General features: G+C 41.1%; 10 protein-coding genes, 2 long non-coding RNA genes and 1 pseudogene across 14 annotated transcripts; 7 read left to right on the top strand and 6 right to left on the bottom strand.

Moving 5' to 3' along the window:
• Positions 1 to 5,599: 5,599 nt before the first annotated feature.
• On the top strand, positions 5,600 to 8,232 carry LOC145441948 (protein ABHD18-like). Its single transcript, XM_080319902.1, has one exon. It carries the CDS (start codon positions 5,752 to 5,754, stop codon positions 7,039 to 7,041), a length of 1,290 nt encoding a protein of 429 aa, XP_080176028.1. The 5' UTR covers positions 5,600 to 5,751; the 3' UTR covers positions 7,042 to 8,232.
• Positions 8,233 to 8,363: 131 nt separating this feature from the next.
• On the top strand, positions 8,364 to 11,728 carry LOC145441947 (mdm2-binding protein-like). The gene has a single exon (XM_080319901.1). It carries the CDS (start codon positions 8,364 to 8,366, stop codon positions 10,707 to 10,709), a length of 2,346 nt encoding a protein of 781 aa, XP_080176027.1. The 3' UTR covers positions 10,710 to 11,728.
• On the top strand, positions 10,731 to 14,999 carry LOC145441950 (RRP15-like protein). The gene is made up of 5 exons (XM_080319903.1): positions 10,731 to 12,007; positions 13,150 to 13,244; positions 13,301 to 13,394; positions 13,717 to 13,800; positions 14,637 to 14,999. The coding sequence occupies exons 1-5, from the start codon at positions 11,750 to 11,752 to the stop codon at positions 14,745 to 14,747; spliced, it is 642 nt and encodes a 213-aa protein (XP_080176029.1). The 5' UTR covers positions 10,731 to 11,749; the 3' UTR covers positions 14,748 to 14,999.
• LOC145441949 (ferroptosis suppressor protein 1 pseudogene) lies at positions 14,949 to 16,598 on the bottom strand (annotated as a pseudogene).
• A 4,611-nt stretch (positions 16,599 to 21,209) lies between these two features.
• Positions 21,210 to 21,752, bottom strand: LOC145440179 (ferroptosis suppressor protein 1-like). The gene has a single exon (XM_080317756.1). The coding sequence runs from the start codon at positions 21,750 to 21,752 to the stop codon at positions 21,210 to 21,212; it is 543 nt and encodes a 180-aa protein (XP_080173882.1).
• Positions 21,753 to 21,807: 55 nt separating this feature from the next.
• LOC145440177 (ferroptosis suppressor protein 1-like) lies at positions 21,808 to 22,350 on the bottom strand. The gene has a single exon (XM_080317755.1). The coding sequence runs from the start codon at positions 22,348 to 22,350 to the stop codon at positions 21,808 to 21,810; it is 543 nt and encodes a 180-aa protein (XP_080173881.1).
• A 34,277-nt stretch (positions 22,351 to 56,627) lies between these two features.
• LOC145441946 (transforming growth factor beta-2 proprotein-like) lies at positions 56,628 to 69,651 on the top strand. 2 transcript variants are annotated; one of them, XM_080319900.1, is made up of 5 exons: positions 56,628 to 57,640; positions 59,595 to 59,752; positions 60,326 to 60,473; positions 64,168 to 64,290; positions 67,626 to 69,651. In XM_080319900.1, exons 1-5 carry the CDS (start codon positions 57,112 to 57,114, stop codon positions 68,126 to 68,128), a joined length of 1,461 nt encoding a protein of 486 aa, XP_080176026.1. In that variant the 5' UTR covers positions 56,628 to 57,111; the 3' UTR covers positions 68,129 to 69,651. The 2 variants fall into 2 exon arrangements, with proteins under 2 accessions (XP_080176026.1, XP_080176025.1); XM_080319899.1 differs by having other exon boundaries at positions 56,639 to 57,646.
• Positions 69,652 to 73,027: 3,376 nt separating this feature from the next.
• On the top strand, positions 73,028 to 93,581 carry LOC145441945 (kinesin-like protein KIF11). The gene is made up of 23 exons (XM_080319898.1): positions 73,028 to 73,173; positions 74,605 to 74,725; positions 75,833 to 75,930; positions 76,002 to 76,137; positions 76,197 to 76,319; positions 77,200 to 77,424; positions 77,961 to 78,106; positions 79,001 to 79,193; positions 79,882 to 79,970; positions 80,036 to 80,174; positions 81,423 to 81,518; positions 81,575 to 81,690; positions 81,862 to 81,953; positions 82,194 to 82,366; positions 83,627 to 83,752; positions 84,569 to 84,658; positions 84,730 to 84,768; positions 84,828 to 84,965; positions 86,104 to 86,283; positions 87,323 to 87,545; positions 89,002 to 89,180; positions 89,582 to 89,668; positions 92,913 to 93,581. The coding sequence occupies exons 1-23, from the start codon at positions 73,106 to 73,108 to the stop codon at positions 93,000 to 93,002; spliced, it is 2,967 nt and encodes a 988-aa protein (XP_080176024.1). The 5' UTR covers positions 73,028 to 73,105; the 3' UTR covers positions 93,003 to 93,581.
• A 3,502-nt stretch (positions 93,582 to 97,083) lies between these two features.
• LOC145441943 (RNA 2',3'-cyclic phosphatase angel2-like) lies at positions 97,084 to 104,840 on the top strand. 2 transcript variants are annotated; one of them, XM_080319896.1, is made up of 10 exons: positions 97,084 to 97,583; positions 98,404 to 98,529; positions 98,590 to 98,647; positions 98,827 to 98,929; positions 98,999 to 99,109; positions 100,003 to 100,193; positions 101,058 to 101,191; positions 101,257 to 101,421; positions 102,618 to 102,743; positions 103,917 to 104,840. In XM_080319896.1, exons 1-10 carry the CDS (start codon positions 97,205 to 97,207, stop codon positions 104,231 to 104,233), a joined length of 1,710 nt encoding a protein of 569 aa, XP_080176022.1. In that variant the 5' UTR covers positions 97,084 to 97,204; the 3' UTR covers positions 104,234 to 104,840. The 2 variants fall into 2 exon arrangements, with proteins under 2 accessions (XP_080176022.1, XP_080176023.1); XM_080319897.1 differs by having other exon boundaries at positions 97,084 to 97,590; positions 98,417 to 98,529.
• A 1,085-nt stretch (positions 104,841 to 105,925) lies between these two features.
• LOC145441944 (uncharacterized) lies at positions 105,926 to 107,449 on the bottom strand. Its single transcript, XR_013915922.1, has 2 exons — positions 107,264 to 107,449; positions 105,926 to 106,107 (listed from the first exon to the last, which is right to left on the bottom strand). It is a non-coding gene; the product is annotated as an uncharacterized LOC145441944 (long non-coding RNA).
• Positions 107,450 to 111,078: 3,629 nt separating this feature from the next.
• On the top strand, positions 111,079 to 113,003 carry LOC145441941 (GPN-loop GTPase 1-like). Its single transcript, XM_080319894.1, has 9 exons — positions 111,079 to 111,340; positions 111,398 to 111,598; positions 111,679 to 111,795; positions 111,854 to 111,994; positions 112,143 to 112,289; positions 112,361 to 112,443; positions 112,506 to 112,630; positions 112,696 to 112,779; positions 112,866 to 113,003. The coding sequence occupies exons 1-9, from the start codon at positions 111,227 to 111,229 to the stop codon at positions 112,949 to 112,951; spliced, it is 1,098 nt and encodes a 365-aa protein (XP_080176020.1). The 5' UTR covers positions 111,079 to 111,226; the 3' UTR covers positions 112,952 to 113,003.
• A 357-nt stretch (positions 113,004 to 113,360) lies between these two features.
• Positions 113,361 to 114,472, bottom strand: LOC145441942 (ribosome-recycling factor-like). The gene has a single exon (XM_080319895.1). The coding sequence runs from the start codon at positions 114,338 to 114,340 to the stop codon at positions 113,498 to 113,500; it is 843 nt and encodes a 280-aa protein (XP_080176021.1). The 5' UTR covers positions 114,341 to 114,472; the 3' UTR covers positions 113,361 to 113,497.
• Positions 114,473 to 117,030: 2,558 nt separating this feature from the next.
• LOC145441940 (uncharacterized) lies at positions 117,031 to 120,093 on the bottom strand. Its single transcript, XR_013915921.1, has 3 exons — positions 119,959 to 120,093; positions 119,436 to 119,549; positions 117,031 to 117,342 (listed from the first exon to the last, which is right to left on the bottom strand). It is a non-coding gene; the product is annotated as an uncharacterized LOC145441940 (long non-coding RNA).
• Positions 120,094 to 128,872: the final 8,779 nt, after the last annotated feature.

The following is a 128,872-nucleotide window of genomic DNA, read 5'->3' as shown; positions in this document are numbered from 1 at the left end:
GCCTAATTGCGGGTGAGAGAAACACTGTTCCACAGTTGCGGTCCCTGATACGTTATTTTGTAATTTGTGCTGAACGTCTGAGTCAACAGACCGGTGTATGTACGTCTGTTGGGGGGGGGGGGCTGCCAGTAAAACTGTACTCGAGCCACTGCAAAAATTACAACATAGCGTACTCCGTATCATAGCTAGGGGCCTGGTTGTCCATCCAACAAGTCGCTGCTGAAGAGATTCGGTGTCCTAAACATAGAAGATATGCGGAAACTAGAAATCGCCAAGTTTATGTATCAGTTCCTCTGCGGTCATTGCCCCGAATATTTCAATGACTTCTTTACCTCGCAATCAAAAGCGCACAAGTACAACACACGCGCGTCCACGTCGTCCAAATATCATATGATCGACCGAAAAGATCATCGCTCTATCAAATATGCCGGACCTGACGTGTGGAACAGTATCCCGCCGGCCATCCGACAGTCGACGATCATGTCCACGTAAGTCGAAATACAAGCAATTACTACTAAATAAATACTAATCTATCGTCAAGATTACCGGACCACGACGTGACCGATCGATCTCGCCTTCCATGACATGCCGCCCCATTTTTGTCGCTTGTTTTTTTCTGTACTATCTTCTTTTACTTTTCATTCAGTGTGCATGCCTCCTCTTCATATCGCCTAGGCCAGTGGTTCTTATACTTTTTAGACCGCGACCCAAATCTGACTTTTAGTGGTATCTCGCGACCCAAGCAACACACACCAAAATGCAAAATGATCACACACCAAAATGCAAAATGAATGCATTTGGGTGATTTGCATTTTGGTGATGAATGCATTTTGGTGCCGACCAATTATATCAATAACAAATGGTTTGGCCACCCAGCGACGGTCAATTATCGCCACCGAACTTTTTGGCACCGCACTTTGCCCAGCCGTATGTTGGCCCAACGTCATATATTCATGTATCCAAGCGTGGGCGGGTTTTGGCCTCATAAACCGGCAACCGCTCGTTGTACAACTCTACACTAGAGCGTCTCAGGTCTCCACCGGTGTTTTCCAGAGAAACCAATGTTGAAAAAATCTTATCATGAATTCAAAGCAATTTGTTTAATACAAAGGTCGGCACATCTTCATGATCAAGTCTTGTTGTGGTGGCGACTTCTCCACGTGTCTCGCTTATTGGCCATGGTACCAAACTCAGTGACCTCCGATATGCTCCAACCAACTACAGTAAATCGCGCGAAATGCGAAGATATTTTTGTTGTTGCAATGACCTCAAATAATATCACATACATATTAAAGGACCGTTCTGGTACCGTCGCGACCCAAAATTATACCCTTCGCGACCCATGTTTGGGTCGCGACCCATACTTTAAGAACCTAGGCCAAGGGGGTGTCTGATTCCATAGACTACTTCAAGTCGCTTCGAAACCTTCCTATCTTTTCATTGTATCGCATTTTTGTGGTGTATTGAACTCATAAAAATTGCTAATATACCAATGATGATGATGATGGTGATGTGAGTGTAGTTGAACGCGCATAGACAGATAATGTTCGTGGCAAATTGAGAAAAGCGCGTCTCCACGACATATTTTTGACTTGGTGGCAACTCTCTTTCATCTGGTCTTTCCGGGGCAGTATTAACACCGTAGCTGGTAGCGGTTGTTAGCTGTGTTAACAGCCCTGTGTACGTTTGAGATGTGAGTTAGGCCCACAACGCACAAAGGCAGATAGGGTTGAGAGAAGCGCGCCTCAACAACGCACACTGCAGTAGCTAACAACTGCGTGAATTTAACTTTCAGGACGATTTAGCAATAGAGATCTAGTACGGCTACACTACAAACGAATAAAGCCAGAGTGGTTCTACTTCGGTTCCTGTCCTAGTCCAGATCGTAATGTGCTCAATGCTCAAACGCTCATCTACTGAAGTGTAACGGACCCTCGATCAATGACCTCTAGCGACCGACGCAGTCTACAGGGTTGGTTCGATTATGTTCACAATAAGAGCAATTCTGTTCACAATAAGAGCAGTCTCATGTTCACAATAAGAGCAGTCATGTTCACAATAAGAGCAGTCTCATGTTCACAATAAGAGCAGTCTCATGTTCACAATAAGAGCAGTCGTTGTATTCACAATTACATCAGTCGCAGCACCACCATATCCCCCTGACACGATGTCCGAGTGGCAACATAGTCCGAACACAACCCAGACATGATGTCCGAACACCCCCAGACACGATGTCCTAGTGTCAACGCAGTTCGAACACACTCCTGACATGATGCCCGAACACCCCTAGACACGATGTCCGAATGTCAACGCAGTCCGAACACATCCCAGACACGATGTCCGAACGCCCCCCCCCCCCCCAGACACACCCCAGACATGAGGTCCGAACACCCCCCAGACATCCTCCATACACGATGTCCGAACTCACCACGCCCCAGACATGATGCCTGAGTGTCAACGCAGTCCGAACACACCCCAGACACGATGTCCGAGTGTACACGCAGTCCGAACACACCCCAGACACGATGTCCTAACGCCCCTTCCCCAGACACACCCCAGACACACCCCAGACATGATGACCGAATACCCCCCAGACATCGTCCAGACACGATGTCCGAACTCGCCACGCCCCAGACATGATGTCCGAGTGTCAACGCAGTCCGAAGACACCCCAAACATGATTTTATGAACACACCCTAGACTTGATATTTGAACACAGGCCGGGACATGATGTCCGAACATGATTTCCGATTGGCAACGCAGTGTAGACACACCTCAGTCATGAAATCCAAACACCCCCAGACATGATGTCCAGAGTGTCAATGCAGTCCGAAGATACCCCAGACATGATAATACAATAAGATCAGTCATGTTCACAATAAGAGCAGTCTCATGTTCACAATAAGAGCAGTCATGTTCACAATAAGAACAGTCCTATGTTCACAATAAGAGCAGTCATGTTCACAATAAGAACAGTCTCATGTTCACAATATGAGCAGTCATGTTCACAATAAGAGCAGTCTCATGTTCACAATAAGAGCAGTCATGTTCACAATAAGAACAGTCTCATGTTCACAATAAGAGCAGTCATGTTCACAATAAGAACAGTCTCATGTTCACTAGGGCTGGGCAAAATCGAGTACCTAAGTGATTCGATTCTGAATCACGTAAAATGCTTCGAATCGAGTCGAGTAATCGAGTATCACTCATTATGACGTCATAGCAGAATATTATTTGTCAAAGTTCAAATACGTACCTTTTAACCGACCACAAAGAATATAATGCCTGTTATCCATCATATTAAGGATACTTTGTTATTTTTTCGACCATACCGATTTCATTGCACTTGGTGACAATATTGTGGGATGATCATGACTTCGGAAATGTGCTATTTCCAGTAACGTTCGTAGCTTTGTACTTTATGTTACCTATGGTAGCCTACGATACGGCCAATCAAGGCTTCAATGGTGAAATTAGCATAAATTCGTTGATCGTTGATAAACTCCTCGTTGATACATCAACTTTCAGTGGTGAGGAGCGTATAATTTCAGTACTCGAAAAAATCGTCTTTTGCTACTCGACTCGAATCATTAAAATTAATACTCGATTCAGATTCGAGTACTCGAATCATTGTGCCCAGCCCTAATGTTCACAATAAGAGCAGTCGTTGTATTTACAATAATATCAGTCGCAGCACCACCATATCCCCCGGACACGATGTCCGAGTGGCAACATAGTCCGAACACCACCCAGACATGATGTCCGAACACCCCCAGACACGATGTTCGAGTGTCAACGCAGTCCGAACACACTCCTGACACGATGCCCGAACACCCCCAAACACGATGTACGTACGTAAAGTACGTGCGTACAGGTACAGCGACCCAGTCGAGACCGATAGATTGATGACTCGAAGTTGACTAAAAAAAATTAGCTTTGAGTCACGAGTCAATTTACATTTTGAGACACAGAGTCAAGTTAAGTCGTGTCTGGGGTGTGATCGGACTGCGTTGACACTCGGACATCATGTCTGGGGCGTGGTGAGTTCGGACATCGTGTATGGATGAGGATGTCTGGGGGGTGTTCGGACATCATGTCTGGGGTGTGTCGGGGGGGGGGGGGCGTTCGGACATTGTGTCTGGGGTGTGTTCGGACGGCGTTGACACTCGGACATCGTGTCTGGGGGTGTTCGGGCATCATGTCAGGAGTGTGTTCCAACTGCGTTGAGACTCGGACATCGTGTCTGGGGGTGTTCGGACATCATGTCTGGGTTGTGTTCGGACTATGTTGCCACTCGGACATCGTGTCCGGGGGATATGGTGGTGCTGCGACTGATGTTATTGTGAATAATACAACGACTGCTCTTATTGTGAACATGAGACTGCTCTTATTGTGAACATGACTGCTCTTATTGTGAACATGAGACTGCTCTTATTGTGAACAGAATTGCTCTTATTGTGAACATAATCGAACCAACCCTCCTCGACGCAGTCGCAGTGCGTAGCCAGTGCGTAACATGCCGGCGTCGCGTTGTCTAGAAATATTTTGTATATTCTTTTTGACATTATGTAAGACGTCCTATATAATGATATGAGTATGCTTTTGGTTTCTGTTGAATCCATATGTGTTCTTTTCACCTACTGAGTTTTCTTCCAAGCTCGTATTAATGCGTCCTCTGAAGTATGAGGGCCCTGTGGATATAAAGCTGTATCAGCTGTATCAGCAGTATCAGCTGTATCACCCTGTGGATATAAAGCTGTATCAGCTATATCACCCTGTGGATACGAAGCTGTATCAGCTGTACCACCCTGTGGATATAACGCTGTATCAGCTGTATCACAGCTCTATCAGCTGTATCACTCTACCTGTATGGAATCGGTGTCTTGTGTTCAAAAAATTCTCGATTTGTTTATTATCATTTTTTAATTACTTCAACTTTGAGAATCATGGCTGATCCCATGTTATATAAGACAAACCGTACCGACATTCACCCAGGTATCACTCTGCAATAGTATCACGTCTATACTATGTCTGAGATGCGCGAAATAGTCTAGTAGGCTATCACTCAAGTATCAACCATGTCACTCAGGTATCAGCTGTATCACTCAATTATCAGCTTTATCATCCAGGTTTCTCTCTGCATAAAAAGTATCACGCCAAGACTACGTTTGGGATGCAATATAGTCAGGTATTGGAACACAATGGTATCGTCCCCTACAGTGATTATGCAAACACGCAATGTCAGACGTAAACTAGATCCTCATCATCATTGGTTTATTAGCATTATCAGGACGCATTATAGCCAGGGCCGTAACAGCACTTCGTCAGCCCCCCCCCCCCCAAAAAAAAAACGTTGGTCTTGGGCCCCCTATAGGATGATAAACCGACCCCCCTCATGCTATACGCTGTTTAGCGCGAAAATTTTCGATAATTCCTACTACAGCTGATATATGAGTGATACAGCTGCAATACAACTGATACAGCTGTGATACAGCTTTATATCCACAGGGTGATACAGCTGATACAGCTGATACAGCTTCATATCCACAGGGCCAGTATGAGAGTAGTGATATGCCATCTCATTAGTCATTCCTGCATGTTTATAATTGGATTGAATTATGAATCAGGAATATATCGTTCTCGCATTCGCAGTCTAATGTAATGCCAATGCTCTAATATTTTGTTTGTCCGTTTTTGCAGACCCAGGTTTCAGGTAATCTATGGAAACTTGGGTCAAGCGCCGATGTTGAAATGTCTCTTAGCAAACTTGACCTGTTCTATCGGAGACTTATCCTCACGAAATATTACACCAGAGGATGGGGCACTCCGGAGGAGTTGAAAGAAATCCTAAAAGTTCATAAAATGATATCAAACCGTGAGAAATGTGTAGATTTTGTCGAAAACATCGAGGGCAGAGAAATACATCTCGATCGTACTACCAGCATCAAAAATGATAAATACAGAACAATTGATGGACATTTCGAATCACCAATTTGCGGTATTGTTCCACATTTAGTCCCAGACAAGTGTAAAACCGCTTATTTTCAATTAGTGTTACCCGCAGAAGCACCAAAACATGACCTCGGGCCAATATGCATTCATATGGCTGGTACAGGAGATCATGGTTTCGCACGACGCAGAGAATTACTCGCGAAACCATTGCTAGCAAAAGGCATATCTTCTTTAATACTTGAAAACCCATACTATGGACTGCGCAAACCAGTTGAACAGAACAGATCTGGTTTGCTGCATGTGAAAGATCTATTTATCATGGGCTTGAGTCTTGTGTTGGAGGGATATTGGCTCATGAAATGGCTAGAAGGCGAAGGTTATAGCCGATTAGGATTAACAGGAATATCGATGGGTGGGCATATGGCATCTCTAGCAGCAACAAACTGGCCAAAACCAATAGCCGTAGTCCCTTGTATGTCATGGACATCATCTTCAGTTGTATGGACTGAAGGAGTTTTGAGTAAGGCAATATCATGGAGGACATTGGAAGAAGAGTACGCTGCTAAACATCAACACGATGTGGAACCAATGTTACGATCAAGCTCGAATGATATGTATATTGAAAATCAAAGATACGATAAGAGTCTCAAGAAAACGAAAGAACAAGGGAGGCGTGAAGCCGTGGTTTTTATGAGAGATGTCATGGATAAAGTGACAGGTCTTCAGAATTACTCAGTGCCGTTCGATCCAACTTTAGCTACATTTGTTGTAGCCAAAGCTGATGCTTACTATCCGATTCATAAGCTGAAACCTATGGATGAAATTTGGCCCGGTTGTGAGGTGCGATACCTTAACACTGGGCACATAGCAGGCTTTTTGATGCATCACCGTGATTTTTGTAGAGCAATTGTTGATACGTTTGATCGATTGTCTCAAAAGTATGCTATGAATGATGATACGTCTAAAACTAGCGATAGTTCTGTGTCCGAAATGGCGGCGTACCGTACAATTTCCAGTGCCAAATTAGAGGCTCCGCTTCCACTTACAACATTTTTGAAATCACTTCAAGTATATGTGAATAAGTCATGAAGTAAGCCACCAACGTCATTGATGAACTTACTAAATTTTGATGATATGTACAACTATAGGGTTGTTCGAAAATAACTCATTTTTTCAAATTTTACTGTCAACCGCATGATATTGTTGAGTTGTCTGAAAAACCGATGTGTAGCAAATTTGGCTCAATTCTAACCAGTATAAGTGAAATTATTCGTATTCAAAATTTTCGATTTACGGTGGGTAGTTCTAGAGAATTTCCTACTGAAAAACTATTTCTTTCATATCCAAAAATTTGAACTCCAACAACTTCACTTCCATACGAGTTGTAGTTGAACCAAATTTTCTATGCATCGTTTTTTAGACAACTTGACAATTTCATTGAATTCGCTGTAAAATTTTAACGAAATTTTTATTTTGATCGTATGGAAAATTATCGAACTCCAATAACTTCGCTTCTACAGGTTGGAATTGAGCCAAATTTGGTCTGCAGCGTTTTTTTAGCCAACTCAACAATTTTATTGAATACCCAGTAAGATTTGAAGAAAAAAGCTATTTTTGAACAGCCCTACAGTTCAATATTGTTGAAATTTTCATTTGATTCAGTCCTTGCTCAATTGTAAGCCAAGCCTATCCCTGGAGTCTTGCTGCCCTAATGTTGTTAACGGCCTATATATACATGAGGATTTTAGGCATCTAGCGTTGGTTTGAAAAGTGGGTGGATGACTGGAGTTGATCTAGGATGATGCATTCGCTGTTTATTTTAAAGTGGTTGCCGTATTGAGTCTATAATTATATATCTTGATTATTCAATATCGACCTGAACCTATCACTGCTGTAAAAAATATTGTGTATTCTTGGCTATATTATTCATTATAATGCTAACTGATATGGTCAGCTAAGCTTGAAATAGGAGTAATCTTGTTCCTCCAGAGATTTTATGTATTTTATAAATAGCAAATTAGGTGTCAGATGGTTCAAACATGATGCAAGTATGAAATTCATTTTTAAGATGGGTTTGGCTTTCTGCATAAATCTAACGGTGCTTGATATGTTTACCTGCTCCTTGCGTTGATTTACTAAATCCTGCTGAACCGGTTCTCATATTGATATCGGGTAGCTGTAGCTTCAATATCTTTCTGTGTTGATGTAACATAATATGGTTTTCTAATTCAAACTTGAGAATATGCATCTTTTAAATCAGCACTCTTTTCTGTTTCCAGATAGTTTTCTTGGTCATAAAACTTTACCTAGAATGCGAAAAGATGAAAGCGTATTGGCATGCCCATTGAATGCTTGCAGAGCTCTTGTAATTACCGAGTTGGATCTTGCTTTGAGCGTTTCACCCGTTGGCAATGGATGTGTACATCATTCGGATTGTAAAATGTGGCTCAGCTGGTGTGAATGTACAGGTTGACACCTCGTCGGACAAGAAGTGTTATTTTTCAAGCCCGTTTTTGGAACATACCCTCAGTGTTAGAGAGCCGACGATCCGCGGAATATCATTATCTCTGAATGATGAACTTCACAAGTCTTTGAAATCACGAGCGTCTTGGAAAGTACTCAATACTGATAGCGTTAATAGCCGTTTAAAGATGGAGGAACATACAGTCGAAGCTAATCAAGACGATGTGTCCGAAGTTCTGATGGATATCAGCGATAAATTACCTTTGCCTGGATCATACTTACTGCACGTCTTACTCGATTTTCAAGGATGTGATTTATTAAGCGTACCTGTCAGTATGGGAGTGACCGGGGCAATCAAGAAGTTATGCTCATGGCACTTGGGTCGACTTGTTATATACTCAAATTGCGAACCCTCCAGTGATACTCAATCACAGTTCAATTTTATGGATTCAGATTTCCTGTTTTATAAGTGTGAAGCGGGGTGCGATGCTGTATATTCCCTGTCATTGCGAGAAATATGGAGAGGACGCTTTTCGGCGCTTCAAAATGATATGAAATTGGCCGACGTTACTGGCTTCACTATGTATACCGTGAAAGATGACATTGACAATTCAATTACGGTTGACAATATTAGTCCGCGGTTGCCCGATTCTTGTGAAGACGTGAACGTATGGATTGGTCCTGAAATTCACATTATGTCTGTGGTGGATGTTTGCACCGTCCCTCTGACTTCTTACACTGGTAGAAAGTTTTTGTTACGTTACAAAATAGATGGTCGGCATCCCGAAAGAAACAAAGCGTTGGATGGTATCCGACAGTTCCTTCATTGTAAGCCAGTGGCTGCGTACCTGTGCCGATTGCAATACTCTGTATCAGACAAGCAATTTAATTCTCTCGCTAAATACTCTAGCGATCACTGGCGTGAAGCTATTGTGAAAGAATCTCAAACGCCGGACATACTACTTGCACAACGTGACAAGTGTCACCTTCATTTTGTGTTTAGGCTATCACAAAACAGTGGTTCAAGCGATAATAACATTGATTTTACGTGTCATATTTTAAGCAGGGTTGAAGAACAGGATCTAAGGATTCCGTGCAACTACTCATGTGACCCTGTGTCATTTTTAGGAGACGCACTTGCAAGTTTTAGTTCAGTGTCATCCGAACCAACTACTTTCGAATCTGTGGATGTGACTTCTCTTTTAAACCGGTACACTTTGTTTAAGTTTCACGCAAACGAGCTGTTTAGAGAGTGGCTAGGCAGCCGTGCCTCGGCGGACATTTCTTGCGTCGAATTTCAGTCGTTAGTCGACCAGTGTATGCAGCACATCAGCGCTGAGATAACGAAATCGTGGAAACGGTGTACTGAATCCCCGGATTCTCCGGAAAGCAATTCGCACCATGTTTTAAATGTGTACAAAGTACAAAAAGGGATTTTAGAGAACGCCGAAATCGTGAGGAACGCTGCAAAAATGGATGATGCAAATTTGCCTGTTGTGTTAGACATGCATTTTAAACCGGATGATATTCTACGGCACTTTTCGCGTCAGGAGTCGCTTTGTGATTATTCCTTAGGCTTGTTAACACCTAAAACAGATCTATCTGCCTTACCATCTTGGGAATCGTTACAGAATTTTGATGAAGCCCGACAACAACCTGTGTTTTATCATGGAATAATGTTTAACAACGATGAAGTTGAGGCTGACAAAGATGAGAAAGCTTGTCGCAGATGGATTGAAAAGTATGTGAAATTCGAGACCCGGTCTTTGGGGTCTATCGCGTGCGTGCCGTCTCATTCCATTATACCGGCCGGGCGGTCTCCAGCGAAAAAGACTCTACGCGTTCGGAAGACGTCGTCGAAGTCTGTCAATGACGAGAACCATCTGAAAAAAGTTGCGGAGAAACTTCATAAGAAACGTGTGGAAAAACGGAAATTTTCGTCGCAACTCTCTCACAAATCTGCGTGTACAATGGTTTTGCGGTCAACTCCAATAAAAACCAAGCGTACTCGAGCTGACGCGAACTCTGACAAGGGCCCCGTGAAAGATCAGAAGCGTCTCTTGCGTAAAAGCTATGTACAAGACAATAAAAAGCGTCTCGAAGATATGATCGAATCTGCCTTGTCCTCCAACGGTGTACCCCGCGGAAATATAAGATTTGAATCTTGTTTTCGGAGACTGTATCAAGTCAGCATGGCTTTTCTGAAAGATCTGAAATCTTCAAAAAATCTCGACCAAATCATGAAGGATACAGTGTATAATAACGTGCAATCTGTAGTGTCGTTTCAAGTCTGATTATTGCTGGCAGTAATGACTGTCCTTCGTGATTGGAACCTAGCCATGCACACTACGGCAGCCGTAACTCCATTCATTCCATTCCACACATAATTTTGGATACGTTGTTGCACAGTCGAGCTGGCAGCTGAACACAGGACTGGCTTCTTTGCTCATCTAGAATGATTTGATTTGCACCTCATTATTATGTAGTCTATTTGCAAATTTTAATTTGTGAGGATGATGAAACTAAACTCACCTGAATCGAAATTACTCGAATTCAAATCCATTTTTCCGTGTTTCGGGGGAAGACATGTTAACTTGGAAGTGCTAGTTATATTCAAGTTGCATCAGTCTTACCTCTATCAAGTGGATGTTACCGTATTACAATAATTCAGTGTTACAGACATATTCTGGACACACGCATTTGTGTCGCTGCCAATGTAGGCTATTGAGAATATTCTATAACTAATCCTTTAGGCCTACCACAAAAACGTGTGACGACTCACGATGGTTGCGTTTTTGTATCCTACAATCTATTTCTGCCCGATAAGAATTGTGTCGCATGGCTAGGTGCTATGAATACGATTGTACTCCCACTCCTTTATTCTGTTATAGTGCTGACTGCTGAGCACATTTTACTAATGTGCATAGACGTGTCTCTGTGGCACATCAGGTCAAAAGTCAGGATGATTGTGGTTTTTGGGGCATTTCTAATGAGCTGAATTCCCATATTCTTAAACTCAATTTCATCATTTAATCTTAACCCTATTCTTATCATGATTGATTACATCTCTTGGTAATTGTTCCTTCTATGATTGGGTGGTCGATCCGGTAACTCAATATTTTAGTGATACATACCTTGATCCTTTATGGTTAGGTAGGGCTTATTGGTATCATTGGTCAAATGTTTATCGAAGCCTCTTCTAACTGCGTTTGCCGCTTATATAAAACTCAGATCTTGTTTATTATTTTCTTATTCTGCATTGACAATTTGTTTCGATACTTGAATAGTTCACTGTTCCGTATACTTTCTCAGAGTATCTGTAGTAGCCTTGAATATGGTGCTAGTTAAAGAGATGGAAAGTACTGAAACTTTTTCAAAACCAGAAGCCGACGATTGCTTGGCGGATGTGGAGTCTGGCGATGATTGCAAGGAAACAAAGGGGAGTAACGATGCGTGGGCTGACGCGATGGGCAGAATCTTGGGGAAACGTGTCCCCGACGATCCCAATAAAAGCGTGATATTGGCAAAGAATAAGCAGAAAGACGAGGAGAATAAGCAGGAGAGGGTGGAACAAAGAGAAAGAAAGAGGCTGGTATGTGATTGTTTTTGAAAATCGCATTTTGGAATGACATGTCCGCTCTTCAATGTGTCATATTACTCAACCACTGATATTTAGGATACCTAGTACTTAGTACTGTCACAATGATTCCATTACTGGACTCCGATTGAGTCGAGCAGTGTGAGTCAATTATTTTAATTACACAATTTATAGTCTCTTGCAATTAATATATATGATTCTGAGGAGAATTATCCACATCATGTCGCAAAGGGATACACATGTTCATATAAACGACATTTCTTTGAAAGTAGTGTCATCGACCAATCAAAGGCGTTATGCCATATTTATGGTAAATACGTGATTAGTTCTGATCAAGTTGAACCAGGGTTGTAACCAAGTCGCAAGGTTACGGGTCACAAGCCAATCTCACTTTTTCAGTTTTGACTCGATTCAAGTCGAGTCATTTTTAATTCACCACCGAGTCAAGTCCAAGTCAGCCGGTAGAGGGTTGAGTCCGAGTCATAGTGTCCAAGTCATTATTCACTGTTCAGTTTTCAGTTCAATCCGGTTCAACCCACTTTTTCAACTCTGCCCAAGTAATATGGAATGACTCACATTCACAGTATAGTTATATTCCTCGGTCTTAACCTGCCCATATTTTCCAAGTACCGTATAAGGACTGATTGACAAAATACTAACAATGCAGTAACGTTACTATTCTTCGAAGTTACGATGAAATGTCTGTCTTGGCCGTCCCAGTCTCGAGTGATATACTTGAGTATTGACGGTTCGAGTCACGCGCGATGACTTGAGTTCAAATCGAGTCAATACACAAATTGACTCGAGTTGAGTCAATTTAGGAATTTGAAAAAATGATTTAAGTCGGGTCACCAAAAAATCATGACTCGAGTCATTACAACAACCCTGAGTTGAACTGGCAATATTTTATTCTCTGTCAAACGTAAGGTATTGAACATATTTCAGCTTTTGCCTATGTGTATGACGTTTGAATCAGAGATACTCGAAAACTCCACTCAACGCCAGGCTTAAGTCTTGATTCGGAATCGAATCACCCAGACACTCGATTTTGTTCAGCACTTCTCTCAACTTGTTAGTTGTAGAAAAGCCCTCTTTTTTCCCGTATGCTAACATGTGAGTACGGAATCCTGTTTCAGATCAACAAGAAACGAAAGTGGGAAGAGATGAACTACTGCAAACCTGATCCTTTGCAGAAAGATTACGAGCGCGGCCTCCAAAAAATTGCGACGAGGCAAGTCGAATCTCCTGCTCTGCGTGTACTTTTCTGAATTCCCAACTCAATTTCAGAGGCGTCGTGCAGTTGTTCAATGCCGTTAAAAAGCACCAGGCCGAAATTGATAAGAAAATGAAAGCGGTCAAGACGGAGAGCAAGAGGGAGCAGGTAATGTGTTGCGATTTGCCACACTGTTGATTAAGCTTTCAACCTTTCCAAATTAGATTAGAATTATAGCTACATACCGTAATTTTCCATGTATAATACGCACGTTTTCATCAATTTTTTGTCCGAAAATCGGGGGTCCTAAAAATTTCCCTTGAAATAGAACTTGCAATTACACCTTTCTTGTTGTCAATCGAACTCGGACTTGGGTGGAAATCTGATCAACGCACCTATGTTCCACCCCGTGTACAGTATACATGGGTACAGGCTTTTTCCTGGTTTTGACGAACCAAAAATCTAATTGCGTCAATTTGCATTTCGTCAGATTATGAAATCAGTATCCAAAGGAGATTTCATGGATATGCTGAAGAGCGACAACAAAAAGACCAAGGGAAGTTCCAAGAAGGAGGCAAGTTTCCCGCATTGTGGACTAGTGTTCATTGATTTGCTTCGTCCAACTGTGATTCCATGACAGGTTGCATACATATGACATCAGTTGCATAATCATTACTAGTGCTGTTGTCAAGTCAAGTCTTGGTTATGAAACCTTACATACATGGTATGAATTTTCAATGTTGAACAAGTGCAGAAAGCAAAAAAAAAACTTCTGTTGCCGCACTAGTATAGCTAGTAATTCGTCATGGCATTATCTCCGATCGTTTTTTCATGGCACATGGCACCTTCCTAATGAATATCATGGGATTCTTGTGCGAGTGTGTATTACTGGCTATAAAATCGTTGGGTTGGCTAAAAAATGCTGCACCAAATTTCGCTCAATTCAAAATTGTGGAAGAGAAGCTATGGGGGTTACAAAATTTAAATTAAAAAAGAAAATCATTTGAAAATTCTACTGGCAACCCCATGAAATTGTATTAAGTTGCACGCTGCGGCTCAATTCCAACCAGTAAAAGCAAAGTTATTGATGTTCAAAATTTTAGATTTTAAATATTGATATTTACAGGTCAGTGAGCACTGAGTATATAAATAATAGAGAATTAAAGAATTTGCCACTGTAACTACTGTTGTTTTCCAATCCAAAATCGTGTACTCCAATAACGTTGCTTCCGCTGGTTGGAATTGAGCCAAATTTGGTGTGCCACGTTTCGTTTCAACGGGCCTAACAATTCTATTGAACAGCCAGTAAAATAATTTGAATGGAAATAAATATTTTTGAACAGCCCTGGCGTGTTGGCTACACTTGACCCTTGCTCAGACGACAGTACTGACCAACGAAAATTTTTGTAGGCAAACGAGATCGCCGACAAGGAGGACGAGAAAAAGTGGGACGTCCTACGCGATGATTATATGATGGGAACCAAGCTTAAGGATTGGGATAAAGAATCTGACGGGGAATAAGATCGCCAACTGCTAGAATGTCCGATCTTTGGGGCGGTTACCGATTGTATTGCTCATAAAGTCAGATCGAGCGTCTGTGGCGGTACTGGTGGTATAGAACCTGATTGGTATCAGGTAGGTCGATGGGCCATTCACCTCATGAGACGCATCTGAACTGTTCATTGAAACCTGAATTGATAGAAAAACAATCATATGGCAATCTTGACTATTTCTGCGTTCATTATTATTTCAATAAATATGTGCAAACAAGGACGGATGCTATGATGTAAGCAGCTCAGCTTCCAAATTGCAATAACCTCGGCTACGATTTAAGTATGGACATTGGACATGTACGACACGTACATGGCCTCAGCGAACGCTACAGCGTATATTGAATCAGGCAGCTCAGTTACTCGACGGTCAGTGTTTGGGCGGAGTCTGGCCCATGTCTCCCCAAAACTTCTTGGTAAATAAGGTAGCGGATTTGATGTTCCTTGTGAAGGCTTCGCCGATCGCCATGTGCGGTAGCTCGCCCACGCCGCCGTTTCTACCGACCGGAATCAACATGATGAATGTACTGGGCTTGTATGGGTGCATTTTACCGCCGGAGATGCTTGCTGCGATGTTTTTTGTGATGATACCCGCGTGTGCCGCTGCAGCTACAGACATCTTTTCCTCATCCACGTCGGTAATGTCTCCGAGAGCGAATATGTTTTGAGTGCCTTCGACTTGCATGAATTCATTCACTTTGATCAATCCTTTATCATTGACGGCACAGCCCAGCGACTCTTTAAACGCTTCCGTATTCGGCTTACCGCCGGTGCATCGAATCACCATGTCGCATTTCACTTCTTTCCCACTCTCAGTCTTCACGATTTGATCTTTGACGCACTTGTTGAATTGTATCTCGTCGAAGTTTGACACTCGTTCGTTGAGCATCAGCTCGATCCCCCTTTCTTCCATGACTTTTTTCAAGGATTTTTGTACTTTATCCTTCAGTCGAGCGGAGGCTAAGGTCTCGTTCGGATGTATCAGGATTACTTTCTTGTCTTTAAAATCCGTCTTCAGCTCACCGGATAACTCAACCCCGACAGGACCGCCTCCGACACATACGATAGTGTCTGCTTCTCGTATCTGACCGTTGATCTCCTTGTAGTAGCTTTTAGTGTCTTCTTCTGTTGCATTGGGGTAGTCGTTCGTAAGCTTACTCGGGAACGAACTGCTACAGCCCGTGGCCAGCACCAGATGGGAGTAACTTACTTCTTCACCGTTTTCCAGCGTAACTGTATTTTTATCCTTGTTTAATTGCGTCACCCTTCCTTTGATAAAGCTATCGCCAAACGTTAGTTGCAATGGGATCATCAGATTTTTGGTGAAGTCCTCTTCCACCGTTGCTCTCAGCGCCCCGATATTGTGGAATAGAAAGTCGTAGGGGTTGATGATCGTCATCTTGCCCGTTGATTGCAGTTCACGGCCGAGAGTGCATCCTCCATACCCAGCACCCACGATAACTATTTTAGCGGTTTCCGATTGGCTTATGCTGGATGTGCCGTTCCCCATTGCTTTGCAGGTTACACCAATAGATTTCTAATTATCCAAAATATAATTGAGCCCTGCTATTTCGAATACGATACATACATGGGTATTAGCAATTGCACTAGGGCAGTTGTTAATATCTACGCAAATTTTGTTTTTTCGACATTGTAATGGAATTTGCGTTAGTACGCTACAATTTATCCTAAGCGTCAGTCGACCCACCTTCCACTTCTTTCTCCACTATTCCGTTATGCCATTATGCAGCAATTCCAAGCAACCTATGGGCTACTTGCGTCATCGCGGAGAAAGCCAATGTCGACTTTTTTAGACTAGCCTATAGCCGGGCTTGTCAAAATTGAGTACCTGAACGATTCGATTCTATCACGTATTGCGCTTCGACTCGAGTATTCCAGTCTCACTCATTATGACGTCACAACAGAATACACTATATTAGAGTTTAAAAAGGTTCCTTTTATGCCACCACAAAGAACATAATGGCTGTTATCCGTCACAGTAAAGATACTTTGGTATTTTTTCCACCATACCGATTTCATTGCACTTCTTGACAATGTTGTGGGATGATTTCCAGTAACGTTCGTAGCTTTGTACTATGTCTCGTATGCTGCGGCCAATCAAGGCTTCAAGGTTTCCTCAATGGAAAATAGTATTCTCGTTAGTAAATTAACTTTCAGTTGCGAGGAGAGTCTAATGTCAGTACTCGAAAAAATCGTCTTTTACCACTTGACTCGAATCATTAAAATTAATACTCGATTCAGATTCGAGTACTCGAATCATTGTAGCCTACCAGCCCCAACTTTAGGCTGTACTCTGTTAACAACGAACACGGTTTCTCTTTTTGATGTAGCCTACATTTCTATGAGCTTGAGCATGAGCTGAGCAACGATCGGAAAACTATAGGCCCGAAAATCAATCGTTTCCGTTATGAACAATCAATAATGAATGAGTCAGACTGCATAGAACTGCAAATCCTGCTATCAGCGTTGTTCAAATTATTCACCGACTCAAGAAGCAGCCAGAATGATTAAAATATTAGTGATACTCTCAATACTGAATTCAGCACTCGTAGTGCGTACGCGAAACGACTATAACTGTAACTATGGCTGCTCAAGCGTAAATAAGTCATGTGGTAGAATTCACATAATCTTTAGATGGCATACCTGGCTGTGATCTAATACGTGACCGAAGCCAATTACTAAACGAACCTGGCCTGACTCACTGAATGTTTTCTTGAAGGAATGGTCTGGATACTTTAAATTGAGATTCAGGGCTACGGCATTCAGTTTTGACTCACTGCGTACGTCCACTCGTCCGCCCGTCGTCATTTCTATTGGGTGTGGTTGTATTGGCCGCTGTTTTCTTAAAGCTACCGTCGCGCTTTTGAAATTGAAGAATGCGGCGTTTTTCAGGATCAGTAACAATGAAAACGACCGAGAGATATATCGAGTATGGACCAACGCTCAGTTCAGCAAGCAAGTAAATACGTATAGCTTTAGTGCATCCTACGAATATAATGCCTGTATCATTTGTATCAATTACGACATTGTCCTCTCGACTACGCCTACGCTGTATGAATCGTTTGCGAAAGGCGTAACGTGGTAAGGTTCTACTCAATACGGTAGCATTGTGCATTCGACATTATAGTGAGCGACTTCTCTTTCAGCACCGCATTGTATGGACACATGAACTTGAACAATTTGTCATCGATTATTTCACTCACGTAGTAATATAACTACAAACGATCTATCTGTGCTTGATTCCGAACATAAACGGTCGGTCGATCTCCACCATTACGAGCAAAGTATAAACCGCAAAATCTTGCGTAAGAACAGTTATGGTGAGCATACAATTGCCAATCAGATGGGAAAATATTTTGCTGATGCCAGGCCTATACCATACATTAGTAGCACCAACACGTCGTCCGAAAATTACAGGACATGAGCGAATGTAACTCGATCTAAAGATGGACTATAGCAGGGGCCGTCAACCTTTCGTATGCAGCGTGCCAAAATATCAAAAAATAGTAAATATTACCAACCTGGGTGCCAACCATTTTAAAGTTTGTCATATTTAGCGTTCCATGCAAGGAATCACACCAACCACCTATCCGCATCTGGTAACGTCATCGGTAACGTCAGTGATTCTTACAGTATCGGCAGGACCGTAACTGCCGCACCCCGAATCCCCCAATTAGGGGGGGCGAGCTCGAAGGGTGCACAACATTTTTTCGTAAATTATAAATTATAAAGTTGCCAAATTTATGCAACTTGAAAAAAAAACTATTGTTGCCAAATGTCTGGGTTATTGGATACTCACCCCCTGGCGCCGAATGTTCCTGTCTTGGCAATCTGTACCCCACAAGACAAATGCCTGCCCGCAAGGAAAATTTAATTGCCAGTGAAGAAATACCAATTTGAAATCTCGTGCATCTTTTAGTTTAGTACGTTTGGGCGATTTCAATATCTTTTGACATAGCAGACAGGAGGTCATTAGAAATATAAATTTGAAATCGTGTGCGTCTTTTAGTTTAGTACGTTTCGACGATTTCAATATCTTTTGACATATAGCAGACATGAAGTCGCGAAATAACAACACATAACGAAGTCATTATACATCCTGATTTAATAGTATATTCATATTGAAGTGAACCCGAATATTTTCGGCTGACACTTGTCAGGGGTAATCGTCAGCAACTAGTAGAGAATTAAAAGAACATCATGATTTCTATAATTTTTTCGCGCTCCGCGCGATATAAGCGGACTGGCAAACCTCGCTGACTAGTAGCGGTCAAAACTTTGATTCGGATGGGTAAAATTTGGTTTATCACCCTATGGGTGCACAAGGCCAACATTTTTTGGGGAAGGGGGTGACGCCGGGCTGTGGAGTCGGAGTTTTGCTCATTTTCCCTAAATGGAGTTGGAGTCGTGAAAAGAATACTGGCTGGATTCGGAGTCAGAGTTTGTGAAAATGCTCCTGACTCCGACTTCAACTTCTGTTCCGACGCGGCACTGAAGTCAATGAGTGGCGCTTTGTCAGGTGTCGGATCCTGTCTGCTGTACACTAAATCTGGCTCGGACTATAGTCAAACCGTTGCGTATCAAATCTTCTTCTGATCTCAAATTCAAGCAGTCCAAACGAATTATACGGAAACAGCTTGTTCAGAATGAAGACATGTAAATGATGAGATTCGCAAGATTGCTTGCTCGTCCGATAACAGTTGAATGGAGAAAGAAATAACAGCAACAGAGGAATATAAAGCTAAACGAGAACGGACGGCGCAACAATTAAATTAACCAATCATTAACCAAACAGAACAATTAGGAGTTGTCGAGGAAAATAACGGAACGCAAATAAAGTACAGTTGAATTAAACTGATTCACTGAAACATAGCCTACGAACTGATCAACTAAAAACATGACTCGTCAAAACGACTTCTTTAATATATAAACAATTGCTTTCAAACATCTCTTAAAATTACTAATAATAAATAAAGTATAATTTTTATCCATTAACAATCATTGTTATTAGTAACGATATTGATAAAATTGGACATTTATTGCAAATTGCATTAGAGGACGAAAATTTCAACCAAATCGCGACCAAAACAAAATTACTGATGGAGTCACAAATAGGAGCAATTTTTGGAATTATACCATGATATTATGGAAGAGTAAATACATCGTCAGGTTTCGTAAGTGACAACGTCACTTGTAGAATTGATGCAAAATATAATCAAACGCAGCATCCCACTTGACAAAATCCTAAATATTTCTAGTAAGTATAGCTCAGCCGCTTGGGCCGAACAAATGAAGAAAGAGTGCTGATATGCTATACACGCTATCTGACTACTCCCTAAATTTCCTTTCTGATCACCGTTTATTAGTAGTGAGAGAGTGTGTGCTTGTCATCAGTAAAGTGTGTAGCTAGACCAGTGATATGATATGATATATATATCACTGGCTAGAGACTGACTAGAGCCAGGACAGTAGCTGCCGCACCCCAAACCCTTTAATCGGGGAAAGGCGAGCTCGTATAGCCTCCTCAGCATTTGCCTAATCTTGTTTCAACTTTCATTTCAAATGTAGCATCGCCATATGCATTGCACTATAGATAACTAACCTAGGGTAGGTTAGTTATCTATAATTGCACATTGCATGATGCAACGATTTAGCGGCCTCTATTTTAAACATATTATTGGCATTGTGACAATAGAATTACTATTTCAATAAAACAAGTTGTCCATTCAAACCTTGCAGACTGCTCCGAGTCCCCTTATGATTTAATGCAGCTATCACATATAATTAAATGCTGTTTTATTACAACTTCGGAGAGAGTATGTATCAATATTATATAACATTGTTCTATGTACTGTACAGTTTTCTGAGATAAGTTACAAATGTTACCAGGTAAAATACGAAGTATGTGCAAAATATTACAATCTCCAACCTCAGGTATAGTATGCCTGTCGCATAGCCTCGAGTGAACACATTGAACAGCTATTAAAACGGTTGTTAGTTAATATAACCGAATTAAAATGTATAAATGCATGTATCACCAGTCCGCGTTCTTGCTATTTACCAGCAAAATGTGCATACACTTGGACTTGTATTCATTAATTACCCCACGGAGGATCACGCACGCTCCTTAAAATATACACAGTAGGCCTAATATTACTCGGTATCAATGTGCATTGTGCAATGTACAAGCAAATAAAACAATAACCTCGCTTACCCAAAATGAGCAGAAAATTGCCAGTTTTGAAAACACGCAACTTTCGACACCGAGGTCCAAGTTTCATAAAATAAAATTAATTCTGTTTTGAATCAGCTTATCTACGCATTAACGCGTGTACAAATTTAAGGAGATTTCAAACCATGTCGGTTTTAACAACGAAAGTCCAAAGTTTTGAATGGCTACATGTAAACTGCTCTATTTCGGTGGCTTTTGACCCATGTCGTTCCATGTCTTATTCGTGAACAGATTGGACGACTTGATATTCTTGGTTAACGTCTCTCCGAGATTCATGAACGGCAGTTGGCCGACGCCCCCGTTCCGCCCTAAAGGAATGAGCATTATTGTGCCGCTGGACGGACGGTAGGCGTGCATTTTACTTCCTTTCAACGCAGCTGCGATATTCTTCGCCACGATCTCCACATGCGCATTTGCAGCCACCGACATTTTTTCTTCATCGATGTCAACAATATCGCCAATCGCGAAGATATTTTCGGAACCTTCCACCCGTAAAAACTGGTCGACTTTCACCAAGCCGTTGTCATTCACTGCGCTACCAAGAGCCTCTTTGAACGCACTTGTGTTAGGCTTACCGCCCGTGCAGCGTATCACCATATCGCAAGTAACATCTTTTCCACTCTCTGTTTTCACTACTTGGTCTTTGACGTATTTGTTCAGCTCGATATCACCAAAATTAGACACTCTTTCGTTCAGCATCAGCTCGATCCCCCTGCTTACCATCGCCTTTTTGAGCGACTTTTGTACTTTAGCATTCAGCCTCGGAGAAGCCAAGGTCTCATTTGGGTGAATCAAGATTTATTTTTTTATCGGGATAATCAGTTTTCAGCTCACCTACCAGCTCCACGCCCACAGGCCCACCACCGACACACACGATAGTCCCCGATTCTCGTATGTTGCTATTGATATCTGTGTAATATTTCACGGTGTCTTCTGCGGTAGCTTGCGGGTAATCGTTAGATAATTTAGCGGGAAACGCACTGCTTACTCCAGTTGCCAGTACCAAGTAAGTGTATGTAATTTCTTGACCGTCCTCAAGAGTAATTGAATTCCTCTCCTTGTTGACTTGCGTTAATCTCCCTTTGATGAAGCTATCACCAAATGTGCGACTTAACGGGATCATGAGGCTAGGGACGAAATCAGGCTGCACTGCTCCCCGTAGAGCTCCTATGTTATGAAACAGAAAGTCGTAGGGGTTGATGATTTTCATGTTTCCTGAATGAAGAAGCTTCCGGCCGAGTGCAGTACCGCCATAGCCTGCACCGACAATGACGATACTGGTGTTTTCGGTATGTGGTATTTTTGATGCTCCGTTACCCATGATTATAAGAAGCTTGAATCTTTATATCTATTTGAAACGATTTGTAACATACGCCTATAAGCTGCTGCAGAATTCGTGCGTATTAGTGTATTATCATCGTTTATGGTTCGGTGATTTTGTGGAGGTAGCCAAAACTAGAGCAAAGGTCAGCAAGATGTTCAGTGAAAACCGATTATAATTTACAGTAGTGTTACGTCATACATACTGCCGTATTTTTGCCATGTCATCCAAAATCAGTCATATTTAATGAAATCATCGACAGTAGAAGAAAGCTTCAGACCTCCAAATTGCGGTAAGCACAATACCGTAGTCAGGACCGTAACTGCCGCACCCCAAACCCCCCAATTGGGGGGAGGGCGAGCTCGAAGGGGGCCCAAAATTATTTCGTGAATTAGCATAAATGATAGAGTATTTTTAGAAAATTTTTGCAACATTTCAAAAATTTTTCGCGCTATGCGCGATTTCAAGATGCCAAATATCATGATTAGTTGGTACTCATCCCCAAAGAAAAGAACACGCAAGATTTTTAGAAATGGGCATATCGGCGTTGGCCAATACTGCGACACGACGCACCAATACATATAACGATTTAGGACATATCACATGCGACTCCAAGAAGTGTGACAGAACGATCGATCGGCAGCGTAAAAACCTTGGCCGAAAAGGACTGCCCTTACGCTGACCGAAAACTTCGTTATATATACAAAATACATATAGGTTTAATTGTCCATAGCCTAGGCGCCTAAATGAATGGCACCGAATGTTCCTGCCTTGGCAATCTGAACCTCAGAAGATGAATTCCATCCCGCAGGGAAAATTATACGCCAGTGAAGAAATACTAATTTGAAATGGTGTGCGAAACGTTGGCCCGATTCTATATTTTTTCATATAGCAGACTGGAGGACACGAAATAATATCATGTAACGAAGTCATACCAACGGGTCCGCCCGCCCGAAGATGTTTAAATATTATTTACGGGCTCTACAGTTTCCAAGACACCTCACTCAGCTCTACCGGTAAATCTGATAAAATGAGCGGAGAGAACAAGAAATTGATAGCAATATGTATGCAATTCCTGATCTTATTGACTGATCTTATCATTAATAATCGAAAAATTTTGCGTTTCGCGTTGGCTCACTAAACAGTACGGCTGATTTCGTGGCAGAAGCGATCAACACGATGGGGGGGGGGGTTATCACCCTATGGGAGCCCAAGACCCAAGTTTTTTGTAGATCTGACGAGGTTCTGTTTCGTTCCTGCCAACTACCGTCTAAGAGCAGCTAAATAACGTGGATATCTGAAACGTCCAGATATCCTGGAAGGTCGAAAGCTTGATTTTGTATGAATTTACGTTATTCGTGGTCAATTTCATACGATACTTGATAGTACTGTGAATGATCCAATGATCATATGCCTCGTCCGGGCGTTATCCATAATATTGCTGAATGCGTGTAAGTTTACGGGGACTGGTATAACTCCATGGCAATTTTAGCATTCGAACTATAGTCGTAATTCTGTCAGGGTGTGATGTGATACAGTATATGTCCCGAGGCGTATTTTCAGAATATGAGAACATCTTCAGTACATTAAAACAAAACTGCAGGGAAAGTGATACTATCTAACTAACTAACCTACGGGTTAGTTGTCTATAGTGATACTAACGTGAGCGCGATTACAATCTGAAGAATCGATGCTACACGGACATGTCGAGAAGCACCATTGGCACTTCCTCAAAAATTCTGTCGGCTGCTTATATAATACAAGGTGTGTAACAAAGATCATCGGATTCGAATTTTTGCGATGGTATCAAGATTTGCAAATGAACTAACGCCCTCTAAGCTAAACAAATTTTAGTATTCTCGCGATGCAAAATTATTTAGGATTCGGATTTAGATATAAATTAGGAGCAAGAATTATAAATGTTATTCTCGTGATCACGGGGTGTGGTACCAGCGGCTGCACCACGTAGCATACAATTTTCTTTATACATCTCGCACAGCAGTTAAGCCAGTGTTACGCAGTTACAAGGCCTATTTACCATTGTCCGGCTGACGCAGCTGTGCGATGCCCGTTACGCATGTTTCGTTTATGAAAGTAATCTGTATGTTGGAAGAGTCTGCAATAACCGAAAAACAATCTTGTTATTGTATGTAATTGGCGATAATGAATATCATTTTCGAGTAAATTATCGACTGATGCCGTGCCATGAAAATCAACATGGCTGATTTCGCTAGGTTACCTATTCCTCGTCACGGTTTGTTATAAACGGCAAACACACATACCTCGTATATCCGGTGCTGCTAACACATGAATATTTATATAAATTGCAGCTAACAATACGCTCATATTGTTAAATTGTGGAATAAATTTAACTATATGAACGTATTGTTTGCTGCAAAATTGAAGTTCTGTACTTCGAATTAAGCTTATATCAATTGCAGTACGAAGTTCGCGGTAGCTACGGAGCATCTAGTTTCGTCTCGGCTGAATTTCTAGCACTAATCCTGGACTATAACAGAAAGTCTTCTCCTGACTTAGGCGTGTCCGTCTGGTGTATACAACTCGTGGTTAAACCCATACTGCCAGAAAAAATGCAGTGCGTACTGCGTAACACCGCGGAAATCGTGCCAATGGCTATCGGCAACACCGGTATGTATAGTGTATACCACTACATCGCAGAAGTAGGGCAAAGGTCTTGGCAATTTGCCAAGTCATTTACTGCGTTTTCATACGCGGCCGACTCTCTCGTTTTCGACCGACCAGGCCGACCACCGAGAGAATTTTTGTGGCGCTGCACCATTGTGTCCAATATGGTGTCGAGGACGACACAAGCAAATCTCACGGCTCAATGAACTTGGTTCACTTCATACTTTAATTATTTAATCAAAGAGGCAAATTGACGGTGATTTTTACCGGCTTGTCATGCATTAAATTTGATGAACCGAGTATCAATCGAAAGCTGACGCTGTACTGCTTGCGAAAATATAAAATTTATTCCGCTCATGCCCCTGGAACCCCCACAATCAGTTCCAAACAGGGATATCTAGATATCCCTGGTCCCAAATTATTCATTAATGAGGAGATTGGCAGTGTGACGCAACAATGCTGTCTGGCGAAATCAGAGAGTAGCTCAAGAGTAAGGATGAGGCTGCGCGGCGAGAGTGAGATCAGCTGGCGTTGCGGCAATGGCAATGTGCAATCGCGTCGCAGAGAAACGCTGCGCTGTAGATACTTTTTCTATAGGCGCTTCTATTCTAATCTAATTTAAAAAAGCTGGAAATTTTATAGTGTTCCAAGGCTGCCCCTGCGATATTGCAAAACGAGCCAAGCTTTGTGTACGTACAGACGTTAACCCATTGTGATGGCATTGGGAATGCACTGTGACTTGATTTTCGCTGTATTATTTCTCATTCGCATTTTCTTTCAATTTTCATGTTTTTGCGAATTCAGTTATTACAATTCTGATCTAATTTGAAGAAAAAAAACTGTTTAGCTCTAATTCAGTGGTTCACAACCTTTTTCGACCCATCGCCCCCTTATCAATCTCGACACAAATTTTCGCCCCCCGCCCCCATATTTGCAGATCCGAAAAAAAAATCGTAAAATTCATTCACCTAACTCTGATGGCTGGTGAATTTACTAAAAAAGGCCATTTTCCGAGGTGGAACGTGCTCGGAAAATCGGTTCCCGCGTCTTTCCGTTGAGCTCACCTTTTCGCATCATATGCATAATAGGTAGGGCTGGGCACAATGATTCGAGGATTCGAATCTGAATCAAGTATTAATTCTGAAGATTCGAGTCGAAAAGTAAAAGGTGATTTTTTCGAGTACTGAAATCGTACGCTTCATGTCAATAACAGTGAATTTATCGACGAAAATTATAATTCGATACCATTTTCCACTCTGGAAGCCTTGAAACTTCGATTGGGCGTAAAAGAAGACCAGCATACCATCAGCAGTGTATACCAGCAGTGTACGACAGGCTCTATATTATTTGTGGTAGGATAAAAGTGCATATATGTATTTTGGCATCTCTCATACTGCTGTGACGTCATAGTGTGACGTCATAATAAGAGATACTCGACGACGTATGATATGGTGACCGTGCATGAGGTTTGCTGCTCAAAAATGATTGATATCGGATATTTTTGAAAAAAATCGCAAGAATATCGCTAATTATTTTTCAAAAGTCGCTAGATTTGTTGTCGCTAGATCGATATTTTTAGTCGCTAAACCGAATGAAAAATCGCTAAATTGGCAACAATGACAATGACCGTAACAGAGGAGAGCTATATTGGCTTGAGCGCGCCCAATATTCGGGCTTGCTGGCTCTTGCAGAAACAGTTCATATTTGATTATGATGTAATAACTGCGGTAATTTCATTGAGAACATAAGTTCGCAAACAACAAACAACACATTGGTAATACGCTAAGAGAGTTCAGATGTAAGCTAAAGAGGTGTAATCATGTCATGTGAGGCAAATTTCCTTGACTTGAAACCCTTTTCACGTATCGCATGCTGGAATGGGTCAAGTATTGATCCACTGTTCTATCAGCATCCATCTAGCATAAATTGTACGTGGCAATACATCAAGCATTCAATTAAATATATTTGACTGAACGTTCTAACATTTTGGCCCCCAGTCTCCTCCTTTCTCATTTTGGCCCCCTATTTCTCAAAATCACCCACGTTGGGAACAATGCGCAAATGCGCAGTGCTGACACGGTCTCTGCGTACAGAAAATCCAAGTTGCGCACAAAAAATCCGAAGTGATGATCTCATCATCATCATTGGTTTATTAGCAATTTTATCAGTTCAATACACCACAAAAAATGCGATACAATGAAAAGAAAGGAAGATGTCGAAGCGACTAGGTTGTCTATGGAATCAGACACCCACCTTGGCCTAGGCCAGTGGTTCTTAACCTTGCCACCAGCGCCCCCCAGGGGGCGCTGGCGATTTTGAAGGGGGGCGGAAACGCTCAGGGGGCGATATGGGGGGCGCTGGGCTCAGGGGGGCGGTATGGGGGGCGCTGGAGAAAAATCGATTTGGCAGCAGATGATGTGGTGATAGGACATATCCTTCATGAGTATTCAGAGCAAATTAACACCGAAAACTTCGTTACATATAGCCTTCAAAATACATATAGGCTTAATTGTCCATGGGCGCCTAAATGACTGACACCGAATGTTCCTGTCTTGGCAATCTGAACCCAAGAAGACGAATTCCATCTGGCAGGGAAAAATTATATGTCAGTGATGAAATACCAATCTGAAATCGTGTGCGTCTTTTAGTTTGGTACGATTGGGCGACAGGGATATTCCTGTTGGGCGATATCCCCGTTGAGCGATTCTATATTTTTTGGTATTGCACACAGTGGGTCACGAAATAACATCATGCAACGAAGTCATACCAATGGGTTCGCCCGCCCGAATATGTTTAATTATTAGTAACGGGCCCTACAGTTTCCAAGACACCTCACAATGTTCGCTTTAAGTTTTGATGAGTCTTCGCACACTCAACAACTCACTGCGCTGACCCTTGGACAACAGTGCGTAACGACTAAAAAAAGGTCATAACTCCGGATTTGTTGTGCGCAACGTAGATTCTCTGTGCGCAGAGACCGTGTCAGCACTGCGCACGTGCGCAGTTTAGAGGGAACATTGCACCTCACTCAGCTCTACCGGTAAATGTGTTTACGTGAGCTGAGAGAGGATAAAAATTGATCTCAATTTACATGCAATTCCCGATGATATTGACCAATTCACTCATTAATTAGTGAAATTTTTTGCACTTCGCGCGACAAGGCGAGAATAGCTGCATCAGTAAATGGACACCCAATGTAGATACCTAATAGGCTATCAGCAAATAGCGGACAGCCTAATGGGGATCTGGGAGTGAAGTACCCCGGAAGTTTGGTTTATCACCCGGTGGGGGCCCAGGACCAACGTTTTTTGTTTGGGGGGGGCTGACGAAGTGCTGTTACGGCCCTGGTAACGAATAATTGTACCTGCGGGCACGCCCGAATATGTTTAATTATTAGTTAGAAGTTCGGTTTATCACGCTATGGGTGCACAGGGCAATCGTTTTTAGGGGGCTGACGAAGTGCTGTTACGACCCTCCCTCTTACTCATTGTCTTTATTACATTCCTTACAATATGAAGTTGGGGGGGCGCTGGAGCACGATAATTTTTGAAAGGGGGCGCTGGAAGAAAAAAGGTTAAGAACCACTGGCCTAGGCGATGTAAAGAGGAGGCATGCACACTGAATGAAAGTAAGAAAGATAGTATAGAAAAAGGAAGCGACAAGAAATAGGGCGGCCTGTCATGGGAAGCGAGATCGAGAGGTCAGTCGTGGTCCGGTAATCTTGAGGATGGACTGTATTTATTTAGTAGTAATTGCTTGTATATTTCGACTTGAATGTGGACATGCTCGTCGACTGCCGAATGGCCGGCGGGATACTGTTCCACACATCAGGTCCGGCATATTTGATAGAGCGATGATCTTTTCGGTCGATCATATGATATTTGGACGACGTGGACGCGCGTGTGTTGTACTTGTGCGCTTTTGATTCAGAGGTAAAGAAGTCATTGAAATATTCGGGGCAACGACCGCAGTGAAACTGATACATAAACTTGGCGATTTCTAGTTTCCGCATATCTTCTATGTTTAGGACACCGAATCTCTTCAGCAGCGACTTATTGGATGGGCAGCCAGGCCCCTTTGGGGCCCTAGCTATGATTCGGAGTACTTTATGCTGTAGTTTCTGCAGTGGCTTGAGTGCAGTTTTACTGGCAGCCCCCCAACAGAGGATGCCATAATGTAACTTCGATTGGATTAAGGATTTAAAGAGTATCAGAAGAACCCATGCTGGCATGAAGCGCCCAAGGCTGTAGAACAGGCCGCACTTCGGAGATAATTTAGTTTCTAGGGACTGAATATGACTCTTCCAGGACATGTTCGAGTCCAGTAAAACCCCGAGATATTTGGCATTATCTGTGTTGGAAACGGGCTGACCAGCGACATTAACGGTTAGGTTATTTTTTGAATTTACTGTCAGCAATTGGGATTTCGAGGCGTTTATGCAAAGGTTGTTCTGGGCCGTCCGCTCATGGACTTTAGGCATTTGGTCACCAGTCAGGGCATCCAGCTCTGCCGTCGAAGATGCGGAAGAGAGGAGGTGAGTATCATCAGCGGACAGTGTGGTGTTCAATGAGGAGGTTTTTTAGTCGTTACGCATTGTTGTCCAAGGGTTTGTGCAGTGAGTTGATGAGTGTGTGCAGACTCGTTAAAACTTAGAGGGGACATTGGTTGGGAACCACTGTTATAATTCTAATATGATTTGAAAAAAAACGGTGTAGCCGGCAGAGATGAGCGGATTTGGAATTTCCATGTCCTAATCCAATCCAAATCCGAACCTTCAAATCCATATCCAAATCCTAATCCAAAACTTTTTCATATTCAAGTCCATGTCCAATCCTAATCCGATTCCAACTGGAAATTCAGAAAAAATGCTAATTTATGGAAGGGAGGGATTGGAAATATTTCTTTCACTACCAACGATTCCCTCGATTCAAGATAACTTAGTAACCATGAGTAAATTAATGGCTGATCTGAATAAAGTTTGTCACCATTCGTCACACGACAAATCAATCTCCCAGAAAATCGGTAAATCCAATCCAAATCTTAATCCGTTCAGAAGAAAATCTCCAGTCCTAATCCAATCCAAATCCGAAAAAATTTCACAAATCCTGTTTTTTCAAATCCTAATCCTAATCCATGCTCATCTCTGGTAGCCGGCCAGACCAAGGTGTGTGTTTGATTGAAAGACTGCTTCAAGTCTTTTACACTAGTTCTTATCTTTTCGTTTCATCGCAATCTTGTCGTGTTTTGAACTGATGAAATATTAATAGTAAACTGTCGAATGTCACATTGGATAAGTAAACGAAGGACGGATACCCAGGGTTGTAACCAAGTCACATGGTTCCGAGTCACGAGTCAATCATACTTTTGTGGTTTTGACTCGAGTCGAGTCGAGTCATTTTCAATTCATCACAGACTCGAGTCCGAGTCCAAGTCACCGTTTAAAGGGTCAAGTCCGAGTCATGGTGTTATGACTCGAGTCGAGTCCAAGTCACAGTATTGAAGTCATGTTCAACTCATGTTTTCAATCCTGCTTGGGTGATATCGAATTCCTTATTTGCGAAACATGCTCATTTTGTCCCTATCAGAGTCTTAGCACGTGTTTATTTAGGCAGATAACGGACAGGTCCTGGCCTCATTTACCGATGCTAAATATAACTTTACTAATCCTAGAACTTGAAACCAAATATCTCTCTTGTCAGTCTGATACATCACCAATACCAGCATTCAGTTTTTATTATGAACACATCGACGATAGCTCACGAATAGCTGATAGAGAACCAACGAATTCACGTCTACATACTATCTGATAGAGAACCAACAAATTCACGTCAAGATACTAGTTGACAGAGAATCAATAGATGCATGTTTATGTAGAGGTATTTACAACAGGCCAGCATGCTGTAAAAGCGTGCATGCAACTATGTGCATTGTGCAGTGACAACAGAACAGATACCTTTTGATTATACTAAAGGTTTTCCCAATTGCATTACAGACTACATCGCAGTTACAGCATTGGATAAATAATTGTACAATGGGGCTGTTCAAAAACATTTTTTCAAATTTTCCGGCTACTTCTTAAAATTGCTAGATTGCCTAAAAAATCAAATTTGGCTCAATTCCAACCAGTAGAAAGCAATGCCATGAAAGAAAATTTTAGACTACTTACAAATAGAGATTTTAGAATTTTACCGGCTATCTCATGATATTGTACATTGTGTAAAAATATGATTCATAGCAAATTTGACTCAATTCCAACTAGAAAAAGTGAAGTTATTAGAGTAGAATGTTTTGGATATGAAAAAATAGTCGGCTTACTACTATGTAATTACATTATATGAAAGAATTTCTCACTAAAATACTCCATTTATTTTCAAATCCAACATATTCTCCTCTCACATCATTGATTCCACTTTTTTCAAATTAAGCCAGATTCAGTGTTCCTTTTATGCAACATAACAATTTTATCAAGTAACCACCCAGTAAAATAAAAAATAAGTTATTTTAGAACAGCCATATTGTACAAACATCACACAACATTAGCCATTCATTATTATACTCACGTGCACAATGCACATACCTAACAAAACGTCAAATGGACGAGGGACATTGTGTGTTTTCACAGACAGCAGATCAAATCAATGAGTTACACCTCAAAAATACTAATGAGGAAAGGAGATCCTCAGATATGTTAAAGCGGCATGGCCGTAGAATGAATCCACATCTACTGAATACACGTTCCACTAGTGCACTAGATGCAGGAATTGACAAGCATTTTTGAACCACACTGAAGAGCATTGAATACTCATTCTTTCTAGTCGCCCAAAAATGCAAAGAATCATCGCCTTCAAATCTACACATGAGCTTATCAGTCTCTTGACCATCTGAGTCATTTCATTGGCTCTAATTGAACTTTGCTTCAATTGTTTGCTTGTATAATTGAAAAGTCTTGAGTACTTTAATTGCGGAGGATCTATTACCTCTTCATCACTGGACGATTTTGTACAATGCATTATTGCTACCATGTATCATTTTCTGTTGTTTTTACGGTGGCATATCTGATATCAGACAAGTGCAACGAAAGCAGTGGTGACAAATAGCGATGTCGGCAGAATTCTTCGGATGCGTTGATCTAGCCATTACGATTCGCAAATTTCTTCATCTTCAAGTCATATAAAATAAGCCGAGTCAATGACTTGGGTAATGACTCGAGTACAAGTCGAGTCAATCCAAATATTGACTCGAGTCGAGTCGAGTCATTTTCCCATTTCAAGAAAATGACTCGAGTCAAGTCGAGTCATAAAAAAATCGGGACTCGAGTCTGACTCGAGTCATTACAACCCTGCGGATACCTCGGTATCAAAAGTGCATAAGTACGACTCACGCGATTCCACGTCGTCCAACTATCATATGATTGACAGAAAATATCATCGCTCCATCAAATATGCCGGACCTGAAGTGTAGAACAGTATCTCGCCGGCTATCCGACAGTCGTCGAACATGTCATCATCATTGGTTTATTAGCAATTTTATCAGTTCAATACACCACAAAAATGCGATACAATGAAAAGACAGGAAGATGTCGAAGCGACAAGGAGTAGTCTATGGAATCTGACACCCACCTTGGCCTAGGCGATGTAAAGAGGAAGCATGCACACTGAATGAAAGTAAAGAAGATAGTATAGAAAAAGAATGCGACAAGAAATAGGGCGGCATGTCATGGGAAGCGAGATCGATAGGTCAGTCGTGGTCCGGTAATCTTGAGGATGGACTGTATTTATTTAGTAGTAATTGCTTGTATTTCGACTTGAATGTGGACATGCTCGTCGACTGTCGGATGGCCGGCGGGATAATGTTCCACACATCAGGTCCGGCATATTTGATGGAGCGATGATCTTTTCGGTCGATCATATGATATCATATGATATCATATCATATCATATGATATGTCCCCATTCAAGTCGAAATACAAGCAATTTCTGCTGAGTGAATGCTATCAGGCCCGACCTGACATATCGATCTCGCCTTCCGTCACTTGCCACTTTATATTAGCTTATTTTACTTTTTATTCAGTGTGCATGCCTCCCCTTTACATCGCCATGGCCCAGGTGGGTGTCTGATCTTGAGACTACTCCTAGTCGTTTCTGCATCTTCCTATCAATCATTGTGTTGCAGTCTTGTGATGTTTTGAAGTGATGAAATTTTATGAATAAACTTGAACTTGAACGGAAGTGGCAAATATAAATCGAATCATCTACCGACGGCATGCGCGTACGCTCACTGACCACAAGATCGCGGTAAAGGAGCTTCGATATAACGGGGAGTCGACTTGATGTTGAGGGCAGACTTGAGAACTAGAAATAATTCTAGTTGTCTGATTTCACTAATTTAGATCGAAATCCCAGTAATCTAATTCTAATCTAATTTGTGAAGTGTTCCTATGCTCTAATTTTAATCTAATTTGTGAATTGTTCTTATGCTCTAATTCTAATATCATTTGTGAAATGTTCCTCTGCTCTAATCTATTGTTTTCCTGAAAAAGCCTATTTGTCCGCAAGTTAACAAGAATATACCTCTCGCGCAGGGAAATCCAGTGCCAAGCGGCCATCGCATTACCTTACAACACCGTAGTCATAGTAGTTATTATGACGAATAATAGCCCATGCTGGCATAGCTTCATAGTGTCCTGTTTGGTGTAGACACCGCGAGATTGAACGGCTCACTGCATTTGGGTTACGTCATACTTTTCATTTGAGCAAAGACTACTTTACAGTCATTTTTGACCGGCTTGCCGAGCCCTGAACTCGATAAAACGGGTATCAATGGAAAGCTGCTGCTGTACCGATTGCGATTAGTAATATTAAACAGATACTGAATACATACGTTAACCGTTCTCATGATTATTGGAATGCAGTGGGATTTGATATGAACTGAACTTTTTGCTGTCTTTATTTCCCATTCATCATTTCATTCAATTTTCAAGTTTTTGCTCTAATTCTACTTTTAATCTAATTTGGAAAACACTGTGTAGCTCTAATTCTAATTCTGATCTGATTTGGAAAAAGCTGTGCAGCTCTAATTCTAATTCTAATCTAATTTGGAAAAGCTGAATTTTTTCTAGTTGTAGGCTACAAGTCTGGTGGAAGGTCACGAATAGATTTGAGTTGTGATTGCAAAACAGGATCTGAAGATTTTGGTCGGAATTCGATTTAAGATGTGTTCAATGTCCTTGCTTGCAGGGCTTTGGAGCAGCCGTAAATTTAAACTGCTCCAGCTCCGGAGCTCTCTTCTATCATACATTAGCTCCGACTCCAGCTCCGGAGCCGCATTATAACCACTGCTCCGGCTCCAGCTCCGGCTCCGGCTCTGAAATTATCGAATGGTCCTGTCTATGTCAGGGGTGGCCCGCAAATGTGGCCGGCGAGAGGATTTTGCGTGGCCCGCGAGGTGATGTCCTATTATATTATCGAAAATGAATTGCTCAGATTGTGAACTTGCAATGCGAACCAAAAATTACAATTCTGGCTGCGACACTTGGGATGTTGATGACTAAAATATCAGTTCCGACGCATTGGCAGATCCATGGGTCCAGTCACATTTTCAGTAAATCGTCGTACATTACAATAAACTAAAATAGTAGCGAAATTTTTCTTCACGCTTCGCGTGTTTAATTGTCACACGATTTCTTGCTTGGTAGCCTACCCCCTACTGAAAATGAAAAAAAACACGCCTAATTTACCCGATTGAGTCTAACTGTGTTCGCAATTACGGAAGAAAGTCTTTTCGCGTTTGCGCTCCCATAAAATCGTCGACGGTAAAATGTAGGCACAAAATGATTGTCGCATATTATCGGAGACCTTCGATATCGATGTGTCCAGACGCCGAATAGCCGTGTCCTTGCAAACTGAGCCTAGCGGGTGGTAGACAATAGACCCGCAATACTCACCTAGTTTATTTATAAACTTAGAAAATTTTACCCGCTTGGCGTGGCTAGTGGACCGCGCACTCGTTCGTCAATTGCATGTGCCCCTTTAGCCGAAAAGATTGGCCATTCCTGGTCTATATAGATTACTAATCTACTATTAGGTTAGTTATCTATAGTAAGCTAGAGTCCGACAGCCGTCAGTAACATCCGATGTAGCAACAAAGACATAGGTGCCGGCTTGTGACTTCATACTGAATATTTGTCAATTGTCGACAACATCATAGTTGCACTAGAACGCAATTTACTCCACGCCATTGCTGTGCACAGCATTAAAATTCAGGCCTGGTGTTCAATTATGATAAATCAGCAGACGTGGTTGTTGCATCTTTTGAAAAAGGTCGGAGCCGGAGCTACTCCTCAAATAACGGGCTCCGGCTCCGGCTAAATTTTATGTAGAGCTCCGGCTCCGGCTCCAGCTCCGGTGAAAATGCACGGCTCCGGCTCCGGGCTCCGGCTCCGGCTCCAAAGCCCTGCTTGCTTGCCACCATTGTGGTGCAGGGAGTGATAGAGATTGCAATTCAAGGAATTTAGTGCAGAGATGTTACTGCAAAATCCATCTATTCAGTATTCAAACTGCAGAACCTTGTAATGTTCGTTCTCATGCGAGTGGCGAGTACGTAATATATTTTTCTGTTGTAGATGCGTCATCGTTCACGATGAGTCACCGCTATTTTTCCCCAATATTCTTAGCCGGGCATGCTCCAAGACACTTTACGTTTATGGAATAAAGAAACATGTCGGTGTCCCTGTGATCGGGCTTAACAACGCAGTTGAAAATTTTGAATTCTTCTCCAGAGTCCAGAGAAAACCGCTGAATAGACAAGTTGTAAATGAACTATATTGCTTTAACGATATATTGAGCCTATAACTCTTGATAAGAGGCACCCCAAATGTCATCGCGTTTATATATGTATTCGTCGCGATGAAATCAAAGTAGCTTATGTCCATTTAAGATCTCATTTTGGTTTTTGTAAAATTTTCATTTTTCGGCCATGTTTATGTGTCAAAGTTTACCATGGTCAAGATATGGCCGAAAGAAAATGAAAGTTTATTATCTCAAAATGTGCATAAAATGGACATAAACCTTCTTCGATTCCACAACGTCGATATATTTTAGCAATGGATACTGTTATGGAAGTCAAAGTGTGTAAGTGCGTATTCAGTTAGTCGATAGATAGGGTCACCATATTTTGGAATCGGGAAAGGAGGACACTGTTTCAAAAATTTCAAATTAGAATACCGGAGAGAAATCTCGGAAAATGGTTCGTGGTCGGTTGACTGAAAAAAGGGTCAACTTTACGGCCCAACTCCCGGAATAGCTGCCCAAGCGTTACTTAATTGCTGATTTGCCGTATCAGTCGAATTTTGCCCTTCATTTAACAAAAAGGGGTACATTTAGGCGTCCTCGGCGGACATTTTCAAAAACCCGAAAGAAAGAGGACAAATCCATCGTATGGTAACCCTAGTTGGTCGTACCGATTCCGACTCAAGGAATAAATGGGGATGTGCTATCGGAATATTTGAAATATATCATTAGCAATCAACCAATCTGCGGTACAATTAATTCCATCCGCTCAAACCACAAAATGCACAACGCGATCAGTGATGGCCCTACGATTGGGGGTGGGGGTGGTCTGGGCGAGACAGACCCCCCAGACAGACCCCAGACCCCGCTTGCGCATCTCCTGTTACCATATGGGCCATATGGAACGGGATTACGTGATGTGTATATGACACTATAACACGGCTTTGAAGCAGGCCGGATTGCTGAATTGCTCTAGCTTCTGAGCCTTCTTTTATCATACATTGTCAAATTATAAAAGACGTAAACCAGCTATAGCTCATACCTTCATGTTGGAGAAGTGTGGCATGTAGCGTGGAATAAGAGAATGGGCTAAATAGACCCACACTAATCTGGAAAGCTATCGGCTGACATTAGTAATGAGCCAGGGCACCACGTCAAGGTTTGAGTCAGGCGCTGGAGTAGGTCTTATCTCTTATTGCATGGTTGCCAGCAATGCCCCCTTTAATTTTTTACGAGTCTGCGCGCACTCACCAACTCACTGTGCGGTCCTTTGGACAACAGTGCGTAACGACTAATATAAGAGGTCATTACTTCGGCTTTTTTGTGCGCAGATCAGATTGCATGTGCGCAGCGTAGAGGGAACATTGGTTGTAAGGATAAACTATCTCAAAACTAAGTACCTCAACCACATGATTATCGGGATATGGGATTTTTCTAACAAATGCTGAGTTTTGATAATTGACCAAAGAGGGTACCTTTAGGGCGACATTGACAACGACATTGATCTTGGCCATCAATCACTGTACTCTCTCAGGATTTCTCGTTCTGTCATTCTCTTTCTCTTGTATGTGTCCTTGTTCGATTCTTTTTGCGGGATTTTCTGCTAAGACACCGTATGAACACAGGCAAAGGGACGTGCTCAGATATTCCTTTAATTCGTGGAAACTGGGCTAGAACCATATATGTCATGACAAGATAACATAATGGTGGAGCGACCGGCTTCTTGTATCGATAGGTTGTGTTACCAGTTTTGTTTTGTTTTTGAGGTATTCGTGGTATTTGTCGACTGCCATGGTCATTTACATCAGGTCGATATTCTTCATTCTTATGCCGTAACTGCCGACTTATAGCACTGCCCTCTTCATATACTTTTGTAAGACACCGCTTACGAGGATGAGGTGGCGAGGAGGAGGCTGTAGATACACCTCCAACACTTAGGTATAGGAATTCTGAAGTCGAGCTCTGTCGGACTGGAACCCGTAACCCGAAACCCATTGGTGTTGCGGCCGCAGATTATACCGCCCTGAGCTATCGCGCCACGACTTGTGTTACCGGTATTACTAATGGTCTGACTGGTCGGGGATTGAGGTCGTGGGTTCAATCACCGGCCGGGTCAGACCAAAGACCTGATTAGTAATACTGGTCTCCATGACTTCCCGCTTGGCGCTCAGCATGACCGGAATAGCATGGAGGCGTGGTGCAAGACTATCTGCACCCTAATTCCATGTCTAGCGGCATATATGCACAATGCACATCATGCACTCATGATATGCATACGCGCAAGTCGTGTATATATATAATGCAGACGTCTGAAACTTACATGTGCTCGGGGGTCAATTTACCAGTTTCTAATGACGCCGCGGGCCGCATTCAATAATAGGGGTATTCAATGTATAATATCTAAGTAGGCCTTATTTGACGGCACCATACAGATAGGCATTCCACAAACCCCACGAAAATGTAATTTACTATTATACTATTCCCGCTTGGCACGAAAAAATCACATTTTCAAATATTTGAATAAAATAATGTTTGTGCCGGGCATAATTTGTTAAAATAGACCAGGGTTACCATATTTCTGTGACCCAAATTCCGGACACTCTTTAGCGCTCACTAGTGGATTTCAAAATGAGTTATGACGTCACACTAGCAAATCTTTGCTCATAGACCAGAGGCGATCACGATCCGGTTCAGGAGTATGTGGCTGTGTGTTGTTTAACGGGTGCCGGGAGGATGATGAGTTCAAAATACAGGGAGCGTAATTGTACATCGTTAAGTCGTGTTCATGTCCCATCGATAAGATTGTTCACCAGCCTTATGCTGGTGCACACCATGAAGCTTTATAAACACCCCACAGCCAGTGGTTTCCAACCTTGTATGGTCGCGACTCCATATCCAATTTGAAAATGTTCCGTGACCCAGATCAAAATTTGATGAGCTGATTACTAAAAGAAGTCAGCACTTTTGCCCAGACTTACTCACGGGCTATTTTGGACGCTGATTACGTTCAACATATTTGCGAACCCCAGAATAAAGGCCAACGACCCCCACGTTTGGAACCATCATCTTTGAATAAAGCATTTAAACGGCCTTAACGATCTCTAGGGAAATATCGTTCTCCTATAATTGCGATTATGGTTAGGCTTATTCCAGTAAATGAAAGTTGTTTTTATTTGTATTTTATTCCCATTTTTGCGAGGGGGTAGTCAACTTATTAACACTAGAACGAACAAGTGGCTTTTTTGACGCATTTTCATTTTTGAAGAGCCTGCATTCAGTCAAATCCTACGCTGTTCGGCTGAAACTTCTTGACTTTTATTTATTTTATGTAGGCCACCTTACCTATGATTTTCATCACTCATCTAGTACAAATAAAAAAAGTTATACACAGAACTACCTAAAACTACCGAGTGGCTTTTTTGACGCAGTACAGTTTTTCTACCTTAAGGCATCGCAGTTTCATATTCTTGAAAGTGGTTATCTATCTGCTAAACGCAGAAAAGTCGTTCGTAACAACAGAACTTTGTTAATATCGACTGGGTCTAACTGTGTCAGCAACAACATCCCTTGTAATATAAGGCCGTGGATCTTCCTCGTTCCGAGTCACCAAAGCTCTGTAATATTATATTTCTACAGCTCAGCGTGTTGCAGGACATGACATTTGAAATGTACCATTAGACCAAGCCGACATCTGTATTGTCCAAGAGTTGTACAAGGGCAAAGGGCCTTTGCTCTGGTCTACGAGATGGATCTTCGGGGGAAGAGGGAGCTTGATCTAGTAAATTGAATGCATATGAGGACTGAGGGGATGAGTGCATTATGTTTAGTCAGACCCTCTCGAGGAACAGGTTTATGGAAGTCATGAGCTTTCTTTTGACATAAGGCGTAAAAAATGGTGTAGACTCGATAAAGGTAATATTTTTTTCGTTTATTACATGGTCGAAATGCCAGCAAATAATTGGGGTAAAATGTCAGATGGTAGATGCTGCTGCTACCAAGTATTTGTACAAGGCAAGGCATATTTAGGCAAGGATACGACAGGACACCTCTTCTATAATCAATACATTTGCCAAGCATAGTAATGTGAAGAGTTCGATCTAATCCATCTTGAAACAATGTTACGTGGATGTGGCTGTATACGCTTGGAGAAGCAAACGAAGTCCCAGTTGACACTATTGTCAAAAGTTGCTTGAAGCTACCCAGGACCAGAAAAAACACAGGCAGTTTCATGTAGTCACACTTTTCAAAGCTATCATCTTGTTGATAAGCGTAACGGCGAGATGCCAGTGTAGAGATCGAAGTTGTGTACATACATATTGAGTTCCCTCCAACCGGAGGTAACTGTTTCCTTCAGAAACAACACAAACAAGAAACCAGTGACGGTTAAATGTAATAACGAAACAAAACCAGGGGGCTATTATTGGCCAGGTTGCAAGGCAGTATTCTATGAGGGTACCAACAAGTCGACGATGGTCCGTGCATGTTTTCTCAGAATATGAATGATCTTCTACTTGCCAAAATGCCGATACTATAAAAATATGCAAATTGAGGATTAGTTGCGAGATTGCATTATGCAAATCTTATCTGATAAGCTTTGTGATATGTCAGCAATAACCAAGAATGGTGATGTGGCTAAAGCGGATCTGGAACCTACTCCAAATTTTTAAAGAACGAGCTCAAATGCCAAATGCGCACCAGAACAACACTTATATGTTACACCAAAATACGGCGATTTGTTATATAAGTGTTGGACTAAGGTGTGTCTAAAATATTGCAAGTATCTGTGAGCGCAATAAACAATGGTTTCTGATGCCGTTTGTTGAGATTTGTGCTGATTTTTAGCTCCGTTGAATGAATTTAATCGAAGAAAATTCAACATACGTCAAAAAAGCCACAAGGTAGTTTCAGGTAGTTCGAAGTTCCGGTAGTTCTAGTGTTAAAATCAATAAATGTGATGGTAAATCGCGCGCAGCGCGAAGAAAAATATCATGTATCAGCATAAATATTCCCAAAAATAATGTTTTTATGTTGATTTACGAAAAAATTATGAGCCTACGTCAGGTCTTCAGAATTCCGGACATTTGCCCTATTTTAGAAATTCCTCCCGGACGCTAGTTTGAACCGTGAAATTCCGGACGTATGGCAACCCTATTATAGACATCCTGCGAGAGGACACATGATGACATCATAAAAGCTGTCGGGTTATAATATTGCAGCTATAGTGGAACTTTGACACGCCGCAATTTTATGTAAAATATTTTAGAATTACTAAAGATTGATATGATATCAGAGCATGTGAGCGGTGTAGCCTAACCCGGGTTTCTGATATAGTCGTGATAAGTAGGCTATTCTTACTGTAATTGCCAAAGTCAAATTAAACCAGCGTTAGATTTTCTTCGATTAATATTGGAACAGATCAATAACAACTTAAATATAGTCATTATTGTGCCATAGTAATAGTAATGTTTCTTAACCTTTTTAGCGATCGCACCCCTTGTTTCCCGTGCCGCTGTCAATTTTCAACACAATTAACCTACTGATGGCACATTTGTTAAAATCAGAAAGCCAATTCACAGAAAATCGCACGTAGTGCGAAGAATATTTTCCAGTTGAATAAATTGACTCAAAAAGTATTCCCCAGCATGTAGGCCCATTTCCACAAAGCATCTCGTACCCCCGATGTGGTGCTTCGTACCACAAAGGGGCTACTGACCCCTACACCCCTGGGATAGAAATGTCAAATCGCCGAAGAATCCATTGGTGTTACAGCTGTGGAGCGTACTATACTTTAATCGCCACCAATAATAACATGGATAAAGAGCACAAAAATACTTAAGATTTACCCAAATATACGTCACGGGGGCCATAGAATGCCAATGGTTTCCATACTGACCTGATTATATCTATATATCTCACGCAACGCAAGCTACGGCCTTTTGATATATTACAATTCCCCATGACAGTTTCATAGATTGTAGCTTCCGTAGCATTACCAATTCACTATTCCGAGACGCAAGTCCTTCTTTGATTTTATCGTTTGACCCGACTCAACCCGAGTCATTTTTAGTTTATCACCCAGTCTATCCAAAATCGGGTAATTTGACGAAAGGCCGCACCAATCAAAATCGCAATTTTCAGTCACAAAAACATAAAGGACAAAAATATGCTACGTCCTATTTCTACCATGGCTGTGGCGACAACCAACTGCATAAACTCGCCGCGAAGCGATGCAAAATCAGTCGGGACTATGTCGCTTGCCCTTTCCAACAACGGCGAACATCAGTCACACCATGCGGCGTGATGAATCACAACTTATGAATCACTAGAGCCTAGGGATGGTGTGAACCTCTGAAAGGTTCAGGTTCGTGTGAACGTGAACCTTTTTGAAAGGTTCTGTGTGAACACGAACGTGAACCTCATGACGTCACGTGACGTCATATTGCTAATTTCAACCCCATATTTCAATTAGGTGATTGCCTATATTAATCTACTGTACACGATACCAAGCGACGACTCGGGGCCACATAACAGCTCAGTACCTAAGTACATATTGACGTCTTAAACGTCGCCAAATGTATCAACTGAGGCAATCAAATGATATATTAATCCCATAAAATCAGTATCTTGCGTCGCTTTGCCAACAATTTCGACCTGATCGGACAATGTATTCGGCGTCTGAGTATTGCCACATGGATATTGAGCAGAGTGTAAAATGGGTTTCTATACTTGCTACCGATATTACCCCATTAACAAGTTATACAGCAGTATAGCCAACACCCCAGTCGCACGGATTTGGTTTTTATGATACAGTATACATATGTAGTCAAGATTGACCCCGTACGCCTGCTAGATTTTTACATCAGAAGATGATATCAATCTCATTGATTGGTTGAATAAGGATCATTCGCTGACAAAATACAGTGTATTTCGCTCTTGATGTCATGTGATTGCGAGCAAACTTTTGTAACAATACAAGTAAATTTTTTGAGATTGTCAAGGGCATGCTCGTTTAGTGTTGAATCTTTATGCTGCCAGCTCCATGCATAGAGTGGCCCGCAGTTGAAAGTCAATAAATGTGAACCAAAGATGTTATAATGAAGTGAAAATTGCAATATATTAAAAAAGGTTCACAGTGCAGAACCTACCAAGGTTCTGTTGTGAACGCGAACCTCAAATTTTCCGAGGTTCACACACAGAACGCGAACGTGAACCTCACGTTCACACCATCCCTACGGTAGAGCCGAATGATGCGATCATATTGCCAATTTTGTTAGGAAAAGAAATGTTGTCCATCTCCCAGTATTGGGTGATGTAATTGAGAGAGAGGCTACGCTTTCCATTATACGCCATGTATCCTAGAAGGGACATGTCAAAGAAATGCCCCGTGTCCTTGATCTGTTACTTTGGAATAGAACCGCAACGATCCGTATATACTGCCATCCACTATGGCTCCGTTATATGTATCATGACGTCACATGAGGGTATGTTTGCACAATATTTATATGTATTCTACTGGCTTCAAAAATTATAACTATTGATTTTGAGACAAAGACTTTGGCATAACTTGACTGGTCCGGCCCGCGACCCAAATTGAGTTTGAATAGATATGTCTGTCTACTACACGTATATTGAAAGGTTGGCGAAGCCGCCATCAAAGTTACGATTTCCGAGTAAGTAAAAAAGTACTTATTTTACGCCTACAGTTTCTGTCAAGTAACAGTGTGAAAGTAGTTTTAAAACATAACCGTTTCTGAAATTTGTGTAAGTAGGCAGCATCTACTTGAACTGCAAGTATACCTACTTCGTTACTGACGATCAATTTATACATCACAAGTCGATTCGTAAATTCTACTGTGTAGGCCAAGCTGCGACATAATGTGTAAGAGAACAAGCGAAGACCCATTATAGGCAACAAGATGAATTTAAATTCATTACGTGTCAATTGTCACACATTACAAATTCATTCCCAAATATCGTGTCCATTTGGTTCGATTAGCACCGTACATGACTTGGAATTGATAATAATTAATTCAACATACGCGACTGGGAAACTCTACTACGAAGAGTTTGAGATAATCGTCTCGGTTGGCGTCTCTACGACCATGATGTGACACTGCGTCTTCTACACCTTACCAAAATAGCTGACAATAGATTATTAACAATATTGTGCAATATTGTCGATTAATTCAACAATTATAGATCAATTTTTGATGTTTACAAAATTGAGAGCCATGGCCCGACACCAACAAGATCAATTGATATCCTGAATTTGTGTTCGGCTGGCATCACCAATAAGATAAGGATGTAGTGTGAATGTGTTTCCATTTGATAACAGTATATTGGTCGCACTAGATCTGGACACTGAATTGTATTTCGTAAAATATTTACCGATCGCTCCGCATATATTGTGCTGACAACTGCTATAGGTGTAAATTTGGTATTACAGGGTTACCTAGTCCTAGATATCAACAACGTACGTAATGCGATAGCTTCTCATCATAACCAATATGCTATGAATCTGCTTGAATCTTACACGCTTCAACTTTGGACTGAGCGGACCCGAATTTGCCACGCTCTAATTAGCATAGGTACTACTACATCATACCGATACATAGACAAGACATTCATGGGAATACGGCATAAAAGCCTCGACGATATCTTGTACGTGTTTATTGGTTCGAAACATCCCGCACCACATCAATCAAGCGTTTACCCGATTCAACCTTACCACGGGTGATCGAGTATTTTACACTATTCAGTCATCCGATTCAACTTTTGTTGACTTTTCTAAACCAAAAGTAGCGAAAGGTGAACGTATTCCGAACAGAGTAAAATCAGACAAGCCGTCTAGCAAGTCAAGGAAAGTTGGCGCTATGGTCTGGTATATAATCATTTGACAGCGCGATTATGCATCAGCAATAGAATTGGCACTGCTGTAGTGCAACAATCCTATTCGAATGAACAATTCTGAAAATGGTAAACAAGTCCACATAACTCCATATCGATTTGCTGCAAATGATGGATATGAGATTCGCTCTCATCAAAGATTGTCAAACTTTAAAGAAATATGGAAATAAGGACGCCTTGCAAATGTTTAGTGCCTGTCAAGCCGAGGCATGTTAGATCAAAATGTGCATACTGCATACGATGCATTCATTATGTGTCATTGTGAAGCACACGTCACAAATTAACTAATCACGCGTACACCAACCGCTGAACTTCAGTAGTCCTGACCGATGAGGAGTATGCCGTGAAATAGTTCTAGTAACTGTCTGTTATTATTATGGTACTTACTGCTCACAGACGACAGCGAAATTTATACTAATTTCCAACTTTGTTAAACATTGTATGCCAATGCCAAGCGATGCTTTATCATCGGCATGAGTTTACATTCGTAATTAGTAACGCTGCATCGTCCATCATTTCATGCCAACATAATATATTCCTGTTCGTTCCATAATTATGCTCCGATCCATCCCAGAGAGTTCATGTCGGTATCTGATTTCGAAGACTACTCCAAGTCGTTTCGACACCTTCCTGTCTTTCATTGTATCGCAGTCTTGTTGTGTATTGAATTGATGAAAATATTAGCAATAAATTGGATGGAATTTAAAAAAATGTCCACGGAGGCATGTCATCGGTTTTGGCGCGATTCATAGAAGAATGAAATTAGGATGTTTTGAGTCTGACATCACTTCCAACTACCAGCCCATCATACTTAAACGTGGTAATAAAAGCGTATCACGTACATATAGTCATGATTATAATCTGACCACGCCGTGGTCCGATATAATCCCATCCTGTTCCCTTTAGTTACTGAGAGATATTTTAATTTGTAACTTAAATACTTTGATTTTGGTTCTCCAGTTGCCCCTTACGCAATGCACTCTTTTACATAAGCTAGTACGCGATATGCCTATGACATGTGGAGTCTATGTCACCCACAAAGTCACTAGGGGGAAGAAAATCCTTGGACGGGAAGTAACATAGTTTTCCACGGAATTTACCCCGATAGCACTCATTTCTAACTTTCGATTCTCAGGATAATAGAATCGAAACGTGCCGTCGGCTCATGTAAGATTGACCCGACGTGACCTACAGAATTTCACCCACACCTATTACACTTTACATATCCGACACTTTATGCCTCATCGTATTACGTTCCGTGCAGAAGGTATTTTCCGATAATTCGATCCGAATTGATATTCCTTCATGACCCGAAAATTAATTGACGCATACACGCCTGTCTTTGAAGTTAGCTGCGCCTGAATCATCCCCAACATCATGTTTGCCGGCGACTTTAATATCTTCACGCCGTTCCGCTGCTAGTAAAGCTTATTTATGTTGTCTCAAATTCGGGATTAGTCATATACGTGGGTCCAAATTCCCCCTCTCGGATTTAAGAATAAGCTTTTTGTTTCTGTCCGTCTTTGTCTGTTGATATTCAATGATTTTTGAGGGCCTATCCGATGGCTTGTTAGACAACCTTTTGAAGCTCGTTAAGACGTATTGATTTTCCACGGTGTCGGCAACGTTGTAAATGTAGACCCAACAAATAAACTCTTTAAAATTTATTGAATGAAAAGAGTCTGTGCAATTCAGATTAGATGTAGGCCACGCCCGTGAGTCCATATGTAACATAACACGAATTTGTAATGTATACATGAAGAGAGTCTTGGAGGTACAGAACTTCAATACACGATTCAATAATATATATATTCGGAATGAAATGAACCAGGCGAGTGTTAGCCGAAAATATTCGGGTATATTTCAATATTATTCAATTGTATAATGTATATAGCAAAAGATTAATCATTGTGAAACTGGAACACGCCGATAAGAAATTATTTTTCAACTGTAGTAGCAGCAATCCTTGTCATCAAAGATGGATTATCGTCAGAATGCTGATCGATTTAGTTGATTCCCCCGAGTGATCAAAGCTTCCGGTATTCGTGAATCTTTCGTGATGTAATATGTGTAAAATAAGTAATAATATATATTCTCTTGAGTGATATTAGCGGGTATCAATTCTGCATTGTTTTGTCGTCATAACAATGCGCCCTGTTTGGTCTCCCTCGGGACGTTTGACTATATACTTATCCATCACATTCAGGTCAACTGGTAGGATACTCGCGGGAATTTATCTTGGATAGTCTCTGTAGAGTGTAGAGATTTAAAATGTTGTAATCTAGAACGAATATATCTTGTCATAAATTCATTGTGATCGCTATATGGACCGCAGATGTTCGGTATGTTCTCACCTCCTCAGTAATAATTCCATGGGAATATAAGCCCGATGCTAAAAACAGACAGAGAAACATTAGAAAAGTCATTTCCCTACGAAAATTGTCGTTTGTGCAATTGTCGCTTGATACCAAAAGGACCACACAGCTTTATTTATCCAGCCCACGCATTTTTTAGAAGGCATTGACCACTTTGTCGGCGTTAGGAAAACTAAGTAGATCGTTTTAAACTGGGTGTCATCAGAAGGGATATGAGTATAGGATTATAACCTTCTAATATATGTCACAATCAAGCTGAGATGTAATTATAACTACTTATAGCTGGCGCTGTATTTATACGAAAAGGTCGATGTGCTTTTAATAAAGTATTGACAATTTGTACACACTACATTTGTCTGACAGAGAAATATTTATTATCTCGTTGAGATGGGATATATGTACCGAAGTTCCGGCGGCTAGATAGTGATCGGTGACGTCGGCGGTTCCAACATTCGCTCGTTAAATGTCTTTTTGCTAACAAATTCGTCTCTGAACTATTTACCCCTTGCCAAAATGGGAGTATTTGACCACCCAAGGTAAATAATAGAAACATAATGTTAGCTTGTGATTACCCGGTAGATGAGATCGCTTCATCGCCCGTAATGACTCATCGGAAAGTACTCGGATGGGTGCTATTGTAAACGTGAGATACTTCAAATCTCGCGATTTAGAGAAAAAGTGCTATCCTCAATCTACATTTGCTGAATTTTTCAGCTAATATACGTATACACCCAGTTTGTAGCTAGATATTTAAAACAGATCACTGTACTCGTCAAAAGCAATAAATCAATGATGTGCACTGTGCAGCCATCATCAATTAGTAATCAAATATCAATGAGAAGACCTTTTGATTCCTCAAATTAAATACACATTTTCTCAAATCTGAATCGTATAAGGCCGTGATAATAATCTGCTTCTTGATTTCATGGTATCGGGCCAGTCCAAGCCAAGTTTATTATTGGAAAATGAGTGCCCGTGCTGCCAGAGGCGGCATTATATTAAGAAAACATTCTCGGTATATTATTTGCTTCTCTAGATTCAATAACCATCGGAGAATATACTTAACACAAACATAAGTACTGAATGAATGCCTTCAGATTGTGGAGTTCGTTCCGCCAATGAAGGCCTTGTGATACCCGTGGCAAAAAACGGTACTCTCAAGTGACAAATAGGGCTACTATGACAGTCGATTTCAATATCGATTTGCATCGCCGTAGAAGGTGAGTTTGATTTTAACCTAATAGATATATGAAGTACCTTCCTGCGTATAGTGTTCTCACACCTGCGTTCTTGGCCAAAGTTCGCAATGTATCAACGCCACTGATCACACGTACCGTTTGGAATTTCTGAGCATTTCAAGTACCAGTTTGCATTTTAACCATATAGTTTTCCATGCACGTTGCGCAGGTTCGCAATTTTCCATATCGCTAATAACGTGAATTTAAAAATATCACTTTCAAGTGCCAAGACGGCGAGCTCTCATCGCGTCATGTCGGAATTCCATGAAACCTTTTCGTAAATATATGAATGGAAACCTATATATGGTGTACGGAGTGTTCAGAAAACTATCATTGCAGTAATATGAGGCGTGTCTGGCTGTACGGGAGAGTGGATTTTGATTGAAGCTTACATTGCATTACTTGCATTCGGTTTCATTTCCCCAGACCACACATACCGTATGGAGATTTATGTCTGTCGATAATATACGTATAAGGAAATCAAAATGTAAGATTGGCCCACAATGGAATTAAAACATGTCTGTACTTTCAGCATTGGCAATACATTTCATTGTTATTGTTTTTCATTAAAGACATCGCAGTGATGCTTATAGCTATTTTAGGCCTTGATCCCCACCACATCGATATTTGTATGGTTCAGTATTTTTGACATTGTATGCTTCTGCTTCACCGAACGACTTGCAAACACCCGTTACGGATATTTATATCATATGTAATATACGTATTTTTTGTGAAAGGTCATACTGTCCTCAAACATATATGGCTTTGATTTGCCTCGCTGGAGATTTCTGGCGTACTGAAACCATATACAAAAGCGGACGTACATCAACATACATATGTAGTCAATGCCTTATTTGGAAGATGATCTCAAACAATATTGCTAACTGCCGTATCGGAATTACGGAAGGTGCAGAATCTTTGTGGAACGTATATATCGTCATCACAATGCATGTATATGGTTCATTGTTCATTGTTCATATTCCCGCGGTATAGATTCATTTTCCCAGCCATTAGTATGTCCTGATCGTGTGTTTGAATTCACGTAAAAAGTAGGTGGCACTATTTTTTTCATCATGGCTGAGTTGCTATTGCCCTATTGGTATATGATAATCTGAGGTTGTCTTAAAAATATCACTTCCGTGTCTCTCTCGGCACGAAACACTTTGATATATCGTGAAATTTAAAATAAGGGAAATGGGGAACTGTGTGAAGACAAAAACCCGATCATTTTCAAACTTTGATCCCATCCCATGAGTTGTTTGGATAGCAAATTAGGCGCATCTTAAATAAAATATTGAGAGGCGAATGTATCAAAATACGAATCAGTTGGTAAAGCAACGGTTGACGCGAAACTACAAATGCAAGAGGAAAAATATTATTACAATCAGTTTTCCCCGGTTGTCGAGAATGAAGTATAGTCACTAAATCATATCAGGCATATACCAGCGTATAGGAAACATTGTCTATCAAGTATCTGGGAATTACTAATGGATTATCTTAAAATCACATGGAACGGCTGTAGTAATCTTCTATACACCAAATCAAATTATCAATCTATGTAGTCGGAAATTGAATAACAAGACGCACCTGCTGTAAGTGATATGTTCCGTTACCAACGATAAAAACAGTCTTTATCATCACAAATAAACTTTCTAATTAATATAATCAATTGACAGGTTACATACGATGTTTTGCTGTTCAGCACACTCAAGTGGCCGTAACCGCATCTTCTTTACGTATGTATGTATAATAAATTGCTCGAAGGAAATAAGTTACGCGGTATATTCACGACATAAGGTACTGCTGTCAGATTCCCTAGCTGTGTGTGTTCACATCGCTCCCACGATTCTTCATAGTCTATGATTGCATATGCATAGTCTTCGTCGATCAGAATGGGTTACTCTCTAATGAATTTGGTGTGAAATATATATCGATAATATGTGCGAGGAGAGTGGCTGCTTGTTGCATTCGAGATGTATCGAATGCATTCCCATGACCAATCAGTTGGATGGTCCTTTTCTGTACAGGTGCTGGTCTTATAACCGTAAGCCATAGGTTCAATGCAGTATTATATACATGAATTCCGTCAGCGAGGCTCTCGAACGTTGAGGGAATCGAATCACGCCATGGTTTCGAAGACGCGGAACAAGAACGAATATGTATCGTAGTCTGACTTGCAAATTCGCAATGAAATCACTAAATACCGACAGTTTACCCCGAAATGCAACCCTGTCGCCAGTACCGTGGCTCATAATGACAGAAATATGACCAACTTTAGTCTCGTAACTGACGTTGGTCACCAACCAATTCGATTTTACAGCATATTGGGCGACGTATTTAAGGCATATTTGTATATGAAGAAAATAGGTATACCATCTCATTATTGCATGTGCTCCCAGCTTCGTTAACGTTAGTATCATACGATATCTGAATCGGTGCCAGCCATTATAGGGTGGAACTATATTTATCTACTTCCCTGGATTCCGTAATCAGCGTCCATGATGCAGCACCAGTCGCACCAGTCCACTCTCGTAAGCCCGTTTCTATATAGCTCTAAGGCTGGCTATTGCAGAATGCAGTTAAGCATAGCCGGTATCCATTTAATAGGTTATTTCGGGAGAGAGTCTTGACTACATGAATAGACGTTACGATTTAAGAAGTGACGATGATTATATTTCAATACAAGTGATCTATTCCTGGATATTCGATATATTCAAATACATTGAAATCAAAGGTTCAAAAAGTTTGCACTCCAATTGAATAAATTCGAGCAGGTTTTCATGATGAACATTCTTGTACCGCGCTACCATATGCATTACATGCAGAGTTGCTATACGGTCAGATGTGTTCTTATTTTGAAGGGCTATATGACTAGGGCTAATTTTTGCAACAAGTTATGTAGTATGGTGTTTTCGGCTGTGTGGAGTAATCTTATATCTCAACTTTTTGCAACTTTTTTCGATTTTTCATGCAACTAACTTTTTACTGGAAATATTTGGTACTATATGCAAATAGATCGCTTGATTATTTCACTGTCGTTTGAGGTTCTTTCTGATTCGACTGGCTAGCTCGCCGAAAGTTATATTTTCACTGGGTCAATTTTATTATAGGCTATTGATTGTGAAGTCGCCAACACTGAGTTTTGATACAGTGCCTTGGATACGGACCGATTCGAGTATCTCGTAACCTAATAATTTCCGGGAATTTATCCATCAATGCAACTTTTTGTGCAACATGTGTGAAAAAATGCAACTTTTTGCTGCATCTTTTGTGAATAATAAGTGCAACACTCCATGGATTTGACTGCAACAAAAACTTGCCCTATAGCTTCGACTGATAAAACTACATTGGCCTTATCTTCGACAATTGTGCTTAGTGTGTCCTTATTTTCTTCAATGAGATCGTGACTGGGACTGGACTAGTGATCAGCTACTTAAAGTGTTTGGCTGTCCTTAGTAGTGGTCGACCAATTATCAACCTGGCCGATTATTATCGAGACCGATATTTGGGACTTTCCCGATTATTTTATCAATATCAGTCGACCTCTAGTCCTTAGAAGATTTTGATCTATGGAAATGGCAACCCAGCAAGTATGCAGTATAGATGGCGGTGACCGTTGGGAATTTATGTCGAATGCATGCGCTAAAACGATATGGATGAAACACAAATTCCCCCCTGGGTTTACTAAATAGTATGAAACCAGTTTAGTAATTCCGCCTGTTCGTTTTCCCAGAAATGAATTAGCCTACGAGACCGGCGCTATCGGGGCGCAAGCTCAGAATAAGCCAAAAATTATTAACATATCAGTGAAGATACAGCCTTCCCATTTGCTCATGACTTTGATGGTATTACGAATTTCTAGACATTTTGTTAATGCGCGCCTCTTCAGAATTGTATAGTTTGATGGCAAGATGTGACGCTGATGCTTACATATTTCATTTACCTTTCGCATTGTCACGGAGTACAATCCATTCTAGACCCATATCTCAACATGAATATTCCAATATACGTATCCCCTCACACTCATTATATCTTAGCTAAACGGTGAATAGTGAGCAGAGGTATGCATACTAGACCTAGCTCAGCGCAGTCTCCCGTGAATAATGTCCGTGGGACCCACGGCGTAAATTAGGAACGATGCGATGATGCCCGTCTGCTTTGAACTCGTGGGGGATTAACGAAGGCTTTTAGTAGTAGTAGAACGTAATAATGAGGCACATCAGGTCAAATGAGCCGCAACGCACGCGTCAGATTGGATTATGGAGGGAACAGGTAGAGCAGAAATGATGAGGTTCCGCCAGAAGGAATCTTGTCCAAAGTTGGCGATTGTTTCACTGCGATAAGATAATCAATCTGCTTCGACTTTTCATATCGGAAAGTTTAATCACTTATGTGTGTGTATCTAGAAAAATGCCAAAAACACGGACTGGTTATGTGGTGACATTGTGATCAATAATAGCCGGATGATATTTTCAGATAAGAGAATGCCGAAACGACCAGTTCTGTCATCTACCCTTTGCCTCGTGCCCGATCGAGTCACAGTTTATTTGGTGTTAACCTTTATTCAGCGGTCATTTGTAGACGCTCCTTCTAGCTCTTACCATTCGATTTCTATTTGAGTACGTTATTCATCGGGTCTTTTTTGCTTTTAATCTGGGGGGAGAGGATATCAGATTGACCTCCGAGGCGGAATGGAATTCGATTCGCCTGGGTAGCTTACACTCGATGTCACCACTACGCCAACTCCCCCGTGCCACCCAGACTCAGAGCGTCATATAACTAACATAATTACAAATGTAGGAAAATTTAACAACGAACTGAAATATAGTATATATATAGCACAGCACCATGGAAAATAAATGGATCAATGAAAAATAAGGGCATTGCAAATACAATTTAGCGGTAGCTTAAGAGCAGAGAATCAAAGCATTCTTTTTGAACTCAATAGTTACAATCCAGTGTTGGGATGACTCGAGTCATGATTTGACTCGAGTCAGACACGAGTCACCTTTTTCGTATGACTTGACTTGACTCGAGTCACTTTGCTAAAATGACTTGACTTGACTTGACTCGGCCTATCAGAAATGTGGATTGACTTGTGACTCGGAGCAAAATTCACGAGTCAATTTCAAGTCATCAAGTAATCGGTGTCGATCAAAATAACTGGATCTTGCATATGTTCGGATTGTTCGCCAAACGCTGGTGTAACGTGTGGGAGCGACCAATCATTTAATGATCGTACGTTTTACTGAGCCTCCATTGTTCTCTCACAAATAAATTGACCACAAACGAAGTGATCGAAGCATTACAGCTTATACGTTGTCATAAACTAGTGTATTACATCTTATCAATTCGTATCTATTATCTATCTTGGCTGGTAACAATAAACTGAGGTTTAGTAGTTATACTTATATGTGAGCGATACAACACCTTCTTGCGTGTATATTTAACTCTATGTTCGTTCATCAGTTCAAAATCAATGACCACTCAATCTGTGTTTCAGACAGCTAGCAAAATGCAATGACGTTATCATGCCTCATACTTCGAAAAGGCAACTTGACTTGAATTGTGACTTGACTCGTGACTTGACTTGACTTGAATCGACTTGACTCGAGTCACCTCCAAAAATCGAGGGACTTGACTTGACTCGAGTCACCTTTTAAAATCGATTGACTTGACTTGACTCGAGTCAAAATGTGCAATGACTCGAAATGACTTGTGACTCGAAGGTAGTGACTTGATCCCAACACTGTTACAATCTTGTAGTGTGTTCGAGTCAGCATTTTTCTACGCATTGTCGCGGAATGGTAAGCCGGGTTATTGCATTTTCAACCGTCATCTGCATTGTAGCATTGTATACATCTCAAAATTCATCATTTCTCTGATATTTTGCGAATCCTTATGATTTATTTAGGAAATTAAATTATTATCAGGGAAATATGTGTTGGTTGGAAGCTATTTTGACGCTAAGGTAGTGATAATTTGATGCAACGATGTCCTATTCGACAGAAGTTGCTACGACGTTCATCCTTACGATATGTTCTCGAACATACAATGCTAGTTATACTACGTTTGATGTGACAATTGTTGACGGTATTCAGACCCGGTATAACGTCAAACCTATATTTAGAAATATGAAATTCCCCTAAGTAGTGTATGATAACGAGCCGACTTCAGTTGAGCCAAACCAGCTCGTAACCTAATGGCGTGGTGAGCTTCTGGTGTCGGTGACCTTCAGGTGTTATCTCTCACGATGACCAGAGTCAATGACTTGATTCATAGTACGGTAAGGGGTCTAACGCAATGGTAGCATTATTGAGCTCCGCTACACCAATCGTGGTCACGGCGGAGTAGAAATGCACAGTTCAATGGCAAAGTTCAAGTAGTTACCCACCGCAGAAGATATCACGCGACGCGTCTCACAAATATAGCATGTACCGACTGTACCGTTTTCAATAGGAACCTGTGCGAGAGCTAGTATAATTACCCCTCATACAAATAATTCAATGATACATCTCATAGGACTGGAATTTCCATCCAAAATAAATGCCGTGATAAAAATATTGGATTTGTATAAAGTTTATTGAAATAAATAGAAACATGATCATTGGAATCTATAATGTTAAATATTATGAAATATCGAATAGAAACACGGGAAGGATCAATTTGTATAGTTCGGTACAACGCGCGAGTGAGTGGTCAATTCTCAGCTGTCACGACTGTGTTATGGTATATCATGAGTCCAAAAGGCCAATAACTTGTAAGTTATGATTTGGGGTATAGATTAGAAGGCTGACTATATAGTGCTGTAATTTCTGTAAGGAAAGAACAAGAAGAGGCCAAAGAAATGTACTAGAACTAGACTGTTTCGACAAAATTGTCTTGGATAAGTTTTAATTTAGAGAGCTCGTGGGTGAGTTTGCAGGAATGATATTTCTGATATTATGATGGCTAATTGGATTAATGTACTGTCCTCGACTACCAGGTATGAAAGGGTCTGCTTTTTTTAATAATGTGTCTATAGAGCCCCATCCAATATAGCGTGGCGATGGTGTTGCTGTAATTTGCTACAGCTGAGATCGCAAACACCTAAATGGTTTGGACGATATGTGGAATCGTCATACATATCATGCCCTAGGACAAGAATTTTCTACGCTTGAATGCCATACATTAATGTTTAGTGGGAATATCCTTTTGCATGCAAGAATCAACTCTTGAGTCACGGGCTTTGAAAATCCGGTTCAAGACTCGACTGGATTTGGAAAGACAAAGATATTTGAAGAATATAATCTGACTAATATCTGTCATTTGTGTTTGCTAAAGGTCTGGAGTCCATACTCGAAAGTCCATAGTGCCTATATTTCGATTGAAACTACGACCGGCAAGTCGACAAGTGGTTGCGCGCAACGTTAAGGTTATGTCGCTAGGTTTGTTGGTATCAAGGCATCGCTGATCTAAGTTTTCAGGTATTCAGTGAGTGAGTGATTTGTTCAGGAAATCGTAAAACGGATTGAGCTACCGTATAATCCGTGTCGTGTCATATCGTCTGAAATATCTCGACTTTAAACGGCTGCAAACGCATATAGTTGAGCGAATATGAGTTATTATTGGGAATTAATATTCGGTGGATGCCAGATTGCGAGACCACAGCTGATCGTTTCGGCATCTTCCTATATGGATACATTACATTGCATTGTGTCTTGTATATCGCATTGTACATTGTGTTTGCCTTGGGCGGATGAAAATATATGATCCGACAATAATTAGTATCTGGATCGTTTGCTGAAAGTTGAAGTAAATTTTACTGTCAATATGATCTACTCTGCTGATATTCCAAACACATCTTATTGAAAATGTCATACGATTGGAAAGATAGATTCATCGAAAACTGTCAAGCAATGGGCATTCCCACTTCATTCAGTAATAATATGCGATCCTGGTTTGTGACATGAACATCGAGCGTAACCTGCTGCGTTGACCGACTTTCGAAGAAATAAATTCGACTGAATGAGCTTTCAAATACCGGTATCCACAAGATGATAGGTAGATACTATCTTGATCTCCAATGAATTCAACGAGTCAAAAACTTCCTATATCAATAACAATCAAAATACTAGTTATCGTGGCTGATCCTATTCAAATGCGTATGGCAGTATTGCTACGAGTCGAAACAGAAAAAGTACTCAATGCGTGAATCGCAAACCCATCTCACTAAATGACCGTATCGTAGACGTACATTCGTACAAGCTTTACCAAAAGAGAAAGTTCACTCCGCAAAGGAAATAAGAGACCACGAAACACCACATATAAAACTAGATTTCGACTCCGGTAGCTAGCCAGTAATGTTGAAAGAAGGCTAGTGACAGGACATACGAAACTTATTTTATTAAATCGTACGTGGTGCGTAGTGGTGGTGACCCGGGTCCGCTAGATAGAAGATTGTAATTTTACAACTCTGCATAATACATCTAGCACTAGCAGAATCCGTCAGTATATGTCTCCAGTCCTTGTTGTGCTCAACGTGCATTTTGATATTTGTTCACTAACACATCGTCGGATATAATTGGCGAAAGGTAACTTTGCAGTTTTCGTGCAGAAAACGATACGCAGAACGCAATCATGCCGGTTCCACAACATTCAATGATTCCGTGAGTAAAGAGAATCATCGAGCCGCAAAATGCAGGCTTGGATACTAGAGCAAGAATTCCTCCAAGGATTGCCTAGTTTATCTATCGGTTTGGCTGATTGAATTATTACCCACTCATTCAGAGGATCGTGCTTATACAGTCGATAGCTTATCTTGCACTGATGGTAACAGTATGCGATTCTAATGGGTTCGCTTACGTCAGTACTCTGCGTAGCTGCAATGTGAGTGGTCGAATTTTACAAAGAGGCGCGTATCTCGAGATCGATTTGCTAGGACGCTGCTCAGCAGTTTGTGCTTCATTGGCTATTTTGCTGCAGATATCACATCTAGATATGCTTACCGTAGCATTAAGAACGTTGCGTATCGCGGCATTGTTTATAGTGATATTTCTACTGGCTCCGATTCCATCAGGCAGCGCCGGGTGCGGTGTCAACTTCGACAAAATGAGAGCGAGACGCATCGAAGCAATTCGTGGTCAAATACTTAGCAAGCTGGGTCTAACGCAATTACCAAGGGATGAAATACCGCCGGGTCAAGTACCGCCCGAAGTTGAGGCTATGTACAATAGAACTCGTGATTTCGTTGAAGAGCAAGCCCGCATGAAACGGGAAGAGTGTGAGGAACACGATGTGGATTATTACGCGCAAGAAGTCGTCACTGTGTTTTCGAAATACCGCGGACCAGAACAAGGTGACGGTAAGCTTACAGTGAAGTAATTGTTAAATGTCTTCCTTCTGTAGTAGAGTTGTGAGTTTTCAAATACTACATGGATAATTCGTGCGGCAGTTTACGTATCACGTGAGGTACTGCACGCACCAATGCACCATAATAGCTCATCGCATAAGCAGGCTGCGTCCGCTGTCAAATCACAACCAGACAGTGCGGCTGCATTAGCCTGTTGGGGTTCTGCAGATAACGAACTAAAATTGGCATATCGATCCTTGACATCAACCGTCAAGTTTCGTATGAAACTGACCGCAAACACCGGATACACCGGGTCAGTTTTCTCATGGCGGCGTCACGGGCTGTTGTAAAATGTCAAATTGAGCATCGCAGTTCAATTGCTAGAACAACGTTTGACAGTTGATGGCAAAACGCTTGATCCAAAGTCACGAGGCCAGTTGTGGAAGATCATCATGTCAAACGATAAACCATTGTGCAAATGTACATCCATCATTCGGACTTTGGTGTCTAGATTAAAATATACGTCAAGTATTCACCCATCGTGTCTGCTCTCAAACTAGGTCGTTATGACGTCAGTACAAGGACTATTATATGCGTGTGTGGTCCAAACCGGTAGCACAGCGCTTCCAGATGGTTGAGCACCGGGAAGCAATATCGTAGTTTATCAGAGCGTATCAGAACTGAGAAAGACGGGAAAAACAAGAAAGTCCTTTGTTGCCATAAGAAAAAGCAGCCATTTCGCTTCGTTTTGAAGTTACCCGTTATTCCGCAAACCGCACACGTTGCAACTGTTTTATGTTCATCATCCACGAATTGATGTGATACGGTCTGCTCGCCTGTAAATCATTTGAGGTTATTCATATGCTATTCTCGTTAGCACATAATGATCAGATGATCACGTTCTACAAAGTAGATTAACAGAAACTAAGGACACAGCTTACATTTTAATGACGCTGAACTTACAATCTCATTACGGAAGTCCTGCCGATTTCTTGGCGATTGTTGATATACAATGTTCTTTCCAATTTCCTACTAGTTTCTGACGATTACCCCTGATGTATGTCAGTCGAAAATATTCGGGTTTACTTCGATATGAATCTATTATCCGTGATAGCAATGGCATTGTGCGAGAAATATCATATATTTAATGTAATTAATGCGATAATGTACTTGCGAAGCATATACTGTTGTGGAACCTTCGCACTCTCGGTTTGGCGTGCAAATTAGCAACAGTACATTGCAAGTGTACAAAAATACTGTTCAAACTAGTCTAATTGAGTTCCGTAATGCTGAATTTGTGTTTGGAGTGCGTCTGTGGTCATACAGCGCATCTAGATAGGCACCAACGCTTGTACGGAAGACCAGGGACTATTATACAAATATAATTCGTAAGGAATGTATTTCGTAGGTCAGAAATTTGTTAAATTACGTTACCATAATCACGAACATCCATAAAACTATCGAGATCTTACAGCTCGATAAACTTAGCGTAGTAACGAGTCCTTTCAGCTCTTTATAACTTGAACCCACCGAAAATCACCAGTCGTGAGTGTGTAGTAATCCCGACGTAATCGAATGAAAGTTCAATTATTTTCCGCTAACTGCGCGGATGTAACTAGCAAATAGAATTTCATCCCAAATTGGGGCAATTTCACTGGCGGAACAAAGGGCCGATTTCCCCGAGGCACATTTCGGAATCAATTACGGCGTTTCGCCGCGACTGTGGTTTGGAGCCGCGTATGTTCGCCATGGAACACGAAGCGGATCGTGTAACTAATGTACTCGCAAGCTCGTGTTGCACGGTATAACTACGTTTATTCCTAGCCGTACTGACATTTCAATCAACACTCTTGCAACTTGAGATCCACTCAGATGTATCACTGTCAGCCACTGCCGGTTGTAATATTTCGGAAGGGCAGTGATCGACAATCGTAATAATAGTTGTCATCGTTTTCTCTAGTTCACGAATACAAGGAGAGAAAACGCTTCCTGAAAATTTCCGAGTATTTCGATTTTGACCTGGTGTCCGCCAAGCTCCGCGATCAAACGATTACCAGCGCTACGCTGCGTTTTTATCAAATTCCAAACCCGGGCTCCACGAGAGGAGTTCACCAGCAGGTATGTGACAAATTGATTCATACCATTAATTTCATGAATCGAGTATATTAGCTACTATGATTCCAGTAGAGATATTTTCGAGTAACGCTACTGGTACTTGAAGAGCTTCTTGGGGGTACAGAACTTCTGTATCCAATTGAATAGTACTGGTACGGAAATTATACGCCCGTGTCCACTAGAGGTTATAGTTTCGAACTTTCGATACCATTTCCCACCGCGAAAGCCTTGAAACCTCGATTGCCGTATCACAGCATACAAAAAAAATGTGCAAGACTATATACGCGAGTTAGTGGTGATGAAATTTCTGTGAAGTCTTGATCAATTCATAGCCTTGTCACAAAGTGCAACGAGACAGTCATGACCTAAAATACCAAACTCACTTTATTGTGATGTAGACTTTCATTAGTTGCTTTGTGTGGCGTGAATGTTACATATTATATTTATATTATATTTACAATGAATTAGATTATGGTACTGGTAGTTCGCTTTAATCCGTCTGATTATACGACCGGAGTTATCTGTTTGTCTGCTTAGAAAGCATGGGAATTCTTTGGATATATGGGAATGTTTCAGGTAGATTTGCACCAGCTGACGCTGCCTGGCAAAGAAGGCCACTCACCCGGTCGACATTTTATAAGCATGCGTTCGATGGATACTCTCGATAGCGGATGGAAATCGTTTGACGTTACAAATACCGTCAGAGAGTGGATTCGTTATCCCCGTGAGTATATTACGTTTATTTTGTGATCGGAGTGACGCTACTATCACTGGCTACACGTTTAAGCTCTTAGCGAATTAGATCTTTACAAGTTCCAATAGCGCTGTACGAACTGCGATCTCATTGATGAGTAATTCCGAACGGAAGAATCGTAGCAATGTTTGCTCACGATGATCACTCAAAAAGTGAGTCTCGCGCTGAGTAACGATCGTTACAGGTGTATGAAAACAGCGCGAAGCGTGGGACTTTTTGACCTTAGAACGCGCTCGCGTGACTCAATTAATCCCGAAATATTGTAGCAATAGGCAGGCTGTTACACTTTGAAATGCATTGGTGTGCAGTTGTGCTCACGCGGCTTTAGGAATACAACTGAAGCTTGTACAGCGTGAAATTTCCGCTGTCGCTTCATGAATTGACTTGCACACTATACAAGCTCTGTATGATGTGGCGTTTCGCGACTTACCGGTTTACCGCATGTTATTTTGCGGCTTCGCCTGTGAGAACAAGCTTCAAGTGCTGAAAGGAAATGCATTCAAATCTGAATTTCCTTCCGGGTGAACTTATTTTGCAATGTCCTACGACGCGGTGACGCACCCATTAATGTTGCCCTAATAAGACGTTGCCGGTAACTCGACACCTGCCGTCCGGCCTAAATGTGTTTCCACGATCACTTGAACAAAAATAGATGGGCCGTTTTTTTAACGGAAGCCCACCAATTTCTTGAAGAGAGGATATCCTGTGGTCACACAGACGCCTGCAATTCATCATTCAAAGAATGTTTATACGTTTTAATCGCAATGCGATCGAAAAATATTGCCTCAAAAGTTGACAGGTCTAGATTTGGTCTCAATTGATTTAACTTCCGTAGCCCTTTGTTCGAATTTGTTTATTCCATTGTAGCATATCCCTATACTCAAATTTTGGTATTGCAATGGTGTTCTGTTAAATCTCGAATAGTTTCACACACCCAAGAATTTGCCTTAACAGAGGCCTACGTGTGCATCGCGTGTTGGTTGAAGTTGTCATTTCGCCACTAAGACGGACTGATCCGGGCTCAGCATCACGCCCGTGTTTCTGCCAAAACAAATTCCCGGTTTTCTCACACGAGTTACTCTCGTGTAGGCTCAGTTTTATCGAATCCATGCATCGTAATGTCGCCTCATTGAATTTTCCTTGTCGATATTGTTGGGATTACAAATAGTTTTCGCCTCGTTTGATGCGGAGTGTTTCCAGGCCACGACTTCGTTTATGCTCGAGTAGCTATTGTGTTACGCGGTCACTTGATACTTAGGATCCTATATGTCTTGAGTTTGTCGACAAGATTGGGACGTTATCCAGTGATTGATGATAGAGGAAGCGAAGACAGCCGGATGAACGCATTCGAATCTGAATACTGTTTGGTTTGCTACGGGGCTATTCGTATATGAACCGGATCGCGTCGGTTTTCTCGCCACCATTGTACGAGGCAACACGCGTCATGGGCTCACGAGCCTGGTCGGGTGCTTTATGTATTACGTTGTTAATTACTGTCAACATGACGATGTGCTATGTACATATGACACCTATCGTGAATGACGACCGTCCCCGCCTTTCTCTTAAAGTCTATCCATTTTCGAAAGTTTCTAAATCTTTCACCGGTAGTCATTTTATGCTGATCCATAAGTTCAAAATGTGATGTTCTATTTCAACACTTTCAATCACTGGTTGTCGCTGAAAGCGATTGCTGGCCGGCACATTTTATTTCAGTTAAGTTTATTACTAACTTCATCATTTCAAATCACCCCGCGTTTGTGAATAAATGAAGTGACAGGAAGTGGTCGAAACTACTTCAAATAGCCTACATCTAGACATTTATAACCTAACCCACAACACGTAAATATGATGCACATTGCACACTGAATGTATGTCACGGAGTGTAGCAGCCCACAGCGTGTAAATAAGATGCATATACTGTGCAGATGTACTATACATTGAATGAATGTGATATAATACAGCAACCAATGATGGTGCTAGTAGGCTAGATGATGTCAATATGTTAATTTTGGACCGGTAAAATCGAGCGCAGACTGTATCGTATTCATATGCAGTTACGCTTTTAAAGTTTGTATATTTAGGAAAGTCAGAATGTTTTTTTTTCTCAATATTTAGTTCTCTGATAGTGGTTGCCACTGATAACGATTGTGGGCATCCTACCGTTACTGTCTTATTCCTCAATGTACAGGAAAAATAGGCATCGCTTCAATGAGATGAGCCCGCCCGCTAGCTTCTCTAAAAACTGGCTGATTGTCATCAGCTTATTATTCCTTTTTCCCTATCCGGACTTTGATACATCTCCCAAAATAGGGCAACCGTGTACATTTCTCGCAATTCCCTTGCCACCGGCGAATTAATATCTCGACAGGAACCTATGCCTCATCCGGTGTGTCACACTCGCGAGTTTTTGTGCCGCGTGACGGGCACTGTATTCTTTTTGCGCGATCAAACGCGACCGTCGTGTTGATACTGTATATCTCCTCCGATGGCTTCCCCACATAATTTGTCAAAGTATCAACAACATAACGAGAAACTGCGTCCACACCCGTGAAAACCGTTGATGGTTATTGTTAGCACATAAATACCGGTATGCCCCGGGTATATTGTGCAAGACGTCAACAACATTTATATCCCCGTGGGTGAATACGTAATCTCCTTTCTTTGATCCTGTAAGTATCACACGCCACATTTTGTAGGACGGAGAAGTTGTATTAGCGGCTTGTGCCATTCTGGGGCAGACTTTGAAAATAGCCGAACGTAGGATTTCTCGAGGAAAATATGATGCGTAGCTACTAGCTAGTCATCATGATACCAGCATCAGTAATAATTTCATCAATTGAAATCACCGCAAGATTGCGATATAGTGAAAAGATGGGAAGGAGGCTGAAGGACCCACCTTGGCATGCAACAGTGGTTGCAAACCTGGCGAAGCCTAAGCTAATCTCCAAGCCTTCGGGGAACCTCGCATTTTAGCCGACTCGCAAACACATGGGCCTACCACATTACTATAAAACACTGGTTGGAAAAAATGAACTGTGTATCAAGACCAGCGTTAAAAGAGCAAAACCATTTAAACATAATTTATTCGCACGACAAAATATGATGATGAATGTTTACCGCAAATCGGTGTTACTATCAGTCTGGTGTGTGTCTTGATCTCCGCTGAATCTATGAAACTGGCCTATGGAAATGGCTCTGCGAGCCCCGATTTAGAACCAATGGTCCGGAAGATGTAAATCAAGGGCATGTATGTGTGTCGTCGCTTGCCTTTTATATTGTATGCTGTGCTTTTCTTTCAATGTGCATGTGCAATTGTCCATGCATCTTGGGTACTTCGCTTAGGCCAAGGTGGATGTCTTATTTCAAAGACTACTCCAAGTCGTTTCGACACTTTCCTATCTTTTCATTGTATCGCAGTTTTGTGGTGTTTTGAAATGATGACAATATTAATAGAACTGATTGATTGTGTAGTGTGTACTGCACGTACTCGGGACTTGCACTTACACTATACATGCACGTAGAATGGAAAGCGACAGAAGCGAAGGCAACGATTTATATAATCATAAATGAAACTATATTGTGTTGTATACTATACTGCATTGTATAACTTTCTGTTTGTACTGTACTACGCACAATACTATTAAGACCTCTTCCTTTGTCATAGATACGAACCTCGGGCTTGAACTGACAGTCCCTTGTCCGGAGGACGAGCAGCATCGATCGCAGAGGCGTCGCTCGTCCACTCGCGGCGTCCGGGAAAGACTAGGGATATTATTTGCTGGCAGTGGTGAGTTCTGCGTGTGTTGAAAACATGCTATACATGTACCTGGTGTGTTAATATTAGGGTTAGCATATTTTAGACCCCGGAAAGTAGGACACTTTGTACAAAGCAAAAAAGTCACATTACTGGACTAGAAAACTAAGTTTTTACTAGAGATCATGTTGTGTTGACCTAAAAAAGGTTATAATTCCGACTCGACTCCCGTCACAGCTGTGACGTTGACTAAAAAAATTCATGTTTCCAGTCCCTTCCCGAATGACCGGCTCAAACGTCCGCATTGCATATTTCGCGTCTTTTCTGGCGTTTTTAGTTCAGCCTGTCCACTACCATGGCTGTCAAAGCTATAAACCAGGACGGATTTCTATAAACGAGGGCATTTTCGATTTCCTGATGAAGGGTGACAAATCCTCCTGTAGGAGGACATATGGTAACCCTAGTTAATGAGGAAGCACTTGCATGATGGTCTGTTAGTCAGTGATGAATATTTCATATTGAAATAAACCCGAAATTCTTCGGCTGACAGTCGTCAGGGGTGATCGTCAGCAACTAGCAGAGAACTGAAAAGAACATTGTATATCAACAGTGAGAACAATCGCAGTGAATGTAGTGAATATTTGAGAGTGACGCGATTGTCATGCTGTAGCCTGATGGAAATTTAGGTTAAACCATATGTAGTGGGGGTCTCCACAACAAAAATGCCAATAGGGCGGTACTGAGATTTGAGGCAGTATACCGTATACTTGACCACGTTACCCGAGAACTTTTCGATCTGCTGCACTGCATTGCGCAATGCGCATTGTACAAATGTACACACTGCTCTGGTTTTGCGTTTGTCAACATACGTGCTGCCACGGGCAAACTGGAACTACTAGATAATTCTGGTTGGCTAATTAGATTAATTAGAGCGAAATGCCGGTGGCGGTATACACTAGTTCTAATCTAATTTGTAAAGTGTTTCTATACTCTCTGATTCGAAATCTAATTCAATTTCCAAGTTTTTTCGAATTATGTAATTCAAATTCAAATTCTAATCTAATCTGATTCTAATTCGACTGTTGATGTTGATATACAATGTTCTTTCCAATTCTCTTACTAGTTGCTGACGATTACACCTAACGACTGTCGGCTAAAAATATTCGGCTCTATTGCAATATGAATGTATTGAAGTTCTGTACCTCCGAGAAGCTCTTCGAATTATAATCTAATTTAGACAAAATGTGTTGCTTTTGTGTGGAGGAATAATTAGTTTTCCAACTCGGGGCACGGCTGTGATTATTACTTGATAGCGGCAATTATGTTGGGTAATTAATATCACATGGGATTCGTTTGAAATTCTGGATCTGTGGAAGTCTATTTTTCAATCGGAATCGATGAAGCTTGTCTATTAATTTTACGCAATTAAATCACTCCCACAGCAGTTTGAATCCAGCTCGAATGTAACTGTGGCTTGATTTCGGGAGCAGCGAAACAGTTGTCACGAAGTCACGCTAGTTCATGCGAGCGCATGTGCCTTGACTTTGTATCGAATTCGACGTATCGATTACGGCACGCCGAGAGAGTTATAACGCAATTCGTCATATCTGCGTCCGTGGTCCCCTACGTATTGAGTCGTTGAGGCGGCAATTCGATATTATCAACTTCCCAAAAGATGATAAAATGAGCAATAAGCTCTCGATGTAGATTGCCCGATGCGCGAGAACTACAGCATAAACCAAAACGTAATCGTGCTGTGTCGTTCATGCGCGTCAAAAATGACCCCGTCGAGTATGACGTATTGATACATGGTTATTGCTTTTACATAGGGTTACTAAGTTACCATATTTTGAGATGTGTAAAAGATGACACTTTTACAAATCACAAAAGTTATAGAATCAGTTGAGAAAACGGGTAACTTGGAAATTTCTACTGGAAATACTGTCGTGTTGACTAAATAAAGTTGATTTTTTTCCACTCGAAGTAGTTTTTTAGTCATCCTTGTAGTCACTGCCGTCGAAATCCAGATTTCGCGTCATTTATTTATGGCGTATTTGGGTTGTGCCTGTATAGTGTATACTATATGCAATCGCCCGACTTTCAAAGCTATAAAAGAGGACGAATTGCCAAAATATGGTTGACGGTTGGGCGTCCTCGGACGACATTTTCGATTTCTTGAAAAAGGAGGACAAATCGCGTAGGAGGGCATTTGATAACCCTATTTTACATAATCCAGCGACGAAATGGTGTCGTACGCCCGTTGTGATATCACAAAGTGAGACAAGCAGGGAAGAGCGTTTCCTGTACCTAATATGAATAACGACAATCTGGTCCAGGGGTGGCCAACCTTTTTGGCCAAAGGGCCACATTCCATTGCCGAACCATCGCGCGGGCCACTAGCCGCACGAAGCGCGAAATTTTTTCAAAGTTTATAGGTCAATATTATTGTTATAGTGAGTATATCAAGGGTCTGCTGTATATTGCTGGACTCAGTTTGCATGAACTTGACTATTCGGCGCCTGGACATATCGATATCAAAAGCTTCGGCCAACATGCGTCAATCATTTTATGCCTATATGTCTCATCGTCGACGATCTTTCTGCGAGCACATACGCAATGTCACATGTTAAACGACACTTTCTCTCGTAATTGCGATTATAATTAGACCTAATCTGGTGCATTGGGCGTTCTTTCATTTTCAGGAAGGGGTAACAATATTAAAAGCAAGATACCGAGTGACAAACATATTGCAGGAAGCGGGAAGAAAATTTTCACTTTAAATGAATCTACCGCAGAATATTCTGCATTATTGTAATGTACCAAGGTCTACCAAAATTTGACTGGCTTATATTGATCTGCCAATGCGTCGAAACTGATATTTTAGTCATCACATCCCCAGTGTCGCGGCCAGACTAATCAAATTTTTGGTTGGCCATGCAAGTTCACAATCTGGGCAATCCATTCTTGGTAGTATTACTAATTTCTAAAATTACCTCTTGGGCCACATGTGGCCCGCCGGCCACGGGTTGGCCGGCCCTGAATTCTAGTCACTATGTATAATATAGCCTACTATATAATAGTAGAGCTGGTCGGCAAAGAAATGCTTTTACATTTTCGAAGTTCTCAAGTTATGGCAACTTTGACCAGCACTGGTCTTAAATCTGTGGATTAGTACACATAATGTAAAATTGAATATATACATATTGAAAAAAAAGTGAATAACTTCGGCTGACACTCGTAACCAATATGAAGCCATACCGAACATATTCGGGTTTATTTCAATATTAATATCAATTGTTTGTTGAAGTTCTGCACCCCAAAGAGTCTCTTAATACACAAAATGATAATTGTTGTTTTATCGTCTACAGAGTCGACAGCGTCTGACGGCCGAGGCGACGGATGGGCCAACACTGGACCCGACACGCAAGCGATAGACAGAGACCTTTACCCACACTTAGTGATCATGACAAGGGAACAAGCCGCTCACGAAAACACCAGAAGTCGCAGGCGAGCCAAGCGATCATCCCTGTTAGACGCGGAGTACTGCTTCAAGACTAACCCATCAGAGCCGAATTGCTGTTTGCGAAAACTGTACATCGATTTCCGCCGCGACTTGAAGTGGAATTGGATTCACGCGCCCGCCGGATATTACGCTAACTTCTGCGCCGGAGCGTGCCCTTATTTATGGAGCATGGATTCGCAGCACGCCACGATTTTGAGCCTGTACAAAAGCATGAATCCGAAGGCTTCCTCGTCACCGTGTTGCGTACCCAAACAATTAGACCCGTTAACTATTATGTTCTTTAGAAACGGACGATTTCAAGTGAAACGGCTGAGCGATATGGTTCTACTCTCTTGCAAGTGCAGCTAGGTAATCGACACCGCAACGAAAAACTCATTCGTCTGTTGAACCGCGCATGGAAAACTCGCAGCATTACGTAATGCGTACTTCGGCGAACGCGCGTTCAGCGAGAGAGAGACGCGGCTCGCCTTATTTTACGCTACGCGTGCAAACCGTACGGTGCCTTGTACTACGACGCCAGCCTGATGATGCATAATTGTTGTGGTAGCGCATGACACAAAACCGTGATACTGTCAAGTTTGCAACGGAAATTGTAACGTTTTGAGCGCAGCTGTGACAATTCGAAATGGAGAATCACTTTATATGCCGGATCTTTTTCATATTGCCGTCGCCTAAAAGCCATCTCTTCACCACTTTATTTTTTATTACGTTTATATTTATTCACTTTTCTCACACCATTTGATCAGGTTGTTATTGCAAATGCAAGGCGAATATGCTTCATATTCACAAACACAACAGGCCGCCTATCATTCGTCCACCTTGATGGATTTGAAACTTGATGGTATCCGATTTTACTGCGATCGTTTCGAGTGCGCCATGACTGTTTGGGTAACACCAGTATGGTTCTATACCAATACCGAGAAAACCAATACCGAGAATGGACATCACCGAGAATGCCATTACCGAGAATGTACATCACCGAGAATTGACATTACCGAGGATGGTCATTACCGAGAATAGACACCACCGAGAATGGACATTACCGAGAATGGCCAATGTAAAGAATATAGCTTACTGGGACTAACGTTGTCGAGAAATTTATACCGGAGCATCGATACCGAATGTGGCAACGCCGTGATGCACTCACACGACCTGTGCATATGCATAACATGCCTGCATTGCATATATTGCATTCTCGGTAATGTCCATTCTCGGTGGTGTCCATTCTCGGTAATGTCCATTCTCTGTGGTGTCCATTCTCGGTAATGGTTTTCTCGGTATTGACCGGACACCCACCAGTATACAATGAACATAATTGGAGTCCCTGTAGCTATATATTTTCGAATCGTGACGCGCGCAAAGTTAGCATTTAGATAGCATCTGTTATTTTACGAAGTGGGAAAATTATGAATTTCTGTTTCCCCTTTGTCGTATCTTATGTTAGTTTACTCCAATTCCTGTAATATAGGAAGGCCGCCAAGTCCATGCTATCTCAAATATTCTTCCACTTTTCAACTAGGCAATTTGGCAGAAAAGCCCAGCCCATATTGCATTTCGAATGAAACCCACACGTGCTCGATAATAACATTAGCAGTTCTATTTTGTCTTCCGTGATGGTTGTAAATTGTGATGAGAGACAATCCGTTCTCTTAAAACAAAAGATTTACTGACTTGCTTCTTCAACTTATTGTTTTTCTCCATTGTGTTGAATAATTGCGCTAAAGGCCCTTTGCATTGCCTGTGTTTTTAGTTATTTTTAATTGATATATTTATTGTTTGTGCCGCTTCAATCCCAGTGACATCTCCTTTGGCGTTGCCTACATTCGCTGCTACGCGGCGGAACCTGACAGTAAAATCTTTTCACTATGGAATAGTGTGTTTATTCATTGAGCCAGGTAACCAGTTGAACCAATGAGATAGAGCAGAAATCAAATAGAAATCTACATAACTGAATGTAAAGACACATGCAATGCTATCAACGTTGATTCCAAAAGGCATTTATTAGCAATGTGACCGCGCAAGTTACATATGAATATTGAAAGGGTGTGACGCAAAAACTTGGGTCATGTTCATCGTACACCTTGTCCTATCAGCGTTACCATATCCGATTCCAATGAAAAAGAGTTATAGCCAGGATTTTCCAGTGAAGCCACTCTTGGAGGTAGAGAACTTCATTTCATCATCATTTTATGATTTTTTTTTTATCAAATCCATACACCACAAGATTGCGATATAATGAAAAGATAGGAGAGCTGCAAAACGACTTAAAGTAGTCTTTTGATCAGACACCCACCTTGGCCTATAGCATGTAAATAAGAGACGTGTAGGCTACGCTGTTATTTAAGAATGAAGAAGAACATAAAAGGGAGCTACAAAATTGAATGCTGCATGTTTCGGTGCGAGGTCGATATGTCAGATTAGGGTCCGGTAATCTTGAGGGCTGCCTAGTATTATGATTCAGTAGAAATTGCTAGTATTTTGATTTCAGTGTGGACCCGGACATGCTTGAGGAGTGTCTGATAGCCCAGCAAGATGCTGTTCCACACTATAATTATGTCCGGCATACTTTATAGAGCGATGCATTTAAATTTCTTGTATTCCGTTCTGATCATATGATATAGTTGTGGCGCGGTAATATTGCGGGCTGACTAGCAGGCCTAGTTATTCAGTAGAAATAGCTTGTTTACCGACTTCAATGTACGCACACTCTAAGGCTGTCTGATAGCGGGGGAGAGCGTAGTGGTAACGATAAGTGCCTACGAAGCTGGCGGACCCGACGCGATTCCCGACGGAGGTTCATCTGGGCTCCTCTTCCCCGCTGTCGACGTTCTTACGGCGACAAAAAAGCCCAGTAAAAGACCCGAAGAAAGAAGGCACTCACAATGAATGGAAAAACTAGTAGAAAGGTCTGCGACTTCAAATAGATCAACATCGAAAAGAACTGTGATCGGGCACTCTAGGCCGAGGTGGATGTTAGAGTAAAGGATCGCTACTGATGCGTGTCGTTCGACATCCTCCTATCTATTCGTAACATCGCATTGTGTCTTATCGCATTGTACATTGTGTGTAACTTGTTCAGATGAAAATTATAACCCAGCGATTATGATTATGATCCTGTTCCACACTTCAAGCCCGCTTGGTCTGGCATAATTATTAGAGCGATTCGTGTTTTTGTATTCCGTCCTGATCATATGGTAGGTATTTGTTCGTCGTATGTCATGGCATCGTTGTTATGTTGTCCCCAGTAAATATGATTTTCAAACATATATTGCATTGTTATGAGAATTTTTGGAGCCGTTTACTGATATTGATTTTAAAATGATATCAACCAAATTCAAAAGAAGGAATGCTTGTACTTGAAAGCGATAATATTTCACACGGTATATTACTCAACGAATCATAGCCGTTGTAACTTGTAAGGCAGGGGTGGGCAACATACGGCCCGCGGGCCGGATCCGGCCCGCGAAGGGATTTTGTCCGTCCCGCGGACAGTTTTTCGTCTTACATGATGGTGTGGCCCGCGGCCCAAGTTATCATCCGAGATTACCCACTACTTGCTTACATACGTCAAATGTTAGTGACTGTATGTCATTATACACATGTATGCGCACTTGCGCAGCGAGCGAGGGTGGAGCTTATGCGTAAATCCGTCGAAGCGAGAAGACTTGTTGCATTATCAGCATTTACGATGTATTCATCCCTAATGTCATTTGTGGTAATCATGATGGTGTTTGTCGACTAAAATGGTCATTTACACGAGGCCGATATTTCTTATTTTTGATTCCGTAACCGTCGACTTGTAGCACGGCACACTTCTAGGCTTCTGTAAGACACCGATTATGCCAGGAGTCGCCAACTCAAAACGGGTCGGGGGCCACTTTTAAATTTCGTGGAAGCCGCGGCCCGCAAGAATTCAATATCGAGATAAAATAGGCCACATAGCTGAAAAGTGAACAACCACGCTATCTAATGACTAAGGACTAGAGGTCGACCGATATTGATTTTTGCAGGCCGATACCGATACCGATTATCGGCACACTCACAAGGCCGATAACCGATATCATAGGCCGATATTAAAATGGAAGGAGCAGAGAACTATTTTGCCAAAAATATTGTATATTAGGCAAGATGGCACTTCTACATGCAACAGAAAGCTGAGCAACAAACGAGAAAACTGAAATAAAAAGAATTGTTGCTTAATTGTGCACATTCATTGAAATTTCGGCTAACCCAAAAAGAAAAACGCGATACAGAATTGCAGATCAGTCCAGTGGAGGTAGTTGTAATGCAGGAAGCATAGTTTCTCTGCATGTTCACTCAGTTTTAAACTCATCCTGCAATGGTAAATCTGTAACGTATCGCCCTTTGCGTCGTGGATTTCTTGAGATTGAGAACACGGAGCATTGAATTTCCAATATTTTTGAATCTTTCGATATACAAAATATCGGCCGAGATATCGGCCTCCATAGGCCGATATCGATAATCGGGAAGGGTCCAAATATCGGCCGCGATAATCGGCCAGGTCGATAATCGGTCGACCTCTACTAAGGACTTGATATCCTGGTAAATTTGGGGAATACCGGTCTTATCGAACGCCTTGAAATCTTAATTAAGAATTGCACCGTGTGTTGATTGATCAGAGAGAAGCAGATATAGTGGTGCCTGTATGACAATGCTGTTCTCAAATCCACATTTTCTTCGACATTATTGGCGAGAAATGGCTTTGAAGTTACATTGCTGTCGTTAAAATACATTCATTAAATACGATTTATTCCTTGTAGATGTGGATAAATGGGCGAATAATGTATCGATTCGGCAATCCGGCCCGCCAAGTTCTTAATTTTCCTATATCCGGCCCGCCGACTGGAGAAGTTGCCCGCCCCTGTTGTAAGGGCTTTATAGAGGCTATAAACGAATGACGTAAAAATTCGAAACACCACAAGCGCTCCCACTGAGCGCTCCTCTGTTTCTGGTATCTAGCTATCTACGTCCATCAAGTGTTAAATTTCATTCGCTACAGCGAGATCACATTTGCAGTGGCAAAATACAAAAGATTCATCGATAGTTTGGTTGATTCGGAATACGAGTGTCCCCCGTATGCGGCAAATAGACGAATTTTAGGTTGAACGATTGTTTTAGTGATCATGGTGTAACCAGCCTAGTCCCCTGATAGCGTAACGGCAAACATCGGGCCATTTCGACACAATTTGAGCTTCTGTTAGTTTTACCAATTGTATTTTATTCATTTTTCTGTTCTATCTTTTTCGAAACTTAAGTGCTATAATATACGCTCTAACCTTTTGCTGAAGTTATTCAAGCTCGATAATGTCGACTCGAGGAGGGTCATCAAAACATAAAGGGGATGAAAAAGTTCATGTCGCTATCAGATGTCGGTAAGTGCCTCTTTCGCAATTCACCCTGTTTTTAAAGCTTTTGTTAACTTAGCTTTCAATACAATATCCATTGTGAAATAAATGCGTAAACACGCATGTGGTGTACACAACGAAACCCTTGTTGCCCAACTCTCGAAAAGATGTACTTCCTGCCTTTAATGCAAGTAATGTTGTTTACCAATACAAGTGCCACTGTGATAGTAGGTATGTAGGACATACATCTCAAAGATTGTTTGAGCGTATTAAGCAGCATATCCCAAAATTGATTCGGTCAAAAACATGCGCAAATGATCGCATGGAGTTTGCACGTCAGTGCAAATTGGCTGCCAAAACAGACTGCTATGAAGATTACCAAGCATATGCTTCGTCAATTGGTCAGCATTTGAGTGAAAACCTCGCCTGTGCTCTGTGCACAGCACTATGATGACAATATGTTCACTGTCATTGCGCGTGGTAGGTCTTTGTTTCATCTAAAAGTGCTGGAGTCTACTATTATTCAGTTGAACAAACCTATTTCATGTAGACAAGAAGATTTCCTCTATAACCTACAAATTTCTCATTAGTGCGTGTGTTTCGTGCGTGTAACTGTTTATTTACGAATTGCGCTGCTACTATAGTACCTTATGTCCGTATACTTCATAGTTTGTTATTGTTGCCATTGGTACAACGCGAATTCCATGGTCTGTGATTTTGATTGTTGTGTCATACTTTGCCTTTTTGGTTATGCTTTTAAATCTGTTTAAATCCCTTTAGTGTGCCGTTAACTCTTGAAAAGAGGCACCCGAAAAGTCTTCGAGTTCAATAATTATTATTTTACAATGGATATTGTATTGAAAGCTATATTCAAGTTCTGTACCACGAACCAACTATTTTTGTTAACTTGTAAAAAGTGTCCCTTTTTCGGGTCCTAGAATATGGTAAACTCAGCTATAAACATACCGAGATTCCAACCGGGTTTTTGACGTACTAATGAAGATATAATTTCATTTGCAATTGCAATCTCTTCCTGTGCTGTTCACATTCCCTTGTCTCGGCTCGGGGCTTGTCTTAATATATTTTCTTGATGTTTGCTGATTCATTTTGACTCTAGAACGCTAGGAAATGGTTTATTCCAAAAAGAATGTCTTACAGACTCTTGGCACCTGGTGTGTCATTTATCTTACAAAAATATTAAACTCCGTCACCATAAATATTATATATATTGATTCCACGCTGCTCAATATATTACTTTACAAGTGTATGAGTGTACAAGTGTATGGCAGTGCTGCCAATTATCATGTATGAGAGAGCGGCCTATAATGGTCTGCTGTAAATGAGACGAATCATATTTGTAATCATAGACCAATTTGTAGAAGCCTTGTGTCATGACAGGAGGATTAGAGAACATTATAATATATTCTGCAATTTTTATTTTTTCATTCATGATTGCAGTCCGATGAATGAATCCGAACGCAAAAGTCACGTGAAAACGATAGTGGATATAAATTCGAAGGATCGAGAGGTCCGGGTGATCTGCAACAATAATCAAGAAAAGACTTATAAATTTGACAAGGTGAGATATGGAACTTGCTACATCAATTATTAAGGTACATGGCAATTTCTGTGTTTTTATAATTGTCTACTTGGGTTTTCAGCAATATATATTGATTTGCAAAGATTCGTGATAGTAATTAGACTGATGGCCCTCATCAACTTTCAGGTCGGTCTGCCAAATTGCGCAAAAATATTTTAATTTATTCTTAATTGCGAAATGTAAGCGATTTAAGGCTTGACCATTACTTGGAGATATAAAACATCAAAATTTAACCCATTTTAGTAATTTAAAAATGGTTTCCAATGTGATATAGAGTTGATGATCTACTTTTAACTTATCCTAGGTTACCGCACTGATGTGTTGTGCCAAGACGTTTGAGACCAGCTAAGAAGACTTTTTTTAAACAAAATTTGACACTATTTGCCAGTTCAACTTAGCATCCTTTAACAAAATCTAGTAAAAACAGAAGTCTTGTGTCTTTCAAAAGAAGTCACGCAGTAATGATCACTTGGTGGTTTTAGCATGTCTTCCAAAAACTTGAATACAATCACCGAACCACGTAATAACAAAAATACATTTAAATATCAAAAAGACGGCAGCATAGTCCTTATTGTAAGTTCCAATTCTTTGTTTTCAGTAGCCTACACTTTTTTCGTAATTACATTCTGGGCTGACTTTGACTACTATTGAAAGTGAAAAATGTTCAGAACCACTGAATCACATCACTTTTTGTCAGAGGTTCAATCTCTACCCTACAGAAGCGAGTTGGCTCTTGGCTGCACTACGTCTAAGATTTACACCAAACTTTGATCAAGATGTCTGATCCTTTGCGATCTTCACTTGTCAGATCTACGCTAATGTGAGGTCTGGGTTCAGTGGCGAGGATGTGTACAATAGTTTAACTTGGTTCAATTATTGTAGCCTGAGGCCTTGTCAAGTTGCATTATCAATTATATATTACTTGCTTGAAAGTTTGAAGGGACGTCTTAAATTAATGGTAGTCGCAGAATTGCTCAATAGGCCTATTGATATTCATCAGTGAATCTGCATTTATCCGTGATTTTGGTCTTGAAAGATATAATTTTTCTAGCACTTCTTTAAGTATGCACTCCTTATTTTTCCTAGACTTTCGGTCCCAACAGTCGACAGATTGATGTTTACAAAAATGTGGTCGAGCCGCACATTGACGAAGTGCTGGCCGGGTATAATTGCACTGTCCTCGCGTGAGTTTGCAATTATTTGTTTGCGTACGAAATTGACGCAAAGTACACTCCCCGTTTCTCTATATTTTAAGATATGGCCAGACCGGCACTGGTAAAACCTTCACGATGGAAGGCGAAAGGTCGGGTAACGAATACTCTTGGGAAAACGATCCCAAAGCCGGGATTATTCCGCGGACGTTGAGCCAGCTGTTTGATCGCTTGAAGAAAGTACGTTCATAACGCGATACGGCTGTTTTTGGAAATTTTGGATTATTCTATTTCTTTAGGATGAAGCTGAATTCAGCGTGCACGTGTCATTGTTGGAAATATATAACGAATTGATCTACGATCTGCTGTCGCCAACTGCGCAGCCAGCGCTGAGAAAGATTTATGATGATAGAAACAGACACGTAAGCTCGAGCCTATATTAATGATAATAGGCATAATAGCATGTCTCATCTTTTTCCATATATGAACGTTAACTGCTGTAAGATATTCATCTATTGTATTGCCTTCTACACCCTATATAAATATCAGCACATTTCATTCGATACACCTGATTTTTGCTAATCTGATTTAGTAGGAAATTTTAGCATCTTGTGTCTCCTGTTACTTGTGATTTAGGCTGTACAATGTACACCGTATCTGGTATGGGAGCACGCCTGATGTCAGAGGTGATCAGTAACAAAATACGTTCCTTTTTCGGAGTAGGCCTACCCAGTGTCATAATTACTGGCGTTGTTGTGATTTGGTACTACTTCCCCTTTTGCATTGCAGATTTTTGCCAAAACCAGTGAGTTTTTGAAAGTAGTTTTTGGTTTTGCCGGCTTGCATTAATTACTCCTGCAGTTACGATTCCAGACTACTTTTATTTCCATTCAACAGTTCTTTCGTAGACAGAACTTAGCAAAACTAAACCTAGCCTAGAATACATACTTTTTTGCTGCAAATCGATACTTCTTGCTTGTACTTGAGTAGAAATTTATGAGATTACATTTACGTGGTCTCGGGTACTAACTATGAATACTTTGACAAACTCTGCCTATCGTTAACTAGCCTAGTTTGCTCATTTGGTTTCCGGGTTCCGTGATCATCAGGTTTCAGACAAAATTAGGCCTAGAATGCATATTTTTTTCCTTGGAAATCATCACTGCTGCTTGTTCTTCGGTAAAAATTTAAGACATTAGTTCTGCTTCTACTGGAGCGCCAACCGACGACGACTTCTTCCACCAATTCTGCCTATCCTCTGCTACAGTCTATGGTTAGTGTATTTTACTTGTGCCGTTTCAGGGTTCTGTGATCATCGCCGACCAGACCGAGATTAGAGTGCTTGACAAATCCGAAGTGTACGGTATCATGGAGCAGGGCGCGGCCAAGAGGAGAACGGATGCGACTCTGATGAACGAGTTTTCGAGCCGGTCTCACAGCGTGTTCACTATCACCGTGCACATCAAAGAACACAGCAAGAGCCTGTCGACGGAAGAGGAAATGGTCAAAATCGGGAAGTTGAATTTGGTGAGTGTCCGGTGATGATGATTATGGGTGGGCAAAATGATTCGATTTTCAGTCCAGTATTCGAGCAGCGCTTATCATTATGTCATAACAGCTAGTAATGATTTGGAAAGTTCTAGTATGAAACTTTTTCTACGTTCACAGGTCGGTCACTTGTCAAACATATTTAATCTTTGTATCGACCCCCGTGAATATTCATATCCCTGATCAACATGTATAGGATGCTAGCGTTGCTACCACTTGAGGTTCCTCATCTTTCATGACAGGAATGACACGTTTAAAGTACATGTTGCGTTGATATTTCAACTTTTGAACTGGTGTTCGATTTGGTTAACCCAAAATCTATAATTCACATTCTATCTGCTCAGGTTTTGTCAGATATTTTGATTGTGCGAGGACAATCGTTGTCCGATAATAGCAGCCACTCGTGTTTATGTGACATTTGATAACTGTTCGAGACTGACGTGAACTAATTACAAATACAGCTACCGTGCAAGTTTTCGCTCCGAAAACGATCATGAGTGGAATGGATTTTTCAGGTGGATTTGGCCGGCAGCGAAAACATTGGAAGATCGGGCGCGGTTGAGCAAAGAGCCAGGGAGGCGGGGAACATCAACATGAGTCTGCTGACTTTGGGGAGGTGTATCACAGCGTTAGTGGATAAGGCACCGCACGTCCCTTACAGGTATGGGGATTTCACTCACACCCACATTAACGAAGCACGTTCACTTTCTTGGAGTGCACGGTTTATTTTAGCTATTTTCACGACTCGAGTGGTTCTGTTTTAGACGACTTTCGCTCCTACTTATAACTTTTTCAGTCAGAACTGGTCAGAACTGAACAATCTACTTTTAACACTTTTAAAACTTCTTGAGTAAAATTTAGTTTATATGTCTATATCACTTTTAGTGTCATGACAACTTTGTGAAATAGCCCCTCTGTTACGTATAATTGAATATGTGTATATTTTCAAAAAGTGCACCTGTATGTAGTGTTATAACTTGTTTTACTGTTGGTCTCTGAGATGCATCCTGCAATTTCTAACAGCTAAAAGTGCTTGATACCTCAACCAAATCTATTTTTGAAATTCTTATGTATATTGCGCTTGAAGTAGTTTTTCACACATCTTGAAAGGAAATATATTCTACTTTTATTAGAAATCTAGGTGCCCTGAATTAATCCCAAATCATTATCTGCCAAATTACCTACAATGCGCTTTCAGAATCACCGTCGGTAGCAGACTCCTTGATCACCTAATCAGCAAGCTGCTGCTGTCGTGATCATTGATGCATGGCCTATTAGCCAATCAAGAGCTGTGGTTTCGTCATTACTAGTCTTCTCGCCGTTCTATGGGCGGTGGCACGTCCGTTCTTCGGCAGCCACTTTCAAACTCTTTGCACAAAATCTCAATGGCTTTCCTGTGAGCTTCTTTTAGGCCCATTGTTTTTTTTTTAACAATATTCTATAGAATAAGACATTACAATGGAGCATTTTTAGGATTTACCAGATTATGGGCCACCCTAGTGTTTATGTCTCATTGCGTATGTTCGAAGTTTGCCACGTTTGCTTTTTACTTCAGAGAAAGCAGGCTGACCCGTATCCTTCAAGACTCCCTGGGCGGCTCGACCAAGACCTCGATCATCGCCACGATATCTCCGGGGATGGACAACCTGGAAGAGACCGTGAGCACGTTGGACTACGCGTCGAGGGCCAAAAACATTCAGAACAAGCCGAAAGTGAACCAGAGAATGACAAAGAAGATGTTGATCAAGGTAGACAATTTTTGGAGTAGCTCTATATATACGCTGATCGCAAAACTTGTGGTTCATGAGTTGTGTCGTGACAATTCGTTCTGCTGTGTTGTGAACCCTCTCCCGCTGTCCTTGCCAGTAGCGGAAGAGACACTATTGTTGGCAGATGAGGTCAATAACTACTTTCGCGTTATATATTTGTGCTTATTTTTTTCTTTTCTGTCCTGCAATTGCAGACTTTCCAACGTTATATTTTTTCAATTCATGCACTATTACTTCACTGTTAGGAGGATGACGGGTGACAGGTCATTTTTAAGTGATATCGTCACCACCAATCAGATTTTATGTTTGAGGAAACAATAAATGTCTCTAATGTCCGTCTGTAGTAGTAGGTTTGGATAATTGCACTACTCACTTGCACTGCTACCACGCCTATTTGAACAGATTTTAGGCAGAACTACTTAGTTTTACCATTTGGCCGTGCAAGTTCACAATGAAGTACCTTGGCAATTTATTTTTTGATATTAATACAAATTTCGAGAGTTACCTCGCGGGCCACTCAAAACCTGCTGGTCTCCTGTGGTTTTGAGATAAGTTAGCTTCACTTTTAGGATTGAAATGCGGTAGTATTGCCGCCTCCACCACCGATTACTTGACCATCCCTGATGACCACCCCGATTGTGATCAATTCTCTTTTGTATCCACGCAGCAATACGACAACGAAATCGAGCGTCTGAGAAGGGAACTGGTGGCGACGAGAGAGAAAAACGGAGTATGCATGGACCAAAAACAATACGAGTAGGTCGCCGTGGATGGCGCTCGGAAGCCGTTCGGCGAATTTACCGAATTTTCCTTTTCTTCAGCACGATGACCGGCCGGTTGAAAGAGCTGGAAAGCATTTTAGAGACGAGACAGGAGGAGCTCGACAAGATACAGGAACTTTTTAACAGCACGTCGGAGGAACTGCAGCTCAAGTCGGAGGAATACTTGATCGTGAAACAGGTTGGATGTGCGAAAATTTTTTGTGGCTAATTACTGTGACTAGGCATTATCATGCACAGTAGCCATACAAAAACCGTTGTGGCGTCATAACGAGTTGTAGTTGTATACTTGACTCGGAGCCCTACTAGTGACATCAATGCATAGCAAAAATCATTTTAGTGACAGTATGAAGGACTGATATAGAGCAGTGTGTCAGCGGCACCTGTTTGAGTAACTTATAGTGTTTAAATCTAAAGATGCCGGTTTTCATGACTTGTGATATTATAATGCCAATTATAATTATAAAGCCGTTTCTTCGTTTTACGATCATTCATGACAATCCAGTTTTCCCCATGACACCAATAAATGTTTTCCATGAACACATCAAAATAAATTTTTTTTTTGGCCTTGAGATTAGGGTTAGGGAAGAGGGATATTAGTGTTGTGGTGGGGTATATTAGTAGGATTGTGATGACTCGCGTCATGACTCAACTCGAGTCGCAATTTTTTGGTGACTCGACTTGACCCGAGTAATTTTCTCAAAAATGAAAAATGACTCGACTCGAAGGGAGTCAATTTATGTATTGACTCGACCTCTAATCGAGTCATTGCGCGTGACTCGTACCAAGTCGTATGATTCGAGATTGGGTATACTAAGACATGCATTTCATTTTAATTTCGAATAATAATAAAGTTTCCACACTATTATAATTTCTTCTATCCGTACTGGTACTTGAAAATGCTACCAGAAACTGTTAAAAGTGAGGGAATTAGTATATTTTTAATGTGAAGCATTCGATGTCACCGAGCAGAGTGTTAAAAAGTGGGTTTCACATGAAATTAACTCGGAACTGAACAGTGAACAGTCAACACAATGACTCGGACTCGAGTTAAAACAATATGACTCTGACTCGACACTCTACCCCGTGACTTGGACTCGGACTTGACTCGGTGGTGAATTGAATATGACTCGACTTGACTCGAGTCAAAACTATAAAAGTCAGATTGACTTGAACCTCGTGATTTGATTACAACCCTGGATATTAGAGTTGGAGGTGGGTTAGTGTTAGGGTTGGGATAATGGTATCCCAATATTATGGTTGGGGATGACAGTTATTAGGGTTGAGAGTATCGTGTCCCTCACCCCAACCCTAATCTTACGAAACTCCCAACCCTAATCTTGGGATACCCTAACCCACCTCCAACCCACCTCTAACCCACCTCAATTGGTTGTGAGGTAATTGGTGTTAAGTTTCGCTTCATTTGTAGGAATTGATGGAAACCCATTCCGAATTGCGGAATCAATCTTATCTAGCCAAAGTGAAAGGCGAAGAGCATCAGAAAGCTATCGTGAACGGGCTACAAGTAAGAGTCGCGTATTTGTGACAAATTTACTGGATCTCGAGCTCGGCTTTTCTCAGGTTGTCAAAGTTACGGATGAAGTCACGGAGAACATCGAGAAGGTTCACGATAAAGTGGAAAGGTTGAAGGACGCGGAACAGCAGAAGTGTTCTGCCGCCGAACAGCATAGCAAATGGTACGATTTGTTGAATGTTACGTTTATTTTGTCGTCCGGTTCTAAGGCCTAATTTTAAACCCGTTCAATACTCTGCATAGACGCAAGCCTTGTTGAAAGTTTCAAGTCATTGTTGGTTCTGATGCTAGCATTTCAAGATCAAGTAACTCTCTATTGTATTCTCTACTACAGCTTCAGTGCGGAGGTCATATCCATGAAAGCGGAGACTCAGAGTCTTGTTGAAAAGAACAAACAGCAGCTAGAATTTGCCACGAAAGCGATCGGTAAATATACAGATATTGTGATTGTTGGATTTTGCTTGGTCTAGCTTTGGCTAGATCGAAGTTTTATTGAAAAGGGTGGGATTAGAGTCGATGGTTTGGTGATTTCCATATTCTGGAGTGCTTAAAGTAGCTCATAGTTAGATTGCAAGTGTGGAGCGGAGAAATGAATCATAAAACTATTGAAAAGTATGTTATAAGTATATTATACGTCTCAAGGGAGAGATTTATTTTTGTCTTCAGACATTCGTTCGCAAGAGAACGAAGCGGTCATGGCGAAAATGGAAGACATGATTGGCGAATTCAAGGATATGTTCGACGAAGTGATCGAAAATTGCAAGCGCGCCGTTTCTGACGCGTTGTCTGAACAGCAGAGGAAAGTCGGCGAATCAGATTTGCTTTTCGCCGAAAAAGAGGTGAGTTGTATGTCTGCTCGAAGCAGACTTGGAATTAGACCAGGGTTGTAATGACTCGACTCGAGTCGCGATTTTCTGATGACTTGACTTGACTCGAGTCATTTTCTCAAATTACGGAAATGACTCGACTCGAGTCAATATGTGTATTGTCTCGACTTGCGCATGACTCGAGACTCAGACGGCCAAGACCGACATTTCATTGTCATTTCGAAGAGTAGTGGAGTATCCAACCGATTGAGATTTCGTCTATTGGTACTGATACTTGAAAATGCGACCAGAAACTGGTAAAAGTGAGGAAAATGAGCATATTATTATAAATACGAACCATTCGATATCCTAAGGCAAGTTTTTGCAACTTTTTTTTACAGCTTCCGGCAGCTTCCTAAATACTCGTAAGATATGTAGAATGCTGTTTTAAGCTGTTTGAGGGAATCTTATAGTGCAACTTTTGTCCATTTTTTTCATGCAACTCTTTGCAACATTTTGCAGCTTTTTCGATTTTTCATGAAAGTATTTTCGGTTTTGGTGAAATACACGGCCAAATTCGACTGAAACACCGTAAATCAGCACCGAAGTACGGGTATTTCGGGAGCTGAGCCGGTAAATTGACTTTTTTTTTTAGTCAACCGAGCAAAATGTGGTCTTTTAGTGCAACTTTTGTCAAAAATAAATGAATAAATGCAACTTTCCGCGGATTTAACTGCAACAAAAACTTGCCCTCACCAAGCAGAGTTATAACAAGTGGGTTTAACGAGACTTTAACTGGATACTGAGCAGTCAACACAATGACTTGGACTCGGACTCGGGTCATAATACTATGACTCGGACTCGAACCTCTGCTTGATGACTTGGACTCGGACTTGACTCGGTGGTGAATTGAAAATGACTCGACTTGACTCGAGTCGAAACTACAAAAGTGAGATTGACTTGTGACTTGGTTACAACCCTGAATTAGACTAATAATATAATCAGAGCGGTGATCTAATCCTAATTTGTGAAATGTTTCTACGCTCTAGTCTGAATTCTGGTTTTTCTGAAAATGATTTAGGAGAACAGTGTAGTGCGCAGTGAACCAAGCTCTGCGTACAGACATTTTCCATTCTCAAGCTTAAGTGAGAATGAACTGAATTGGAATCTAATCAATTTCCAATTTTTTGCGAATTCAGTAAATCTGGTTATAATCTAATTTAGAAAATCGAATTTTGCAGTTTTCTCAGGCTCAGACGTAACTTGTTTCAAACGTACCATTTTTTAAACCAGGAAACTGCCAAAAGAAATCTCCATAAGCAGCAGGAACAGGCGAATGCCAAGCTGGCGGAGATGCTGCAAAGTACAAGGCGATCCGTTCAAATAGTGTCCGGGCTGGACGCCGCGATACGAAAAGAGGTTAGAAAAATTTGATTATGAGTGATTACATGATCGCATGCTCGACTGCAGTTACTCGTCGTATCGTGTGCTCGCGAATTAAGACAACCCGCGGGTCCATAGAGAAACTTGGTTACAAAAAAATGTCCATACCCAAAATTCCTTAATTCGCCAATATCGCAAACTGCTTTAGCCCACAACTATACCAATATATTAGTTTGATGTAACTCTTGGATTTCAGTATAATTAAACAATTGGAACGTAATGCCGGTAATCGGGGTTGTAATGACTCGAGTCATTTTTTCAAATGCGTAAAATGACTCGACTCGAGTCAATTTGTGTATCGACTCGACTTGCACTCGAGTCATTGCGCATAAGTCGAACCAAGTCATATGACTTGAGACTAGGACGGCCAAGTCAGACATTTCATTGTAACATCGAAGAATAGTAAAGTCACCACATTATTGGTATTATGTCTATCAGTCCTGATACTTAGGATAGGGTCAGAATCTGTTGAAACTGAGGAAAATTATGATATTATGAATGCGAGCCATTCTATATCACTCGAGCGGAATTGGAAAAAGTGGGTCGAACCGTATTGAACTATAAACGGAACAGTGAACATAATGACTCGGACTTGACTCGAGTCAAAACTATAAAAGTGAGATTGACTTGTGAATTGGTTACAACCCCGCCGATAATCTAATTCTACCGTAATTTCAAAAAAATTGTGTAGCTATAATTTTAATTGTAATCTAATTTGGGGATGGTGAAAATTTTCTTGTTGTCCAACTTTGTTTTTGAGTACCGCAAAAATAACGGCATGCTACGTTGCAGACGACCGATTTCCACGAAAGTCTAACCAGGCAGGTCGACAAGATATCAACGAAATTGGACAACATCACCAAACAGACTCTGGATGAGCAAGTAAGCAGATTATATTATGCTGTCGCGAGTGGATAGGCCTATTGAGTACGTTGTTAATTATTCTTTTTCAGAATGGCATCGATGCTGCTATAAATCTAATGAGGAAGCAGGTATTATATCTCGCAACACGTGTCCTTGATAGTTGGTATCAATTCAGTCCGTTTTTTAGTTGGATAGTTTAGAGGCGCGCAGCTCTGCCGTTACAAGTATCGCGAAGGACGTCAAAGAGGACGTGAAGTATTTTAAAGAGTGTTCTGCATCTGCGAAAGAAAATCTTCATATGGAAGCAAAACTATCGTTGACTAAGGTAACGAGATTTATGTTCTACACATATCGTGGTTTGGTTGGCCGGAAATGAGTCACAGCTGCGCTTGCATTCCATTGAAAGTGACAAAGTTGTTAGGTGTCGTTCGGTGTATAGTCTGTGGTTTATATTGTTGAAAATCTGTACAGTAGGGGTGTTCAAAAATGACTTAATTTCTCAAATTGCACTGGCTACTTGATAGCATTGTTAGGTTACCTAATTAAATGACGCACACTAACCTATAGAGGCATTGCTAAAGTTTTGGATTTATTGAATAAAAATTATTACTAAATTTTGGATTTGGAAAAAAAGTATTTATGGTGGCGAATTCTTTCAAGTATTTCTTATAGGTCCACCCGCTATGATTTGAAATCTCATGTTTTGATCATCAATAACTTTGTTTCTACTGGTACGAAATGACTCTAATTCGTTGCGCCTCGTTTTTTCAGACAATCTAACGATTTCATGGGGTAGCCAGTAAAATTTCTATTCATATTCGACACTTTTTCTCTTGTAGCAACGCCACTATAGGTCGGATTTGAGCCAAAATCGCCTTGCGGCGTTTACTTAGGTAACTCAACAATTTTATCAAGTAGCCAGTACAATTTGAAAAAGTCATTTTTGAACACCCCTGTTGTACAGATTACTGGATTTTCAAAACCAGCAACTAGATCCGGAACTAACGACCTGTACAATTCCTCAAACTCGCTAGGTTCAATTCCGAAGCAGCTCGTTGCTTTTTATCTCGCCGGAATCGGTTCGGCTACCCACATTAACAGTGCAGGTTTGCAATGGGATGTGTTTCGAACCCCCAAATCCACCTCCTGGCTACACCACTGTTGGGGGTGATGACTATGGGGTAGCAATGCTTGCAAGAACATCCGACAACTATTATTTTTAAGTGCGCAACTAAAACTACTTGCTTTTCAAAATCAGCAACTAGAACTACCCAAAAAAACACTTAGTTGATTAGTTAGTTGATCGTCAACTAGTTACAATGGTAGTTTGTACAATTCTCGCGATACAATGCAAAGCAAGTAATCGAGCAAAGGAGTTTGAACGCGCTGCCCATCACGGGAGCTCTCCGGGCCGCCTTTTACGAGAGAGACTTCTCTTTGATTTTCCTACCCTGCGATTTCAGTTGGAGTCTGTCGTGGGCGAGGTGGAAGAAGGTCTGCAGACTTCGGTCGATCAAGCTGAACGAGACGCGACGACCAATTGCCGGCTCCTGTGCGAGGCCGTTGGGGAAATGCGAAGCTTCTCCGCAGGCTTGGTCGAGGACGGAAAAGAAACGCAAGAAACCGTCTGCTCGCATCTGAGTGTAAGTGCTATAATACACGCCTTCACGCCGATAGTAATATTTTTATTGGTGAAAAATACGGTTTCAATAGACTCTTGGAGGTGCGGGACTTCAATATACAGTTGAATAGTATATTCATTAGGGGTGTTCAAAAATGACTTCTTTTTCCTCAAATTGTACTGGCTACTTGATAAAATTGTTAGTTTACCTGATTTAAGCCTGCGCACAAAATTTGGTACAATTCCAGCCCGTACGCCTTGCTACTGGAGGAGAAAGTTTCTATTTACTATATAAAAATAAATTTGAAAAAATATTAAAAGTTTCTGTTCACCCCATGAAAGTGTTAGGTTGTCTAGAGAAACGATGTTCACCAAATTTGGTTCAATTCCAACCAGTGGAAGCGGAGCTATTGCCGTCGGACAATTTGGATTTGAATAAAATAGTATTTACGGTGGGCACGACTATAAGAAATAATTAAAAGAATTGGTCACCTAAATACTATTTTATTCGAATCCAAAATTTTTCAACGGCAATAACTCCGCTTCCAGTGGTTAGAATTAAGCCAAATTTGGTGAGCATCGTTTCTATAGACAACCTAACAATTTCACAGGGTGAACAGAACATTAAAAAAAAATTTATTCATTTTATATAATAAATGAACACGTTCTTCTCCTGTAGCAATGCGGCTATTGGTTGGAATTGAACCAAATTAGGTATGCAGGCTTCAATTAGGTAATCTAACAATTTGATCAAGTAGCCAGTAGAATTTGAGAGAAAAAGTCATTTTTGAACGCCCCTAATGGGGATCCCGTCTGAAGCTTCCTGCGATATCCTGAATGTCACCAACCAAGTGACAAGAAAATGCTAAGGAATCTATTGCTCATCGCTGATCTTTATGAGATCTGCAATTTTTTTAAATAATTTTTGGTACAGAACTTCTAGACTGCTTTCCTAACCACGCCCATTGTGCATGTACATTTCAAAAACTTTTTTGATAACAAGCCTTCAGAAAGACTGTTCAGAAAGCACGAGTCCACTGAGCCCTTTCTCTCTCGAACAGGACGCTTCGGAGTTGAAGTCTAGATTCGCGACAGACTCGAGAGATGCAGTCCGAGAGATGGTCGACTCGAACCGGCAGCAGATGACCGACGTGCTGGACACGCTGGACGCGGTCGCGGAAAGAGAGGAAGACTTGTCGCGCACCATCGACTCTGAACTGCAACGATTCGATTTGATGACGAAAGAGTTTTGTGAGGTTGAAAGCGAGAGATTGCGGCCCACAGGTGAATTGGGGTGGTACTGGGAAGAAAATAAATTAGATAATAATCTGTCACTAAACCATGGACTCTAAGGTTCTTGAAAAATGAGTTCCTTTTTTCAAGGTTGATTGACTATTTGTTGAAGTAAAAAAACACTGCTCATGAAACTTGGCTCCCATTAACCTCTAGAAGGGTAGTTATTACAGTACGAAATTTTGGATTTATTAGAAATTGTATAGTATATTAATAGTGAAATATATCAGCACTCAGCAGGGATGATCGTCAGCAACTATAAAAGAATTGGAAAGAACATTGTGTATCAACAATCGTATCACAACATATGGCATGACCGGCATGAAATTTCGAAGAACTGGGGTGAAGAGATCGCTGAAGCTCAATGTGCTATTTTTAGATTACACACAAACTCCTGCGCAAAGTTGGTTGGCTTATTTTGATAAAAGTTCACACAAATGAAAGTGTGAACGGCTTCTCGCGACGACGCGAAATCTGTCGCTGCTATAATTTTCAACACAAACTGAATTACCCAACAAACGTTTGCCAATGGCATATTTCATGGCATTTGCCTGTTCTGAATCAAGCTTCAGGGAGATACGATCGTTGAGATGCAATGTCCTTTCCAATCCTTTACTAGTTGCTGACGATTACCACCCCTGACGAGTGTCAGCCGAAAATATTCCGGTTTATTTCAATATGAATATACTATTCAATTGTGTATTGAAGTTCCGTACCTCCGAGAAGCTCTTCATGTATTCGGAAGAATTCTTCTTATCAAATTCGACTGGATAACCCATGATGCATAAAAAATTTGGCTCCCTTGCGACCTGTCCGACTGTATTTTTTAGATTCCAAAATTTTGAATTGACTTGAAGACTATGAAATCAAATCATCGAAGAATAAAATTAAAAGAAATACTTGAAATCTTTTCTGGTACCGGACGTACTTGTCTTGTGTAAGAACGATGCATAACCAATTTGGCTCAATTCCAACCTGTTAAAGCGAAGTTTTGGACCGGTGTAGCTAAATGATAGAATTTCCCACCGAAAATACTATTTTTTTCAAAATTTTACTCATATTAAAATGAACCCGAATATTTTCGGCTGACACTCGTCAGGGGTAATCGTCAGCAACTAGTAGAGAATTCGAAAGAACAGCGTATATCAACAATCGTAACACAAAGTATGACGTTGTTGATATACGCTGTTCTTTCGAATTCTTTACTAGTTGCTGACGATTACCCCTGACGAGTGTCAGCCGAAAATATTCGGGTTCATTTTAATATGAATATACTATTCAATTGTATATTGAAGTTCTGTACAAGTTCTGTACCTCAAAGAAGCTGTTCAAAATTTTACTCATCAATAACTCCGCCTCTATGAGCCGGAATGAGGATTTGCCGTGTTTGAAGAGTCATCCACTCGAATAAGAAACTGCAGTCACGCGATACTGCATTTCTTTGAAGGTCTGACGCCGGCTAGGAAATCCTACTCGTATCCCAAGAAATTCCGAAACCTGTCCTCGGACAATGACCTGCTGCGGTCGTTCCACGAGAAGCTGAGGATCGAGGAAGAAGCGGAGGAGGAAAGGAAACTGTCGGAGGAGGCGGCCGCCAAAGAAAAGGCGGAGCACGAGGCGGCGTTGGTAGGCTTTGAATCTCTCGGATTTTGAGCCGTTGTCAATAAAACCAATGACTAGCACCAGCACCGACAAGGGCGATAACCCTGATATATTCAGCCGATATTGAAAAGATGTGGCATCTTAAAGCGCTTTCCCAAAACTCCAGAGCATTTGTTTGAACAGTCTTACGGCTACTGCTACGCTTTACCGAGAAATAAACTAGAAAGACTGCATCTGGACACATGTGAGCCATAGGAAACCAATATCACCAATCTAATAGCCGCAGATTATAGTTCTCTGACTCCCAATGCTACTGCTTTTATACCTCTACTGGCCAACACCGATAATAATTCTTTCAAAGCGTGATGTCGACTTGGATATAATCGGCCGAGCTCGATAGCTGACCTTTGAACTTCTGTTTTCAGAGCAGCGTTTCGTCGGAATCGTCGAGCGAAGTGTCGTCCGAGGATATGGAGAACGCGTCGTGCAGTGGGGGCATGCCGTTTTTCATGGTAAGATATCCTCCACCTTATTTTGGCATCAACGGGACACGAGTTGGCTACGAGACTGTCCCAGGGTTGTTAAAAAATAACTTTTTTCCCACATGCCAGTGATTCACTGAATAAACTGTCAGGTTACGCTAATAAATGCTGCACACCAAATTTGGTTCAATTTCAACAAGTACATGCCGCCGCGGAGCCAATTTAAATTTTTAATTTTATGAAAAATTACAAATTTCTTTTCTGTGAACCCCATGAAATTGTTGAGTTGTCGTTAAAAATTATGCAAAACAAATTTGACTCAATTCCGACCTGTGGAAGTGATGCTATTGCAGTTGAAAGTGCTGGATTTGCAAAAATAGCATTGACGGTGGGTAATCCTAGAACTATTAATGAAAAACTCAAATAACTCCGCTTCTACAGTTTAGAATCAAGTGTAATTTGTTTCGTACCAGGTTTTGAAGACAACTCGACAATTTCATGGGGTGACAGAAAAATTTGAAATTTTTTTTTTAATAGTAAATGAAAATTTAAATTGGATCTGCGGCGGCTTATACTTGTTAGAATTGAACTAAATTTGGCGTGCAGCGTTTTTTTTTTATGGTAACCTGACAATTTGATCAGGGAATCACTGGAATGAGGGAAATAAGTTGTTTTTGAGCAGCCCCCCGTCGTCCATATCCTAATTCGTGGCATCATCACTATCATCACATCGATTGCCTCATTGTTTCCAAATTGAGTAAAGGAAAGAAAAGGACGTGGTTTATTTTTGTCCTTGATGTTTTTTGCGGCACTGGCATATACACCGACTCATGATACACATTAGGGTTGTCCAAAATTTCAAAATTCTTACAAATCTTCCGTTGTAATGTCTTATTCTATAGATTGTTGATAAAAAACGACACTGGGCCTAAAAGAAGCTTACAGGAAGGCCGTTAAGATTTCGTGCAAAGCGTTTGAAAGTAGCTGCCGAAGAATGGGCGTGCCACCGACCATAGAACGGCGAGAAGCCTAGTAATCACGAAACCACGGCTCTTGATTGGCTAATGGGCTATGCTTTAATGACCACGACAGCATAAGCTTGATGATGAGGTGATCAAGGAGTCTGCTACCGGCGGCGATTCTGAAACCGCATTGCATGTAGGTTGACTGATAATGACTTGGGATTGTTTAGGGTATGTTGAGGTACGAAATACATGATGTACAAACAACAACTGCTTCACAAAAACGTCTAAAGCATAACTGCTTTATTGTGTAGGAAACCGCCGTAGCCTATATGCCTTGTTTTCAACGAGGGAAAGCATAGGCGCTTATGCAAGTGGCGACGGATTCCTAGTTTCAGAAAGGCTATATCATTATTGAATACAAATATAAAGCCTAACAATGACACTTCAATTTGTGTGATCTTATTGGGCTCAGGTTGTAGTGCGTAGTTGAAGTTTTGAATGATCTAGGGATCGGTTGAATCAGACGGTTAGGCTTGGCACTTATCAGATGTCTACAGCAAATTGAATTCTCACTTGTAAGTGTTTTCAAAGTCCCTAATGATGCAGAGACGAGGTGTAAATGTAAGCACGGACTATGCTTGATATTATATAAACACTATGCTGGATATTATGCACTATGCAGCATTGTCTGTGCTTTCCCTTACACCCCTTTTATGCACGATTATCAAGGCCTTTGACATATCATATCCAGCATAGTATGTGCTTACTTTTACACCTCTTTTCTGCACCAGCATTAAGGTCTTTGAAAACACTTGCAAGTTAATACAATTTGATGTAAAAGCATCTGATAAGTGCCAAGCTAACCCGCTGATTCAGCCGATCCTTGGAGCTTTCACAACTTCAACTATGTACTACAACCTGAGCCCTATAAGCTCACACAGACAAAGTAGTGTCATTGTTAAGCTTTATATTTGTATTCAATAATGATAGATCCTTTCTGAAACTAGGAATCCGTCGCCATGCACTAGCATAAGCGCCTATGCTTTCCCTCGTTGAAAACAAGGCATATCGGCTAAGGCGGTTTCTTTCACAATAAAGAAGTCATGCTTTGGACGTTTTTGTGAAGCAGCAGTTGTTTGTACATCATGTATTTCGTACCTCAACATACCCTAAACAATCCTAAGTCATTATCAGTCAACCTACATACAATGCGGTATCAGAATCGCCGCCGGTAGCAGACTCCTTGATCACCTCATCATCAAGCTGCTGCTGTTGTGGTCATTGAAGCATAGCCGATTAGCCAATCAAGAGCCGTGGTTTCGTGATTACTAGGCTTCTCGCCGTTCTATGGTCGGTGGCACGCCCATTCTTTGGCAGCTACTTTCAAACGCTTTGCACGAAATCTTAACGGCCTTCCTGTAAGTTTCTTTTATGTCCAGTGTCGTTTTTTATCAATAATCTATAGAATAAGACATTACAACGGAGGATTTGTAAGATTTTTGAAATTTTGGACAACCCTAATACACATACACACGATCTGTGCATATGCATACCATGAGTGCATGATGTGCATATGCCGCTGGACAAGGAAGTGCAGATATAGCCTTTACGGCTTTCTAAGTCATGCACCACCCGTCCAAGCTATCCCAGTAATGCATGAGCGCCAAGCAGGGAAGTCATGGATACCAGTGTTACTAATCAGGTCTTTGGTCTGACCCGGCCGGGGATCGAACCCACGACCTACCAATCAAGAAGCAGGACGCTTCACCATTACGCTATGTTGTCGGTTTTTGATGCATTAAGTCGAGTACTCGATTGTAACTCGTCACCTAGTATGCGGAAAGCTTGAAGATGCATCTCGTATGCGACCACAAGTAAAAATCAATGCCATTTTGCCATTGCTCCGCCACAGGAGATAATTTGGTTTTTTTGCGACCAATCCTATATCATCGCACTTTGTGACAACGCTGTTGGTTGATCGCGACTTAGCAGATACGTCACTTCCGCTAACATGAGTAGCTTTGTGCTACCAATTTTGTATGCTGCGACGCGTCCAACGGGGGTTTACGACCTTCCACAGTGGAGAATAGTATTGAAGCTATAAGTTCTCGTTGATAAATCCATTCTTAGTGGGAAGAAGCTTGTAATTTGGGTGCTCGAAAAAGCTGTCTCTCACTACTACTTTCAGATTCGAGTATGAAAGCAATCTAACAAGCCAAATCAAAAAAACAACATTTGAGTTAACCACTTGTGTCATACATGGATATAGTGATTGGTAACCATTTGACCTTCTCCCAATCTCGATTCAGGCCAGCAAGAAGCAGAACCAAACAAGCAAGTTGCCGCAAAGGTCAAAGATATCGAAACTGCCATTGCGCTCGACTTACAATATACGTTGATCGATTCCTTTGCCAGTAGGCAAATGCTGATGTTGTGAATATGTCATCTCATTGTACCCACAGCTGCCTGTGGAATTTCTGCCGAGGTCGAAATGTAACCAACTTGAGCTCCGGATTCCTGCCATTTTGCTGCGGCTTTATCAATGCTTCGTAATTTCAGCCCTTATTTTAGTGGCAGTATTATCTCTTCATTAAATTTACTGCCTGATTATAACATTGCCGAGTTCTTCTGGTCAAGTTGACAATGTTTCTGCATTGGCTGAGATATCTTGACGGTCTTTTCATCATGACCAGGCCCAACCCGAGTGATGAAATGGAATTAAGATCGGTCTGTGAGTGAAGGGAATGGGCCATTGTGAGTCATGCTGCTTTGTATCTCCTTTTGATTTCTGCCAATATTTCTGAAGTCATTAAACAGCCCAGGCTTATCAGAAGAACATCAAATGTTGATTGCTGCGTTGCAGAAACGTCAGTAATCCATACTTGGAGGTTGCATTGATAAGCGTGTGTTTATGAAATGTTGGTAAAGGAGTTCGTGCTTCTTACATGTAAATAAAGAATTGATCTAGTATTACATAATATTTGTTGTGGTGGGTTTTTAGCAGTACAAAATGTGGTCGGAGTACGATCTGCTCTTCATTGACATGTGTTGCAAGGTCTAGCCAGGGATATGTATAGTGGTGGCGTGGTTTTCTCGTTTTGTGGTGTTATGGTATAATACGTTATAGGTCGGTAATTTGGTAATATGATCACATTGATCAGTATATGTTTCCTGGTGAAATGAGAAAATTGCGATCAAGGAGGAGCGATGGTGGTCTGGCGTTACAAATTACCCAGAAATGTTGCTAAGAGCATATAACGGTGGTGAAAACTGACGTCAGTGTGGGGTACTCCCTGCCACATACAGTTTTTTTGCCTGAGACTGACGTCATGCCCACTTGCGTGACCAGGTAGGTCCTCGCCCACCAATTTAGCCCAATCCAAATGCCCCGACACCACATTGTCCCTTAACGTCAGCACCCAACCCGAAGCTCGATGCGGGGCAAAATTTAATTCTCAAATCATAATAAAATAACACGTTTTTGGACAGATTCATTTAACTTGAGACTTTTCAACTATAAATTACTAATCTACGGGGTTAGGTATAGTTCAACAGATACGTAAATATAGTCCAGACATTTTACGTGTGTTTCAGTCGGACGTGGTGACGCCCCAGACATAGTACCTGCACACAAAAATAATGCCTGAGTTTTCCACAGACTTGAACGGAAAGAGAGTCTTTATTTTATTTTTCATCCAACCAAAATACATAACAAACGGCAGTGTTGGTGGTGCAGAAAATATCTGCACAGTATTCGGTATTAGATAGGAATGATCCATAAGACCGTGAAGGTAATCTAGTCTGATCACACCAGCATCAAACAGGTAAACTTGACTCTGAACAGTCTGGCCGTAAAAAATGTTTAGTTAAAAAAGGAAAATAGAAAAAAAAATTAAACGATGATAGCAAATGATCAATGAAGCAATGTCTGGGCGAGGTTGGGCAACAGTGTTAGTATAACGACAGGAGGTGATCACGTAGGTCTTTTTTGAATCAATTATAAGGCAATTCACGGATATGTGGTGGTAATGCATTCCAGATGATAGGTCCCGAGTAGTCGATAGATCTCTTAGTTAGGTTGCTATTGGGTGGGGGCAAGTAGATATTTCCCTTTGACGAGGATCTCTGTAATGGGAGTGGACATTTTTAGCAGGTATGAAAAAGTCATCAAACACAGGAAGGAGACTATTGGAAAAATATTTGTGAATAACTTTTGATACTTCGAAGCGATAGTTCATCAACTGGCAAAATTCGATGCTTACGGTAGTAAGGCGATAAATTGGTACGTAAAGGTACAGATGAGATCAGTCACTTCAGACATGACGCGGATTATTCGACAGACTTGAAAACACTCCCCAGAAATGATACCAGACGTTAGACAGACTTAAACACACGCTGGACACGCTCCAGACCACCGGCGTAGCCAGGGAGGGGCGGAAGGGGCGGTCGCCCCTCCCAAATTTTTGGAAAATTTTCGAAAAATCAATAAATATAACAGTATTTTAGGACAGATGAATGCAGCCTGAAATTTTTCTTCGCGCTTCCGCGCGATTGACTGGTCCACTGTCCAGTCCATGCATGTCTTGATTGTATTATCCGTATCTTGAAAATAAATGCTTTCGCAAATAATCCCCCTTATTGAATTAAGCTGCATTCTCAATTATGAGAATACAACAGTAGAATAGCAGTAGATACACCAGCGTGGCCCAAGGTCGTTGGGTTGATTGAGACTAAGGGAGTCAGTACAGCATGGCGGTTGTAGACTGTTAGCTCCGGCAAGTACCGTAACGGTACATGCGAATACATATAGAGTAGGGTACATGCGACTCTGCAAAATGCGCTCCCAAAATGATTGACGGCCTTAAAACCGACGCATGTATTCCGAAGCCTTCGGTATAGATTTCCGGGTGTTTAAATGACAGGCGCCTAGTGATTCTGTCCCTGCAATTAGACCCCTCCGTCATAAATGCGACTGGCGCAGGAAAATATCGCTAACTCCGGTTAAAAACGGCTAATTTGAAATCGCACAAGTGTGATCAAATGAGTTTTATAATTTGGTCTGGTATGTATGAGCGATTCCAATCTTTAAAGTAGCGTCAATCTTTATCAGAGGTCGCTAAATAACCGTGCTTCAACGACTTAATTGATAAGACTGGAATCCACTTGATCAAATGCTCGTCCGTGAAACGATCGCCTAATAAAAGCTACAGTGGGAAAACTGGAAGCTCTCATAGGGTCTGTGTGTGCGTCTTAGATTCGTATGGATAAATGGTAGTGATGAAATTGCCCATGACAGAATGTACGGTATGTGTTTCCACGGGGGAGCTCCCCAAAATTCATGAAAAAAAAACAATAAAATAAATTGTAATTCTGGCTACGACCCTGCGTGTGAGCGATCTCTCGTGTGGTGACTGGTGACAGCTTTCTCCGCAAGTTATGAAGTAGACCGGTTATCAACCATTTTGCAAATTTAGAGGTTTCGCGGACCCCTAGAAAATGCTATGTGGACCCCGGTTGAGAACCACAGCTCTAAATAGTCTTGCCGTATGGTATGAATGTAGTTCAAGTGTGCCCCTGAACGCTCGATGACACCACTTCCATTGGCCTTACCGGTAAATCTGATAATTAAAACGTATTTGCAATATGCAAATAACAATATAATAAACCAATTCCATTCGATAACCATGAAAAATTTTTGCGCGAATGTGTAGACGCCCGAGTTTTTCACGATCACATCACATTATGTAAGAGTGTGTCAATGATGTGTTAATCATCAAATAAGGGCCCAAGACCATCGTATTTACCCTATTTTCCTTATATTTAAGGGAGAGGGGCTCATTTACGTCATCGAATTTTTCGCCCCTCCCAAATATTTTTTCTGGCTACGCCCCTGCTCCAGACACGAAAATCTGTGTTCAACAGACGTAAATACATTGCTCTATCAAGTATGCCGGACCCCAATTGTGGAACAACATCTCGCCGGCTATCCGACAGTCGTCGAGCATGTCCGTCCAGTCCACATTAAGTCGAAATACAAACAATTTCTTCTAAATGAAGACTAGCCAGTCTTCAGGATTACCGGACCACGACCTAACATCGACCTCGCCCTCCGCCACATGCCACCTCATTTTGTCGCTTGCGTCTTATATTCTCTGCATTACTTTTCATTCAGTGTGCATGCCTCTTCTTTACTTCGCCTAGGCTAAGGTGGGTGTCTGATATTAAAGGCTACTCCAAGTTGTTTCCACACCTTCCTATCTTTTCATCGCATTTGTATCGCAGTCTTGAGATGTTGTGAAACGATAAAAATAATAATAAACCTGATTGATTGATTGATCAGGAATGATTATAGATAACTAAGGTAAACCTTAGGTTTACCTTAGTTATCTATAGAATGATACCTTAGTGATGCCTGCGATACCTCAGCGTTATCTGTGATACCTGAGTATACTGACTCAAATATTGATTTTCTGACTCGACTCTGTTATGGACTCGCACGATTGGTCATGAGATGATGATTTTACATTGTATGGCGAAATCATAGACTAGTAGATTGCATGTCGCCAAATTTTCTGTGGACAGCGCATATCCGAATTTCTGGATGAGTAAGAAGTTTCTAGGATATTTTACTATGTCAAGAAACCATGGAAAGTCACACTGTGCCCATAATGTCGCAACGCCAGCCTTGTTAAACGGGCAAGGAAATTCACATCGTAACGGAAACGATCCACACATTCCGCGCTTTATGCCTTCTGCAAGCCAGGAGTCGGGACCATATCCAAGAAAATTCGTGGACAATTCAACCGAACGCACCAAGTTTCGTGGGTCGTACTCGCTGAGACGACATCACACGGAAGACTGGAGGACAAGAAGCGAGTCGGCCTCATCTTCAAGGTTTCATGAATGGCGAGAGCCTCGAAATGGTCACCGGAATTCGAGCCATCTCTCCCACCCAATCATCAGTGATCACATCTATAGAGGTATTACGTTATAATTATAACTGCATGGTCAGTGTTAGTGGTGCTAGACCAGGGGTTTCTTGTCGTCCTTTTGAGTTCTGAAATTCTGATAGGCCTAATTAAACACACACGAGAAATGATTTTGAAGCCACATATCTATATCTGAAATAATTCACATTCATGGTTATTCGATTGTTTTGTATCCTGCTTCTTACTGATTGTACTAGAACAGTGGTTCCCAACCTTTTTCGACTCATCGCCCCCTTTTCAAGCTCAACGCCGATCATCGCCCCCCCAGTTTTTGTGAACCGAAAAATCGGTATACGAACTGTAATCATCGGCGGGTTGACTAAAAAAAAAAGAGAAGGTCAATATTTCGGCTTGTTGTAGAATTTTACACTTTTGCAACTAAATTTCCATAGGTCATTTTCCGACTGAACTACAATATATCCGTTTTAACGAGTCATCGCCCCCCTATCGCCCCCTTCGCTATTTTCACCCCCTGTCGCCCCCTTTGTCCATTTTGTCCATTTTCGCTCCCCTACCGCCCCCTTCATCATTTTCGCCCCCCTAAGCCGCCAAATCGCCCACGTTGGGAACCACTGGACTAGAAGTTATATGTGAATCTGCATGTATTGATCCCAATTGTACTACAGGAGTGCAGCTAATAGAAGACATTGGCTAAGTCTAATACATTTAGTGACAATATGTTCCTTGATTGGCCTATTCACAATATGTAGAATTGTTAACATATTAAATAACCATTTCGAAAATTATGTCATGCAAAAACAAACGGAAATATAACTTGAGTGACAATAGAATTTACATTGTTTTCACACAGGTGATATCAGAAGCACCGTAAGATATGGCAACGGTATGCCGAGGAAATATTATAATTTTTCAAATCCCTTCTGCGATATGCAAACAAGAAGTTCCACAAGTTTTCCTACGCAAAGACGTCGTCATGGTTTGCTTAATATTAATTTATCTTGAGTCTACAATTTGTCCTACTGCTTTATTGCCACAGGATCAGCCTCGGGATCTTCTGACGCCCATCATAATGATGCAAGAATTGATCCAAGCAGGTGGTGTACTTGAAATTTTATCATATCTAAAGTTATTCGTTTGATTCCGAACAACTTACCAATTCCTAGTTGATCCAGCGTTTTTTTTTATCAGTGCAATGCGGCACTTCCTGCTACGATATCACTGCATTCAATCACAGGCCACAAACTCTAGCCGATCAACTTCCTTCATCTTCTAGATTTCAGCTCCGTCGTGAGTGGGAAAATATTGAAACTCCTTCACCAGCCGCGGCCTCCGACGTGAAGCCACTTCGAGTTGTATCTTACAATATACTCTCCCAGGTAGTGCTACGGGCGTGTATCAAAAATTATTGTGTCGTATAACTAACTGGCGATTGTTATCATTCACAGAAATTATTGCACCTCAACAGCTACCTCTATCACAAGTGCAATCCGGACAGTCTGCGGTGGTCTAATCGGTGGGAGAAATTGCAGCAGGAATTTCACGAATTCAACACCGATGTAAGCTATTTTCATCTATTGGCGGTACTAAATGATACTAAGGCCAGAAGTAAGGTCGCAGTCACTTTTCATGTTCAACTCACTTTTGTATAGCTCTGCTTGGGTAATTTTGAATGCCTCGCATCCATGATATACTAATTTATGACACTCTCAACACTCGTCAACAGTTTCCAGCCCTTTTTTCGGGTATCTGTGCTGATAGACGAAATAGCAATAATGTGGTACCGTTAACTTTACTATTCTTAGAAGATACAACGAAATGCCTGTCTTGGCCATCCAAGTCTCGAGCTCTATAACTTTGTCGAGTCACGTGCAATGACTTGAATACAAGTCGAGTCCATGCGCAAATTATCTCGCGTCGAGTCAGTTTCCGTAGCTATAGAAATAACTCAAACCAGGTCGAGTCACCGTAAATCTCGACTGGAGTCATTACAACCCTTTTTGTACTGATGATCAGGTCTGTGCTAAATCGTAATAGGACTATCAGACTGAATTTGTTATGACGCAAAGATTAGCTGTCATCTTTACGATATTAAATCATCATTGGCAAATGACATCATCCATTGTAAATATTGGTGGGTAGTTCGATTTTTACCTCGTCTTAACTTTTAAATGACTTGCGGTTAAGTCTGACTTTTTCAAAATGGAGTCGGTTCATTGGGTAAATGTGAATTGTATGACAATGCTCGGTGCCAAGTGTGGTTTTTCGCATTCAACGGATTTTTGTAAGCATATAGAGAACTCAGTTTCAAGCTTCCCATGCTGAAAAGAGAAAATTAGAACTGAAATGCTTACTGCAAGCACTTTCAATTGCGCATAGTGTATTTCTCGTGCTATCCCTATTAGGCCTAAGTACTTGAATATATCTGTTAATGACCGTTGTAAATTTTCAGATCCTCTGTCTGCAAGAGGTGGAGGAATACCACTTTCATCGAGACATCAGACCCTTTTTGGAGAAAAGAGGCTACGAATGTCACTACAAGAGAAGGACGGGTCGAAATATCAACAAGCCCGACGGAGTGCTGGTCGCGTTCAGGATAAAGAGGTTCAAGTTGTTGAAATGCAGAAAAGTGGAGTACAACAGGTGAGCGTTGTGTTGAACGATCCATAGCTGTGTCATAAGTAGGGCAGTTTTTTTTGACAAGTCAAAATTTGTCAAAATTGTTCATAAAGTCAAAACATTTTTGACGTCGTTATTTCGTTTGTATCGTAGATTTTGCACTGTCGGTGAACATATCATTTGATATTTTACAACATGTAACCCTACTTCATAGGCCTACTGTTGTAAACGGCTGATTGTCTGCTCATTTTGAATCAATGACGGTCAAATAAAACAAATAGGTTGTCATTGTATTATGGTCAACATACCGCAATATCTTGAATGAAGAAAGACTTCCTGAGCATTGCATCATTCTTATATCGAGAAGCGCATGATGAAAAATTGTGATATAGAGAACATTGTCAGAATGAAGCAACACGGTGTGTCACCAGCAGTGCACGCACAACTTGAGTGTGTCACCAGCCAACAACTGCTGCTGTTGAACGTCCTTGGCAAGTTTCTTAGTAAGGACGTGTACTTTCTACCCAAGAATGTAGGAAAGTATCTCTCGTTGTACTACAAATTTTTTTAATTATTCCCCCCATAATACGTATTACAACCACTGGAGTTCTTCATAGGGGCAGATTTAATTCAATTTCTAAGTTTCTAGAATTTGGGAAAGCTGGAAATTTTATTGTCTTTTCTAGTCTAGTCAATTTCCCAGTCTGCAAATTCAGTAATTCTAATTCGAATCTAATTTGGTAGAAAACTAGCTATAATTATAATCTAATTTTAAAAACTGAAATTTTCTTGTCCGAATTGGTGTATTTCCAACTAATTCGTGTTTGGTGAGGAACTATGTTATCTTTGAAATTATCTTTCAATAGCCTCCTACTCTTTGCGATACAGAGGCAGTGTGCCACCAGTAAACCAGGACAACGTCGCAGTCATCACGTTATTGAAACCAATGGCAGAAGCGCCCGTTCCGAAGGATGGTTGTCTATGCGTCGTCAACACACACCTATTATACAATCCGAAACGAGGTATAGTTTTCATAAAATGTTTCGTCAATGATATTGTCTTCGAATGCTGTACGTATTGCGGACAGGTGATATTAAACTAGCGCAGTTGAGCACCTTGTTTGCGGAAGTTCGTGACTTGTTGTCCGACTACAGCATGGACAAAGTATCTATTTTGTTATGCGGCGATTTCAACTGCATCCCGGAGTCCCCGTTGTATAAATTCGTCACGAATCGGGAATTATGTTATAGAGGTAAGTTGAGATTTGTAGATGATGCAGTAAGGGTCGGTCAAAGTAAGTAAGCGATGTTTGCTGCTCTAGTAAAATTAAGGCTGTAAATTTCTGCTCAGTTACACGTAGTGGAAGCATATCATGAAAGCTGGAATGTTTCACAAAGTAGATTTGGTCGAACGGTTGCATACTTTGGCAGGTAAATGTAGGTGACCGCATTCTGAAGTGCAAGTTATATTTGCGTGAATAATGCTAAATGACCAAAGATACTACAAACCTGTTACACAATCTTCGAAAATATATTCTGTTACCGAGATAAAGGCACTTTTTCATCGGTTTTTATGACAATTTCGCCGGTAAAAGTCTTGTAATATGAATATCCCAGAAATACGTTTCAAAATCGAAATTGGAGAAAATAATGTTTCAAAATCTACATTTCACTGGTAAAAGTTGTGTAATATAGGTTTACCATGTTTTGAGATGCGAAAAGAGGACTCTTTAACAAATCAAAAACTATGAAGTAGCATTCATTAGTACGAGGTGTTTTGGAAATTTTTCTGCCATTACTGATGTATTGATTAGTGGAAAAAAAGGTTATTTTTTCTGATTCTACTCCTGAATGACCCGCCCCCACGTATTATGGGTTGGTGTTAACCTTTTAGTCAACCTCTCCGTCTGGATCCTGATTTCATGTATATTATGCCGTTTTTTTAGTTGTCTCTGTATAATCATAGTGTCCTATATGGTGTGGACACAGCGAGTTTGAACGGTTCACTGCATTTGGGTTACGTCATACTTTCCATTTGGCCAAAGGCAACTTTACGGCCATTTTTGACTGGCTTATCGAGCGCTAAATTCGATAAAACTGGTATCAATGGAAATCTGCTGCTGTACTGATTACGAAAATAGAAATTTTATTCTTCTCATGGTCCGGGAACCCCCAAAATCAGCCTCAAATTTTGCATTGTGATCGAGTATGGCATGGCGACGCAACAATGCTGTCTGGCTCTTTCTTCTTAGCTTCACTCTCGTTTTGCGAGACAGAATTGTTGCGTCACAAGGCCCAACTCGATCACAATGCAAAATTAGAGTCTGATTTTGGGGGGTTCCAGGACCATGAGCAGCATAAATTTTATATTTCATAATCAGTACAGCAGCAGCCAGAAGTACTTCTCTAGAATTCATAATCTGCAATATTCAATACATGTACTATTAAGATTTGGAATGTCGGCACGTGTCTGGGCAGAACGTGGGACAGAAAGGGAGGAGAAACTTGCTGCCATCTCAGCTACTCCCCGAAAGTGTGGGCATATCAGAAAACGGCTGTGTAAAAGTAGGCAGAGGTGAATGATTCCGTTTCACAATTACACCGTTCGCAAATTCATATGTGCCATGCTCAGACTGGGACAACCAGATGATTCTTGTTGTTGAATTGGACTAATCTACTTTGTGAGTTGTTTCTACGTACTAATTTTATTCTAATCCACTCTCTGGCTTTCCTGGAAAAGCTACAGAAGTGTATAGTGTGAAACAAGGTAGGATTATGGTACAGACATTCACCATTCTCATGCCGACGAGGATTGACTATGATTAGATATGAACTCAGCTTGATTTTTGTTGCATTTCTTTGCATTTCGAAATTCAATTCCATTTCCTAGATTTTGTGAATTCAGCAATTGTACAGTAGGGGTATTCAAAAATGACTTTTTTCTCAAATTGTACTGGCTACTTGATAAAATTGTTAGGTTACCTTATTCAAGCCTACACACCAAATTTGGTTCAATTCCTGCCAGTAGTCGCATTGCTGCAGAAGAAAATTTCTATTTATTATATAAAAATAAATGAACAAAAATTTTAAAATTTTCTGTTTACCCCATGAAAGCGTTAGGTTGTCTATAGAAACGATGTTCACCAAATTTGGCTCAATTCCAACCAGTGGAAGTGGAGTTATTGCTGTCGGAAAATTTGGATTTGAATAAAATAATATTTACGGTGGGCACACCTATAATAAATAATTGACCACCGTAAATACTATTTTATTCCAATTGGTGACCAATTCTTTAATTATTTATTATAGTTGTGGCCACCGTAAATACTATTTTAGTGATAATCCAAATTCTTTGACGGCAATAACTCCACTTCCATTGGGTAGAATTGAACCAAATTTGGTGAACATCGTTTCTGTAGACAACCTAACACTTTCGTGGGGTGAACAGAAAATTTTTGAATTTTTTTTCATTTCTTATATAATAAATACAAACTTTATTCTCTCGTAGCGACGCGGCTACTGGCTGGAATTGAACCAAAATTGGCGTGTCGGCTTAAATTAGGTAACCAGTACAAGTAGCCAGTACAATTTGAGAAAAAAAGTCATTTTTGAACACTCCTATTGTACAGTGTACACTAATAACTACCTATTATTATAATTTAATTCTAAATTCGAAAATTTTCAAGCTGTCAAACTCGACTAATGCTGTTGTCTACCGAGACCAATGCTATCGTTTACCCATAAACAGACCACAGGTGGGAAGAAGAGAAGGAATTTGAACTCAGTCACAGCTTGGGCGCGTTGCGTTCCTCGCACCGTCACGATAAACGCGAGGCTTCTTCAACTCAAGATAAAGGAGTGACGGTCGACTATATTTTCCACACGCCGTACAGAGAGTCCGCAGGCTGTGGCATAGCACTGCACCCCAAGAGACGCCTGTCGTTGATAAAACCAGAGTCGTTGCTGCGCGTGCAAGGCCTGCCTAACTTTGTGCATCCGTCCGATCATCTTCCGATTTTGGTGGACTTTGATTTGGTGCTAATGCCTACCAATGGCAGTCTATGAGTGCTTAAAGAGGGATTTTCAAATTTTACTGGCAAATTGATAAAATTGTTTACATAAAAACACTGTACACCCGTAGGAGTTTTTTGTTATAAGTGGAAAAGTAAATTTTTGTTATTTTATTTCTAATTTTACTGGATACCCCATGAAATTGTCACATTGTCCACAAAAACGATGCATAACAAATTTTGCTCAACTTTCACCCATTGAAGTGGGGATTAGAGAATCCTGAATTTGAACAAAAAAAGCATTGGAGGGAAATTATATCGTCAAGCTACGCTACTTCAATCACTTTGTTTTTACGGATTGGGATGGAGTCCCAATTTATTGCGCATCGTTTTTTAACACAGTGGGACAACTTTGTGTTTGAAATTTATTTATTTTTATAATCCAAATATTTTTCACCCTTATAGCTCCACTCCTACTGGTCGGAAATGAGGCAACCTAACAAATTTATCGATTAGCAAGTAAATTTAAAAAAAAGTTGTTCAGTGCTCGCACATCTTCCAATTCCGTTGCTGTTTGCTACCACAACCAGGTAATAGGAAATAGTTATTTTATGTTTTGTTTTTCAATATTTATTTCCATTAAATATATATTTTGAACGTAACATCGCAGTAACATCTATTGTGTAGCTAAACAGAGATCTGCAGCTCTGTTTTTATAACATTCACGAGTCTCACCCACATTCTAGTTCGTATAAAGCAGGGTCTGAAACGCTTTGATCGAATGCGACGTGAACCTCAAAATTTCAGAAGTGAATGACTGGAAGATAATCACTAGGGCGTTTTTTTTTACATGTCTAAAATAGTCAAAGTTGTTTATCGAGTTGAAACTTCATTTGCAACCTGCATTTCGTTTTTATCGTAGATTTTGCACTCTTGGTGCACTAATTTGGCATTTTACAGTTTGTAGTCTACTTTATAGGCCTGCCGTGGTAGACGGCATAGAGATTCAAATGAAACAAATAGGTAGACATGGCGTTATGCTCAACGTGCCGCAGTATCTCAACGGAAGCAAGACTGCGTGGGCATCGCATAGTTCTTATATCAAGAAGAAGCGCACGATGAAAAATTGTGATGCAGACACCATTGACAGAATGAAGCAACACGATGTGCCACCAGCGGTGTACGCACAACTTCAGTGTTGTCAGCCAACATCTGCTGCTGTTGAACGTTCTTTCTCCATACTTGGCAAGGACAGACAATTTCTACGTAAGAATGTAGGAAAGTATCTTTTGTTGTACTACGAAAATGTTAATTATTTCTACCAAAATGCGTAATGTAACTACTGGAATTCTTCATAGGGCTAGATTTCGTTATAAGTTTTTTCATTCAAAAATTTGTCAGTTTGAGGCCAAACTACTTAGTAAGGACAGACAGTTCCAACCAGAAATGAAGATCAGTAGTACAATTCTAACATTATGTGGGAACACACCTAATTTACATAAGTTTGGTCAAAATTACGATTTCATAGTCAAAGGACGTCAATATTTTGGTTTTCTAAGTATTCTAAGTTAGAAAAGATCGCTCTAGTCATCACAATAAAAACTCTACACTCCATACCAAGGTCAAGGTTCCATTCACAGCATCATTCCAAAAGGATAATCTGTTTCAGTTTCTTGAAGACTTTTCACATACCCTCTTGGACCACAGTATCAGATCCCCGTCACTAAAATCAACAAGACCCGACACATGCGTCCTAATAAGTGTGTTTATTCCAACAGCAAAATGACACACCCGATCCTATTATAAATGACATATCCGATCGAACAAAAACACCTATTCTTCCGGCCGGTATTTTCTGCTCAGTTTTGATAGTCCGAGAGACGGGACCCATATGAATAAATTCAGTACCATGAAAGCTGTCATGAATTCCTGTGAAAAAAAAGGAGAATATAGCTCTAACATATTGATGAGCGTTCTGCTACATCTATCGCATAATGAATAACGACACCTACTGCTAATAATGGTCTCAAAACCCTGACAGACATCACAACAAATGATGACAGAAGCGTCGGGTCCAGCCAGGGTTGTAATGACTCGAGTCGCGATTTTCTGGTGACTCGACTTGACTCGAGTCATTTTCTTAAAAATGAAAAATGACTAGACTCGAGTCAATTTTTGTATTGACTCGACTTGTACTTGCGCATGACTCGGACCAAGTCATATGACTCGATACTGGGTCTACACAAACAGTCATTTCATTGTAATTTCAAAGAATTGTCAAGTTATCACACTATTATTTTTCGTTTAACAGTACTGGTAGTTGAAAATACTACCAGAAACTGTTAAAAGTGAGGAAATTAGTATACTATGAATGCGAAGCATTCGATATCACCTAGCAGTGTTGTAAAAAGTGGGTTTCACATGGCAATAACTCGAACTGAACACTGAACAGTCATCACAATGACTTGGACTCGAATCAAAACACTATGACTCGGATTCGACACTCTATTTCTTGACTCGGACTCGACACTCTATTTCTTTACTTGTACTCGGACTTGATTCGGTGGTGAATTAAAAATGACTCGACTTGACTCGAGTCAAAACTATAAAAGTGAGATTGACTTGTGACTTGGTTACAACTCGGGGTCCAGCCCGTATCAAGTGTCATCAGGTATCTAGAACTAATGCACGTGGGAAAATCAGGGCAGATTAATATGGGATAACATATATCAAGACTGTGAACTACTTGTAAAATGATCAAGTCTATTTTCTCACAACATATTCAATGGAACATAGGCTATGTAAGACAGTTTCAGAGCCTCTTTTCCAATTATCGTTCCTGATACTGATACATGAGAATTAAATACACATTGACTCAAGTACGAGACAACTCCAATACACAAATCGACTCGAGCCATTTTATATTTGTAAGAAAATGATTTGAGTCAATACAATCCTAAGCCTACCACAGGTCCAACAAAACATCAATTTGAAAACAAACAGGGACCAGCTGATCGTACATCAGAAGTCCTTCACGGCAACATACATCGGTCTCTGCAACTTCATATCCCTAAATGGCACTTACCGCAGGAGAGACTGGGTTCACAGGCGGTCTGTAGTGAATAATTCCATGAGCGATTCCTCTTGATGATGCTTTCTGTGTAAGAGGTCTGATGAATCTTGATAAAGCGGCTCCCAACATCTTTCAAGGTAGGTATTAAGTCACGGTCAAGTAAATAACTGCATACGAAAGGAATCCCATTTGAATCACCAAGATCAAGCCGTGAGTATATTTGAATCAGAGAATCCATCGTTATTACAGTTTCTGTGTGTCATAACGATCTCATGACTGATTACTGTATATACGTCTATGTCAATTGCAATTAGACACAGGTTCCAAGCTGTATATCGTCATGGTCGAGTGAGCACAAAATGCCATTTTTCAAATTGCAATAACTCTGCAGCGAATCGTCCGATTTTCTTGAAACAAAGTTCGTTATGCACCAACTTTGATACCTGATCTATGGGAAAATTTTCAATTAGATCTAAAGTGTAGTGGAGACGGGCGTTTGTATGTTGAGAGGGAATTACTCCTATGCATTTAACGGTATCAATCGAACAGTGTACGTGCTGTTGCACTAATAATTGCAACTATCCTACCCTTGGTTGCAAGATCGGAACTTGATTAGATTAGCATGACATATTTGGATCGGCATGCTTAGTCAGATTGCAGCTTAACCCTTTCAAAATCGGGACTTTTCCCCGAATTTGAATCGGTTCACCATAATTGCGATAAAGTCAAATATATACGCTTAATCGAGGCGTGTTTGGTATCATAGTAACGAGAAGATTGCCCTCTAGCGTTTTACGCCTATGAAACAACTATCCGCAAGAGGTATCATAGTGCCATGGTCTGCTGAAGGGCGAAAAGTGTCTGTTTTGATCAGCAGTTTTGTTTTTATGAGCGGGTGTGAACTCTGGTAGCCTCGTTCTGCGTTCTCGAACATAACCTACTTCAGAGATAATGATATTCTCTTTTCAACAAAACATCACTCGATGCTCTAGCATTATTCATCTCGTTTTTACGTAGGAAATGCTGACCTGACTGTTCAGAATTTCGGTAGGCGGACGGCGATGCCGGCTTATCACGGCTGAGTGAACACGGCTGGTAATAGTAATTACACAATGCCTAGACGCTGTGTCTTTCGCATTTGTCAACTGCTGATGGCTAAGCTATCAAGCAGTATAGTAATTGTGAAACAAAGCAATATGACCTATTGTGACTCTTTGTATATAAGCTACTTACATGCCAAGTTTACTGTGCAATAACATGCCAGCCGGCCAAACAACTTGCTTCAACGTCCTCCTGTGGTAAAATCTATAGTATTCATACAGTCTGCGACGTATATTTGTAATTTTTGGTTTCAAATATATCAGTGGATCAACGTCTTTCCATATATTACCATGGGACATGTGGTCTACGTACACAGACTGTGAAATAGCCGTATATCGATGGAGAAATTAACACATAAAGTTGGCTGATGTATTCAGTAGCGTCATAGGCTCAACCATTTTCGGCCGACCATCTCGTGTAAAATCGTTGGTATTAAAAAAAATATTCGACTTATACATAGAAACCTGGTATCATATGAATCAGAAGATTGCTAGCTTTCCCTACAAACCAAAATGAAGCCGCTAGGACGTGTACAAGAATGAAGATATTGCCCGATGACCGCTTGACCGATTGACCGATTCCGTATACGGAATCCGATTTTAAAAGGGTTAATAATTGGAATTTACCTCCTGCCCAAATTGAATCAGGTATTTTCCAAGTAATTCAAACGGGTTTTGCGTTGTTTCTCAACACTATCATGAACCCTACTGAGTACACAGGATTGGTTTACTCTTAAAGAAATGCAAAGATGCATGAGAGTAATCCAGCATATTTTATTGATTTAGACAGACATTACAATAAGGGCGACAATCAAGACAGAGCAATTTCCCCCACTTTAGGTTTTAAAAATGATTAGAGGTGACAAAGTGAAATTAAAATTCATAGATCATTAATTTTGCTGCTGAAATTCCCTATTGGGAATATTCACTACAAATATTTAATTAACTCCAGTCTCCAAACTGCGGAAACGCAATTTTAAAAACCACAAACATAGAATTCAATGGTATTGGATAAATCCCATGAATTGACGGAATTGGAAAGACATAAGGAGTTGAATCAAGCATACACCACGGCATTGCTACAAATATCAATGATATAAACAAAACAACAACTTGGTCAAGTAAAGCTTATCAAATCATTATCACTTTTATCAATTAGAGATAACAAAAGAATTGCAATGAAATGAAAAGGTAGGAAGGAGTCCGTAATGACTTGAATAGTATTTTACTGAGACACTAATATCATGGCCCATAGATAATGGTAATAGAATATGTCTATAAAAGGCTAAGGCATGCACACTGAATGGAAAGTAACAGGACAAAGGCATAAGCAATGAAAATTCAATTGGCAATGCAATTATAGTATTCGTGTTGGATCTACTAGAAAATTGCACCCGATCTTCTAGAAAATTGAAAGACTTGTGCCATAATCAGCATCGATAAAATGCAATTAATGAATTGGGATTTTGGCGTTCCATCTTTCAATGGAAAAATCGTTCAGCCGCCCGGCGCCCGTGATGGTCGTGTATGATATGCTATTCACACAACATAAACTTTGGCCTAAACGGATACTGATAACGTAATGTAGTTACCATACATAATATGTCAGTGCACGCTGCAATTTTCCACCCTACGTTAGAGATCAAGAGCCTTCAATCCGTCAACATATAACTAAAGCTGACCTTTCGGTAGAACCGATCCCCTTGAAAAAGAAGTGCTCAAAGAAATTACTCATGCGTAACTCAGTCAGCTGGTGTCGGTGACGCAAATTCTGCTGGAGGTGAATGTGAAAATGATAACCACTTAGGTCTATCGCGAAAAGATCCTACTTTATTACCCCGAAAAAGTAAAAGTTCTATATACCGAGTCAGTTTATAGTTTCAACATAGCCTTTATAAGGCCATGGTTTCAGTTCTGTTTATTCACCACAAGATTGCGATACATTGCAAATATAGGAAGGTGTCGAAACGACTTGGGAGTAGTCTTTGAATTTAGACATCCATCTGGGTGATGTAAAGAAGAAAAATGCACACTGAATGAAACGTAATGGAAGATAACATAACCTGCATAAACGGACACAGTTAACGGAACGCGATCTCGATACATCAGATCGTGGTGCAGTCTTCGAGCCTGCATTTCACCCAGCGTATCGTGTCATGGCAGTGTCGTCTGCCCGTTGTCAAGCCTATTTTCACTCGGAGAATGTGTTCGAACGTAAATAGCACTCGGGTATAATGTTCAGTTCAGTTGATTATTGTCTGTTGAACTTCTTAATCCAAGGTTAAACTTTCAATTAAGTGTGCATGCATAGCAATTTACAACGTAGCTACGTTGTAAATTGCTATGGTGCATGTATCTTATTTATATGCTCTACTTCAAGGTGCTGTATGGTTGAAAGACTCATAGAAATTGTTTCCAGTACATCCTACCTTCTAATTTTATCGCATTCTTGTGTTGGTTTGAATCGATGAAATTGAAGCATGTGATCAGACTAGTTGACCCTCATGGTCGTATCGATCATTCATATGTAATACCGAATATCGTGCATGTATATTTTCTGTACCACCATCATTGCCGTTTGTTGTTATGTATTTTGGTTGGATGAAAATAAAGACTCTCTCTCTCTCTCGATAATAGGATTATTAATAAGACTGATATTACGATTCAGTGCATATCAACAATTTAGAAGCACTTCTCCCACAATAACAATAATTTACCGCATGTAGCGCGACTGATCGAGCTGAAGCCTGGAAAACTGAAGGTTTCTTAGATTTACGCAAATTTTCGGATATTATCTGCTCTCCCTGCGTGTTAAAGTCCGCATTGAAGATTGGGCAGCATTTTCTATTTGTTATAGAACTTTTTCTTAGAAACTATGGCGTCTGGTGGTGTAGAAATCGGAACTGAAGAACTTGACAGAAAACGCGAGAAGGCAACAACCGTCATAGTTTTAGGAATGGCTGGCTCGGGGAAGACCACTTTCGTACAAGTATAGAAATAACTTAAACATGGTTTTCAAATATATTACAATGACAGTGCCTTTCAGAGGTTGACGGCATATCTCCACGCCAAAAAGAGCCCACCGTATGTGGTAAATCTTGATCCGGCAGTACATGATATTCCGTATCCTACAAATATCGACATCAGAGATACTGTCAAATATAAGGAAGTGATGAAGCAATATGGTTTGGGTCCCAACGGAGCTATTATGACATCTTTGAACCTTTTCTCGACCAAGTTTGATCAAGTATGCCAACAATTCAGTATTTTCAAGTATTTCAATTGCATAGCCTACTATTTTTTTGCTATTATTGCTACTGTTTCCAGGTTATGACATTGATGGAAAAGAGGTCCACAGAATGTGAATATGTTATATTCGATACACCTGGTCAAATTGAAGTATTCACATGGTCGGCTTCGGGAACAATAATAACAGAGGCGCTGGTATGATAATGATGCTGACTCTAACAATGACAAGGTTCAATTCTGACTTAATTTTCAGGCGTCTTCTTTCCCTACTGTAGTGGTCTATGTTATGGATATTGCGCGGAGCACCAACCCTGTTACTTTCATGTCTAATATGTTGTACGCATGCAGCATTCTGTATAAAACCAAGCTTCCATTCATTGTTGTGATGAACAAGGTATGTATCAAGATTCCTTTACTCATATGCCCTGGCTTCGACTGTATTACTTCGAAGTGAAATTAGTCTACCATGAGCACATATACCTACCTTGTGGTTTGCTAAATTGATGAAAATATATATTTCTCAACGAGTGAATGCACTTCAGAACGATATCGTGCACCATAGCTTTGCTGTCGAATGGACACGGGATTTTGAAGCATTTCAAGAGGCCTTGAATTTCGAAAAAGATCACATTGGCAACCTCACACGGTCAATGAGCCTTATACTAGATGAGTTTTACAAAGATTTAAGAGTGAGTAACGCTTCACACCAATGCTGACACTCAGTAAACATTTTCAATTTTCAAACTTGAGTTAATTCCAGCTGGTAGGTTTCTCAGCAGTTACGGGAGATGGCATGAGTGATCTACTCTCCGCTATTGCCGAAGCAAGAGAAGAATATGAAAAGTAGGTGTGCCTAGTACCTCGACAATTGTTCTACCGCTGATTTCTTAATTAAAATTCTTAAGAGAGTACAAACCGGAATACGAAAAGCTGAAAAAGGCACAAGAAAGCAAATCTGAAGCGAGGCGTAAAGACGAACAGAGTTCCAAGTTCAAGAAAGATTTTGATGCGGATAATGCTATGAAAATTGGTAAGGACTGCAGTCTCACTTCAACAGTTGCTGAATTCCGTCTAACTGTGATATTAACATAAAAGAACCAATGAGACCGTCGGACTTGCTCGGAAATGATGGTTTGTCGGATGAAGATGACTCTCTCAGTGATGAAATGGATCCGGAAGGTAAGCTCCATTAATCCAAGTATTCTGCACGATTAGCTCTTAACACAGCACTGTGATTTTATTTAACTGTGTTTTTATTTATTTAGACGAAGCTGAAATGAAGGAGAAAGATTCCTTGAAACGTTTTCTAGAGCGACAGAAAACATCATCAGATGCGCAGCATAACACATGATTCCGCAGTATCACTGAAATTACTATTTGTCCAATAAATTTTTTGTATCTGATTGGTTGATGCTCTACTTAACCGAACGGAGTCGCACGGTAAATAGTGGTTGCTGAAGGGTGCAATTTCATTCATTTCTTACTCACGTAGTGGTGGTCAAAGTAGCTACTTTATGCTGTAACTAGGCAATACCGTAGTAAATTTCTACAGCAGGTTTGCAAAATAGGCAAGTTTAAGTTGTTGAAACTTCCTGATCGGAAGCAAATGCATTCAATATTACTTTTTCTGTAGTGTAATATCCTTGCGTTGCAATGAGTGAAGCATTTGCCCTGTCAATCAGAGTGCATTTTGAACTGGTGGACTTCACAGGTCAGGATATCCATTGAAAATGCATCACAATTTTGCATAACCATATCAAGAACGGCATCATTCTGGTCAATCTTAACTGCAAACAACCTGGAGAAAGCATTAGTATCCAGGTCCAATCAATCCATCTGTGCCATCCCACAGAAAAGCATACATTTGACTCTATCCTGAATGTGGTCTTCAACAGTGTCACTTCAGTAACAGATCTTTCTCTTTCAACTTGAATACATTTTCCGCTTCCAATTGTGTTGCAGTGAAATAAAGGCCTATCTGTTTGTGTATTGCTAGGCTCGTATCTTTCGGGACACCCTCTAATGCTTTGAGTTTCTTTTCGTATGAATTGCGAATATTTCTGATTTCCTCTTTTGTGGCATTTAGCTTCGTCTTCGCATTTTTAGCCAAGCTTTTCCTGAATTCGGCCGTCACAACTGGAATTGGTACGGCCACTTTAGTTCCTTCTACGGAAGGGTTCAAATTCAAACTGCTAGCTTGCAAAGCTAACGTGGCAGGTTTTATAGCCTCCGGGAAGCTCATGAAGTCAAGCTCGATAATTTTCGCTGATTTTTTTCGGATTTTAGCAACTTCTTGTAACTTTGCCTCCATGCCCTCAACCTTCAATGTGACATTCTCCAAAAATTTCAAATCGAATCCAACTCGAAAGTTATGTATATATTCGCCTTTCAACTTTTCCACAGCGTTATGCATATCTTCGAGCACTTGATTAAGGTCAAGAAATTCTTGTGCATCTCTTGGCTCGATAACAACTTCGATCTTTTTTGGTTTTTTGGCTTTATTTTTCAGTAATTCAGCAGATGTGTGGATCAACTTTGGCAGTGGTTGAATCGCATTGAACTCTGATCGTGGTTTCTTCGTAACATTTGTGGATGTTGTTATATTATTCCTTAAAAAGCTACACGTATGTACAGCATTCCGCACTTTGCCGAGAATTCTTTGAGATGGTAACATATCGTAAGCTTCAAGAAAAATTAAAATTCCACGATTGGTTTGTGGAATCAAAATTAAAATTGCCATATAAATTAGGTCGTATATTGCTGAATCTTTCCTCAATTACGATAGATTTATCACTCGACAACCTTGCTGAACGGATCATTCCAGTCTAAAGCTATAGATACTATTCATCAGACATTTAATTATGGTTTTCTGTTTTCCATCTAACCTAATGAATGAATGTTTTGACCTGATTCAACAGTCAACACCGGATCACGCTTGTAACATTGCCAACTTCGTATAGGAGGCTTGGTTGACTTGCTAAACAGCTACCCTATCTGTAGTAGCCAATCTCACTTATGATGCGAAGTCAGAAATATCCGCTTTGATGTATTGCAATGCCGATCAGCCAGGGGTCGTACTATTGCAGGTTGCAGCATCGCCAGCAATATAGAAATTAAACGAAATAATCCACTGAGCTCACCACATCAATAACAAAAGTCACTCAACCATGTTAAGGTTGAGCGTCTGGCCATAGTATAGATAACTAAGGTAAACCGGTTTACCTTAGTTATCTATAGCCATAGTGTCCTATATGGTGTCGACCATGGAAAACTGAATGGGATAGAACGGTAACTGCGTGGTCTGTCAATCATTTACGGTTGAATAACAATCAGTAGATAACAATCAATCAACCCAGAATGTTTTGGTGGTTTGCTGTGATGCTACGGCTTACGTAAAAGCCATACATCGGGTTAAGTAAGGGTCACTATTATCGTAATCGTGACTAGTCTAAATTAATTCTCATGTAGTTATAATGACTGTACGTCGCTATCAAGTTGAACATCGACTCCAGTGTCCTTTGTAGTTTCTAATATGCTATAGTGCGGTACGATGTGTAGTACTTAGGCTGCAATGCTACATGTTTGAATTGCATCATAAATTGTATAGTGATTGGTTATCCGACCAGCTTATACCAACTCCGATCACTTTTGATCCTTCAATACAGGATAGTGTTTAATTATGTCGCTATAGCATCTAGACCAGGAGTTCCCAAACTTTTTATAGTCGCGACCCCACCTCTCAATTTGGCATGCTGGTTACTAAAAAAGGCCAGTGAAGCTGGCGACTATATTATGTGCGTAGTAGCTCGCCAACCTCCTTCCTTAGAATGTAGAAACATATATTAGTATTTTTAAGCGACTTCTATCTATATCCAAACGAAGTAGCCTAAGTTAAATAGATAGAAATACAGAGAACGATCTATAACAGGGGTCGCCAACTCAAAATAGGTCGCGGGCCACTTTTCCAAATTCCTGGAGGCCGCGGGCCGCATGACATCAATATCGATATAAAAGTAGGCAACGCAGTTCAACAACCACGTCTGATAACTCTACGTTATTACAACGCTGTGCTTTCTAACATAGGCGACGGTTATAGTCACCACAAAAGAACTAATATTTTATTGAACAAACACAAATACAACAAAAAGTATCATGATCATCAATGTCATTATATTTTGGACTATGAGCTGTACACGATACCTGACAATGACAACACTCTTTAGCCGCTAAAACAGGGGTGGCCAACATTTTTGTAATTCACGGCCGCATTTCGCGTACTCATGTAGCCTGCGGCCGCATACCGGTAGTTAGTCGTGATAAACTAGCTGGGGCCAAATACCCACGTTATCATGTCCATGTCCATTGCCGGTACACTCCGAACTAATCTATATGCACATATCGGCTTAGTATGCGCACCAAATCGTTAGTAGTTATGTTGTAAAGAGCCACAGAGAACCAATCTGTAGTCGCGCGAAGCGCGAAAAATTTTTCATGTTCATGAGTGAATTTCGTCAATAAATATTAGTATAGTTTCACATATTACTATAAAATATTTATCCTTTCTCGGCCAATGTGATCAGATTCCCAGATACAGCTGATGCAGGGGGTATCTGTGAAAACTTAGGGTTGTTATTACAAGTGTCGACAGCCGCATAATTTTCCTTCTACTGCTGCAGATTGGCCACCCATGGATTGAAGAATCAATATTGGGGTTAGCTATACACGGTAGGCCTACTTGCTAGACAACTATCTCCTCGTAAAGCATGGTCTTTTGGAGCGCCCGAAGTCGTTTTGCAGGCGTCTCGGTCTTGGCAGTAGTGGGCCATTGCACGTCAAGGCAATATGCCCATTCGTACCAGCAAATTCTTCATCCATGGAATGATATTACCATGCCGAAGCCGTATCAACTAGTGAGTAATAGTGATAGTGGGCACATAGAATGGCTCACTTTGAAAAACAACAACATTATGTTTCAACTGAAATCAATTTTAGCGTTTCAACATGATTTACTAAGCGTTTTTCTGAATTTTTTTCAAATCAGGTCGCGGGCCGCATGCGGCCCGCGGGCCGCGTGTTGGAGACCCCTGATCTATAAGTTATTATTCGACTGCGCCGAGCCTGCAATTGTGTATTATACTGTTAGTGCATCTGCATAGCACTACCGGCACTTAGTTGTTATTGAACGTCATATTGATTTATATTATGCTCTCGACACTTCGTAGTTTCTAATATTCTCTTGTACTTTTTCAGATTAACACATTCTATCTGCCCTATTTACTGTCTCCCTGCGGATCTAATGATTGTTATCAGTTATCGCACGGTCATTAGGGAACGTTATGAACACTAAAATCCGAGATATTGTTGACTGCTATTTATATGTTTGTAAGCCTCTCATTTCTCATCTATTCAATAAATAAACTACTCTCAATATTCATGTGCATTGTGCAGGATTGTATATTGACGAATTGAAAGGAATCTTGTCAATTAATCAACAACTTGCTAGATGCCTGCCAGTTCTGCAAAGCTATCCGGGGCACAGCTGGATAGATGAAGACGCAGATACCAAAGTATGAACACGGTAACATTAAAGATAGCCATGACCCTTCATATCCAGCAAATGGGTTGGGTGTCAGTGACAGTTTCAGGTTTTTCAACATCAGACATAGTAATATCCTCGTCCATCAGTGCACGGTCTGTGGCGTTCTGTTATGACTTGTCGATATTGGACATTTTCATCTACATCTGAAAAATAAAATCCTGATGATCACAAACAAGGTAGGGACAAGAGTTAAGTGATGAGATAATGTCAGCCTGGGTGGAATGGTTTCAGTGGGTAGTGAACCTCCATTAGTTCTTGGCAGGGTTGTAATGTCAGACTCGAGTGGCCATTTTTTGGTGACTCGAGTCATTTTATGAAAAAAAGAAAAATTACTCGACTTATTGCACTCGAGTCATTGCGCATGACTCGGACCAAGTCATATGACTCGAAATTGGGTCTGCTAAGATAGGCATTTCATTGTAATTTCAAAGAATGATTAAGTTATCATGCTAGTATTATTTCGTCTATCAGTACTGGTACTTGAAAATGTTACCAGAAACTGTCGAAAGTGAGGAAAATTAGTATATTATGAATGCAAAGCATTCAATATCACTGGGCGGAGTTGTGTAAAAAGTGGGTTTCGCGTGACATTAACTGGGAGCCGAACAGTCAACACAATGACTCGGAATAGAGTCTAAACCAGGGGTCACCAACCTTTTTGCAACCGAGGGCTACTTTTGCGTAATGATTGAAGCGGCGGGCTACTATTTACTCCTGCCGTTTACCCGTACCACACTGAATTTCCGCTTTGATATTCATAGCACTGGGCAGGACTGGACATCATGTTATCTGTTTCTATAGCAGTCAGTGGGCAGACTGGCATTGTATGATATCAACTAGTGCGCTGTACTACGGTATTTAACTTGACACTGCAATTCTGAGTGAGTGTTCCAGATGTGCATTAATTAAGCGTGTTTTGTGTTTGTTTTTGATGAAGTTCATGTCCGAAAAGGCTAATTTACAACGATAAGTTGAACCATAGCCGCTTTCAACCTTGATAGCTGCTGCCACTGTACTGTACCACCACTGTACCACTGTACTTTTCCGTATCAACAATTCACCAAACGTTTGCTGCAGACTGAGGTGATGGCCATTTTGCAGTGTTACAATTTCTATCTCCAACTGTTCAGCATCCAGAAATGACAAGATTTCATTATACCGGACAGCAGCAACGATTACAGGAAGTTAGAAACATGGTAAATTAAACTGCGTTGAGTGTAACTGAAACAAGCTGTGCCAAAAGATGCAATACGTAATGGGTATACAGATATTGAAAATCTGCTAGTACTTCACGGCTATCTGACTCCGAATATTAATATTGTTTACTACTTTGGCATTGTCCTGGTCGTCGAGCTATCGTAACGGAACTCCCCACCATTCCAAGAAGACTGTGGACGGCATTCCGTCATGTCGCCTTTATAGGCAATGCGCCGTATCCTGAATTTCTGGTGATTCCATCACATATATCTATATATTACTAATTGTAATTGAAGATATTTGTAAGTGTTTATATATGTAAGTTACATGTTAGTGTGTTTTAAACAAGAATAGCTGAATCAATCAATCTATATATATTTAAAAGCTCACTGGTAATAATCTGACGAATATTGGTAAATGCTGCTATCCACCTATTTGTACAATGGGCTCGCGGGCTACTCATCTAGTCCTCGCGGGCTACCTGGTGCCCGCGGGCACCGGGTTGGTGACCCCTGGTCTAAACACTATGACTCGCACTCGACACTCCACTCCGTGACTTGGATTTGACTCGGTGGTGGTGAATTTAACATGAATCGAGTCAAAACTATAAAAGTGAGATTGACTTGTGACTCGGAACATTGTGACTGGGTTACAACCCCGTTTCTTGGCATGAGTAACACAAATGTTAACACCACCACTGCATCAGATTTGGACAACTAGGAAAATTTTCAGCTTTTCCAAATTATATCACAATTAGAGCGATACACTTTTTACAAATTAGACTAGAATTTGAATTAGGAGTACACAGTTTTTTTCAAACCGCATCAGAATTATAGCTACACAGTACACAGTATTTCAAAATTAGTTAGATTAGACAGAATTAGATGACATGCTTTTCGGTCTAATAAGTCTAGGTAAACAACTAGTTTGCCCTGTATACAGATCACAAGAAAGCCTCATAACAAATCAGCACAGACCGATTCAAAACTTGGATTAATACCATCCCATTAACTCAGACATCTACAAAGATCAAACTTACCCAAAGTAGCCTTCAACGTTTATAGTAATGATGTTCAACATTAGCACAGGTTGCAACAGATGCTGTCCATTCGAAAAAGATATCGTCTTCGTGCCAGCGTTACCACCAAACATTCTGTATTGTAGGGTTACAATACGTCCTCTTTTAAGAGGATTTGCCCTCTTTTTTGAATGTGTCCTTGGAGGACGCCCAAATGTCCTCTTTTTTGAGGTTAAAGATAATGCCGAATTCGACAGAGACATAATCAGTCAGCACTGCAGTAACACTCCAGCGGCTATTTCGAGAGCTGGGCCGGAAAGTTGACCTTTGTTTTGGCAATCACCGGACAATGAGAAAGAAAAACTGAGTGAAGGGAAAGCGCGAGAGGCCTGAGTTTGCAGTGTTGGGACATTTCTGTGTCAAGGAGTTTACAAGTCATTCACTACATAACGTTATCAAGGCACATGCCAGATACTGTCAATAATTACATTCAAAGTAATTTAGACAAGACAAAGTTACTTAAAATAATAATAATAGCACTTACTTGGCCCGTTGTACGCTGTTACGTAAGCCGAAGAATAACAGCAAACAATCGAAACATCCTGGCTCTACTGATTGTTATTCAACCGTAAATGATTGACAGGCCACGCAGTTACCGTTCTATCCCATTCAGTTTTCCATGGTGTCGACACAAGCAAATCGCATGGTTCAATGAAATTGTATCACGTCACAGTTTCCATTTGGCTACAGGCAATTTGACGGTGATTTTTGACCGACTTGCCGAGCATTAAATTTGATGAATCGGGTATCAATCGAAAGCTGACGCTGTACTGCTTGCGAAAATATAAATTTTATTCCACTCATGGCCCTGGAACCCCCACAATCTGCCCCAAATTATTCATTGTCGAGTATATTGGCAGTGTGACGCAACAATGATGTCTGGCGAAACGAGAGACTAGCTCAAGAGCAAGGATGCGGCCGAGCGGCGAGAGTGGGATCAGCTGACGACGCGGCAATAGCAATGTGCAACCGCGCCACAGAGAAACGCTGCGCTGTTGATACTTTTTCTATGCGTTTCGGTACAAGCGAGCACACCTTATCGGCCTATCCTTGACTTGTAAGGGTAGAACTGGGTCCACGGAATGTATTAGGGCCCTACCAATTTTCGCGCAATATCCTTCAGCTGATAGTATGCTGTAGGCTACGTCTAAGTAGTCTGCATTGGATATGTCAGATTATTATGATATCGATTGCCTTAGCCCGCTTGTTGCGTAGGGCTCCAGAGATGCGTGGCGCTGTTGATACTTTTTCTATGCGCTTCGCTAAAAGCGAGCACACACCAGCCTTTCACTTGTAATGGTAGAACTGGGTCCACAGAATGTATTTGGTCCCTACCAATTTTCGCGCAATCCTTCAGCTGTTAGAGATATTTCTAGTAAGAAAAATATACTTTCAAGTAATAAGATTCACTCAAGACAGCAAATTTAGATAATGTAAATATATCATATTGTAGTAATACAACTACAGTCTTGAGTTTTCACTCTGGTCCCCATAAGCACCACGTCGGTGACCTTGCCAAATTCCGAGAAGGCGAAAAAGTGCAAACTCTGTTGGGCCGAATGGACAATGGACATTCAGTTATTCACAGATGCGAAAAAAATACTGCAAATCCGTTTTACTAAGTTACATTAGGAATATATATACAGGCTACAGAACGAATATAATTCAAATATCTGTGATACCACTGTATTACTTTTGACGCAAAAGGTCCCCGGCATTCAAAAAAACTATTTGGTGATTGAAAAATGCTAAACCAAATTCCAACGTCAACGTTTATAGTGATATCAGATATATTCCAGTGAAAAACAAAGGTATGAATTTGGTGGTAACATTTTGGAATCATTTGGCAGGTATGGCCCACAAGCTTTCTAGTAACGGATTGAATGCGGACAGCGATACCAGTTTAATTCGACACTCCTGCTGTTAAACTTTATTCAACAATCAACATTTTACCTGCTGCATTCGCGGACCAAGTCCTACCCATACGGATCAAATAAAAGCTTGTAATGTATGCTCAAGCTCAATGCTCCTTGCTCACACTTAACCATAAAAGCGACTATAGAAAGTATCGACACCCGCCATCAACAGCGCGACGTGTCTCTGGAGCCCTACGCAACAAGCGGGCTAAGGCAATCGATATCATAATAATCTGACATAGACTACTTAGACGTAGCCTACATATCTTTATCAGCTGAAGGATATTGCGCGAAAATTGGTAGGGACCAAATACATTCTGTGGACCCAGTTCTACCCTTACAAGTCAAGGAAAGGCTGGTGTGTGCTCGCTTGTACCGAAACGCATAGAAAAAGTATCAACAGCGCAGCGTTTCTCTGTGGCGCGGTTGTACAATGTACATTGCTATTGCCGCGACGTCAGCTGATCCCACTCTCGTCGCTCGGCCGCATCTTTGCTCTTGAGCTAGTCTCTCGTTTCGCTAGACAGCATTGTTGCGTCACACTGCCAATCTACTCGACAATGAATAATTGGGGGCTGATTGTGGGGGTTCCAGGGCCGCGAGCGGAATAAAATTTATATTTTCGTAATCAGTGCAGAGTCAGCTTTCGATTGATATCCGATTCATCAAATTTAATGCTCGACAAGCCGGTCAAAAATCACCGTCAAATTGCCTGTAGCCAAATGGAAACTGTGACGTGATACAATTTCATTGAACCGTGCGATTTGCTTGTGTCGACACCATATAGGACACTATGGTCTGGCCATAATGTCAACAATGCTGTCTGGCGAAACGGGAGAGTAGCTCAAGAGAAAAAGAGCCAGACAGCATTGTTGTGTCCCAATGCCAATCTCCATAACAATGAAAAATTCGAGGCTGATTGTGGGAGTTCCAGGGCCACGACCGGAATAAAATTTATATTTTCGTAATCAGTGCAGAGTCAGCTTTCGATTGATACCCGTTTTACCAAATTTAATGCTCGGCAAGCCGGTCAAAAATGACCGTCAAATTGCCTGTAGCCAAATGGAAGTTGTGACGTGATACAATTTCACTGAGGCGTGAGATTTGCCTGTGTCGACACCATTTAGCATGGGTCGGGAACCTTTTTTGTACGAAGAGCCATATTGACCCTATATTTCATATTTTTAATCCCAAAGAGCCATACATGTCAATCACCTACTACGTCACAATTGAAAAATGGTGATGTCACGGTAGTGCAAATTCGAAATCACTACTTGGGATTCGTCGTTTGCACCGTATTTTCACTGTAAAAACTCGTACTTATCATGTGGTTGCCTCATTTGAGTAATGAGTATGCGAAACTTGAGTTACATAGAACTTTTGCCAGTTACATATTTTTAATTGCACTGAGAGGCATATGATATTTTTCAAAGTTTAAGACAATTAACATTTACATTACCAACAGACGTAGACAACAGCAAAAGTATGAATCTACTTTTTATGTGCTTTTTACAGTTAATTAGGGTTATCATAGTCCTCTTTTAAGAGGATTTGTCCTCTTTTTTGACTTTTTTGAAAGTGTCCTCGGAGGACGCCCTTTTGTCCTCTTTTTTAAAAATTTAGGTCAGATATAGAGAAAATTGCGAGTGAAATGCCGTAAATTAGCACAGAACTGACGCTCCGGCGGGAATTTCGGAGTGAAAAACGGTTATTTTAGCTCTGGGCGGAAAGATGACCTTTTTTTTTAGTCAACCGATCACAAAGTGGGTCAAATTCACCGGTTTTTGAGAATTCTTCTCCGGTTTTGCAAGTCTCAAATTTCTGAAAAAGTGTCCTCTTTTTAGTTTTCCAAAATATGGTAAGCCTACAGTTAATGCGTCTTCGGTGTTGCATGGTGTTCCTGATAACATTGTAGCATGGTTGAGGTTAAACTTCATACAAAATTTGAGACCTCCATCAGGTATGCGAGATCGTAGGCTCATCTTGCTGCTATTGGCTATTCTTAAATGCGAGAACAAATGATGACACACGTAGGTGGAGACAAATATGGTCGCTATACAGCAGTATACATACCCAGACCCACTGTAATGTGTGATGCGTCAGCGACGTGGGGTCAGGGGAGGCAAGTGAGGCTGTGCCTCACCTGTCTACTAGATTTTAAACATTTTTACTACCAAAATCACGCAAATAGTCCATTTATTGTAAGAAAATAAAGCGTGAAAGGATAGGTACGGCCGGGCAATGCCTTACCTCTGATAGCGCAATTCATCGTAAATATCATAGACTTTATAATAACTGATATCAATCGAATGTAATTGTCGCACTGATTCCGATTCGACTTTTCAATTCTCAACGAAGTCGACGGTAACATATCGTTGCTCCACACGCCTACATTTTGACAACGACTACAAAGCTACGTTATCAATCAAGAACGTGGATAGCCATGGCGTTGTTTGTGATTTGAAGTTGTAATTGTGAATGTCACTTCCACAGCAGTTCGTTTATCGCCGTATATAAGGAAGACAATGTGTATTTGGATAATGCATTGTGATACAGGCGTCGCCATGCCTGCTATTCTCTTTGATCAATCAAGGTATCGTGCAATTCAAGATTTCGTGGCGGGGGTTGCCCGACATATGAGCATGCGACACAATGGAAAACGACAGTTCAGCATGGAACAAATCAGCATGCGTCACTTCAGCATGTGACTTTATAACCTAAAAACTTACCCTAACCCGAAACATAGCCTAACCTAACCTAAAGCCTAACCCCAACCCAACCATAAATCCAACCCTAACCTACCCCTAACCCGTAATTTAACCCACATGCTCATGTGTCGCATGCCAAATTATCGCATGCCGAAGTCTCGCATGCTGTAATGTCGCATGCTCATATGTCCACGGACCCGTGGCGGGTACATCGAATTCGGGAGTGATATTGGTCGCTGGCGCGACATCAACTTATTTTTGTGTGTTTTCAAAATGGGTTCCGAGCTCCTATCCTTGAATACGCCCGTGTAATAACCTCTCAAAGACATGTTTTGTTTATACTGCCACGAAATTAATTATACTGGTCGTGCTGAAGATTTAATACCAAGTTGTTGCAATATTGATAAATCGAGTACATAAATACCAATTTCGCAAAGAGCCATATCTGATGCCCACAAGAGCCATAGGTTCCCGACCAGCGCTGTACACGGAAGGAATGTATAGAGCAGTGGTTCCCAACGTGGGCGATTTGGCGGTCTAGGGGGGCGAAAATGACCAAGGGGGCGATAGGGGGCGAAAATGAACAAACAGGGCGACAAGGGGCGAAAATAGCGAAAGGGGGCGATGGCGCGTTAAAACGGCTTAATTGGAGCCAATTCGGAGAAATGACCTTTTTTTTAGTCAACCCACGAAAATTTAGCTGCAAAAGTGTAAAAGTTCGACATCGAGCCGAAAAGTTGACTTTTTTTTTTAGTCAACCAACCGCCCATTTCAGTTTGTATGCTCGTTATCCGGTTCACAAAATTTGGGGGGCGATGATCGGTGTGGAGCTTGAAAAGGGGGCGATGAGCCGAAAAAGGTTGGGAACCACTGGTATAGAGTATTATAGTTATAGGTTATTCCGGTAACATTGTGCTGTTCAGTAGGACGGTAAAGTTTCATATCCTACCATTTGCATAAGATATGTGCTAGAGCAGAAGAATCTCGTCTCGTTCGTCGATTGTTCCAAAATCCCAAAATGGTTTTTAATATTCCTGGATTAGTGGTTGTAGTCATTTTGTACCTTGTCATCCAGTATCGGAATATGGGCGGCCTGGCGCAATCGAAAACGAGGCGGCATGAAGAGGAGCGACATTATTATGGTGGCACGGCGGGACATCGGATTCATTTTGGGCGCTTTCACAATTACAGGTGTGGCTCATACAAAATGTCAGATATAGAAATTACACTGATGAATCATCACCATCGGATATACGCTCGGGATTTTCGCAACATGTTACCGTTTCATTATAATGAACGCCGTATGGTATAGTCGCTGTTACTTCTAATACTTCAATACTTCAACACGACTAGAGAGCAATTTGAGCGTCATTATCTCCAGATACACAGGCTCGTATGTTGTAGATCAGTGGTTCTCAACAGCGGGTCCGTGGCAAGTTTCCTACCGGTCGGCGACATCTCAATTCTAAAATTTGGGAAGATCAGTGTTGGCATGACTCGAGTCACCTTTTTCGTATGACTTGACTTGACTCGAGTCACTTTGGAAAAATGACTTGACTTGACTCGGAGCTTCAAAAATGTGCATTGACTCGTGACTCGGAGTAAAATTTACGAGTCAATTTCAAGTCATCAAGTAAACGCTGTCGAATAAATCACTGTATCTTGTGTATGTTCAGATTGTTTGAGATACGCCGGTCGCGGGTGTCACTTGCGAGAGCAGCCAGTCATATTCACTGATTCTCGTTACACTGATCCTCCATCGCTACATCACAAATAAATTGACCGCAAACTAAACGATCACAGCTTACGTTGTCGAAGTAGTAGTAGAAGATCAATCTAAATAGCAATGTATATCTGTCTCTTAGACGGCTCAATGCTTACGTTGCGCAGTGCTCACATTTACCAACCCTCTTGTTTGATTTAAATCGAACGAATATAGTTTATGTGTTTATATTCTCAGGTATCGCCTGCACGATCGAGATGCTTTGACGACGGAGATGCGATACGGCCTTTATATCAAGGTCATCTAGTTTGCACTACCGGGATTTTTCTCCCCCATGCTATCCGTGATATCTGAGCGCCAAGCAGGATAACCGCGGATACCAGTTTTCGAGTCTGACCCGGCCGGGGATCGAACCCATGACCTACCGGTCGAGAGGCCGGAAGCACAACCATTACACTACCTCGCTCGGTCGCTCGCGTAGTGGCGGTGGCGGCTCGTGATAATATCGGGTGGTGGGGCAAGGGGTGTACGCGATTTTAATTGTCTAAATGACGTCACAATAGTGTATTCCGACGTGAAAATGTGACTTCGTGGTGGTCACACACAGTTTGTATGGGGTATAGCCTATACATTAAGCATGGTAAACAAGACTTACGTATTTCCAATTATTCTAAAGAAAATATCAAGTACAGTTGTTCATACCGCATATTTTAACGTTTGTATCAGCAGGCCTGTTGCGCGCGGCGCGATTTCATAGTTGCAAAATGTTCATTGTTCATTGTTCAATGACGAGTTCATTGAAATATGGAATACCCAGAATGAGAGCGTTGAGAATCGGGAGCACATCTAACGCATCGAGCCTAATTACTGCAGCAAAGTTGATAGAAAGCGATTTTTCAACTATAGGAATTTTTAAAGTTCACTAGTGGTTAACTTCGGAAAAAGATGTATTAGAACAGTGGTTCCCAACCTTTTTCGACTTATCGCCCCCTTTTGAAGCTCCACACAGATCATCGCCCCCCAAATATTGGGAACCGAAAAACAGCACTTCGCCAGCCAGCCCCCACCCCCCCCCCCGAAAAATACGTTGGTCTTTGGCCCCATAGGGTGATAAACAAACCCAAGACCCCCATCAGCCAGTGGGCTTTTTGTCGCTACATATCAGCTATACCGTAGTTCATGTACTGTTTGGTGAGTCACCATATTTCGCCTAAACGCGCCAAATTTATATAACTCATGTTTGAATCGGTCAATATGGTCGACGTGGTATGTTCGGAAAGGCAGGACCTCTAAATAATAATTAAACATCTTCGGGCGGAATCGTTGTTATATTGACTTCTTTACATGATGCAATTTCGGGACCTCCTATATCTGTTATGTCAGAAGATATGGAAATCGTCAAAACGTACCAAACTAAAAGACGCACATGATTTCATATTGGTATTTCTTTACTGGCAAATAATTTTTTCCTCGCGGGATGGCATTTGTCCTGTAGGGTTAAGGTCACCGGACAGGAACATTCGACGCCAGCCATTGAGGCGCCTATGGACAATTAAACATATTTGTATATATATCGAAGTTTTCGGTCAGCACAAGGGCATTCCTCTTCGGCCAAGGTCTTCTCGCTGCTGATCGTTCTGGCACACTTCTCGGGGTCGCATGTTACATGGCCTCTAACTTCATATGTCTTAGTGCGTCGTGGTGCAGTAATGGCCGACGCCGAAGTCCCCCATTTCCATAAATCATGCGTATTTTTGTTGGGTGTTGGGGTTGTCCATGAATCAGCCGTGATCGATCAAGCGTGATGCGATGATGTCAGTCGGGGTTCAAAATACTCGTTTGGGTTAATTACATCAAAGTAATCAGTTTTCTTCTGACTCGTGACTCTTGCATCGATGTGGTTCCTGTATCGAGAACTACGATACTCGATTCCATTGTACGCCGACGAATCGGGGCGCGTATACTGTATACAAATGAGCGTGAATTCGGATGGGAGTACAGCGCATTGGAGGATTTTTACTGGATTACTTTTGGATTTACGTATACCCGGACCCGGATTTTTGGATATTTTACGTGCTAGTCGCGAAATAATTTCACTGGCAAGTTTATGAATCAGCCGTGACAACAGCTTTATGTTAAAGAAAATATTATCCATGACGCAGCGTGAATAATGACTTTACCCGCTGCGTGTCGAAATAGCGTAGTGGTCGATTCCGCAGCTCCAACACCAATGGGTTGCGGGTTCGAGTCCGGCTGAGTTCGACTGCAGAATTCTTACCCAAGTGTTGGAGGTTTATCTAGGCTCCTATTTTTCATATAATCCGTGTAAGCCAGTGGTTCTTAACCTTGCCTCCAGCGCCCCCAAGGGGCGCTGGCGATTTTGAAGGGGGCGGAAACGCTCAGGGGGCGATATGGGGGGCGCTGGGCTCAGGGGGGCGCTGGAGAAAAATGACTTCGCAGTAGATTATGTGGTGGTAGGACATATCCCTAATGAGTATTCAGAGCAAATTAACACCGAAAACTTCGACATATAGGTTTAATTGTCCATGGGCGCCTAAATGACTGGCACCGAATGTTCCTGTCTTGGCCATCTGAACCCCAGAAGACGAATTCATCTGACAGGGAAAAATTACATGCCAGTGAAGAAATCTCAATTTGAAATTGTGTGCGTCTTTTAGTTTAGTACGATTGGGCGACAGGGATATCCAAAGCTAGATATTCCTGTTGGGCGACATCCCTGTTGGGCGATTCTATATTTTTTGATATAGCAGACAGGAGGTCACGAAATAACATCATGCAACGAAGTCATATTAACGGGTTCGTCCGCCCGAATATGTTTAATTATTAGTTACGGGCCCTACAGTTTCCAAGACACCTCACAATGTTCGCTCTACGTTTGACGAGTCTGCGCACACTCAACAACTCATTGCGCAGACCCTTGGACAACAGTGCGTAACGACTAAAAAAAGGTCATAACTTCGGATTTGTTGTGCGCAACGTAGATTTTCTGTGCGCAGAGACCGTGTCAGCACTGTGCACGTGCGCAGCTTA

Source organism: Botryllus schlosseri, chromosome 6, assembly GCF_051294905.1.
Source record: "Botryllus schlosseri isolate E-star chromosome 6, Bs_hap1, whole genome shotgun sequence".
Classification (NCBI taxonomy): domain Eukaryota; kingdom Metazoa; phylum Chordata; class Ascidiacea; order Stolidobranchia; family Styelidae; genus Botryllus; species Botryllus schlosseri.
This window is presented reverse-complemented; position numbering and strand designations above follow the sequence as displayed.

What these genes read in the sequence shown, in the direction of transcription:
- LOC145441945 (XM_080319898.1), top strand. Translation starts at nt 73,106, where the DNA reads ATGTCGACTCGAGGAGGGTCATCAAAACATAAAGGGGATGAAAAAGTT. An exon ending in TATAATTGCACTGTCCTCGC is followed by an intron (nt 75,931 to 76,001) that starts GTGAGTTTGCAA and finishes CTATATTTTAAG; the next exon opens with ATATGGCCAGACCGGCACTG. An exon ending in ATTTGCCACGAAAGCGATCG is followed by an intron (nt 81,954 to 82,193) that starts GTAAATATACAG and finishes TTTTGTCTTCAG; the next exon opens with ACATTCGTTCGCAAGAGAAC.
- LOC145441950 (XM_080319903.1), top strand. Translation starts at nt 11,750, where the DNA reads ATGGTGCTAGTTAAAGAGATGGAAAGTACTGAAACTTTTTCAAAACCA. An exon ending in CGGAGAGCAAGAGGGAGCAG is followed by an intron (nt 13,395 to 13,716) that starts GTAATGTGTTGC and finishes GCATTTCGTCAG; the next exon opens with ATTATGAAATCAGTATCCAA. An exon ending in AGGGAAGTTCCAAGAAGGAG is followed by an intron (nt 13,801 to 14,636) that starts GCAAGTTTCCCG and finishes AAATTTTTGTAG; the next exon opens with GCAAACGAGATCGCCGACAA.
- LOC145441941 (XM_080319894.1), top strand. Translation starts at nt 111,227, where the DNA reads ATGGCGTCTGGTGGTGTAGAAATCGGAACTGAAGAACTTGACAGAAAA. An exon ending in GGAAGACCACTTTCGTACAA is followed by an intron (nt 111,341 to 111,397) that starts GTATAGAAATAA and finishes AGTGCCTTTCAG; the next exon opens with AGGTTGACGGCATATCTCCA. An exon ending in TCATTGTTGTGATGAACAAG is followed by an intron (nt 111,995 to 112,142) that starts GTATGTATCAAG and finishes AATGCACTTCAG; the next exon opens with AACGATATCGTGCACCATAG.
- LOC145441946 (XM_080319899.1), top strand. Translation starts at nt 57,112, where the DNA reads ATGGTAACAGTATGCGATTCTAATGGGTTCGCTTACGTCAGTACTCTG. An exon ending in CGAGAGGAGTTCACCAGCAG is followed by an intron (nt 59,753 to 60,325) that starts GTATGTGACAAA and finishes GGAATGTTTCAG; the next exon opens with GTAGATTTGCACCAGCTGAC. An exon ending in AGAGTGGATTCGTTATCCCC is followed by an intron (nt 60,474 to 64,167) that starts GTGAGTATATTA and finishes CCTTTGTCATAG; the next exon opens with ATACGAACCTCGGGCTTGAA.
- LOC145441947 (XM_080319901.1), top strand. Translation starts at nt 8,364, where the DNA reads ATGGATGTGTACATCATTCGGATTGTAAAATGTGGCTCAGCTGGTGTG.
- LOC145440179 (XM_080317756.1), bottom strand. Translation starts at nt 21,752, where the DNA reads ATGGTAAGCAGGGGGATCGAGCTGATGCTGAACGAAAGAGTGTCTAAT.
- LOC145441948 (XM_080319902.1), top strand. Translation starts at nt 5,752, where the DNA reads ATGTCTCTTAGCAAACTTGACCTGTTCTATCGGAGACTTATCCTCACG.
- LOC145441942 (XM_080319895.1), bottom strand. Translation starts at nt 114,340, where the DNA reads ATGGCAATTTTAATTTTGATTCCACAAACCAATCGTGGAATTTTAATT.
- LOC145441943 (XM_080319896.1), top strand. Translation starts at nt 97,205, where the DNA reads ATGAGTAAGAAGTTTCTAGGATATTTTACTATGTCAAGAAACCATGGA. An exon ending in TTCACGAATTCAACACCGAT is followed by an intron (nt 99,110 to 100,002) that starts GTAAGCTATTTT and finishes GTAAATTTTCAG; the next exon opens with ATCCTCTGTCTGCAAGAGGT. An exon ending in AGAAAAGTGGAGTACAACAG is followed by an intron (nt 100,194 to 101,057) that starts GTGAGCGTTGTG and finishes TTTGCGATACAG; the next exon opens with AGGCAGTGTGCCACCAGTAA.
- LOC145440177 (XM_080317755.1), bottom strand. Translation starts at nt 22,350, where the DNA reads ATGGGTAACGGAGCATCAAAAATACCACATACCGAAAACACCAGTATC.